The 103,467-nt window shown below is 40.8% G+C and overlaps 1 protein-coding gene across 12 annotated transcripts; it reads left to right on the plus strand.

Annotated features, from left to right (window-relative positions):
* The first annotated feature begins 9,183 nt into the window (after nt 1–9,183).
* PUM2 (pumilio RNA binding family member 2) lies at nt 9,184–79,135 on the plus strand. 12 transcript variants are annotated; one of them, XM_044445214.1, is made up of 21 exons: nt 9,184–9,382; nt 26,972–27,040; nt 31,411–31,516; nt 31,673–31,860; nt 32,765–32,937; nt 34,024–34,297; nt 34,755–34,848; nt 36,291–36,413; nt 39,040–39,182; nt 43,359–43,497; nt 48,888–49,031; nt 51,324–51,605; nt 54,395–54,631; nt 61,948–62,215; nt 62,893–63,022; nt 67,447–67,581; nt 67,795–67,932; nt 69,529–69,654; nt 70,302–70,423; nt 73,298–73,490; nt 76,330–79,135. In XM_044445214.1, exons 2-21 carry the CDS (start codon nt 26,990–26,992, stop codon nt 76,459–76,461), a joined length of 3,198 nt encoding a protein of 1,065 aa, XP_044301149.1. In that variant the 5' UTR covers nt 9,184–9,382; nt 26,972–26,989; the 3' UTR covers nt 76,462–79,135. The 12 variants fall into 12 exon arrangements, with proteins under 12 accessions (XP_044301149.1, XP_044301150.1, XP_044301140.1 ...); XM_044445215.1 differs by having other exon boundaries at nt 9,185–9,382; nt 34,027–34,297; XM_044445205.1 differs by having other exon boundaries at nt 9,227–9,382; nt 67,447–67,575.
* The last annotated feature ends 24,332 nt before the right edge of the window (nt 79,136–103,467 follow it).

Below are 103,467 nucleotides of genomic sequence, written 5' to 3' on the forward strand. Positions count from 1 at the left end.
GCAGATGCCTTTTATCTCAAAGATCCCAAGTTCAATCCTTGAAATTTCCAGTTAAAATAATCAGTTAAGAATGTAAGATGAGCCACGATGGATCAGATCAAAGGTCTGTCTGGTCCAGCATGCTGTTCTCGCAGTGGTCAACCAGATGCCCATAGAAAAGTCCACAAGCAGGAGATGTGCACAACAATACCTTCCTGCTCATGTTTCCAAGAAACTGTTGCACATAGACTGCTTCTGATAGTGAAGGCAGCACATAGCCATCAGGCAGGGATGCAAAGATCGGGCCAGAATCCTGCTCTTTCGCACTTGCTGAACTTCTTTCATTCAGTTGGCGAGGAAGCAATGATCAATTCAGCATACACTGCAAAATGCTAGTGCCTGCTTTGCTCAAAGTACGCAGGTCTTTGCTCAAAGTGTGCAATTCCTTGTGCAAGGTGTACAACGTACACAAAGCCCACAAGTCACATGTTCAGAAGCAGAACTCTTCTTGCACAAAGGATGTGTGGCCGCATATGCACAAGCCAGCTTCACGGACTCGCATGGACTTGCTTCCTGCCGGTCACCCATGCCGACCTAGGGCAGAGAGAAAGAGAGGCAGAGTCCAGGGAGACAAGCCAAGCACATATGACAGATTACCCTCTCCAGACCAGAAACCTCACATATTACTACTGCCAGGACTAGTAGCTACTGACAACCTCCACCAGTTGCTCTAATCCCTCTTTAAAGCCACTCAATTTAATGGCTATCACTACATCTTCCTTTTGTCTCTCCTGAACCTCCCGTTTCATTGGATGACCCAGATTCAAGCATCACAGCAGAGTGAGAAACACATCTCTACAGCATATATAATTCTATGCACGTTTATTATGTACCCTCTTACATGCACCTAATTATGCACCTTATCCAGTTCTACAACATTTTTATTGAGCTATGGTGACCAAAAGTGCATACAGTGTCCCAAAATGGTTTGCATAGAGGTATTATGACATTGACCGTTTTATTTTCAGTTTTTTCCTGTTGATCTCCAACACAGATTCAGTTTTTGTCAACACAGTTGCACACAGTTGACATTTTCATCAAGTTATCTGAGACTGAAGTTCCCCTTTCTGGTCAGCAACTACCCACTCAAACTTTGTCAGCACGTCCTGGGCACCTCATAGCACGTTTTATCGACTTAGGCTTGTATGTCAGCTGTGACACTACCTGGACAGAACTCGCTTTGAGGCAGCTATTCGTGCTCTGTTCACCTATGTTTGGATTATTGCAATGCAGTATATGTTGGGCTACCTTTGAAAATGGTCCAGAAGCAAAGCTGCTGGACTGCTAGCTGGGACAGGCTGGTGTGATCATGCTCCACCCATACATTGTCATCTCCATTGACTTCTAGTCTGCTTCCTGGTCCAATTCAAAGGGCTCTTTTTAACCTTCTGAACTCCAAAAGGCCTGCCTCTAGGTTACCTGAAACCTTGAACACCAAAGCCATCTTCTGAGATCCTTTCCAGATGTCCAGGCCACACGAGGTGATGCTACCCTGTCTGTGAAATGCCCCCCTCAGAGAGACTTGTAGGTGTAACCCTGACGACTAGGCAATATGCGTTACAAGTTCATTCAGATATTTTACTCTTTGTGGTTCTAATCGCATAAAGTTGTTCCAAGTAAAAAATTAGAAGGATCACATGGTCAGATATGTATTTTTCAGTAATCTATAAAACAAAAATAATTTGCAACAAGTACTAAACAGTAGTACAATTCCAATTTCATAAGCACCCAGGAGAGAGCACACTGGACACAAACAGAAAAGGTGTGTGAGGTCTTCACCAGAGCAACAAAGCAAGAAACCCCCACAAAGCATTTTTGGAGTCTTCAGGTCTTTTTCCACATAGATGCTGAAGAGGGAACCTCTTGCCAGCACTGCAGTATGGACCTGTAATCTGGAAAATTAGGATCAAGCCTCAGTCAATAAGCCCCAGGTCACAGGCCTTCTCCCTTCTGTGGTATCCCTCCTGCTGCTGGCCAGGCTGCCTGAGTATTTTGCCCATCCTGCAGATGAAATCACAGAAACAGCTTCATGTGGCCCCTATGCTATGGTGTTTTTGGTGCCTGGTGAAGACCTTCTTTTCTTCCAGATGTTTTAAGGTTTTTGTTGTTCTGTTAGATCATTGCTCTTCCCTTCCTTTCTTCATCCCCCCCCCCTTCCTTTCCTTCCTTTCTTCTTTACTGCTGGATTTACATTGGTTTTATGTAATGTATTGTTTTTACTTTTTGCTGCCAGCTTTATCTTGGTTTTATTGTCCGATCTTATTCATTGCTTTATTGTGGGTATTTTATGTTTAGAATGTATTGTATACCACCCAGAGAACTTGGGGTATTGGGTGGTTTAAAAGTGAAATAAATTAAATAAACAGCATAAATTAAACACAAATGAGATTTTTATGGGAAACCCCTTGGGGTGAGGACTTGTCATAACTATGCTATGTGAAGTACAGGTCTTAAGAAACTTCATGCATGGGATGGGATCATGGCCAGCATTGTATCTTTTGTGCTTTTTAACAAAGGCTTGCAAAAGCCACAGAAAGAGGGCAGCCTCCCTCCTAATTTTGCTAATTTTGGACATTTATATTGATGCTCATTGTAGAGATTCTGGTGCTGGATTATCCTGACTGATCTTTCTCGGAACTAATCACCTGTTGCCATCTACTGGCCATTAAACAGTCAAACAACACTGCTGTTTTCTTTTTTTATGTGAGAAAAGAGAAATCTGTGCCATACCTTATACACAAGCTGTGCTTGTGCTAAGATCCCTGCAGGACTAGCAGTTTAATGGGCACAGTGGTCAAAATAACATTGGAAACAACAAAAACAACAACATTGGAATAGTTGCTTAGTTAGCTTGATTTGCCGTGATTACAGAGCTATGACCATCTGAGGAATCTTTTCCATGAGGGGACAGGGGGAAAATTGCACAGCATTTTGTGGCTGTAGTTCGTGAGTACGGCACATATTGCTACAACACAACCTGTGCATTTTCCTTGTGTGTGCACTTCGATGCTCAGTGTCATATTCCATGACATTTAAAAATCTATACAACATAAGAGAAGATTGAGGTAACTGAACAGCAGTAATGCAGAATGGTCTTATATTCAAGAGGCATCAAAAACTCAAAAAAAAAAAAAAACTGGGAGTGAGGGATATTTAAAAAAAAAACCAAACACACATACTCCTGGACTCCTGTCTTTGATGCCACCTTTTGATGTTTGGTAGATACACAACTGCCCTATTTCAGCTACACCTAAACTAGATTTCTGACTTTTTAAAAGAAATAATACTGCATTTAATTCTTATCAAGGAAGAATTTGAATATCACTATGATTTTATTCATTGGCTAAAATCACTAAAAAAGAGGAGGAGGAGGCTGCTTTTGCTAAAAATACAAATTTAGCAGATGCCCATTTTTCCTCTTAGACTCTAAAAGGATGAGAGACTTGCCTTTAAAAAGAAAGACAGCTGGAAATCTAGAAATTAAGGCCCAGAGTCAACTGCCCTCTTCTTGAGGATTCCCATTTGTTTGTATATGTTTTTGTGTTTGTACATATATGTACATAAATACATGCAAACATAATCCTGCTTAAACATATATTTTCATGTTTTTATTGCACTCTTTCTGTAAGGTACATAGTGCAAATACACGAAGCTTCCCCATTTTGATCTTCAGAAGAACTCTGTGAAGTAGGTTTTCTTGAGCAAGAGCCACTAACTGGCTCAGAGTCTCCAAGTGAACTTTGCAGCTAACTGAGCAGGGATAACTCACCATTCTCTATATTCGTACTAACCTTTTCACTCTGAAAATGCATTCTATAGCTTTTCTACACAATGCTGTTAATCATTGTATGCACTTTCATTTTCACAGAGGAACTGACATCGCACCTCTGGACAAATGCCTTTTTCTTCCCTGTTTTTCCATTACATAGCCTCTAAGCGGCACTGTGCTTTGGCAGAATAGCACAAGAACAAAAGTAGGGAACTATGTTTTCTTTCACTTTCAGAAATAACACCCAATTTTCCCCTCTCTAAAAATTTCCCAGGAAGGTGCTCTTAAAAACAGACATGAAACTGAATTATCACAACATTATTTAAAGAAGTTATAAATAACTATGAATAAAGAATTGCAGGGACACAAAAATGCCTTGCATGGAAAAACATATAGTAACAGTGAGCACAGACAGCTGCTTCTGCTTTGCACATTCTTAGTTTGCCGTCTTGTGTTCCCCTGGCCCTTCTGGAACAGGGAAACAACAAGAGTACATGTGACTAAGTGGAATAAAGCTGTTGGGCGATAATGGTCACCACGCTGGCTGCTCTTCTGAAGTTTAATCAACAACAGCACATGCGGGAGGAGACCTGTGAAATGCTGACTCAACACTTCGCTGCCAGTGACAGAACATATGATGGTTAGATAACGGCAGAACTCTGCATTGTATCATGGCGGCTCCTGTTACATTTTAATGAGAAATCTATTAACCTCTAGAAAGTCAAAACTTTTGGCAAACCGGTTGAAGAAATGCTTTAAGGCAACTCACAGTGAAATAATAGAGCAACGAATGAGGCCTGAGGAGAGGTAGGTGAATCTGAGCCTGCTTCTTCCCAGGCCTCCTTGGTTCTGAAACCTTCTCAGAATGTAGGATGCAACTAGGATGATGGCGTTTAGTGACAGGAGAGTCTGTAGCCTTCATGAGGAAAAATGCATGACTGAACCATGACTGAACCGAGTCTGAACCATCATCCCCAAGACTTCTGCTTTAAACTGCTCTTGCATCTCAAATGGGTAACAAGAAACCTACTGGCCTTACCAGCATCATTGCTGGACCTGGAGAAGAGATAGAGTCATACCACTGACATGACAAAATGTATTCGCATTAATGAAAGCAAATGCAATGGAATGGCTCAAGAAGGCTGTTGCCACACTAAAGAAAAGCATGTGCCAAGCACCTGGAGACTTCAGGACCGAATATGCCATAATGGTGGTCCCAAAAGCCGCATTAGAAGAACATGAGAGTAGAGGAAAAAGTCATGATATACCAAGCAATGTGAAAGGCAGTTCCCTGCTCAGTGAAGTGATGCAAATCTATAGGAAGTCATCCAGGAATCTATCAGTAGAACAGATCCTGATCTATCTTCTGCCCAGTCCTGCTTTACAATATATAAGGCACAATCTTTTGAATGTTTAAACAGGAACAAATTCCTATAGCTCCCAGAATTCCCCAGCATTATAGATATTGTAGGACTTTTTCAGGGACTGCAGGTGGCTCAGTGGTTTAAACCGCTGTGCTGCTGGACTGGCAGATTGAAAGGTCACCAGTTCGAATCTACACAACGGGGTGAGTTCCCGTTGCTCTGTCCCAGCTCCTGCCAGCCCTGCAGTTCGAAGCATGCAAATGCAAGTTGATAAAAAGGTACCACTTCGGTGGGCAGGTAACAGCGCTCCGTGCACTTCAGTGTTTAGTCATGCCGGCCCCATGACCACGGAGACTGTCTGCGGACAAACGCTGGCTCCCTCGGCTAGGAAACGGAAATGAGCACCGCCCCCTAGAGTCAGGCATGACTGGACTTAATGTCAAGGGGAAACCTTTACCTTTACCTTTTAGGACTTTTTCTGTCTAAACATGCATAGGATAGCATCCTAACTGAAATAGAAATTGTTAAGCTGGGCCTTATTCAATGAACTAATTGTGAACTGGAAGATATGTTTGGGTGTCAAGATAAAATGAAACCTTATAGAGAGGCACATCACAAATATGAACTTACATCCATATAAAGAAAAGTTCTTCAAAGATACAAGAAACTAAGGAACCATAATATGAAGTCAAAATGAGACAACCTATCAGTGGTTCCAGATAGCAGCCTTGCTTTACTTGGTGAAGGAAGGGCAGCTGACTTGTCTTTAGACTGGAACAAAGAAGAACATCAAAGGTACCACAGAATGAAAGGGGAACTAGCTCTAGAAGATGTAAAATAAGAGGAAGTTTGCTCTTTCTGCAAATCCGCACTACTCCTTGAAGAACATTTCTGACATTAAACTAGGGCCACAGTTACCTATAGGCAGTGCACTATCCATCTGACAAAGAAACAGTTTTAATATTTGAGGGTTCTTTTTATGGGATTGGAGCAGTGTGAGGCCATTGGGTCTGGATGATGGAACAAAAAATCCAACACAGTTTGTATCACTTGCTAGCCACAGTAATTTGCAATTGGATCAGTATGGATTAGCTATCGGATTTGGACTACAACATTTTGTAAGTACCTGTATTGGCAGCAGCATACAGCCTGGACCAAACACAATCCCGCCCCCTATTTCATTAGTTAATGAAATTAAATCAGTGCCACAGATGGCATCAATGAGCTTAACTGTGACCTATATCACTCTCGCTGGAGCTGGAAACAGTGGTGTCCATGGCTTCTAGAAGGTGTGTGTGCTACAAATCCCCCATCACTACACCTTCTCTCAGCTACACCTACCTGGTCTAAGCTACTGCATCCACAGAAATTCCGTCAGCCATTATAGGTACATGGAGCCTCTGCATTCAGATGCAATGTACATCTGACTATCCATTGCTGATGAAAGGAGGCAGAACAATCTTGTCTACATGCCCTGTTTCTAAGTTTCCTGGAAGCATTTAACCAATGCTGAAAACATGTTGATTGTTGTTTTCTCCTTTGGATGGATATCTATCTATCGCCTGTTAGGTGTGGATTTCATAGGTCCAGATTTCACCTGTTTCCTGCCCACCAACTTCTTTGTTAGAATAACCCTGTGGATGATCAAGATATAATTCTATATCTTAAAATAAGTAATGTACAAGTCTTTTATCAACACATTCAAGAACTGTTCTAGCAATGCCGTCTTCAAGGGACAAAATCTATCAAAGCATAATAGGATGCTGTAGCAACATGCTTGGATACCAGCCCATTTCCCATGAATTATTTAAACTTGGCTAGCAAAACAAGCTTCCATAGCATATTATAAGCATTACTGGCAGCCTGTGTGTAACAAAATCCTTTCTTAATTTTTTCAGGTGCAGCTGCAATAGCTGATGGGAGTTACTTGGGAGTTAACCCCATCAAACTGAATGAATTTACTTTATGAGTAAATATGAAACATTGAGCTGTATCTACAAATATACAAAAAAGACAAACTTCACATGGATTGAAGAGGAAAATATTAGAGTTTAGGGTCTAAGTATTAAAACTTTTATGTAGATACACAGGAAACAAAAACCAAAGGAATGACAGAGAAGCTGGATAGATCTACCTGACTCTGCCTTTACTAAAGACACTGTTGAAGAGCTGTACACAATTTTCAGTTTATACTTGGGCACTATTTCAAATAAAGGTGTCAAAGGTTACCAAGTCCTTGTTCACATATGTAGATAGAAGTATCTGGTCCTGCATAATCTTGGAAGTTAAGCAGGGTCTGGCCTGGTCAAAATCTGGATGGGTGACTTGAATATCTGTCCAGAGAGTTTCAGTTATGGGTGGTAGAGAAATGTGATAAATAATAATAAGTCATGTGTATACACATGTACCTAGTGAATCTGGAAAAGCTAGGATCTTTTGCACAGCTGTGTGGTATACATTGTAGGCTCTATGCTGTACTTCAGCAAAAAAGTAGGAATTAATTGAAAAGTGATGGCAAATTGTTCACTAAGACTCATTGTTGTATAGTGGTTAGAGTGTTGGATTGAAACTTGGGAGATACAGGTTTTAGTCCCCACTCAGCCATGACGCTCACTGGGTCACATTGGGCCAGTTACTCATTCTTAGCCTGGGCTAGCTTATAGGGCTGTTGTAGCGATAAAATGGAGAAGCAAAAGAACTATATAAGTCACCTTGGGTTCCTTTCAGAAAAATGACAGGATATAAATAAATAAAATATAATTAACTCAAGAATGTGGCAGCCATACTTCATGGGCAGAGAGAGGAATATGATCATACTGCCCATAGGCACAAAGTAAAAATCAGGATCCTATGTCATGAAAGCAGCTTAAACGCACAGAGCACGTTTTCCTCCCTGGATGTGGTCATGGGCAAAGGGTGGGGCTTGTATAGACATAAGAACACATGGGCTATCAACGTAATCATGTGACAGTGAACCCCTGTTATGTAACAGGGACCCACTGGTTAGTGGTTATGTAACAAGGAACAATGGTGTATGTGTGAAGGCCCCTTCTGTGAACATTCAGCAAGTGCCTTTGTTTGTGTAGTTTGCTTGCACTGAATGGTTCATATTAGGGCTTCACCATGGTGAAATTTGTGTCTTCCATTCTGGAACGTTTCAATAGGATGCTGTACATCCTCCACTGAAGTCTAACCTGGAAACATCACAAACGTTTCTCTAAGCAGATTTCAGGTTCTGTGTTAAAAGAAAAGCACAATTTATTTACACTGCCAAGGTTAAATATTGCGGCTTGAGGTTTCTGACAGATCATTTGTGGCCAAATCCAAGATTCAGATTAGGCTGTGCGCAAAGGGAGAAGCTTCTGCTGGGGTCAAAGTGATATTAATAAAGATGCCAACCAGACCCTTTCCCTGGTCCTGCCACGTATTGCTTGCTCCTGGGATAGAAAGCACGATTAATCCAACATTTCGCAGTAAAAGGGGTCCTCCAGACTCAAATATGCTTTATTTCGAGTTTCCACACAAATTCCCAACGACTGAGCCCGCCTTCGCCCCTTACATAAGAGAACTCGGCCGACCGCAACCAAGAACCGGAAGTAGTCTACCCGGCGAACCATGAAGACACAAGCCTCTTTGGCTTATGGGTATCGGCTTTGTTGCGGAAGGTGTTTTTGTGTCTGTGTTTTGCCTCCCCCTCCCTTTTTTTTTTTCTGCTGCCTCTGCCCGTACGCACAGGAGAAGCTGGCGCTCGCGCCGCACGTCGGGGAGGGGAGGGAGTGCACGGGACGCACGCGTCCGCATACACACTGCTGTCAGGTCGACCGGCCTGCCCCTTTTCCCGATGGGTCGGCGGCGCGCATGCGTGGTAGTGGGCTGCCGCCGCCGTTGCTGCCGCCGCCGCCGCCACCACCGCCACCGCCGTTGTCGTCGTCGTGTATGTCCGTCCCTCTCTCTTTCTCTTTCTTTCGCCATGTTGTTGTGAGTCCTTCCTCACGGCGGCGGCGGTGGTGGTGGAAGAGAAAGAGGGGGAGGGGTGGAGGAGGAGGAGGAGGCGGAGGCGGTGGCAGGAAGGCGAGGGTGGCAGAGAGGGGACAGTTGGGTAATTACTGGCAAGCGTGTTCCAGGAGGAAGAGGAGGACGAGGAAGAGGAGCAGCAGCAGCTCCCCGCTTTCCGCGTCCGTTACAGGGAGCAGCGCCGCCAGCCCAGCCCGTGAGTATCACCCGCGCGGGGCGGGGGGGGGATGGACGGAGGGGCAGCGCGCGAGGGAGGAGCGAGGGGGTAATCCTCCCCCCCGCCCTCCCGCCTCCTCCCCCACCGCGTCTCCCCGTCCTCCCTTTCCCAGCTCCCCGCGTTCTATTGTTTCGTTCCCGGCAGGGCGAGCGGGCGAGCGCCGCGCAGCTGCTCCGGGCCTGGCGGGCGGCTGGGCGCACGTCCCCGCCTCCCCCCACCCTAGCCCTCCCTTTGTGTTGTAAAGAACTAGGCCTGTGCAGGACCAGGTTGCTGGAGGCAAGGAAGCCATACCCCCGCCCTCCGCAAAAAAAAACCAGAAAAAACGGGGCGGGGAGGGGGAGAGAAGAAAAGAGATCGTCGGTTGTGGGTGTGGTGGAAGGAGCCAACATGGTGCTTGTGGGAACGTTTGAACGGGTGGGTTTGGGCTGCTGCCGCTGCTGCTCTTTAAAAATGGTGATCCTTTCTTAGCTGCTGCCGCTGCTGCTTTGCTTTGCTTTGTTTTGTGTGCGAGGGATGCGCTCGTGTCGTCTTGCAAACCGCGGGGCGCTCTAAGGGTTTGACGGGGCGAATGTACTGGCGAAGGAAGATCAGGGGAGATAATTTTGGAAGTGGGTGGGGCGCGGTGTTGGGGAAGAAGAAGGGCGAAGGGGGCTGCTTAAGAGGAACGTTGCCTTCCTTGGGTAGGACGGTTAAATTCTTCTCCGTGCCCCTGCCCTTTCACACCGAGTGTTAGGGTGTGTGTGCCGAAAAGGGAGGGGTCCGTGTGGGTGTGTGCACCATTTATTAGAAGGGTGTCTTTGAAGGCCTTCTGTCTGGGAGTCGAACATGCGATTGGAGACTGGAAAGGTTTTCGGGGGTGCAGTGGATGGACTAGTGGACAGTTCTTTTCCTTTGTTGTTTTGATGGAGTCTTGCCAACAGGAGCTGGCCTAGTGCACTCAACCTATTTTGGCGAGTATTTGGGCCCAAAATGGCAGTAACCAACTTAAGAAGCTAGAGTGTTTTAGGGTAAGCTTCGGGATTGGGTGTTTGCAATAGAACATGTATTTTATTTGTCTCATGGGTAGGACACGTTTTAGTTTGTGTACTGGTAATTTGAGAAAGGCTACAGTAACAAAAGAGTGCACTGAAGGGAACTAACATTTAAAGAAGTGGAGACAAAACCTGGGAGAGTTGTTCTGTTACATTAAGGATGGTCTATGGGGCAGTGTGTAAAAAAAGATATAGACTCTTTCACTGTTTGTCTTAAAAGTTCCACTGGTATAATAATCCTAATTCCAAAGAGAGAGATTTTATAGTTCCTCCAAAACTTTGGAAGGTTTTGCACAACTCAGTGAATTGTGTTCATTAGAACATATTGGGAAGGCATTGCATGTGATGGAAACATCTAAGTTGGTTACTGTGTAGCTCCTCTGGTTTCATATTCATACTGTTTTTAAAACAATAGAAAACATTCTACTCTATTTAAGAGGAATTTGTGAACAGAACTTATTTTGGTGCTTGGGGAAGAAAATCTGTGGGAGGAGCAGCAAGGAGTGTAGTAAAGGCTGCAGGAAAGGTCAACAAACAGGAAGTAGTGTGGGGAACTGTAAAGAAGTTTAGTAATTGGAGTTATGGCACGGTGCTGAGTGGAACAGTGTTCACAATATGTTTTGACTCAAACGGGAAGAACGGGATGTTTAGGTAAAGTTATTTTAGGCATAGAAAATCATGTTGTGGGCAGACAGACATATGTTCCATTGTGCGGTAGAGGTTTAAAATCTTGTAAATTTGACAAATCATAAACACAGTGTCTTGCTGATGTAGGGAAATGTGTATGCATTTCTGTGAGAAACAAAAAGTTATGATTAATGTGACTGCATTTCCCCCTTTTAAAATTTAAGGAGATATCTATATATAGAAATATCTATATATCTATAGACACACACAATAAGATTGGTTGAGAGTACACTATTTGATTTTAATAATATGTTGGCTCTTTATAAGCAGTAAATGAATTTTAAAAACGTTTTCCATAACTGTTGAGGTATAGCATAGTTTTTTGTATATTTAAGTTGAATAAATTAGATGTTTCTGACAATTGAAAGCAATTATGAATGCCATATTGCTGAAACAAAAATTTAAAACTTTTTAAGTTTCTGTTATATGTCAGTAGTACAAAAATAATGAAAATATGGTTTGTCTGATTCTGTAAACAGATTCTGATTCTTTAAATCACTTCAGGAATGTTTTGTGATTCAGAAGTTTTATAAACTTAACCATAAGAATGCCCCTTCAGCTGAAGAAGTGCAAGCGTGCTCAAGTAAGGAAGCCCTCCCCTTCCTCCTGCAGCCTGCTGAAACCCCTGAAAAGCTCCTTCTGAGTCATAAGTGTAAGATTTCAGAAGGTGTTTCCAGCTGATGCCATGCACACAATCATCAGTCCACCATCATACACGATTCTGTATTTTGGGAGAAGCTTTTTGGTGCTAGATGGTAAATTCCCCTAGTACAAGCATCCTTATAATACAAGGCAGTGCACAACCATTTATTTTCTAGTCCACATTGACAGACTATTTTCAGGGTACATCCTATCACAAATCATGGTGGGGAGAGATAGATGCTACTGCTCTGGCAGTGCGGTAGTTGCCATATCCTCCTGTGTGTGCTTACCCCAAGGATTTAGCTACCCAATCAGTGCCTGTTTATCAAAGGCTGTTTGGGTCATAATGTCCCCATGATGTTCAAGACATGGGTGGAATCTGAACTCATCCCTATAGGGGTCATGGGCCAGGACCGCCTTCTTCCCTCACACTTACTGGTATTACAGTGCCCCCACTTGAACAACCGCTGTGGCACAGCCAGAGTGATGACCTGCTGATGCAAGTCTGCAGGAGTGAGTTGAATCCACTGTTTTTGATCACTACAAAAAGACGGCAAGGAAGGAGAGGCCACAGAGGACACCACCTGGAAAGGATACACAACCTTCAGGACTATGTTCCAAGACTTAGCTGAGGGAGGAGAAGAGTATCAAGGAGAAAGGGAGAGACAGGCAACAGGAGATGTTAGAAACTGACAGCAACAGCTTACATTCAGTGCATTGAGTTGAGAAGCAGCAGCAGATGAGGGTTTTGGCCCTAGAGGGAAAATGGGAAAGAATGTCCATTCCCACTTCTTACATGCTTGGCTATGCAGAGGTTAATGAGGGAGCTCATTGAACTCCAACCCATATTGCAAATACCAGAGGTTACTCTTATCCTTTGAGCATAGCAACAGAAAGGGAACAGACATGGGGCATTTATCTTCTCCTTGTTGCAGCCTCAAAATTCAATTATATATACTAGGACCACATAGGTTGTAAGAGGAGCCTGATGGAACTGTTTGTTCTTCAAATGCAAGTAAACCCTGTTCAATTCCAGAGTATGACTACACACACAAAAAAAAGTGGGGAGAACTCTCCCACAGCTGAACCAACCAGGGATTTTTTGCATTGCCCAGCAGCCTTTTTTGTCTCCGCATTGTCCCCATTCTCAAATGAGAGTGCCCCATGGTTGCAGCCTCTGGTACTGTGCCCTGAGCAGCCTGCCCTTTCACAATACAGGGAACTTGATGGGGGAAAGTAATGGATCATTCCACCCCCACCATTTCTATCCTGAAGCAAGCTTGATACCACATCACGCTAGAAGGAGGAAAAAGGATCTCCACCAATTCCTGTGGGGGAGAAAGTGGAGGGGTTGTTAATGTGCTATGATTGGGTGAAGTCACATATTCTGTACTCCATTATGCTGATGCGGTTTGTTTTGGGTGGCAGTTTTTTACCTGGCTGATAACTGGGCTTGAGTCATACTTGAAAAAGACTATTTTGTTTAGGTCTACCATTGACATTTAGGGTAATGTGAGTGAATTTTAACCCTTTATCCCTGCATTGAGAAATCTACTCAGGAGGTTATCCAGTCCTCCAGAGTAAATTGGGGTGTGTATCAGGATGGCATGGGAGGGCTTTTCCTACCAACTGGACCCATTTCGCTAGCAGACAACCCACTGGATTTCATCAAGAATGCTTAAACTGCTTAGACCTTTGATTTGATCATCAAGGTTAGAAACAATTAGTGGAATGCAAATGTAGAATTTAACCTAAAGTTATAAATTTTGCTTGAGTATCTGAGCATTTTATTAGTATAACATTCATACAGTAATATCAGGGCTGTGCATCTAACTAGGTGATTATGTTGGGAAACCTTTTTCAATAAGCTCCGATTTTACTTGGCTTAGAGAAATGCTAGGTAGGATTTGTTGTTAGGCAGACTATTGGTGGGGAGGCAGGATGAGTGAGAGTTTTTGAAGGACTTATTAAAGATGTAATCATAAATGAGAAAAATTGATTTCTTTTTTTTAAACTTTGTGGTGTACGAAAAGCTCTGATCTGAAACTGGATTGGAAATTTTTAAAAGGATTCATATAAAAAGTGGTAGGAAAGACAGATACCAGCACTAGACAAGCAGGTAGCCTTGAATTATAGGGTTTGTGCTAGGGAAGCTAAAGCTTGGAATGGGTTGAGGCTACTGAGGAATGCTAAGTGATTAAAAAAAATTATTCAGGTATGGTCAGTAGAAGAAGGAGGAAGTGGCAGGCCTGCTGTTCTGTGAAGATGATTAAATGTTAACAGGTGACAAAGAAACACACAACTCCTGTTTCACCTCTAAGTTCTCCCCCCAAAAAGTATGTATGCATCTTTACAAAAATGTGAATTCTAAGGTTCAGGATTAATAAGGAGTTAGTCAGCAAATACCTAAGGCTCTTAAATAAGTTAAATGCTGGATAGCCTGTTTCCTAGAGTATGAAAGAACTTGATGAGGTATTCTGAGAAACTGTGTATTACTTAGGAATTACGGAGAACAGGTGAGATATAACATGACTCTGGGTGGTCAGCTCAGTGACAGAGTACCTTCTTTCTATGCAAAGACCCAGATTCATACCCTGGCATCACAAGAAAGAGCTATTAAAAATCCTGTTTGAAATCAGGAGAGCCACTCTCAGTCAAGGTTGATAAGAGTGGGGTAGACATGATTATTTTGACTTAGTATAATGCTGTTTCCTGTGTTCTAAAACACTATCGGTGTTCAGAAAAGGGGGAAAGAAATACATTATTTGGAAAACCACAGACCAGTCAGTCTAGTTTAGTATCAGAAAAGACACTAGAACAGATGATAAATGGGTCAATTTGTAAGCATCTTGATAACAGTACTTATTAGGAGAAGCCAGCATATATTTGTCAAGAATACATTCTGCCAGACTAATCTTAACGTATCTTGTTTATCAGGTTTCTAGTTTAGTGAATTGTGGAAGTATTATGGAGGCAATTTATCTTGATTTCAGCAAAACATTAGACTCAATTCCTGATTATATTTTTGGTTTTTGTTAAAAAGGATAATAGCATGAGGGGGATTAAAAATGGTTGAAAAAGCATACTTGTATGTGAGGACAAAGGCAACAACTCATCAATGATTGTGATTTTGAAGCTGATAATCTGTTGCAGATCAGAACATTTTCCATAATTTACTGATGTGTGCAATTTTCCTAAACTGTAATACCTTACATTTGGTAAATACTACTAGAACACTGAAGAGAACATTCATTGCCATAGATGCTGACATCTGGCTTCATAATTTATTTATAATTCTTGTTTAAGGCACATAATATACTTTATTCATTCCCTCAGATGTATCAGTCCATGGGTGCTAGTTTCCTGACTTGACTATTTAATGGAAACCTCCATTATTTTGAAGGAAATCAGTCTGTGTATTAGTTAATGGGTGCATATAGCAGGGCTGCGGCACATTTTAATAATGCTAATACCTGGTATTTATACATAACACTTTTCTAGATCCTCAGTGTTCATGTTGTCACAACACTTACAATGGAGGGTTTTAGGTTGCCCAGGCATGTAAAATTTCTGGAAATGTTGAAGCTGTGGGGGAAGAGGGATTTTTTTCTTCACAGAGATCTTTGGGCTAAATAGAAAAAATAAGCAGTACTTCTTCTAACTATTTACACATCTGAAGTCATGCCCAGCACAATCCTATGCATGGTTAGACAGAAAAAAAGACAGTCTGGCTAGCTGGGGAATGCTGGGATTTATAAGACTTTTCTGTCTAAACATATGTAAGATTGCACCCTTTATTTCTTTTGAAAAACTTCTCCAAGCCGGTGTCCTCCAGATGTATCAGGGCTTATTAACTTTCAAGCAGCATAGCCAATGGTCAAGAATGCTGGGTGTTGTGCCATAAAACATCTGGAGAGTACTTAGTTGAGGAAGGGTACTTTAGAACATAGTTCATGTATAATTTGGTTTTCTCATGAAATTGTTAAAATGAAAAACTTTGAAAGCTAAACTGGGGGCAATATCCTATTCTGTTTCTGAACCTCCACTAGTTCTTTTTTTCCAGATGAACAAGTTGCTACCACAACAGAAACTAGCAGTTCGTGAAACGATGTAAATGAGCAAGAATGCTCATTTCCAAAATGGGACAGGTCTGCAGTGGGAACAGGTGTGCACATTCACACTTTTTGCAGTTTCAACTACCTGCAGTTCGTCATCTGTGGATTGTCACAGACTAGCAAATCAGATCACAGGGGGTGTTTGCTAGCAGTGTTAAGCTAGAATTCAGAGAATCCATGAATTAGTTCTTTTGCTGGTTCATGCAGTCACTTCATTCTTGTTGGGCTCTTTTGCCAGTGCAAATGGTTAAATAGCCAGGAATGTAAATCTTTTGTTGTTGTTGTTCAGAATAAGGGTTCTTCATTTGCTCTGCTTGCAAGTGAAACATTGTAAATCAAGAAGAAACCCTGATGTGTAAGGGGCACAAAATCCCAAAGCCCCTGGTAAACTTTACATTTCTGGTTAGTTTAGTTGCTCCTGCTGGTCGAAGGAAGCTATGTATACTTGTTAACAGTAAGCTAGTATTCTCCAGCATTGTCATTTACTGTTGCTTCCAAATATAGTCATGTTGTATAATGGTGAGCACTTGTGATAAATTGTCTTCTTTCAGTGCAAGAGTATATTTCTGTCCCTTAGAAATCTCTGCCCTTAATGCACTGTTTTGAGCATAAGCATTGCACCAAACCTCCAAAAAGTGATCAGTTGAAAATAACATCTTTAAAGCATTAATGTCATTAAAACAACGAAAAACTTTATCATTTGCTTTGACATGTATGCTAATTACAGGCCAATTTTATTTCACAATTTTACAAGGTGCTTTGAGATGAAAGTGGTATATAGGACACTGTGATACATAGTGCAGTTACATATAAAAATAAAACAAATAGGTGAAACTTTCTGGTATAGTGGACTCTGGTATCCTGGATATTGACAATGCAGTCTGATGGTACCAGTCTCATCAAGAGAACGATTACCGGCAATATAGAGTTCTGCATTTTTATCTGTAATCTGAAATCCAACTTTTTTAGTTTTACAGTATTGTATTCATAATTGCCTCCTTTTGGATACATATCTTAATGTGGTAAGTGAGGTTAAGAGTGTCAGAGATCAGAGAAGCCAAAAGTGATGCCACCGGGAGGCTAGACAGTGATACTCAAGGTCAGCAGTCTCCATCCTTTTTAGCACCAGGGACCAGTTTTGTGGAAGACAGTTTTGCACAAATGCATGGGATGATTCAAATGCATTACATTTATTGTGCACTTTATTTCTATTATCACTGCATTGTGATATATAATTAAATAATTGTACAACTCACCACCTCAGTTCCATCTCAGATTATCTGACATTAGATTTTCATTAGAAGCACGCAACCTAGGTCCCTCACATGCACAGTTTACAGTAGGGTTCGCGCTCTCATAGGAAAAACCAGAAAAAAATGGATAGGATCATCCTACCCCCTCACCTCAATTCGCTTGCTCTCATTGGCCTACGACTCAGTTGTTCCACCTTTTTTATTCGAGTGCCTGCCCTGTGCCTGAACCATAGTCTGCACATGCTATTGGATACTATTGTTTGGGGGGCAGCTTGCATCATTGTCTCACTGGAGAAACAAGGCATCTGTCAGAGGAGCTTTAGCCTGTTCGAAAGAGATTGGATTCAGTTGGTCAGAGCACTCTTGATGTCTCACACTTCCTTCTCTTGTACCTTGGTGCCATGGCAGCATGTGAGTGAGAGGAGGAAGGAAATTGTGGAGGTTACAACCACAGAAGAAGCTTTGCTCGCTCACCTGCCACTCACCTCCTGCTATGTGCCTTGGTTCCTAAGAGGCCATGGACTGGTACCAGTCTGCAGCCTGGAGGTTGGGGACCCCTCTCAAGGTAATTCTGGTTAGTACTGTGTGGAAGACGACAATAGCAAACCACTTCTGAATTTTCTTTGAAAACCCTATAATGGAACATTCCGAAGTGAAGCAAGAGATAGTGCCAGAAGATTATTGGAAATGCTGAAAGACAAATGGGAATATACTGTCTGACTAGGAGAAAATAGAAGGTGGAAACTATATACAGAAGAGCTGTGCATACGACATAAAAAGATGTCTGACTCCTTTGAAGGGGAATGCTGTGAGCAAGAACCTGCAATTTTAGAAATTGAAGTGAAAGCTGCTCTTAAAACCCTTGGAAGCAACGAAGCAGCTGCAGTAGATATGTTACCAATAGAACTACTCCATTGCAGGGACTGAATTGGTCTAAACCCTAACAAGACTATACTAACTAAAGGAAATAAAACTGCCCCACAGAATGGAAACCTTCAATTACATTTCAATCCCCAAGAGATGACTGGGGAAATGAGTCAAGTAACGATAGGAGAATTGCACTCATTTTCCAAGCTATTTTCAAGATGTCCCAACAAAGATTTTTACCCCTATATCAAGCAAGAAATATCTGATGTTCAAGCTCAATTTCAAGATGGAAGAAGCACTTGAGATTGCAAATATACATTGGCTAATAGAATGCACTGAAAAATTTCAGAAAATCAATCTATTTGTTACCAGCTACAGCAAAGGCTTTGACTGTATGGAACATGAGAAGCTATGGATGGTTCTGAGAGAAATAGGTGTGCTTCAGTGGGCAAGAAACTACTGTTAAGACAGAATATGGAGAAACACAATGGTTTCCTATAGGCAAAGGTATCAGATGGTTGTATTTTATCTGTATTAGTGAAAATTTGTTGAAGATACACCAATAATTTAAGATACGCTGTTGATCCCATATTACTGACAGAAAGCAGCAGTGAACTGAAGCAAGTCCTGATGAAAGTGAAAGAAGAAACTGCAAAAGCAGGACTACATGCAGGAAACTAAAATCACGAGTGCAAAAGAATGACAGAAGTTGGCTGTCAACTAGGAAGAAATGGAAATAGTGAAAGATTTTGCATACCTTGGTTCAGTCAAATGGAGATTGCACCTGAAAAAATTCAAAGTAGACCAAGACTTGGAAGGGCAGTAATGAATGATCTAGAAGAGATCATCCAGTGTAAGGATGTTTGTTTGTTTTTCAATTTATATCCTGCCTTTTTCTTACAAAGGGCTCAAGGCACTTTACATCTCCTCCATCTTACCCCCACAACAACAACCCTGTGAGGTAGGTTGGGCTGAGAGTCTGACTGGCCCAAAGTCACCTAGTTGGCTCCATGGCTGAGCAAGGACTAGAACCCAGATTGTCTGAGTCCCAGTCCCATGCTCTTAACCACTACACCATACTGGCTCTCGTTCTATGGAAGAGCAAAACCAACATTATCCTTACTACTGTATTCCAGATTTCTATGTATTGATGTGAAAGCTGAACAGTGAAGAAAATCAGTACATTTGAAACATTGTTCGGGAGGAGAGCTTTGCAAGTGCCGTGGACTAACAGAAAGGCAAATGGGTCCCAGATCAAATCAAGTCGACTTTCCCTGGAAGTAAAAATGATGCAACTGAAGCTGTTGTACTGTGAGCATATCACAAGAAGGGAAGACTCACTGGAGAAGACAATCATGCTAGGGAAAGGAAGACCAAATATGAGATTGATTGATTCCATTAAGGAAGACACAGCCTTGAGTTAACTAGAGCTGAGCAGGACTGTGAAGGACATGACATTTTGGAGTGCATTCATTCATAGAGTTGCCGTAAATCAGAGGTGGTATGATGCCACATAATAATTTCATAAAACTATGAAAAATATTCATAGGGTTCTTCTAGGTGACCTGATTAAAAGCTGTATGTCTGTTTTTAGTTGAAGAGTGGGATTTTGAATGTCAGATTATGCTGCATTTTGGATAAGTCTTGGAAACTAACCTAATTGTGGCAGTTAAATACGTTACATTTGTGCTCATTACATTTTGAAACCCTTGAAAAAAATAGATAAGCAGTATGTGGAAATGCTTTTGATCAACAATGCCCTTTCTTGCTGGTTGACCTGCAGGAAACAGACAGGTATTCAAAATTATTTGGAACCTTTTAGCCACCATGTAGTACTTGACAGATATGTGAGAAAGGTAATGTATGTTGATATATGAAGTGACGGTTCTATTGCCTTAACTGTGGATTTTGCTTAGTTATTTTGGGAATGAGATGAATATAAGTGAATCGTGCGTGGTAATCATTCCTATAGTTCTTTGAAGAGAAGTGTACATTATCTCTCTCCTAAGAAGAATGAGATGACATGAATCTGATACTTTATAGGAAGAGATTGTTCTTAAACTTGTGAAGGAATTTTCTAGCACTCTATTTTTGATTTATGTATACCAGAAGCTCTATATTAATAACAGTGGTAGCCACTCTTTGTTGAGTAGTCAAGGTGGATAAAATACCTTTTAAAATAAAGCAGAATTTATATTTGAAAATGATAAATTTCTCTCTCATTTAAAAATAGTATAGTAACAACTCAGTCATATCATAAAAATGCCAATCCTGCACTTGCAACACAATCTTCTGGCCTTCTGATGGACCTTAGGATTACCTGGAGTCCCAGCTCAGAGATCCTGAGATCTTGGAATTGGGACTCCAAAGGCCAAGTCTAAACCCTGCCCTCTGCAAGCCAAGCTATCTTCCCTGAGATAACCAATGGGAGAAAAGAGGATGTGCCAGAGAAGGGGAGGACTTGGGTGTACAAACTTATTCCAACTCCTTCCCTCCTCATACCTTTTACTTTATCTAGAAGGGTGAAAATGGCCATTTAGATAAACTTTGGGGTGCAAGGTTTGCTGTGGTGAAGATTGTGCCAGCTGTATCTTGTTGAGTGCATACAATGCACAGACCCCTCTGAGTTTGGAGGCTTATAGTTTTCAAGGGTGGGGGGCAGTAGGATGTTCCCTTAGTGTCTTACAAAACAAATTAATGGCACCGTCACACTTGACTATCTTGAATTACGAATCCCTTACCAATACAAACATTCACTTCTGGTTTTTATCTCATGGAAATGACTTTGTCCAGCATAACTACTGGTTCTTGCTTGAATAATCTAGTGTCTCAGCTTTTCTGAGTTAAATTACATGTGCCAAGGCCCAGGCTAAATAGGATTGCTGTTCTGTGTTTATCTCATGGTAATACGCCAAAAGGGGGAGGGGGGATTTCGTTAGGGCAGAAGACAATATAGAAGAGTGTATAATAATCATATGAAAATATAGAAGTAGATTTTTATAAATTAAATTGGTTTTTTGCTCATATTAAGTACATTTCTCTTGAATAACAACTATGTAAAAAATAAATAATCTGGATAGAAATATGTAAGCCATATCTCTAAACCAAAACAGTGCTTCTGTTAAGAGAAACTTTTCTATGGACATGAAGAACCAATCTAGTCAGTTCTCAAATATGAATATTTATACTCTGTCTACCAGATGGAAGCACTTCATTTTTACCTAGTGAAAGTAAAACTGTCCCATGACTATCAGACCTTTTTAAGTAAGTAATGGGCATTTCACTTTTGCCTACTACTTGATTTTTGGTCTCAAGAAAGATCCTATGTGGGAATATTTTTAAAGGGATTCCCTGCATGAATGAACAAGGGAAGCATGAAAAATATATACAGTTGGGCAAAACCTGCTTTTAGGATGAAGCAATGTAAATAATACAGTTTAGATATAAGTTAACATGGTTTAATGGTTACATTTGCACCATTGTTCAGGAAATACTCTGAAAAAGTTTCACTAGGAAGTTTTTTTTTTTTAATCGGTAATTTAAGTCAACATTTTTTCTTGCTGATTTAAATTGATAAACCCTTTGGGTTGATTTCATTTCAGTTCTTTATAAATGTCATGCATGGGATTTGTAATGAATTCTCTCTATGAAATATTTGTTTGTGTTGCTAGATTTTCCTCTTTTTCTCCAGTTTTGTCAAGGCTTGTTTGTTTGATCTATTGGGTAAACATATCCCTGGTCTTACAGTTTCCATTGGTCTTGACTACCTGGTTTTTGCCTGTTCTGAGCAAGAATTGAAAAATGTGAGTGAGTTCCAATCTTTTAGTGATTTGTAGGAAGGAATCTGTTCAGGAAGTTTGTGAAGAACCTCACTAGCACTGGATTGTATTACACAAGCTTTAAATAAGCTAAGTTACGCTATAGTAATCTACAAGGCAAACCTGTTTTTAAATATTAGGCTTAATTACATAATTCTGTTTCACCCTGTAAAACCTATGTCCTAACCTCTTAAACAAAAGTTTATTTTGGTGAATGAGAGGAATTTCTGTTATGAAAGCATGCTTTGCTAATTTAAAACATGCTTCTGTGGTGAACCTACATGCTTAAGAGATTATTGGTTTCAGCAAATCAGAACAACTCGTGTCATTAATTTCCATTGCCTTTGTGGTATTGTTGCTTTGCTCTGTGTGGGAGCAAACTGTGTAGAAATGGATTGCAATACTTGTTGTATAAGGTAGCAAGGCACTTGGAATTTAGATGGGACTTCAAAGCTTAGTACTTCGTCAGTTCTTTGGTACTGTGCTATTTTTATTGACTATTCTCTGCAAAAAATGGTGAAAACCAGTGCCTCCTGTGAGATGTGCACGAGTCAATTGCCAGTTTTACTGACTTCCAACAAAATAAGTACTCATCTCACATTTCATACATGAATGTGCCTTCTCTACTGCTTGGAGAAAATCTCTGTATAGGAGAAGAGGCCCTAAGATAGAGCAGTAAATTCTTTTTAAAAATTGGAAAAAATTGTAATAATACAAAATATCTTACAGGTACACGCTTGCAGACCAGTGAAAATAAAAAGTATGGAAAGATACTATCCTGGAATTTATTATTCCAAAATGTGATGAAAACACTCCCTTTCTCAATAAACATATTTTCAGATATTTGATTCTTTCTTGCCTTCATGTAACAAGTTAGTTTCATTGTAATAGCAGTATTCCTTATGCAGAAAACCAATCAAAATACGGGAAGGCAATACTCTTTTCCCAGTGTAGCACAATAGAAATCTTAGCTTTTATGTTAAAGCTAATAATCCCCGCTAAATTGGAGATTTCTTCATTTTATTGTTCATTGCTATCCCATATTTTAATCCTTCTGGTTTGGAGTCTAGTTTCTCAAGAGCATTTCTACAGGATCACCAAAATGGTTGTTAATAAATAACAAAAACAAGTTAAGTAAAAAAGTAAAAAGTAGTAAGTAGCAGTACAGAAGAACATAAACATGTTTAGCAAAGAAAATACATTTATTATATTTACATCTTCTGTTTTTTCCTGCAAGGAACCCAAGGCAGCTTACATAATCCACTTTCTCAGTTTTATCCTTGCAATAGTCTTCTGAGGTAGGTTAGGCTGAGAGTAAGCGACTGGCCTGAAGTCACCCAGTAACAGCAATCTAATTACTCTTGGCTGAAAGTACTCTGAAGAACAATTTGTTAACAACTTAAAATGGGTTCAGTGTCCTGTATAAGCTACCCTACAAAGGCAGTCAAAACACTAATCACCATTAGGGAAAATTCTCTGGCAATATTTAAACTCACATGGAGCAAGAATAGCTCAGTGAGTGGCAGTTTCATATGAGAAGAGATGATCCTCTAGCTATCCTACCCTAGACTGTTTAGGCCTAGCTACAGCATTGAGTTGATTGCAGGGGAAGAGTTCTCAGGCACAGAAGTGTTAACTTTTTTTCAGCAAGTAGTAGTTAGTTACTCATGACTTGTTGCATTCAAGAGGGTTCAGGGATTAAAATCTTCCCTCAGCTGCCTTTCTGGAGAGAATGTTTCTCAAGCTCTTTTTACAGTAGGTACTTAATATCTGGTGTAGCCTTGCCCAATCTGGTGTCCTCCAGATGTTTTGAATGACAGTGTCTTTCATCCTGACTGCTGGACAATGCTGCCTTAATTGGCCAAAGCATATGATGGGGCCCATATTGGAGAAGGATGTCCTGGAGAAAGAATCTAGTCATTGTTTCATACTCACTGACTGTTAGACTCCCGGCACTTGCACTCCTGTCTCTGATATTCCATAACCATTGCTACATCTATTGATTAAAACATAAAAGGAAGCCTGTTGGATCAAGGCAAAGATCCATCCAGTCGAACATTCTGTTTCCTATAGTGGCTAACCAGATGCCTCCAGAAAAAGCTCTCAAGCATGGCATGAAGGCTTTTCTTTGCTTTTCATCTGGAAACAGCTTCCACAGTGGTACAACCATTTGCAGCATTCCTTCACTGTTGACTGAGTATGTGACCATACAGATTTTAGAGTAGACTGAAGAAAGTATTTCATGATTAACTTTAGAGGTTGTTGTCACAAGTATGGTATAAGCTGCTAGCAGAACAGAGCTGCCAGGCTGCTGACAGGGACTGGCCATAACTCTCACATAATGCCGGTCCTCTATCAGCTCCACTGGCTCCCAGTTGAAGTCCGGGCCCAATTCAAGGTGCTGGTTTTAACCTATAAAGTCCTGAATGGCTTGGGACCAGGATACCTGAAGGAGCACCTCTTCCCTTACATACCCTCACGCCCCTTAAGATCTGCGAGAGAGGCTTTGCTCTGGGAGCCCTCTTTAAAAGAGATAAAAAGAACAACTACTGGAGCAGGACCTTTTCTGCAGTGGCACCCAGGTTATGGAATGTGCTCCCTGGAGAGGTGCGCCTGGCGCTGAGTCTATATTCTTTTCGGTGCCAGGTTAAAACCTTTTTATTTAATGGCTATTTTAAAAATCAATTTTATCATTAACAGTCACTTTTTTGTTTTTGTTTTGGTTTTTATATAATTTTACTGTTACTGTTTTATTGTTTTAATTCTATGTTGTAAGCCATCCCGAGATGCCGAGGCATGAGGGGATGGCATATAAAAGTTTTATATATATCTATATATATAGATATATATATATAGATATATATATATAGCTTAAAGGATATTAATCATGTCTATGAAGGATGGGTCTATCAGCACTTATGAGACATAGTGGCTAATCTCCATGTTCTTTTTCATCAGTTTTAATTTGCTCATAACAATCAAAATAAACTGTTCAACAGAGATTGTAGCATTATTTCCCAGCATTTCTTGAATTGCACATTCCAGTGCTTCCAATATATTTTAGCTCAGCCTCACCAGTTGCACATTTGATCCACTGATGAGAGTTCTGCAGTATGGAGAAAGTCAAAACAGTTTCCCATTCCGTACTCTATATGATTTGGGTCATAGACAATAAATTAATATTTGAATAATAATCTTTCAGGTTGAGAGCCAAAAATTACTTTTTATGTTACAGTGCTGTAGTAGATACAGCTACGTGGTTCAACTATAAAGTATATTATAAGGTATTTTTTCAGTTGTTAAAATGGGAAAATGCATTCATTGCCTTCCAAAGGAGCCTTTATGGTAAGGTTTCCTCGTCATCAAAATATTGCAAGGTTAAAATCATTACTTTACTGCTCAACCTGCCCCTGTTTAGTATATGCAGTTGCTTAGTGTAAATGAACTGCTGAAGGATCTGAGTAGTTCAAAAATGGTTCTGATGAAAGGAATACAGCTCCCTAAGAATCTGTGTGTATTGCCTGCTAATACTACCTATTGCATTATTATCCTTTGACTTCTTATTTGCAAGATCTGACTTTATGATCTCATCTCCTTCACCTTCAATTTGGTTATTCCTTCAACAAATACCTTCATACATTTCTTCATTTCTGCCAGCCTTTGCTAGTTCCTTCATCAGTGGAAGCAGATCACTTAGGGCTCGTGAGATCTATCCTTCAAGCAGCAATATGCCATAGAATCCAGTACCTCTTCTCTTTGTCAGTTAGTTGCTAAGCAAAAAATATCCACAGAAACTGTGGATTCTGTATGTCAGAGTTGAAGGTACTGCTCTGGAAAGGGGCAGTAGAATTCATGCTTCCTTGAGATTGGGTAGCCATTTTCTATGCTCATTATTTTATGGTTTTAAAGCAAGGAGGAAGTCTTTGCTTCAGTCTAGTACTCACATATTTGAACAAGGTCCTATGTTCCCGAAAGTCCATTAATCTATATATTGTGTAACCAAGTCTGTTTAAAGTTGCCTACAAGGTGGATAGTATTATAATTAGAATTAATACGTTTGTGTTTTAAGTGTTATGATATACACAATTGTTGGGCATTCAGCTTTTAGAATTTCTGTTTTCCAAATAATGAAAGATGGTGGATAACCAGCAAGTATGGCTGTGATGAATCATTCCTTAGAAATATTTTAATTATGTGGCAATTTTGTTTGAACAGTTGATTCAGTCTGTGGCTCAGACAGTTAAACTCAATAATTTGGTTTAGCCTTAACTTCCCTTGCTCTTTTGCTTTTAATTTTATATTAAAAATCTCAGGAGATTTATCTCCTCCTTTGTGCTGAGTGTGTTAATTTAGTTTTTCAAATACTTGAGCATGGATGCTCTTTAACATTTGACTATCACTAGTATAGTCAAGGGATTTAAAGTCTATTCTGAGGACCTGTATTTAGACTTAATAGGCAAGGCATGGCTGACCTGTGGGAGAGATGGTTGTGTTTGCAGATAGTAGATCCTGTACTACTAAATCACCTTTTCAGTATTTCTTCTTTTTATCAAGGCATTTTCTTTGAAATATATTTGTAGTATGATTACTGTACATTTTTCTTGCTTGACCTTGTAAGCTTTTCCTTCATTTCTTATATGCTCATAGTAGAAAGCATATCTTTATGCACAGGTAACATCAGTTGTATTTATGATACCGGTACTTACTTTTTAAGATTTTATGTTAGATAATAAGCAATATGTTTCTGCAGATATTTTTCAGACTGTTCGCTGAGTAAATAAGAGAACTAGCTGGTGCCTTTCAACTGGGAAACTTAATAAAATATAGGACATACTGTGTTAGTTATATAGTAAATTATGCAAACATTTAGTAAGTTCTAAAATATAGGGTTTTTTAGATTAATCTTTCAGTCTCCTGTACTTGAATGTGTCACCAGGAACTTCAGTCTAAAGGGGAGTTGCCCGAAATTGCTTTCATGTGTCATTCTTCTGTCTAACTTTGGAAACTGCAGGTGTGAGGACGGGAAGGGAAGTATTGGTTGTGTATGCTGCCTTAAATTTGTTCAGCCATTGCATTGATCTTGTTATATTTGTTGCATGTGTATTTCCTGTGAAATCATTGCAGTGTTCTAATTTTTATTTTGTCATTTTTGTAGGGTTGCTCTGTGGATGAAATGAATCATGAGTTTCAAGCTCTTGCACTAGAATCTCGGGGAATGGGAGAGGTAAATATTTATAGATGCAATTTTATACAGTTGACATTTGCTTAGAATTTGTAATCCCCAAATTGATAAACCAGCCTTAAAAGAAGAGCTGAACAGCCATCACACTCATTTAAAAATAATCACCTAAACTAAGAAATACAACCAGAATAAAAGGCCAGTCAGCCTATAGGGAATTAAAAAAACAGAACATGCAAACAGATAGCTAGTGAAATTGAACCAGAATTGGCACAGTGAGCTCCTATATGCCCTATGCCTGTCTGGAGATAACAGGTAGCATTTTGTGCTGGCCACACAGCACCACATTGAGTAATCTCTTTGAGAGCTCATTCTTAAAACAGTTTTAGGGTTGAATACTTTTGTTTTCATTAAAGATATAATTAGGCGTCTAAATGAGCTGCTCTGAGAGCCTCAGGCTATGTGGTGGCATGCAAATGTAATAAATAAATGTAGAGTCAGTGAGCCAATTTGCAGTAGCAGCAAAATTGATGGTTTGGTACCAGATTTCAATGGCAACTACTGTAGAGTGGTTAAAAGATTCGATTAAGCTTGTTCTCAAATAGCTTGTTGCTGAAAATCAGTGGCAAATGTTCAGGGGTTTTGCCACTGCCAGATTTAGTGGTGCAGCAGTGAGAATACAGCCATGAAATTACTTATTCCTGTTGTAATTAATTTATCGTCAAAAGATTTCTGTGTTGAATTTTATGTGAAACCAGATTTGCATAGTCTGGGCAGCATGATGTGCAAATATATTTTAAAGTTGGCTGTGTTGTTTGTTTGTTTGTTTATTTGAGTGATTGATTGATATGCCACCCAATTAGCCATAGGCTCTCTGAACAGGTTACATACAGTCAAGAATAAAATACATCAATACAATAAGACAATAATATTGATAAAATTAATAATTATAAAACAACAGGTAATAGTAAAACAAATTAAATATATAAATTAAATAATCAACAAATGTTAATAAACAGGGAGAATGTAAACAATAATTCAGTAAAACAGCATCATTAACAACCAAAATAAAATTACTATACATTTTTACAGTTAAAATGGTTGCAGCAGCAAATTTAAATACAAACCGTACAAATTACTCTAGAGAGTATGTGCGTAACAAAAAGGTCTTCAGGTGGCATCTGAAGGAGTATAGAGTTGGCACATGCCTGATCTCCTGCGTAATCAAATTCTACAACTGGGGTGCAATACAAGGGAATGCTCTCCTCTTTGCCAACCCACTCAAGGAAGGAATGTAGTGGAGGGCCTTGGATGTTAACCCTAAGAGATAGGAAGGGTATATATGGAGAGAGGTGCTCCCTCAGATAACTTGGCCCCGGCACATTCAGAGCCTTGTATGTAAGCACTTTATATTGGGCCCAGATGGCAACTAGCAGCCAATGTAGCCTGTATAGGACTGGTGTGAAGTGTTCACAAATCCTGGTCATAGTTAGCAGGCACGCTGCACAATTTTGAACAAGTTGCAATGTCTGGACCGTCTTCAAAGGCAGCCCCATGGTAAGCACATTGCAGCAGTCCATGTGGGAGGTTAGTAGCACATGGGTAGCCATGGCAAGGCTCCACTGATCCAAGTAGGGATGCCACTGATAAATCAGCCAAAGCTGCTAGACAGCACTCCTAGATATGAGTCACCTGAGCAACAAGTGACAACTCAGGATCCAGGAGCACTCCAAGGCTGCAAATCCTGTCCTTTAGCGCGGAGCGCAACCCCATCCCGGACAGGTTGAAAACTCAACAGTTGAACAGATGGACTCCTTACCAACAGCACCTCCAACTTATCTGGATGCACTTCAGCTTATTGGCATACATCCCTTCCATTAATAAGCTCAAACAGTGGTTTAGAGCAGTCACTGCCTCACCTGGATATAGTTAGTAAAGGGATATAGTTATGTGTCAGCCTGCATGATCTTCAGAGGCATAAGAGACTAAACTAGTTGCACCATAGATAGTGAGCAAAATGTGTTTGCCAGAAATTACATTGAATGTTGTTGATGACAATGAAGTTGCTGAAAACAGTAACATAATCACACTGTATGGTATGTTCCCATACCAAAGACCACCTACCAATACCATCTCCCATTGTATCTTCAGTGAATGGGGACTACAGAAATAACTTACAGAAGCTACAGTATAGTCATCCCAGGTATTACCAGCTTTATCAGTCTTGGCTCAGTTTCACAAGTTACGGAGAGAGTGAAAGCTCAAAAAGATTGACCAGACTGGGTTTCTTTCTGTTCACTTGTTGTACACTGCAACATGTCCATCTTGATAGGGATTATACCAAAGGGGATCTGTGAGGAGACCCTGGATGCTCAATACATCATATTTCCTTACCTTCCCCACACTACCTACAGTGATACTTGAACAAAAGAACAGGTCACCTAAATGCCATAGTACTTGTAAGGAATTACTTACTATTGTATGGCTTATTTCCACTTCTGCATTCATGGAAAACAAAAAATAATTTATGGCTTTTGTGAAATGCTTTCACCTAATTGGCAGTAGAAGGCATAATAGAGCAGGTCATTTCACCAATTTGTGGGATTAAGGATGGAAATTCCTGAATAGTTTTGGGCTATGAGGCAGTAGCTATAAATACTCCTCCTTGTAAGTAGGGTAAGAAGGAAAAAAGTCCATACTAAAAAATAGAAAATCAAATTTCTTCAAAACTGCATTTTATATATAACTTTTCTTTCATTGTAATGTTTCTCTTTCTTAGAGATCAAATACTTCTTACAGAGGACAGCATCTATTTCAGTGGGACATAAGTATCTTAACTGTAGCTGCAGCCAATCACTCCAAGTTACAAAATTTTAAAGTACTGAAATAGCTGACATATTTTCCTAGGTTTAGAACTGGTAACTTGGAAACCCTATCTAAGCTGCATGGGATGTGAAGCAAAACCCCATTTTTTCCTGGTTTTAGAAGTATATTTGTAAGGTACTGTATATTGAACACTTGTTTTTCAAAATCATCAATAGGAAGGTGAATTTTCATGTTTTGGGGTATGAGAAGGAGATCAACTCACCCTATTAATTTGAAGTCATAATTTGGAAAGAGATGCTAAACAAATCTCCATACATCGTAAATAAACTAAATCTATATCAAGTTGGATCCAGTTACTTTCTTGTGGCAGAACCTGACTTTCTGCCCTGTATTCTGTCCCCACCATTCCCTAGAGCCCCCTGAAAACGCTTCGTGTAAGGCTTGGGCGCTCTTGTGAGTGGAACAGGCTCTGATGCAGAGGGAAGAGGAAGATGGCAGAAAATCAGCTGGAGGGACTGTCTTCCCTTTACGTATATCCTGCAATCTTTCTCTTAGTCCCTCATATGACAGTCCACTAAGAAGGAGTTCTCCAACCCTTGAGGGAGCATTTTCGGGAGGGTCTGGAGGTTAGCAGGAAAGTCAGTTTCTATTCACCCACATGTTCAGATATTTGGATCCACCTGTAGATGTGAAAAGCAAATCACAAGAAACACGGCCATTATGTAAAATAACTTAAACAGTAAATACCACCCATCATAAACGTGCAGGTGAGATTAGAATCTGCAAACAACTGTATGACTGAATGGAAATGGATTATAAGAAGAAACTTTGGTTCATGGGACCAGTAAAATTTTGTACGATTTGCAGTTTGATACAAGTTACATTGATGTGCCCCTAAACTAGCGAGGAGCAGTCAGGTATAATGGCCATGAAGCATAAAACTAATTATGCTTCATGGCCATTCTGGTTCTGGTATTGCCTGTAAATACTTTGAATTGTTAGTTAGGGCGTTATAGTTCGTTTCAGTAAGGAGCTGATCAGTAATGTTACAGGCCTGCATATAGTTCGTTATACGTATTTAGACCTTTCAGATGTGCTTAAATTCATGTAACTGGACATAGGTGGTAATCAAACTCATACACTGTTCCAGCCTTTATGTACCAGCATGTTTGCTATCAACGTTAGGAATGCATCACTTAATGGAATGTCTCAATGAACTTAAATGTTCAGTTCACACTGTCACTATGGGTTAAACAAACCATGGTTTGTTTAAGCAGTAGCATATGAATGACTTGTGGGGAGGAGAAACAACTTTGAAAGAACACAGCAACAGCCCATGGAGTTTGGACAACATGACAAGTCATCCCCAGGCAGATGATTACACAGATAGCACTTTGAATGCACTATGACCTAAGCAAGGCATTGACTCACAGCTGTTGGTCACTGTTTGATTGCCAAGAACTATGTTAATGCTCAGTGGTAAGTTTAGTTAAAAGGAAGGCTTAGAGACAAGGGGAAACTGATTTATCCCTGTTATGCAAGGATAATTTGGGAATTAATCATTAAACTGGTATCTCCTTTCTAAACAGCTGCTACCTGCCAAAAAATTTTGGGAACCAGATGATCCAGCGAAGGATGGACAAAAAGGCATATTCCTTGGTGATGAATGGAGAGAAGCTGCCTGGGGAACACCTCGTAAGTGTTGTGTATTTTAAAAATGCATGATCTGAACTCAATTTGGAAATTAAATTAGTGGGGAAGGATGATACTATGTTTGGTGATCTGAAAATCTGCTACACTCTGTGCTGGTGTACATATATCTGGTTAATTTAATGTCTTTTTTTCAAACAGACCACTCTATGTCCCAGCCTATTATGGTTCAGAGAAAGCCTGGGCATATTTTTCATGGAAACAGTGAAGTAAATGCTGTCTTATCTCCTCGATCAGAGAGTGGTGGCCTTGGTGTGAGCATGGTAGAATATGTGTTAAGTTCTTCTCCAGCAGATAAATTGGACTCCCGATTTAGGAAAGGAGCTTTTGTAAGTAACTTGTTTATGTCAACAAAAGTGATGTAGACTATTTACTGCTATATTTTCTGTACAGAGACAAGAATAGTGTGCTTGTGTACACCTGCTATGCTATTTGTATGAATATTATTTTCTTCCAAATAATAGCTGTGAACCAAAGTATAACATGCAGGACTTCATTGTACTCATTGGAACTTTTTTAGAGGTTTCCTGCCCCTGGAGGTCAGTTCTCAAAACAGATTAAATATGTATGTTAAATGTATCTTCACTTCAACTGCAAAAAACTTTCACCCTCATTTTTAACCCTTAATTGAGGCCATGACATGAAGAACTATTTGATGAGGTTATTTAGATTAAGCTGAAGGTTAAATTCATGGGCTAGAAAATAATTAGAATAACATGATTTTTTTCCTTACAACTTCATATGATAAATAGAAGTTACTTTAGCTTTTTATGTTTTACAGTATATATTAGCCTAGAGTTATGTTAATAGGTTGAAAATGGTTCTGTCAGTGGGACTCCATTCACAGAAGGGAAAGAAGTTATTTTTGTTGATTTCTTCAAATCTACTCCAGAAAGTTGGAAGAAGACCTTTTAGAAGAGTATACGAGAAGGTGGCTTAGCAAGCTGCAGAGGGAAGGCGAAAATCAGCAAAAAAAAAAAAAAAGTTATTTTCTAGTTTGATAAGCAGCAGTGTCCATGGGCTCTCTCCCACAGTCAGAATGTATATATTTTTTCCTGTGAGCATTATTGAGTCACACCACTTTATCTGGGATGACCACATGTAGTCATCGTTTCATTTCATATGCTGAAAGCACAGGTGCATATATGACATGCAGGAAAGTGTAGAATTGGGATTCTTTATGATGCTGTTTTTGTGATGTTTGATTCAGAATCAAATGTTCTTTTTCCCCAGGGTACTAGAGAAGCTGAAACAGATGGACCTGAGAAAGGAGACCAGAAAGGCAAAGCTTCTCCATTTGAGGAGGACAAAAACAGAGATCTTAAACAAGGAGATGATGATGATGTTACTAAACTAAATGGCAGAGTTTTGCCAAATGGAATGGATGCTGATTGCAAAGATTTTATGTAAGCCTGAAGCCATTTGAAAGTGTATTTGTAAGAAATAAAACTGTTAGGGATTGGAATATCAAGTTTTTCATTTTAATAAAATTTGTACATTTTAATAATTTGTACTGTATTTTGTGTAATACTTAACATCTTAATATGTGCAGCATGTCATGAGACCAGTTCAGCTTTCGTTTATTTAAAGTATTAATCTGGTTTCTGTGAAACAAGTGTTGGCAACCTGGACAGCTTTAAATCAGGATTGGGAAACTATTTTCCATCAGGAATTTGGACAGCCTCCATCCCTATGAGTAGAAGGATGTCCCTGGCTGACTTGCTGAGACCCAGCTTCAAATTAACCTGCACAAATTAGAGGCTAAACAGATTAGCTAATTCCAACAGTATATTTGATAAAGTTATCTCATGCATTTTTATGGCAAGAGACCGATCTCTCTTCCAGATACACTTTCACATCCAACATCTCATCAAAAATCTGCACTTATTTTGTGTAACGTTATGGCTAAGTGTTACTTGAATTTTTGTTCCTTCATTACTAGTGTCAGGGTCAAAGACAAAAGATGTACAGTAGACACAGCTTGTTTGATCACAAAGATGTGATCATATCTGAAAGGTGAGCACAGCTGAAGCGTATCTATCAGTCAACAGTAAGTGAGAAATTTATAATTAGGGGTAAAGTTTCTTTCCATATTTTCTGTATCCACCTGTTGCACAGTCAGTTTTTCCATGAGGCCTTTTTGTTCATAAGCTTATTTAGTTTACATATAGTAACATGTGGAAACAGCACAATTTTGTGTATCCTTCCCCCCCCTAACAGTAGCAGGTCATCTAGGTCATCAGCCATGCTGTTCTTTTCCATCTTCTCATTTTTTCCAGTTTCCTTCATTTGCTGCTTAACAGTCTGTAACTCCTGGAGCCCACTGAGCATACTTGGTCCTCCTTAGCTGTTTTTGCATTCAACCATCTGAGTTGGCTGTTACATGGAATGATAGATAAATGTCACTTTCAAATTATTTGTTTAGTATATGCGATTCTCAAGTTCCGTTATTTAAACAGTTGTGCTTTATAGAAGCCCTGTTTTTCTTTAAGCAGTCGTACTCCTGGAAGTCGGCAAGCCTCCCCAACTGAAGTAACTGAGCGTCTCGGGCCTAACCCAAGCACCGCAGAAGGGCTGGCTTCCCTTCCTAATCCTGCAACCCATAAGCCACTGGTGGAAGAATTTTCAAACTCTGAATCTCAGAATCTGGATGCTATGGAACAAGTGGGTCTTGATTCTCTGCAATTTGATTATCCCGGAAATCAGGTACAAATGGACTCTTCTGGAGCTACTGTGGGACTCTTTGATTACAATTCACAGCAGCAGGTTAGTGTTTTCATACAGTCATGTTAAAAGTGGAATTACTACATGATGACAATTATGCCACTGCTAATGGTCGTTCCATAAAGTTCTGCACCCTTTGTCTTTACCTGTGTCCTGTAGTCATCATCCAGTTGATTTCCCCACACCAGTTCCTTATTACTGGCTGGATGGATAGCAAACTGTGTGATAGCCATAGGTCACTGGTACATTTTGCAGAAAACAAATGACAGTGTGCCTCATAGGGCCACCATTGGCAGCAGCCAAATGTTTATTATCATACGTAATTCTGCCCCAATGCTTCATATAAATGAATTCTACCTTGATTTTAAAATTCAGACATGACTATGTTGGACAGTCCTGCGACAAGAACTCCAAGAAGTAGTATTGGGCATAGTTCATTGTTTAAATTATAATGTGGGGTTTCTTGAAGATAGAGTATTAAATTGTCCATTCTTCTTAGCTTTTTCAGAGGACAAATCCTCTTACTGTCCAGCAGTTAACAGCAGCCCAACAACAACAGTATGCCCTGGCAGCAGCACAGCAACCACACATAGGTGAGACTTCTTTCAAAGTATGCCTCCCTCAGATGTCAAATAAAATACCTTTCAAAGTACATGTTAATAATAATCTTCTTAGTCTGGGCTGGATTAGGAAATTAACTAAAAAGGTGTGTACGTAAGTTGTTTCATAACTGTGCATATGGGTTTGAATAAATATATTTTTCATACGATGTCCATTACTGTGTTAAGTGGAAGGCCAGTTCGTGCGACAGAACTTTTGCTTCCCTATCCTCCCTCTTGAGAAAGTCAGTGAGACCTACCAAACATGATGAGTTGTGCATTCCAGTGGAAGGGAATAGCTTGAAATCAGGAGCCTTGTCCATTGAATTTTTTTTGGAGGTATTGGGTGCTGCAGGTAGGACAGGGGGAAGGTAGAAATCCATTGCATGAGCTGCCCTTTTCCGATGCAGTGTTGGCGATCACCTTTGCATTTTGATTGCCAAACAATGTAGGTACACGTACATAGTTTAAAACTGGAGTTTTGGGGCCTGTAGGCACATGTGACATTTTTAATTTGCTCAAACTAAACATCTAAACAATTTAGATATTTTTTTTTTCAGTCATGGGGGCACACTTAACACTTTTTTGAGGCTGCTGACCTCTATTTTTACTCCCTGAGCTTCCCATATTGGTTTCATCCGCTTCTTTTTGTTCCCTCCACTCTTTCCCATTCAGGCTTTCCTTCACTTACTGTTTCTCCTGCCTTATTCCCACCTCTGCTTCTTCTGCTTCTGTTACCTCCAGTCTTACCCCAGCTGTTGCTCTCTCACACACTCTACCATTGCGTCTTTCTCCTGCTGCAGTCACTTCAGCAGTGAGGAAGCAGAAAGTTGGTAGGCCTGCTGTCTTCTTTCTCCCTCACTGCTGACTGGTGAGAGGTAGAGAACAATGGTGTGAGAAGGAAAAAGCAAATTAGATGAGTGAGAGGTTACTTAGGGTCTAATGTGCCTACTTGGGGTCCTACCAACCACTAGATTGTCAAAGTCAGTTTTTTTTTTAATTGCTTACATCAATATGTTTTGAGCTCCTGAAATGCTTGTTTTAGTGTATTTAGAGATGTAATTCAGCGCTGACTGTTCACCAGTGAAATGGATTTCCCTTCCTTCCCCTGTGCATGTTCCAAATCTACTTGGCAGTGTTGAAACACCTTCTGAAGCAGATTTGGAACACATGGGGATGCAGGGTGAGGAGAGCAGTGGACAGTCCCCTGACTTCATCTTCAGTTTAAGATGTCAACAGAAACTATGAATATTTTTGGCGGTAGAACATGAACCTGGCAGTTAAATGATAGAAGTGGTGTGTACTGTGCTTTTCATATCTTCTGAAACCCCATCAAGCAGTGAATTTTCGGGGCTAATAAATCTACTGGTTGTATGATATAACAGTATACATGGTGTCTGTTTTTGGTGAAATTGAACTTTTTGTTACTGTAACAGGTGTATTTTCAGCAGGCTTGGCTCCAGCTGCTTTTGTGCCAAACCCTTACATTATCAGCGCTGCTCCACCAGGTGCTGACCCATACACAGCAGCAGGTTTAGCTGCAGCAGCTACATTAGCAGGTAAGACAGAACTGTTGCCCAGTTACGGCAATCTCTTCTTTTCTAGAAATGCTTAAGTTGGTGCTTTTCCATATACATTGTGTTGGACATAGGCAAATAAGACTTTACAAGAAAGTTGAGGTGTTCAAGTTTTAAGATAGCTGTTCCTTTTTTTTTTCTTTTTTTTTTTGAGTCTGAGAAATATGTGTCTTTTTCCATCTTAGCAATCTTTTTTCATTCTGCCTTGTTGCCAAGATTTCATATTGTGCACTATAGGAATACTGAGGCAAGATGTAGCACAGGCAGTAAGAAGCTGTAATGCAAAATCTGACCAAATAATATCAGTCAGAATTAGTGGAAAACCTATCAACATAGCCATCATTCAAGGCTATGCTCCAACAACAGATGCTGAAGCAGAAGAAGTGGAAAATTTTATACAGGTGTTCAAGAGGAAATTGATAACACACCAAAACAAGGCATGCTGCTAATCCTAGGTCCCTGGAATGCATAAGGTAGAAACAAAGCAGAATCAAATGCTGCAGGAAAATTTGGCTTAGGGGTAAAAAATGAAACCAAATGACTCATTTAATTTTGCAAAATCAACGATGTATTCATTGCAAAGACATACTTCAAGCAGACTGCTCAGATTATTGTATTACATGGACTTCACCAGATGACCTTTACAGAAATTAAATAGGTTGTATAATTAGAAGCAGAAGGTGGAGAAGCTGTATTCTGGCTGCCAGAGGAAGACCAAGGGCAGACTACGGTAGTGACCATCAGCTCTTACATTCAACAATCAGAATTAAGCTAAAAAAATCGCTAACAGAAAAATAGTGCCAAAATATAACTTAAGTAACATACCCAAAGAATTTAAAGTCCACACAAAGAACAGATTTGCAGTGCATTGTGAAAGTTTTCAAATGCCTCAGCTCAGTCATCAATTCAAAGGGAAATTCAAAGAAGAATGAAACTTGAAAGGCAGCAATGAAGGAACTAGAAAAAATAATCCAGTGTAAGGATGTTTACTGGAGACCAAGGTCAAGATCATCCAAATAATTATATTCCAATCACAGTCTGTGGGTGTGAAAGCTGGACAGTGAAGAAAGCTGACATGAAGAAAATTCATGCATTCAAAACATGGTGCTGGAGGAGAGCTTTGTGAATACCCTTGACAGACAGAAAGACAAATAAGTGGGTCCTAGATCAAATCAAGCTTTTCCTGGAAGCAAGAATGATGAAACTTGATGCTGTCATACTTCAGATACATGATGAGAAGGTCAGACTACCTGGAAAAGAAATCATGTTAGGGAAAGTCAAAGGCAGAAGACAAAAGGAAAGACCAGATATGAGGTGGATTAAATCCATAAAGGAAGGCGTGACCTCCAACTGGAAGACTGAACAGAACAATTACGGACAGAACATTGTGGAGGGCTTTCATTCATAGGGTCACCATAAGTTGGAAATGACTTGATGCATATAACAGTAACAACTATATGACTTCTGAGGAACTTATACAAGCAAAGATTTTGATGAAGAAAATAAGGCCTCCTTCAATTGGTGCAATGTCAAGTATTGCGTTTTCAAGCATCAGTTTACTTTTTTCCAAGAAATTTTCCTTATTTAGGCATTCAGCTAATTTCTGAGTCATCCCTTCACCCATCTTGAGACCAGAAAAAAAATGCAGGTTTAAATACATGCTTAAATGCAAAGGGAGTTCGCTGGTTAAGGACAGACATAGTATTCATCTTGTATGAGAAGTACATTACAAATTGCATGGGTGCCTTCTTGCTCGTGTTAATTTGCTTGATCTGTGTGGTGTAGAATGACTTTTTAAATGATGATTCCCACTATGTCCACAACCATAACCATCAGCATGCCAGTCATAGGGATGTTCCAAATTCCTTCCTCGAATGTTTGGCTTTCAGTTGTTCTAATTGTTCTTACATTTATTGTGTGCTGACAGTGGTGTTCAGTAGATCGCTATTTTTATAGCATTATCCCTGTGCCACTTGCAGTTCTGGCTTTTTTTTATACCTTCCATATGCTTCTGCTGGTGTGCCTTGACTGCATGAAAGGGGGAGAACTGGTGGGAATTGAAGATGTGTCATAGTGTGCATTCAAATGGCTATGTTGAAGATAGGAAAGTGTGCCTGCTTTTGATTTTGTGGGGAATCACTTTGTAAGTAAGGCTAATCACATTGTATAGGTGGTTGTTAAATGCTGTGCCTTTATATTAAATGATCCAAACTATTTCCAAGTCTGAGAAGAAATAACATTTCTGGAAAATAGCTACAGCTCACATAACATTTGTGTATCCTTTTTATCCTCCTTTTCAGTCTCTTTGTTTCTTACGGGACTTGATTACTTTCCAATAGGAAGGTAATTCTTTCACTAATTCTAATGTGGAAATACTTTAGAGGCAGAAAGAGGAAAATCTGTGTTTTGGATTCTGGATTGGGTATTTGGAGAATCATTCCACTGCAGGAGGGTATCAGTAGATAGGTCTTATCATATGTCTGGTTTATTTTTGCATTGTGTAATATTTTTAGAAGACTTTGCTTACTATTTATCAACTTATTATTACAAGTAATACTACTTATTACTACAGATCATATTTGTACATGACATATTGTTTGTTTGTTAGGGCCAACAGTGGTCCCTCCTCAGTATTATGGAGTTCCTTGGGGAGTGTATCCAGCCAACCTGTTTCAGCAGCAAGCAGCAGCTGCAGCAAACAACACAGCTAATCAGCAGGCTGCATCACAGGCACAACAAGGACAGCAGCAGGTAAACCAGCTATTTAGACACCTGAAGACTTTTTAAAAATAGTTGTCTGTTTGCACAGTTTGCCTTATAGCAGAGTGTACTGTTGTGGAAAAAGTAATAGAAGTAAAGTAAATAATAACACACAACTTGCTGGACAGTAGTTTGTATGCAGTTCATAAACTTTTAATTTTTCCAGCATATTTCATTTTCAGATCATCAGTTTTCAGTTCATCATCTCCCAGGGAAGGGGGCAGCTAGTTCGGGGAGAGCTCTGGTTCAAAAGAATCTGGCTTCTGAACTTTGAAGGCAGCCTCTATTTTTGAGCAGAAAGAGGACAGGCCCCTCCATTTGCCCTAGCATGGTTGCCTTCAGACATGCTTCAGCTGGGATGAATCCAGTATTGGTAATCTGCCTATGGAAAGGAAACCACTGGCAGAATTGGTGTCACCTCTTCAGTGCAGCCCTGTGTACCCTCTAGCGAATATCTGAGGGGGGTGCAGGGGATGCAATGGAGAAGAGAGCATGAAAAAGTTCCATTGTACAAGTAGACATCTGCTCACAAAATTTAAATGTTGGATTTAAGTCTGGTTGCAGGCCTCTTAGCAACCCCCCCCCCCAAAAAAAAGTACAAGATCATATAGAGGAAGGGAAGGAACTAAGCAGGTAGGATAGCTCTTACTTAAACTATCTTCCTGGTTAAACTTCCATACTGGTTCAGAAATGAAGGAGAATCCTATTGACTCATCATCACCACAGTCTTGCCTGTGTACAGTTGGCTATGGATTCATAAGCATGTCTCCCAGGACTGCTGAGCAATATTGCCACTTCCCTATGCAGTTACTGAGCAACAGATGGTAGATCTGTGACACAACCACCGTATTACCACCCAGCAAGGACCATAAAAGAGCCTGTAGCAACTTTCTAAACTGTGGCTTCCTGAGCAGTGCACATGGGATTATGAAACCACCATAATTCCAGGTAATGCCCACAAGGTATCCTGAGTTCATGTTTCCTTTGGGAGATTCCACTGCTCTTTATCCACTGCTCTTCATTACCTCTGAAGGAATAAAGAGGCCTTGCACTCCCTCACCTACCAACATAATATTTGAATGGGAAGAGCATCTACCTGGCCTATTGAGAGCCAGTTGTGTGGTGATTGGAGTATTGGATTAAGGACCTGGAGGAACTTGCTGGGTGAGTTTTGGCCCCTCACTCACTCTCAGCCTAACTCACCTCACAGGGTTATTGTTGTGAGGATAAATGGAAAGGAGGAGAAGTATATAAGCTGCCTCATTTTCTTGCAAAGGGGAAAAGGGTGGGATATAAATGCAGTGTAATAATAAATAATATTGTGCAGAAGATTAAGATGAACCTGGCCTACTGCCTTATCTGTTTAGCTACTTCTTCCCTTGTCCTGTTCACATAGGGAATGATAGTAATAATTGCAAACCAAGAGTATGGCCATTGCCAGAGGCAAGTGCTTTTCCCTTCCCCTCTCTTTCCCATGATGGAAGAGATGGTCTTAATAAATTGCGTATCTGCTCCCCGTTCAGCTTCCTCCTTTCTAGTCTGTCCACTGCACATCTGTCAGTTCCTGAGAGCACTTTCTGTTAGTCATTCACAGATGTACAGGATACTTTAAACATAAATATTATTTTTGAGGGGCTTATTATAACTTTATTCAAACCCATCGTGGTACCCCTGCAAAGGTCTTACTCTGAAAATTCTTTTTCTGGTAACACTTAATATTGTGCATCAACTATCTGAGTTTGAGGATTCCTGTTTATGAAAATGTATTTCTCACCAGAGTAAAAGTGATCTCCCTTGCTTCTCAGGTAAACATGGCCTTTGACAAGGCTCAAGCATTCACTCTACAATCCCATCCATAGTCCACTAGATCATGAAAGAGGGTGGTGTGAAGAGCTGTCATTTACCAACTCTATGGACAGTACATGTCTCTGTGTCTTTCTAGAGGGTTTCCGTAGCTTCACTGGTATTCTGGTCTAAGGAAGAATATGGAACTGATTTCTAGTTTAGAATCTAGCAGGTTGCTTGGGGCTATTGATCTCATAGTCCTCAAATCTCATGTTTTGAGAGTGGGATGATACCTCTTTGTACCATTTGTACTATTCTCTCTGCAGCTAGAACTGCTGCCTAACAGCTTCCTTCAGTGTTGAATCCAGTCTTTGAGGGAGGTCTGTTACTGCTGTCAGTTTTTGTTCTGTGCTGAATTGGGATAAGAAGTTTTGCAGCTTTTGTCATTGTAGAGTTTTTCAACTCTGCTTAATAGGGCTTTTTTGAATGCCAGCTGCAACCTTTCTGCATAGAAGATCAACAATTCACAGGAAAGTCAGAACTTCCCTTTTTACTTGCTGTTCATGCAGCTTTTATTTTAATCTTATTTGGTCTGATTTGTAAATGATTTTAGTGCAAAACTGCTGCATAAATCATTCACACTATACAACATGAGATGATGCAGTAAGCATTGTTAAGTACCAATTTCTGGGTTGTATAGAACTGGTAGCTTAGCACTTAACATGATGCAGGGGCATCTAGTTTTCACCAGTTCTTTCCCCTTCGTAATTTAGCCCTCTGCTTTATAATAGCAATTTATTGGGGCTTGCAGTGGGTGGGTGGATTGGCAGAAATCAGAAGTCCCAGTTTGCATAAGCAGAGGTGCTTTCTCTTAATGCAAAGCCACCACTGAATACACCCTTTAACTTTATTTAAGTTTGCTGAATGTGAATGAGGATAGTTATCCAACCCACCTCTCTCCCTCTCCCTTACACACACACACACACTGAAACAAAGTATCAAAAATGTATGGATCAGCATAATGTGATCTAGTAATAAAAGTCTGCTGCTTTTCAAATGAAATTGATTGATACATGTTAATATTTTATCAATGTTCTATTTCAGTTTCCTACACACTATTAGAAATGATGTGCTCCTTAGGCAAGGTGCAGATGTAACGTTCTTAGGCTCCTAATCATGGTTAGGATCTCTTCCCATCTGACTCCCCTTTTCAGAGTATATCCATGTAGTATTCTGTCTCTGTCATAATGGTAGTAATGGTTTGCTTAAACATACTTCTGAGTGATTTTACCATTTCTAGTTTAGCTAACGATGGTTAATGTTAATATGTGCATATGCACCATGGTTAGCTATGAAAAGATAAGAGAAGGCTGACTTTGCATGTTATGCAGTCACTTCATCAGATTTAGGAAATCAGGCTATGTCTCTGCCAGCCTTTAGAGCAGAATTTCATTAATGGCCCCTCTGTATTTAAAACTATTGCCTGTTGGATGCTACAGTAACATACCTTGCTAGTTGTTGAACCTCCATTATTTCATTCTTGAGGGAGCAAAATACAGCATTTTAAAAGATGTACATAAATTTATGAATGCAGATTGGCTAAAAGGGTCAGTGAAGGCATAGTACTTGCTCCCCTCTCCCATGGATCAGGAATGAGCAGTGCGGTCATATCACAGGCTTCTCACACAGCTCCCTTTCTTCATCCTTAGCTATGGCTCGTCATTGTATCTGCACTCCCATTAACCAAAACAGGGCCATGCCCAGAATGTGAAACTCTTGGTTGAAATCCTAGGTTAAGAACACACCCTGGCTTGTATTGACTATACATGACATGAACAAGACAGTAACAGTGAACCATGATTAAAGGTGGTGAGGAGAATTTGCATTACAGGAGGGGCACTGGGGAAGTGAGTGTCATTGCATAGACTGTGAACCATCTGTAAACATGGTTTAGGGCCAGCAAGCATCACATCTGCATTGGTCCAGGATTGTAAATATCTCACAAAGCTACATAGCCCCAGGTTTATGGCAAGTCTTAAAACATTAAGCGATAAAAGTTTAAAGGCTGAGAGTGAGTGTGAAGATGGATGTTGAAAACTATAATCTGCTTGCCACACTTATCTACTAAAATGTCTGGACTGCATTTTTTTCTATTTCTGCACTTCTGTTGAGTGGTTCTAGAAGTCCTTGAACATTGATTTTATGTTTCTTATGCCATGATTCCTTTGTCAAAGTAGTCTAAGCCTGCTACATTTGTCTTTGTTTAAGCATATTAAAAATACAACCCAACAGTACACAATAGATGCGCAGACATTTTTATTATATTGCCATTTTTTATACTTCACATTTTAAGCAAGTAGTGTCGCCATTGGTCTTTTGTAGGTTCTTCGTACTGGAGGAAGTCAGCGCCCTCTTACTCCCAATCAGGGTCAGCAAGGGCAGCAGGCAGAGTCACTTGCAGCAGCTGCGGCAGCAAATCCAGCTTTGGCTTTTGGTCAGGGTCTTGCCACAGGCATGCCAGGTATATAACGATGAGTTAAGGAAACAAAGAACAAGTTCAAGCTAAATATCCTAAAATCTGGTTGTGATCACAGTAGATTACCTACATAGCTATCATTTCTTTATAACTGTGGTGTTCAGCTTGGGTAAAACTTTGAAATGTGACTTTCATTAACCATATTTATGGCTGGCAGAATAAGGGCAGGAGAAATGTGTGCACAAGATGGAAAAGGTGGGAAAAAGTGTGTGGTGTTATAGCTTGCTCCCAGTCCTTTTAGTGCAGGGTGTTATGTCTGCACTGTCCCTAGGAGAATTCAACAGTTCAATACTAACTTTTAAAATGCGTCTTCCAAAGGATATAATGCCTTGTATCCTTAAAAAAAAAAAAAAATGGGCAGCATTGTAGTTGAACAATGGCACTTTTCCTCTTTCCTGCTATAGTTCCTTGCATCCTCCAACCATTCACTCCTGAGAATCAAGGGACTCTCTGCAATAGGAGTGGGGTGTGATGCACTGGGGGTAGGATCTGCCCCTAACTGGTGGGGGAGAGCCATAAATGTGAGATTATCCCCTTGCAAAACTGAAAATGCCTTCAGTTTGTACAATGAACAGTTTGAATCTGAGTCAGTATGTGTGTGTATGTGCACATGTCTATACCTTAAATGTAACACAGATTATTTGTGATACTATTTAACATACAGCCTAGTGCTTTGTGATTAATTTTTCAATGCTGATTCTGAAAAATTCTGGTATAATTGATCTTAAATCATTTGCATGTAGAACATGCATTTAGAAAAGCTCTGCCTTCCATTAATTGATAAACTAATTTGCGTCACATGCCTTTTACTGTTAGATTTTGCATTTACATGAATGGCACTCACTTTAAGGTTTGTACTGTTGTTTTCATAGTTGTATTTGTCTGTGTTTATGCAAATCACAAAGCTATAAGTGGCAGCTGAAAATGACTGATAGTAATCTAGCTTGGACATGATTACAGATAGTGTTGTTACTGCTTCAAGTAGCTTTTCTTCAGAACATTTCAGGTCCCCGATAAATGGGTTATCTGGCATGGTCCAAGGTAGAACTTATAACTTCATTTGTTAATGTAACATCAGTATGAGCTTAGTGCCATGCAAAATTTGCATGTTTTACTCATCTCAAATAAGTTGAGTGATCTTTTCCCTAGAGAGAGTAGAGGAAAAGTGGCTGTTGAAAGTAGGATTCTTGGTGCATCAAATTTAGACTTTAGCTCTGGCATTGGTTTTCTGGCAAGCACTTTGAACTAGAACCATTGCATAATAATTACATTACATTTCTATACCACCCATAGCAGAAGCTCTCTGGGTGGTTCACAACATTTAGGTCAGCCATCCAAATTTCAGCCATGCCTGAGCCTAGTTAGCTTCCAGGTCAAGATTAGGCACTTCTATCAATTTCTGGAGTTACTATTTGCACTGGAGTTTTTTCTTGACTCTATTCTAAATATTAAGTGAACACCTAAATGATATAAGCATCCTTTGATATTCAAAGGTGTGGTGTCTTTCAGAATTCATATCATTCTGTTTAGTCAAACTAGACAAATAGCAAGCCACATCTTTTATCATTGAAACATAGCCTCAGCCACACCAGAGTCTGTTTGACTTGGCACGTCTAACATGCAAAGGAAACAATCTGAAGTGCATGTGCACATAGGCATGCGTGCACGCACATGTATAGAACTAGGGAGGAGGCCCCACTGGATACAGGAGGACTTACTTCCAAGTAAGCGTGCATAGGATTGTACTGCTACAGCACAATTCCATACATGTTTATTTGGAAATAAGTCTCATAGTGCACAATGGCCTTCCTCCTCCAAATTATGTGTGTGTGTGTATAAGATTGCAGCCTTATTCGCACACCCTGTGTAACTAGGGAGGAGTACAGGTAGGTTGCTGTTTGATTTGTTTATATAGAAGCTCATTAATGCTATGTATAGAGGTTCATTATTCAAAGCTTGAATCATAACTTTGATTGTGGAAGAATACTTCTACCTCTACAGAAATGTTTTAAAGAGTTTAGAATTTGATAGAGTACAACATATTAAAAAGTGTTCCAACGAGAGACAGAGGACAGACTAAACAATTTTATTTTGTATTTTCTTTATGCAAGTGCAATGAAGACAAAGGTGCCAGAGGTTTTGTTCTTCTAATTGCAGTTCAATATTTTCGAAAGACAGATTGACTTGAGATTGGAAACAGCAGTGATGAACAATGACTTCAAAGAATTAATGGCATTGCTGACATACAGAGCCAAGACACTGGCAAAACGATGCCTTGTGGTTAAACTAATAACCTTGCTAGTACTGTTCAAGGGCTTTAGAGAGATCAGGGGTCTTAAAAGTGCTGTTGGCGGAAGCAAAAAGCAGTAAATTTACTGCTAACACTAAAGAAAAAGGCCATAGATTATATATCATTTTTGATTGCTTATGTTATATCTAACTCAGAATCCAAATGATAAGGTGAATGGAAATGAACAACTGACACACCGCATTATTAGTGAACTAGTACTTGCAGATGACACCAAATTGTTCAAGATAAATCCAAAAGTTAAACTGGAAAGGTTTTGTTTTGTTTTTGGAAGGGTAGGCTATAAATACCTTAAAATGGCATAGGAATAGCAATATTTTTTTCTATTTCCTGAGAAGAAAGGTATAGGATCCAGATCCTTTAGCTATTAGAGATAACAGGTCAAATTATGATTGATTTTAAAAGAGTTGGCCAGTTTTTATTGCCAGCTGGCTCATCACAGATTATTTAACTCAAGATGAGCCATAGTGCATGAAAGGTGTGTGTATCCAGCATTTTGAATAGGTGGTGCTTAATAAGGGGTTATGCCAGTTTGTACAAATCTGGCCATTGTGGGTTATTTAGGGTTAATCCCTTCTGTAAACCTACTACTAATCAAGTAATATAAATCAGCAAAGAAAATAATTAAGAGTTCTGGCTTTCTCTTGCACAAGCAGCAGACTGCCTGATTGCTTCTGTTTGGCTCTTCCCACCTGGGGTTATGATATGAGGAAGCCAAAACTTATAATTACATCTGAACAGGACTCTTGAGTTTGCCATTCAACTAACAAATCTGAGTTTGAAGCCAAGATCTAAAGTAGTTTCCAGTTCCAGGTTTGTTCCAATTCCTGGCACAAGCCAGGAATCTGGCTTGGACATGGCTCTAACACTTTTCTTCCTGGTAAGTTTTAGGTTAGTTATAGGTAATGAGAGGAGCCAAGTAGATAGATTTGGCAATGTGCAGAATAAGCCAAGATTCTCCAGAATTCTGGCTGATGTTTTATCCAAACAAAACCATTTGTTCAGAATTCCAGTTCAGGGACATACATAGTGTGTTAGGACCATCATCCTTGTACTAACAACAGCACATCCTGATGGTGACCATGTAAATTGCTATTTGCCTGTATAAGCCAGTACTTTGTATAGTGCAAGTTCATTTTTAAAGAGTTTGCATTATGTTACTTGTAACATTTATTCTCTAACAGCCTATTCTGCATTCTTTACAGAAGAGCAGTAAGCAGAGTGCAGTGAAAGCCTGACCATTTGCTAGCATGTGAAATGGTAGTGAAGGTAGTAGAACAGCACAGTTTAGTTTTGTGTGTGCATTTGTAATATGGAACTGTGTAATTCCCTTTCTAACAAGCCCTTTCATGTCCCTTTGAGTTTATATACTTGATTGATTTCAGGTATACAATTTACAGTACCCAAAAATACAGACATACTCTCCTGTCTCCTTGTTCTTCATCTTTACTTATATAAAGCTCATGGGCATGATTCACCACTTCTTTGCACACCTGTGTGGCAAAGGATAAAAACATGATACAGTTAAGCATTTTTTTCTCTGTCCTTGTCCCTTGGCTTGGGCACACATTGTGCCAAGCATACAGCAGTGCTTATAGATTGGGCTGGCTACTTCACCTGGATCAGGAGTTCTTTTCCAGCCCTTAGATCCCCCCCCCCTCCCCATGGGCTGTACTCCTGCAGCTGAAATTCTGCATAGCAGCAGCAAGTAGGAAGTTCAAAGGAGCCTTACTTGAAAACAAGCTAAAATCCGTTTTGGCAGTGGTTTCCTGTTGAATTTTGGTGGCAAGAACCTAAACGCTTACTGCCACCAAATTTTGGCATTGAGAGTATAGCAAGATAGATTCAAAGCCTCAGAGACTGCACACAGCTTGCAGAGTGCATCCACCCCGATTCATTTATCTCAAATACAGTATGGGGGATTTTTCATGGTAGAGATGTAATAACTCTACTTTCCCACTCAGTGCAGGAGTAGCCTGAGTTTTGGGGGTGGGGATGCTGGGTCCTCCTGTGCAATATGTATATAAATTTCTTGCTTAAATTAGCCCTGGATTACTTGGATAGTTTCAGTATTCATGGATGAAAAACAACCCTTACAAATGTAAGGTAACATAAAAGCTATTTTTCTAAAAAAAAATATTACGTAGGACTACATTTCCACTGCTGCAGCTTATTGAGAACAGCTTATGAAAAGAGAGAAGGAATTTGGTTCACTTTAAGTGTCTCAAACATTTGGGCCGGTTGAATAAACTTTAGGCTTTTAATTATTTGTAGATATTTAATATTAATAGATATTAAATATTTGGCTTTCAAATATAGCAGTAAATGAGATCTTGGGATAGTACTTTCCAAGTTCTGAAGGTCCACTGGCAGGATTCTAAACTTGAACCCATATTTCGGAAGCCAGTAAGGGTCTTAAGAATAAGACAAAGGAAATGCCAGTGCGTTTTTGAAAGCGTACTGTCACCTCTACTTTACACTTCTGCAAAGCAAAATAGACAGGGCCCTACATGTGGGTGACAAAAATTAAGCTTAATTAAGTTTAGGACTTCTAACAAAGGGGGGCATCTAAAACCAGGGACCATGAATGTCACCAGGTGGTCATGAATTAAACAAATTGCTGTTATAATTTGGCAATATCTGACCACCTGCACAAGTAGCCTCCTTTAAGGGCTTGTCATACAGCTTATTGGGTAACAATACTGTTGTAGTCTCCTTTGTCCTACCTAATGTTGCATAGTTCGCCTTGTTAAGAGGTCAGGGCAAGCTGCCAGGGGGAGCCTTGTACTGATTTGACTGATGAGTGAGCAAAATAGATGAATGCAAGAGGAAGGGACAGGTACAATCATTTGTTTGTTCACTTGGGGACAATTTCTTTTCAGTCCTAGGCAAGCAGGTGAGTGTATCAAAGTTTAGGCAAAAAACAGAACTAGAATTTTTACTTCTGGGAAGCAAATGGTAAAGCATTCAGGTTGTTCGATGTCTAAAAAATAGTGAGGTAGATGCAAAATTATTTATCGCAAAATAAAAGCATTTACTGGAGTGTGTGTGTTTTTGTATTGGTTAGGCTATCAAGTGCTAGCCCCCACAGCCTATTATGATCAGACAGGTGCCTTGGTGGTAGGTCCTGGAGCCAGAACTGGACTTGGAGCACCTGTCAGGTTGGTGGCTTCAGCACCTGTTCTCATCAGTTCTGCAGCTGCACAAGCAGGTAAGTAGATCTTCCATGCTGCTTTCTGAGTTTAGTGAAGAACACAGGTTCTAAAGCTATAGTTTGGAGATAGAGCATGCACATGGTTAAATCTCTGGCATCTCCAGGTGGGGCAGAAATAATCCATCCTGGTAAGACATCGCCAATCATTGCAGAGTTAATATGGAGCTAGGTACGATGGAAGATCTTACATTGTTTCTATCTGTGACAAGATTTATTTTTTTTCCGCTGGTTATCCATAAAAGTTGAATTACCATTTTCTGTATTGATGCAGAAGCTTCTTGCTTCTGATTCAGAAGTTCTGGGACATGGGGTTGTGCTTTTGAACCAACTACAGTTGGCAGTTACTTGGTAGCCTTTTCCACAACGGCAGCGTGCTGCAATCCTGGCAGTAATCTCCATGCATTGCCAGTTGTAAATACAGCCATCCTGGTGCACACAGGAATTTCACTGAATGATGGCATACCTAATGTGGGATGTGGTTGAATATCTAAATGGCATTTTGCTTAATTCTGGTATAAATGTGAGCATTGTCATGGGAGGAGACATGACTCGGTGCTTTGCATGTAGGAGGTCCCAGGCTTAGTCCCTGGTATCACCAGGTAGGGCTAGGAAAGTGTCTACCTGAAACCCAGTCAGTGCCAGTGCCAGTCAGTGTCAATAATACTGTGCCAGATTGGGGAGCGGTATGGCTTGGTATAAGCTTCCTATGCTCACATGCTTTGCGATCTTGAAGATAAGCTTATGTATAAGCATTAACAGAATAATAAGAAATTAACTAAGGTGACTAATGGTCAGTAATGGAAACTCACTAATGGTGTGTTTGACCATTCATTTTTATAAGCACTCAGTATATCTTGCATTCACTTTCCAAACCTTCGTGACAAACCAGAATAAAAAAAAATATTTCTGGCATAAGGTACATAGTGCCTTTAGTATTTAAGATACCGGAGCCTAGTATAGCTACACAGGAGATCTGTCTCAGGGAAGGGGGATGGTGCTACATTCTATTTCTCTGTTGGCTATTCCGAGCCAGGCTTCAATGGTTGGAATAATGGAACTCAAGTGCATATGAGAACAAGCACGTAATTATGATGGCACTTGAGATACCATTTCCCCTCTACTTTGAGCAGGTGAGTGGCTACCTTCCAGACCCCCATTTCACAGCTGGTACTGAAAGCGGGAAGCAGCAAGAGAGCCTGCACCCACTCGACATGTGTGCTCAACGATTTGCTGAAGGGCAGGACTTTTACTGTCTTGGTGGTAATACTCTGCAGAAACGGTACAAGTCCTGCTGCTTTTGTCTTCCAAAAAACCCAAAGTGTAACTGAGATTCTTTTCCTTGCACATTCTTTATGATTTGCAGAAAAGGTAGAGAGTAGCTTTTGAATGAGCCTGCAGGGCAGAATTCCTGTCCAAAGTGGGAAAGCCTGTTGGATTTGTGCAGCCCTAATCATTTTCAAAGCAATGTTGTCTTCTGGTGCTAACTGTAAAGATACCTTGAATATCGCCACTAAAATGTTTTCACTGACTAACATGAATTATATCAGGGTTAGGAAAGGTGGCATATTACAGGTGTTCTGGCTATTGACTACGCTGGCTGAGGCTTACAGCAGTTGTAGTCAAAATAACAGTGATCTTTTTTTTTTCTTGCATCTTTAATCTTGAATCCACATGGTGGGTTAATTTACCTGTAAGGGCTGTCATGTTGTGCCAAGAAACTGCAGGTACTATTTTTGTGTGGCACACATGGCTTGCTGTGGGTGGTTGTGTAGTGTAAACCTTGGTGACTGGGATTGTTTCCAGGTTAGACAGCTCAATAAAGAATTTGTCATAGTGATCAGATTCACATGATCAAAACAAGCCACTGCAGTTGAGCCTCCATGTCTTAATTTAATCGCTAGTGCAGTTCAGACGCTATTTTCCCAATTAACTGCCTGAACATGGCTTGTTGTGTCATCTGAACCTCGGCAGCATGCTTAGGTGAAGACCATTTTCAAATAACCCTCCGTGTAGTTGAAGCTTGCTTCCTCCTCATTCAAGCCATACTCCCATAGTTTGGATAACATGGCATGCCAAGCACAGTGTGTAATTAGGGAAATGACACTTCATGCACACTTGAACATTAAACAAGCCACTGTGACTAATTTACCATGGTAGTTTGTTGTGATCATGCATGTCAGCTCAGGGAAAGATTGCCTTTGTGGGAGAGATTAAGAATGGAAGCTTGTTTCTAAGGTTAAATCATTCTAATACACTATTGCTAATGATGGAAAACCCTGTGTCTTACAGCTGCAGCAGCTTCAGCTGGTGGAACAGCAAATAATCTCACAGGAGCCACAAATGGTCTTTTTCGACCCCTTGGTGCTCAGCCTCAGCAACAGCAACAGCAAACAAACAACAGTCTGCAATCTAATTCATTTTATGGCAACAGTAGTTTGACCAATAACTCCCAGAGCAGTTCACTTTTTTCACATGGTCCTGGCCAACCAGGAAACACATCTCTTGGCTTCGGAAGCAGCAGCTCCTTAGGAGCTGCTATTGGTTCTGCACTCGGTGGATTTGGCTCATCTGGTAAGTTTTGTTTATTTGTTCAGAATGAAAACATTAAAGAGGATGTATGAGTTACTATGACTTGAAAATAACCTAGGTGTTGAAAGCAGTTTGTCCTATAAGATCCGATGCCTAATGTGCTCGTGTTAGTAGCAAGTAGCTCTCTTTTGGAGGACAATTTTAAACAGCTTGTTTTTGTGATTTATTATTTCTACAGTCATTTACTGTAGAATTTAAAGTTGGTCCAGATTGAGAGATATTTGAACTATGTGCAAAAAAATGAGAGCACAAAATAAAAAAGTTACAGTAAAAGCAAAGATCAGTGAAACAGTGGCTTGAATGTATTCACCAGTCAGAAAATGATTGCCTGGAAAGAAAATGCTTTGACAACGCTTAAAGCAACATAATGTAGGTGCTTGATCTGAGTTGGAAGGGCATCTGTAGGGTGGAGCTGCCCTGTGTCTTTTAAATGAGACTAGGGTTGCTTTAGTGAACAACAAAGATCCCCTCTCCACCACTTTTAGCAGCATCAGTTATCAGGAGCTCTGTTACTGGCAGTGAGAAAGCAGTTTTCCTTTCTCAGTGTTACAAGTCCATTCTCAAGAACATCTGAATAGTGAGATGAGCATTCTTTTCCCTGCCACTAAGGTCATCCTATGGTGAGAGAAAGCAGAAACAAATATTCCATATTGTTCTGCAGACACTGTGTGCAGAGACAAAGGGGACCTTTTTTTACCAATGTCTCAGAATACAGCCTTTGGTCTTTCAAACATCTTGCAATATGTAGGCTTTATTTTATTATTTGAACTGATTCAGTTCAAACATGCTTAAACATTGTCATTTTCTTTTATTTTCATTGTGCAGTGATCTTTATTGCTTTTTTCACAATGTGATAACATGAGTGCATAAACACCATTCTAGAACTGGTAAACTACTTAGATTGTGGAAATGGCATATTATTGAAAAAAATGTTAATGTGTGGTGAGACACGTAGTTAGCTCTTTACACTGCAAAGGCGAAGGCATGAGTGAAGCACACACAATTCTGTGCACTTTACAAAAGAATAGAAGTGAGCTTGCACACCTTGACCTTGGAAAATGTCCCATGTGAAACAATTTTTTATATGCTTTAGGGAACCTAAGGGAACTCTTTGGACTGTTATAAGCAGCTTCCCCATTTTAACCTCCCTGGAGTCTTTATTTCAACTGGTAATTGTCCATTTAAAATGAGTAGACAGGTAGAGTGTACTGTAACAATGTACCTGATATGCAGTTTTTAAGATGTTTTCAACTAAAAGCTATGAATGGTAAAACTTAGAATTATGTTCCTGTCATTTTTGCAAAGGGAGAGAGTATCCTTAAAACACATTCTGAAGTATTTTCCCCTTTGGTAGTTTAGTATGAAAGTGATATGTCTATTTATATAACCAAATAAACACCTTTATTTGTAGTCTTGCAGTTTCTTGGGCATTATTTAATTGCAGCCCTACTTTGAGGTAGGTTAGGTTGAGAGAGTGACTTGTTCTGGGTCATGCAGTGAGCATGATAGGTGAGCTGGCATTTGAAACTGAGTTACCCTCATTTAAACCCATTTTTAAACTGCTTCACATACCTTAAGATAGCCAAATAGATGTGAGTGTGTGGCATTCTAGAAAATAGTTGGCTTAATTTCTTTAGATGCCACTGCACATTGTTTTTTGCAGTACAATAATTTGACTGGATGTGCTAAAAAATATTTGTTAGGTAAAAGGGAAATACGGTAAAAATGTAAAGACATCTCTAGTGGGTGAAAGGCTTTCCCAAATAAATGTGCTTATCTTGAGTTTTGCATGGCTGGTGGACTTCAGTCTGTTTCTATATCTACTTTTACAACAAACAGTACTTAATTTGGACATAGACTGTGTTGTTAAACAAAGGGGAAATTTGACTAATGTGACACATTTTGAAGTTCAGGATATATACTCCCATTTGTGAAATAGGGAGACAAAATCTTATTTTCAAAGGTACCTAAATAAACAGGTTATCTTATCATTTTGCAATTACATAATTTTTACAGTAAGTGATAGTTCATGATTTGGAAAATTACTGACATGAACTAATACTGGGGAATATACAAGGATGTCATCAAACTAGAATTAACTTTGTTCCTTGTTTAACTGTGTCTAGCCAGCCCTATAACTCTGTTTCTGCAGTCCACATCCTTTTAAGATCTGGCTTCATAATACTGTTGGACTTTTTCTTTTTCTTTTTTTAAATCCAAGAATATTCTGTGTGGTCAGTTTGTAAGATCTTGAGAAGTGCAGAACCTGGGGTAATTTTTAGTGTCAATTGTAGAGTGTAAGGGTAACATTAATTGCAATATTTAGGGTTTCTTATGCAGAACAAATCCTAACTCTTATTTAAGCTATCACTGGATATTTTTCCTCTCATAATTCAGCTGAATAAAGTGAGGGGAATTGTTTCCAAAATAGCATCCACTTAATATACAGCTTCATTGGTTCGTAATAAACAGTACAACATACCTGACTATTGGTCCCAAAGCCTGACTCCAAAGTATCAAAAACTATAAAATGTTACTAAGTCTTGAGTGCATCAAGACTTGGTGATTACTTTAAATTCTTCCTTATTTGAGGAATGCTTGTACTCATTTTGTGACTTATTAAATCGTGTGGTTATCACAGTAATTGTCTTCAGAATAATTTTATTGTTATAATTATTGTGATCACATCTGTTATTGCCCAGCTGTAGGTTGGGGCTAGGTTTTCTTTGGTTGACACTGTATGTAATAGGGTCTTTTTATTTCTTCTTCAGTTGGCAGTTCTGCAAGTAGTAGTGCCACAAGGAGAGAGTCTCTATCTACTAGTTCTGACTTGTACAAAAGATCTAGTAGCAGCCTAGCACCCATAGGGCAGCCATTTTACAATAGTCTGGGATTTTCCTCCTCTCCAAGCCCAATAGGCATGCCTCTGCAAAGCCAAACTCCAGGACATTCACTTACGCCACCGCCATCACTTTCATCACATGGATCCTCATCCAGTTTGCATTTAGGTAAAAAAAACAAAGCCCTTTTTTGTTTGTATATGTATGTGTGTATATGTATTTTTATATGTATATCAATATTTTATGTTGGGTTAAAGATGTCAATTTGCCTTTTAAGTAAAACATTGTTGTACAGTGGGAATAGTCCCAGTGTGTTGCTCAATGCAGTCAATCTTTAACTGATGTGGTCATTGAAAGTATTCAGCTATGGGAACAACAGGGTTTCTCATACCACCCAGCAGATTTGCCACACAAAAATTAAAGCCTAATATTTACTAAAACTAAGATTGGGTTGTTGTTGTTGTTGTGTTGTTGTTGTTTGACAGGCAAAGTTATATTTTTTCCCTGTATTTGTGTTAAACGTGTGTCTGCTTTTTATGGAGTCAGCTTTAGGCTAATGTTTGGTGCGTGGTAATGATACAAGTTTCACTTATTTAAAGAAAAGCAAAAGTTTGCAGTACTGAAAACTGCTTTCTGAAGCAACAGGTTAATGAATTCACATCAAGTCTTTTTAAGATCTCACCTTAAAAAATGGTGAAGGTAATAGCGGTAAATAGCTTTGATATTTAGTCTATAATGAATTATTTCCATTATATCTCCTTCCTTAGTAATATTTTAATATTTGAACCAGTGATAATGTATGCTGGCATTTGATTTTTTTTAAAAAAGTTATAACTATATAATTATATACTTTGGAGAGCATATTTTGCAACTTGTGAGTATATATTTCCCTTTTAATAATGCTGTGATTAGTGTAAGCCAGTTTTTGCCAACCTGGTGGCTGCAGATGTTTTAGACTACAACTTCCAGCATTCCCGTCAATTGTACATGCTGACTGGGGAGTCCAAACATGTGGACCACACCAAGTTGGCAAAGGTTGGCATATGTTGTGTCTAAATTAACATGGTATGCTTTACAGTAATGAACTGTACAGTCACTGAATTTTTTGCTAGGGAACAAAATATGAATGTGATCCAAAACTTGGCTACCAGAAATGTTTTAAAATATCACACAACTTGTAATACTTAAAATTCATTTGCTGCATTATGGCATGTTATTCAAGTAAATAAACTTAGCTGCTTTCCATTGACATGTAAAAATAGGCAGTTAGATATGATTTGCATGGTTGATCAAGCCATGTTCACCAGTGAGTCGCATGTGAGGGACTGTGTTGACTATTGACTACTTGGCAGTGTTAAGGAGGGATGGTTCTAGGTAAAGCTTTGCAAGATTCTTCCTAAGTAATTTGCAAATTATCCTTATTAAAAATGTCATCATCAAGTTCCTGGTCACAGTATTTAGCATGTATAATAAATGATTAGATTTTCTCCAAAAATCAAATTTGACAGATTTCATTACCTAAATTAGGTTTTTTCTGCAGTCACAATTCCCTAGCTAGAAAATGAAAATGCCATTTAATTTATTACCATAAAATTAATATGATATGGTATGATAGCTAACTGATGAAGCAAGACCTATCAAATGTGAAACAAGGTTTTGGAAGTTTTAGGAACTGTTTGGATGTTGTTGACTATGGAGGAAAGTCTGCCTCAAAAGAGTTTTTACTCGTTGTTTTGAGAAGAAAGTAGTGTCTGACCTGGTAAGCACATAATGCTAATCCATTGTTAACCTGTGGTTCATTGCCCCACCCAGGCTTTGTCTGGCAGATTAACACACAAACCATAGTTTGTTTTTTTTTTCTATCCCTAGAGTGTTTATTTTTTCCTCAGCTTCTCTTGTTCACCCCCTTTATCTCAAATGCCTTTTATAGTGCTGTAAGACCAGCATGTAGAGGGCTGGGGGGTTTTAAACACTCTAGCCTGCTTCCTCTATAGTGAAACAGAACAATTCATGAACAACCCATGATTCAGGGCTCACATGAAATTACAACCCATCATTTAAACAACCAGAGTTCATAACATAGCAGCATACCATGGCTTTTCCTTTGGGCTGTTTCTGATTAACAAACTTTGGTTTATTAGCAGAACTGCCTTTACAGAACTTAATCCAAAATTCAACAGCCCAAGGGTTAAATAAGCTATGGGTTAGCATTATATGTGTACCAGGTCTACAGTCTTGTTCACATGTAACAGCAACCCATCAATTAAAATCCCAGAGGTGGTTGTACACAAGCTTTTACTGCATAACCTGCAGTTGGCTTCTTGATTGGATCTGGAGCATGGCATCTAAACCCAGACTGATAAGGGAATGAACAATTCTAGTGATCAACTCATAGTATGCCACTAGGAAATTATTCCCCTATAATTAATGCCTGATCAGGCTGACTATACCCTGGGCTAAAAGATTTAAATACTGCACTACGATTATTCCAACTCTGCAACAAAAGAGAACTGTATAACCTGCATAAATTATATGCATTAAATATTTCTTATTTTGTATAGGTTGTGCTGCATGGCTTGCTCTGCTGAGTAGTTACTAAAGGGGCAGAAGATGTAGGCAAAGCATTGAAACTTTAACTTCTGCAAGCTCAGCTAGCAGCTCCTCTGGCTTCTTACAGTTCAGTATGCATTGATAAACTGGTTTTAAATTATGTCTTCACAGCCTTATGAGCTTAAACTTTAAAATTAAATTTTTACATGTCTAAAAGTGAGGGATGACTTAAGTTCAAATCTGTACCCAGTTCTGTTGCTTTTTGTTCTTGATTAGAATTACAGTTGATGCATGCAGTGAAGTGAACATGACCTTTCAGTAGAATTTAGTACAGAAGCCTGAATCCTGCACTTTTTAACAAGAGCTTTGTTTTTAACTGTGATATGTTATTTAAGATCATGGCCAGCTTTCAAGTGGTACTATTGTTTTCATACAATTAAAAATACCTTAATACTGTATCCCATTGAGAGACCACAATTTCCGAAGACCATTTCCTATGAATACCAAGATTTTTTTTTGAAGGATTGCATTGTATTTTTGACTAATGCCTATTAAAAACTTGTTCATGGAATAAATTGTAAAACAAAAGCATAGTAATACTTCAGATCAAAAAATGTTTCAAGGGAGTTAAAATGTAGTTAAGTGATCAGGTCAGTGTATTTATTTTTCAGTGCATAACTTTATAACTTTAAGTGATGGTTTGTGAAATGTATACATAGAAACAGAGCGAGTCAGAAGGGGTCTCCTGGGCCATCTAGTCTGACCCCTGCTCTGCTCACGACCCCCTAAATTCAGCAGCAGTTCTTTATTCCAAAAGAATGGTATAGGCTTAGTATGAAGATGAGCACATCCCATTTTGTTAGGTCTCTTTCCTACTTTGAATTGGGTCCAGGCTTCCTAGCCTCCTCAAGGGGTTACAGCCAGTGGGAGGTATAGGAAAGTCATTCTTGACAATTCCCCCTTCATTCCACAACCCCCTGAAGCACCTTTCCCACTGTTCTGGAGGGTCCCTAATCCTCTGGAACAGATTTATAGGGACTGCCAGGCAAGAGCCAAGATTAGCAGATCCTTTCCTGTTCTGCCAGCATCTGCTGCATCAGATTACTTTTATGAATGAAAGGAGCCCATGAAAGAAGTTTTGAATTAGCAAAAACTATGTTAAGTATTAAAGAATGTTAGCTGTTGCTGTTCTGTTTAAACCAGGTAAGATTTCAGTTTTTAATAGATTCTATATGGGGGCCATAATCTACTTAAACTTTTGCCACTTTGAAAACAAGTAAAAAGAAAGTACTCTGCTATTTGCCTTAAACTTCTTAGTGTTTTTCTTTTATCTTCTTCCTTACTTGAAAATTCAGAGACTTACATCATTGTTAGAATTCAGTTGACAGGGACTCAGAATACAAGTTTGTTTCCTCTTTGTTCATTGGTCCTTTCTCTATCCTAGTTCTGCATACTGTTCTTCACTATGTTTTTACTCACTCCCTGCTTCCTTGCCTTCTTGTCACTTCACACTGCTGCTCTCTCTGCTAGGGTGATGCCTGCCATTGCTCTGTCACTGTTTGCCCTTCCCATATTTGAATTAATGTAGCAGTCTCCCTTGCAGGATACAGATACAACTGTTTTACCCAGTTTAATTCTCATGGATATGGTGGTAAAAATATCAACTGATTCATGTCACATTTTATAAAACAACTGAGGCAGGATTTTCTGTAGAAGATGGAAATGATAGCAAGATTATGAATTAGTAATTATGAATAGTTGTCAATTAATAAAGAAAAAAATTGTTTCCAGGGACAATTTTCCAAATAAGATTAGTAAAATGTGTTGATATCCTGAAAGATCACATACTAAATGAGGATCTGATCACACATTTCCATTCAGTAACCTTGGTCACTCAGTAAATTAAGTAAAACCATAGTGAATATTATATCTACTTAGGTTCATGTACTTTTAAAAAAAATGTGTGCAAGATGATTCCTAATTTGTCTAATATGCCTTGATTGTGTGCGCTAATTATATCAAAGTTTATGGAAATAAAATTCTTATGAATATTGATTGCTGTTCAGGTTGAAAATATGGATTCTTATATGTAGGTCAATAATAAGGGCTTTACATTCCATACATTTGAATTACGGAAAATGGTAAATAAACCTTTACTCTTAATCATTAAGTAAACTTTGCTGCCACCTTGTGGCTTTCAAAATGATACTGCACTGAACCTCTTACCAATCAGTATTTGGTCTTCAGATAACCCTACTAATATCACTACAAAGGACATTTCCTCTGTACTGAGGTTCATCTCCCAAACAAGAATTAATTATTTTTATCCTTTTGCCTCTTCAGGGCAGAAGACATAGTCAAGATCTAATCTTAACATGCAAAGCTACTTCACTGTTCTGTCCCTTCCTTTTCTATGGATGTTAAAGCAAATGCAAACTTAATGTTTATTATTACTGTTATTTCACTATGTCACGTGTGCATATTTATCTGTCGCTGTCTTTAAAAACAGTATTTTATAGAATCCATCAAATTAATGGGTGTAGAGTTGGGTACATTGAATAGCATATACCTTGAAGCTCAGTTATGGGATCCAGAGAACCACGAGTCAGATTTTGCACATAAAATATGAGTTTCCATTATCTCCTTCCCACTACAGCCCTAGGGTCTTCCAGAGAACTGCTCCCAAGGGGTTGTGCAACCCTTTTCTGTTGCAGAACATGTGGCATGGTGGGGTGAGAATAGAAATTTGGGGTTAACCCTTTATGCAAGTAGGAAGTGCCTTCTTTCATGCAGTAGGTTCTCTGGAACAACAGGAAATAAGCCATGGAGGCTTATTCTCCTCCTTAGCATAGTTATCCTCAAGGGTATGGCTTATGTCATGGAGATCTAACTAGGGTAGCTTGTTGCCATGGGTAAAAAGCCCCCTGGAATCTTATAACAAACTATTAGGTTCTTAGTTGCTTGTTACCCATGTTTACACTAATCTTCCCAGCATGTGCAGTTAAAGGAAAGCAAGCCACTGTGGCTTATTTTTCCTTAGTCATCATGTGAACCTAACCCTGTCTTGAAATTGTAGCAGCAGGTTTAGATAACTAAACTTTGTGATGGCTTTTGGCTATAAGCAACACAGTTTTTATGTTTAAGTTTATGTATGAATCACTGTTCATCCCACTGGTTTTATTCCAATGTCCTAAGTTTGTTTTCAATTTGAAGAAAAAAGAGAATTTTTTTTAACAGAATATATTGCATAAAGCAATTATCATACATTTAGTTTATTCTGGATGAATTTCTCAAATGCTGGAGAGTATTAATGAGTTACCACAATAACCTAATCTAGGAAGTTTATAATCATTTGGTGTATTTTGGTTAGATCCAGATAAATGTGGGTGGGAATTCACTTCTCTGCTAGTCTCCACCAAGGGGAGAAGAACAAGAAGCACCTTTCAACTCAGCCTTCTTCTTAGAAATGTTTTAGTACCCTTTATAAATGATTAGCTCATCTAATATATGTTAGCTAGAATTGTATAGTTAATATGATTAATTAATTTACATTACTTTTCCCTGTGCAGAAACCTGTTCTTTTCATATTTTTATGAAAAGGTTGTATTTCTAATTTCTAGTAGATATGAGACTTTCCATACCTTTGCATCAATGCTTTCCATACTTCTCCCACACAGGGAGTTATAAAGTATCCTGACCTGTTACCTCATAGGCTGATTCCATGCTGGTAAAATCAGTAGATGTTTGCCAAAGACCTGGTTCACATGTAATGGTTAAACAATCCACAGTTCACTGTAGCTGCACTGGTGCTACTGCTCTGCTTTCCATATGCTTGTTGCTTCCACTTGACATCCAGCTTTATAAACGATCCTGGAACACCTTGTATAATCTCAGCACTTCAACAACCCAGTTGGGTTAAACCATAGTTTTATATCAACAAAGCATGGGTTAAAACTATGGGTAGCTTAACCCTAAAAAGCTGAGTGCCAGGTTCACATGTTATAGCAACTAAAGGATGGGGCATTCTGGAATTGGTTTGCAAAGTGGAAGCAGGTAAGTATGCAGGAGTCAGTTTACTCTTGCATGCTCTCAACTGAGTTGGTCACATGGATCAAGTCAGACTGTTCTTTGTAAGACTAGGTTAGATGCTTAAACCTTTTGCACTATTGGCATGTTTTGAAGGCTGGTTAAAGCACATGGTTGAAAACGTCTTGTCTGCAAACACTTCAGTGTTAATGGATTCCTCTAGTAATAGCTGGTTCAGTATAGGAGGTTGAAGCCTAAGGTTGGTCTAGAAAGGTATACAGAAGGGTGTCTACACAGGGATTTTGAATGAAGTGACTAAAAATTGGAACAAAAGGATTTGGCCTGAATATGGCCTAGAATATCCCTTAAAACCATAGGTTTCAGCATTTCAAGTTTTTGTAATTTTTTTCATGTGAATTGAATGATCGCAGACTAGAAGGCTGGGCTACTAAATTATTATGTTAATTCCTTAGAAAAGACATGGTCTAACTTTGGAAGAGTGTTTTCAGCCTGATACTCTGCCATTCTGTGAGAGAGTATGGAAAGTATATTTGTGTGTTTCCTGTAATTCTTATGGTTGACCTCAAACAAAAGCATAAATAAACACACATGCATATATAGTGCTCACTGTTAAAGTTTTCTTTTGTAGAAAAGGCACTGGTGTCTAGAAGCTAGTTGCAAGCTTCTTGTTTTTCTGTTGGAGTTGTCTTGGTTAGTTATATTGCTTCTTGGTCCTCAGTTAAAGAGGGAAAAAGTTTTTTTTGTTCCTTTCTGTCATAAACTATTAACTAGAATTTAACAAAAAAGGAAATGTAAAAGTCCTTCAGTATTCTAGACTTCCCTAGTTCTAGTGTACTTTAACTATAGAATATTTAAGACTTTTTACTAACAGAGCTGCTTCATTGTAGGAGGACTGACCAACGGTAGTGGTCGCTATATCTCTGCAGCACCTGGAGCAGAAGCAAAGTATCGCAGTGCAGCAAGTACTTCCAGTCTTTTTAGCTCCAGCAGCCAGCTGTTTCCTCCCTCACGTCTCCGTTATAATAAGTCTGACATTATGCCTTCTGGACGTAGTAGGTTGCTGGAGGATTTCAGAAACAATCGCTTTCCAAACCTTCAACTAAGAGACTTGGTTGGACACATAGTTGAGTTTTCACGTGATCAGCATGGCTCTAGGTAAACATTTGTAATAGTGCTGAATAGACAGATCTTTTACAATAACACGTGTTTCCTTTAATTGAATCTTTGAAAGAAACATATTGAATTGTCATTTTATTGCTTAACCTAGAAATTACTGAAGGATCCTTCTTAATGTGTCTCTTCAGACAACATTCCACACCCAGATTTTTCAGAGAGAGATTAGATATGGGCATTTAGCTTTCACATGCCCTCTTGTAAAGAAAGCTAATATGAGATGAACAGGCTTTGTCAGCAGTGAGCCACTTAGATCTGAAGTTAATAAGATGATGCTAGTGTAATTCTGATTAATATCGGAAATCTTAATTTACAATATGACTACACTAGGGCTATTACAAAGTATTGTGCATGTGTAATTATCTATTATCAGTATTGCTATAGTGTCTTTCAGAGCAGAATGCCCTCCAAGAGAAGTTCATATGTAAAATTAAATCATAATTTTACAATTAAAATTTGGGTAGTTTTGCATTACAAAACTAAAGCAGCAATCTAAAATGGTATCCAGTTTATGCCAACCAATCCAGTGTAGCTTGCAATTTATTGCTTAACTAAAATGTAATAAAAATCCTTTAGCTTTTATTTGAGTGGCTTGCTAAGATATTACAGTGCTTGGGATTGTTAATTTACAGTAGCATGTATGTTTCTGTTGCTTGCAGGTTTATACAGCAGAAACTAGAAAGAGCTACTCCAGCTGAGCGCCAAATGGTATTTAGTGAGATTCTGCAAGCAGCCTATCAGCTGATGACAGATGTGTTTGGAAACTATGTAATACAGAAGTTCTTTGAGGTGAGTCTGTAAAGTTCAGTATTAAAGTTTCAACCAACTGAATTTGTCCAAATAGAGGAAGATCTAGACTCACTTATTTCCTCCATATGTTTGTTACATTGAAGTTTGCAACATCTTTTTCTTTTCAATTTCTTACCAATTACAGTGATAAAAGTTGAATTTCACATAGTGGCAAGAGATAATTGATGACGTCTTACCTAAATTGTTGGAACAACATTTCTAATAAAGCATAACAGTTGCACTCTATTTGTGGTACGTTCCTGCCAAACTGCCAAACTGAGCTGTCCCTTGATTTCTGTGGTTGTTGAGCTCATGCCTAATTCTCTTCCATTAAAATCAATGGGGCTTAAATGTGCTCAACTTTGGGTGTTTTTTATTTTATACAGATCTGTTTCAAAGGCTTGGGGTGAGTAACAGTGCCAAGATCATTACATTATTTATGGGTTGTAGTTCAGTAGTACAGCACATGCTCTCATTCATAAGGTCTCAGGTTTGATCTTTTGCATCCCAGGATGGATTTGGGAAAGGCTCCTGCCTGAAACTCTAGAAAGCTGCTTTCAGTGAGAATAGACAGTATCAAGCTAAGCAGACCAGTGATCTGGCTTGATATAAAGCAGTTTCTTAGGTATCTAGGAAATTAAATGAAAACCTTCATGCAGTTTTAATTATTCCTTTTCATCATTTATCCATCAGAGCTTAATACACAAGGGGAAAAAATTTCTGAAAGTTAAAGTATTGGGTGTAAGCCACCCATCTGGAATTAATAAGGCACAATATATGGAAGTTATTCCGATTTCTGTAAACATAGTGTATTGACAGGGATCCACAGCACTGTTGATACTGATGTATTCCCTTCCAGATTAATTTCACTATATGGAGAATGCCCAGTATATGTAGAAATAACTTTTTTATTTTCCCAATATTTTAAGATTTGATTGTTTTAATGGGGGTTTTATTGCTGTTTGGAAATTTTATTAGGATGCTGTGTTTTCTTTTATATTGTCTTATTGTTAAACCGTCCCAAGATCATGGTAAGGGATGGTCTAGAAAAGTTTTAAACAAATAAATAAATATCTTTCCTGCATATAAAAATAAATATTCCTGCATGAAGATTATGTCATGGACACTGTAGAGCCTACCAGATGTGCATTTGTATTCATTCATCTATTTTATTATATTTCTGATGTAATAGAGTACACAGTACTGATATAAGACAGTATATAAACCAAAACATAATTTTAAGAACTTTTAACATTCGAAATTTTACACAGCTAAAAACAGTGACAGTGATATACCAGAACCTGATAACACAGCTGTTATTAAAGTCAATTAAATGCCTGGGAATGGTGGGCCCTTTTAACCTGGCGTTGAAAACTTGAGTATGTGGCTGACAGGTGGGCCTTGGTGGGGGAGAGCATTCCACATTTAGGGCTTTCCTCAGGATGACCCTTGCCTTGTTTAGAAAGCTTTCAGGAAGCACTCAGAGGAAGACCACAGAGTAGGAGTGTAGGTTAATACTGGGAGAGGTGTGCTATTAGGTATTGTGGTCCTAAGCCATGTACAAGGGGGTCAGAATTGAAGCTGTATGTCCACACCTTCTGGCCACGTCTCTCAATTTAGCAGATGTATTGCAGTGCTCTAACTTGGAGTTTATCAGAACATAGACTGAAGTCAAGTTGTCCCTGTCTTGACAAGAGTGTAGCTGGGTCACCAAGAGAAGGTGGTATTAAAAGGCCCTCTTTGCTCCTGAAGCCAGCATTGTACAGTTGCTTCGGTTGTTTGTCAAGCTGTTATGTGTACGTGACCTTTGTTAAACTGGCATAATAAAAGTTAAGTCAAAGTTAATATGCTCAAAATTAATTGGTAATTTTACATAAATGTATAAATATACATACATTATATTAATTCATATCAGGGAATCAGGACCAGTTTTAATACTTTAACAAATTGTCAGTGAACTTTAAAACAATAGTCAGCTGGTGGCTTCCTGTGACAAAATATCTATCAGTGAAATGGGGAGAGGATTCTGCCTCCCTCCACATAACCCCAAATCAGCTCTAGAGGGGTGGGGGATCCACAAAGTGCTGATTTAGGGTTGAGTAGTGAAGAGGAAGGGAAGGCAAAATTTCACTGAATTGTACAACACTAGATGTTGTCCTACTGATGATAATGATGAATCTGAGAGATCTCCTGTGTCATGAACCAAGTTCTTTAGGGGGTATGCCACCTTCTCTAGGACAAGTTGAACACTGCTGAACTGGACAGACAAACCATCTACAACAAATAGCTCCATCTTCCCTGGATTAGGTCTCAGTATATTGGCCCTCATCCAGTCAATTACTCTGCTCAAGCGCTGGTTCAGAATATTAAGTGCCTCATCTGTATTAGATAAAAAGGAGAGGTAGAGTTGGGTGACATCTGCATATTGGTGACACTTCAGCCCACATTGCCAGATAAACTCCCCCAGTAGTTTCATGTCAGATGTCAGATGCATGTTGGAGTCATATATAAATACGACTTTTATATTGTCTTGTTAAACTGACCCGAGACCACGGTAAGGTATGGTCTAGGAAAGTTAAATATATAATAAATATTACAAATAAATCAAATTTTGGAACATATGGGGCATAAAACAGGGTGTTGGACTGTTGTGAAGCAGCACAACAATCCCGTAGAAGCACCTTCAGGAATTGACCACCTAAATAAGGGTGGAGCCACTGTCATGCAGTGCCCTCATTTCCCAACTCAGGCAGCCTACACAGAAAGATGGCATGATTGATAGTATCAGTAGCCACTAAGAAGTCCCAGAGAACCAGTGGAATCATACACTCCTCATTCCCCTTCAGACAGGTTATTCCATAGAGATGACCAGAGCAATTTCCTTTCCCTTCTAAAACTGGATTGAAATGGGTCTAGCTTATCTCTTCTTCCAGGAAAGACGGGAGCAGCAAAGCAGAGCCGCGGGGGAGGTGGCCGAGATTCCGCCTGTCTTTCCTGCAGGAGCGCGCCTCTGATCACGCATGCCTTCCCTGCACGAACGGAACTGCGATCAAGGCCATCTCCCCACTCGGGGGTGGGGGGAGATTGCTGCAATCTTAGTCGCCACCCAAAGCGGTGTTTGTGACCCAAGTCAAAAATTTTCAGAAATTTTTGTTTGTGATCCGATTTGTTCGTGAAACAAGGCGTTCGTAGGCCGAGGTACCACTGTATTAGCAACTATGCACTGGAACCATGGACACTGTGTTGTCTGCAGGGATCTCAAGTGGCACTCACAAAAGCTCTGTATGTCTCTAAAAACCTGTTTTAAGTAAAACTTGGCAATATGTTACAGCAGTTTTTTCTCTCTCTCTCTCGCCTCTAACCTTGTTCACTCTCCCCATTCTTCTCCTTTGGCTTGCTGTTTCCCCCCTCCCTTCAGCCTCTTGTCTTGCTTTCTCCCTGTCTCTCTCTGTAGCTTCCCAGGTCTCCAAGAGTCATGGAATCAGAGTTGGAAGCAATTCTTGGGTTATTGGACTTGGAGTCTGTAAAAACATGCCAACTCCAACTCCTAATAAATTTAAATTGTAATATAAATAATATGTTAATTTCCTATTTCACAGATAATAATTTGATTAACCTGTTTTTTTCAGGTTATATTTTCAGGGTACATTTTAATTTCATATAATAGTGAAAGCAGTTCCCCATGAAAAAATTCACAGTGGCAAAAAATATCAAAGTTGACTTTTTTTTAACACTTTACAATAACCACGGATGGGAAATATTATTTGACTTGTGTCAATGTGTTATAGAAGATTATGATTGTGAAAAGGCGTGTGTTGCAAAAATTAGTTTTTGTGGTTCTAATAAATGTGCATCCACTAGAGCATCAAATTTAAAAAGATACTTGCAGCATTACATGTATATATGACTCTTTTAAATTGTATGTAAAAATGTCCGGTATCTTACTATGTTACAAAACTAATACAAGCTGAAAGAGAGTGATAACCTATACACTGTCGGTAATTGCCTGTGGAATCAGCTTTTATTCCTCTTGGGAGCGTTCCGATGGGACATTGGGAGAGCGCCTAGTCTGGGGAATGAGCATATCTGCCTCAATCTTCTACTTTGAGTAGAAGGAAGGGCTGATTTTCTAGGCTGCACTGTTTGGTGAGAGAATACCTTGTCTTGAAGCTTGAGGGCAATATAATTGAACAGGCAGTTGGGGAAAGAATAGTGTTTTTTCAGGCATAAAAACATCAAAACCAATTTTTCCTACATGAAAATCTGTATTTAGTATTCTTTTGTTGAAATATCCACTAAAATTATATGTTGAGGTTATGAAATGTAGTCATGGAAAAGAAGCCCTTTAATGTTCTTTAAAACATGGCTCTCATATCTTTCTTCAGAATAATATGTAGTGAACATTGCCTTCACTTTTCTTGTAGTTTGGAAGCATTGATCAGAAATTAGCCCTTGCCACCCGCATTCGTGGACATGTTCTCCCATTAGCTCTACAGATGTATGGTTGTCGTGTCATTCAAAAAGCGCTAGAGTCTATCTCACCTGACCAGCAGGTAATTGTAAGTTAGAACAATGTTTTTTGCATTCTATCTAAAACTTTACAACATTTTCTATTGTTTTGTTGTGAGACATGTTTTTAATAAAATATGCTAATTCTGTATAGGAAGCAGTATTAATAGTAAAGTAAATCATAATTCAGAAATGCACATTTGTGGCAAGAGCATAATTTAGGAACATAGGCAGTTTGGTAATCTCAAATTATTTCTTTGTAGAATGAAATGGTGAAGGAGCTGGATGGTCATGTCCTGAAGTGTGTGAAGGATCAAAATGGAAACCACGTGGTACAGAAGTGTATCGAATGTGTCCAGCCACAGTCACTCCAGTTTATTATTGATGCTTTCAAAGGACAGGTAATTAATTTTTCATTCTTTTTTTTACAGAATGTTTGTTGTTTTCTATAAGTGTACATATGTTTATATGTTACATTTTTTGGCAGACTTCCACAAATAAGACTTTGGTAGTACAGCTTTTTGTTTCCAGGAAAACTTACCTCATGCCTGTGTTGTGATCCTTCAGTGCCCTGTGAAAATCTTTGTATTATGATCAACTTTGTAGTTTTTTTGGGTTTTTTTGCTTTAAAACAAAAGTATTAGTGCTTCTTAGGTCTTTTGCTGCTGTTGTCTGCTGCTGCTGCTGTTTTATTTTACTATATTATGTGGCTGATTTAACTTGTTTTAGATTTGCATATGTTTGTGATATTTATATACTTCATGGTTTTAACTTATATTTTGTGAACCACCTAGAGAGGTTCAGCTGTTGGACTGTATATAAATGCAGTGTATTATACTGGACTTCATGGTTTAGCAATTTATTGCATGCATATGTTCGTGTGTGCGCATACAGTTATACATAGATATTTAGCCACAAAGTCTTCAGCAGTTGTATGAGACCCTAAGGATGACTCAGTGCCTGTGGTTTATGAGTAGGAGGCTCTTCCCTTCCTTGGAGGTTTTTCAGGTGGCAACACAGTTTTTATTACAACATGCACTCCTGAATTTCCCCAGAAGGAACAGTGTCTTGCTATGATTAAAGGAACAAAGCAGGTTGAGAGAAATAGAAAATGGAATGTGTAGGGAGCAGCTTTAATGTCCTGGGGGATTTTAAGTACACAAGGTCACCAGAAGCAGTTACGGTTGTCCCCAGTACTGCTTCGCAGGATTTTTGTTGTGATCATTCTTATTCACTGTAATATGATTTTTAGAAGCTACTTGGGGGTTGGGTTTTTAGAAAAGATAAATCATGAATGGGAAAAGATGGTTCAAAGGCTCAGTAATCACAGGCTGTCATGCATAGCCCTCTGCTCAGAGTGCATGGCCCATCTCAGCTGCCCTCCATTGGGTCCTATGTGGACTGTGTGATGCCAGCGGCACAGCTATGTCTAGTGATAGTGTGGCCGTGACCACTGGCATCATTGCCCCAGCCCTTTTGTGTTACATCCCTCCCTTCCATTACTAACCCCTTGCCACCTGTGGCTTCTTAACTCTGATCTCCACATTAATTGATGTGCCTTAGCAGACTGATGCTGAACTGAGGAGGCAAAGTCCCTTGTCTGTTATATATTGCCAATATTACCTTGCATCTGCTACTAGGGAGGTGGGAGGGCCTATCCACACCTCCTGGCATATAAATTGACACTTTTTTGCAATAGATGATCCATTCATCCCAATGTTTAGTTTATGTCTCTACTGCTCCTGAAACATGAGTTACAGGTAAATAACTTGATTTGGTGAAGAGCAGTTTTGTTATAAAATACATTCAAGAACAGAAAGCAAAAGTCACTCACTTTCCCCCACCCTGATATAATATGAAACCATCCCATAATTTGCTGCTAATAGGTTAAGATGAAAATTTTTCCTTTTGAAGACTTGGAGCATCAAGGAATTTTGTTCTGAGCACAACAGGTTTATTGAAGCATATATTAATAATTGTAACCCTGTTATTTCAAGGTGTTTGTGCTTTCCACTCATCCTTATGGGTGTAGAGTAATTCAGCGTATACTGGAACATTGCACTGCTGAACAGACTTTGCCCATCTTGGAAGAACTCCATCAACACACCGAACAGCTTGTGCAGGTTGGTGTGCACTGAAATAATGAGGAGAACAGAAACTAAAATAGCAAAATGATAGTTGTAATTATCAATAATTAACAAGGATTTATGTATTGGCGCATATTCTAAGGATCATGTCTACCTTTTCATTCATTAGATTTTGCTCTGTTCAGTGTTCATTTAGAAAGGTGTGTGACGATCATGAAAACATAGGGGGCTAGTCTTTTCTGCTTGATGCTGTCAATGTTCCCCCAGTTCTTCCAAGACAATGCACAATTGGTTTGATGTGAAGGAGACCTGCTTTGTCATGGTTAGCCTTTGAACACACAGATGGGAACCATGGTTCTCCCATCCCATGGACTGAAGACTATGCCCATCAAACCCTAACCCTCTTCGGGCTCAAGCTGATTGCACACTGGCTTGAGGAGTACTGCTGGCACACATGCATCAAGGGGACAGAGCTAGCTCCATTCATTCTGGTAGTTCCTAAAATGAATTCCTGAGGAGGGACTTCCTGACTATCATATTCCATCCTGGGCAATATCATTTTGGGCACGTAGCTTAAATGTGCGGATATGTAATAAATGTTTGTATCTTCAGCTTAAGAATTTGGGTATTTTCAAAAGTTATAAACAGTATGAATCTTGTTAAAACAAGCATATTCTTCTTAGGACCAGTATGGAAACTATGTTATCCAGCATGTGTTGGAACATGGCCGTCCTGAAGACAAGAGTAAAATTGTTACTGAAATCAGAGGAAAAGTTCTAACTCTAAGTCAGCATAAATTTGCAAGGTATAGTTAAGAACAATCTCTTAATTGCACTTACTTGTTTTCAGTGTTGGGGGTTGAATTTCTGTTGTTTGCTTTAAGTTTTCCAAGTCAAAATGGAGGTTACATCCAGAGTTGCACTCATGCAAATGAACCTGCTACCCTCTTTTTATTTGCATGTCCAGTGCTCCTGTGGGCTCTCAGACTTTCTGCAGTAGTTTAGGAGGGGTGGGATCAGGGGAAGAGGAAGTCACTTACTGAAGGTTCTCAGTGGCAATGGAACATGTGTTTCCAGGGAACAAGCTTTGGTGTTACAGTCAGAAATGGATTAACTCAAGAGACTTTATATGGCACCACAGATGCGTTTCTCTTTGACATAAATTAATTGTGATAAAATGTAAAAGTCATCCTGGTTTCTGGCACTACAGATCCCGGTAGTTTGGCTTCAAACTTTATTTCAAATAAATATTTCTATCAGGTGATCTACAATATGCTACCAAAATTTGGATAATATATGGCTCTTACTGTCAAAAGACCAACTTGACTGTCTTAGTACTTTACATTTACAAAATTAATCTGCAGATACCATGAGAATATCTACAGTTGAAAAGAAAACATGTATGTTAGGATTTTGAGGGAAATGCTGAGTCTGAAACTGCTGAGGTTCAGAAATTAGGCAGATACTGACAGCTGAAAAAACACACCACACTTCTAAGCAATGCTCTGATAAAGAGTCTGGATCTTTCTCAGTAAATTGAAGTTAAAATAAAACTAGACATGACTACTGCAAAAATAAAAGCCAAGGAAACAATTTTGAGAGTGCCCTCCTGTGTTTGTGTGTTTTGGTGGGATGCATGTGCTTCTATGTGCAATGTGCCAACATGTGCTCTCTCCGCCTCCCCCTCCTTCTCCTGTTCTTCTTTCCTCGCCATAGAAGTGAATGGAACAATGTTTCTGCTTATTTGAATGGATCAAGGGCCATGTTGAAAAATGGCTGGAGTGGAGAAGAAACGCTTTCCAACCAAGAACCTAGTTGCTCCAAGGGTTCTTGGAGAGGGAGGACTTTTTTCACTTTGGGTGCAGTGGAGCTTTCTTCTCTGCATTTAAAACAATGGAGGAATCACTCCATTTCACTTGAAAACAGAGAGGAGAAAGCCCTACCTGCGAGATCTTGGGCAGAGAGGGTAGAAGCTCAAGTCTCTGCAGGGCTCATTTGGATACTTGGTGTGTGCAGATGCAAGAATATCACTTGGGAAGTAATTCTCAGGGCCAGCTGCCCTAATTCTGTGCAAAAAAGAAAAGTATCTTAAGGAATCTGATAAATAATGTTGATTTTAAAAACCTGACTTACAATATTATATCCTACACAATTAGATAATAGCCATGGTTATGTGTAATACGACTGTTAGTTTCTTGGAGAAAAAAACAACCCTGCTTCAAGTTATTTTTTGTGATGTGGAACAGACTGCAACAAATTTTCTTTCCTAGTAACCAAGATGATACTGGGATGGTTTGGGTAAGAGATAGTGCATTCCAGTGTTTCTGATGTCAATTTTTTGATGCAAGAAGAATCCTGTTTCACACAGGGGGCAAATTTGGGAGTTTCAGGGTTAATATTTGCCCTGTCTGAAACCCTTGGGCCGCCAAGACCCTTGAGAAATTAAAAATAAATGTGAAAAACCAAAATTTTAAAAATGGTCACTAGTGTAGTAGCTACAGAGTACCAAAAGGGTAAAAGTTAGCTTGTGTGCTAGCTAATTTGACCCTTTTGATACTCTGTAGATGATCCCAACAGTCCTTTTCAATTCCAGTAGGTGTTTTAGACTTTGGGAAGTATCTTCCTGAATTTCAAGGGGTGGCTGAATGTGGCCACACTGAGTAAAAGGTCCTCACATGACCCATGGGCTATATATTGTACATTCATTACAATATCACATTGGTTTGCCTAGGGAGGCAGGGACAAGAATTGAGGCTACCATAATTGAGTCAGCTTACAGTAGCCTTAGAAATGTGAAGGCTTTGGGAGTGGGGCTGGAAGAATTTGGGAGAAAATGTTTTCATTCCCCTCAGGAACATTTCTGGGTTTTTTTTCCTTTAAAAAAAATAAAAAGCTACGAATTAGGACATCTTTTGTTTTAAAACTATGAATAAAATATTTAAGATCATGTGTTTATATGTTGTTACCCAACCTATAATAAGGACTTTATAGAAAGACTAAGAAGTGACATTTCTGGAAATTCAGTTATTTATTGCCTTGCTACCACAAACAGCAGTACTTATGAAGTAATGAAACCTTGGAGAATTTTTTAAATCCTTTTTTTAAATTATTTTAAGATATACTATAAGAGAGCCAGTGTTGCATATAGATTAGAGTGTTGGACTGGGACTCAGGAGCTCTGGGTTCTGTTACCTGTGCAACTCACTGGGTGACTTTGGACCAGTTATGCCTCTCAGACTTAGCGGCTTCATAGTGGGTGGTGTTTTAAAGATAAAATGGAGAAGAGGAGAACCTTCTAAACTGCTTTGGGTTTTTACAAGAAGGAAGAAAGGATGTAGATGCAATCTGATGACAATAATAATAGTTATTTCTTCAATTCCTTATTAAGTAGCCATGCTGTCACTTGGAGACACCAAGTTAGGAAAGATAACAAAGTGACTTGAAATCTGTAAAGAGGATTGGAAATACTATCTTTCATCCTTTCCCAAAATTTCAGTTCCCCTCCCCCCCCCCAAAAAAAAACCTGGAGAAAAAGGTTTTTTTCCATGGCTTCAAAATTTCCAGAAAGTTTACTTCTCTAGTTAATCATATAGTTTAAATTGTGCCTGTATATTGATTTCAGGTGTGTCAACTTAAAATAGAAAATTTTCTGAATTGATGAATTTAACGATCTTTTTCAGCAACGTGGTAGAAAAATGTGTAACTCATGCATCTCGTGCTGAAAGAGCATTGCTTATAGATGAGGTTTGTTGCCAGAATGATGGTCCTCATAGTGCCTTATACACCATGATGAAGGACCAGTATGCAAACTATGTTGTTCAGAAGATGATTGACATGGCGGAGCCTGCTCAGCGTAAGATTATAATGCATAAGGTAATTGTAGCCATCTGTTTCAGCATTAGAAAATCTTTTTCTTTAAATGAACACCTTTAATTTTCCATCTTTGACAACCCTTGACTGACTCTTGATGCTGGTCTCTAATACTCATTCCTCTCTATAACACTGTTTTGTCTTCTTAATTTCTGAGTATTTGTAAATAGTATACTGTAAGTAGCTTTAAAGTTAACAGTATTGTCATTACTTTACTATTACATTTATACTGCATCTGCAAGAAGTTTAAGGTGATATACATGCTTCTTTTTCTCCCCACTCATCTTATCTTAAACAACTCTGAGTTGTTTTAGGCTCATAGATAATGAGCATGTTTCATATTATGTTAATCCACGTTGGTAATAAATGCCATGATGGGATGCTTGTTGGGCAAACAATTTATGATGTTCCTATGTTTGCCATGGGTGGTTTACCTCCTCCTCAACCGTTTGGGCCTCCTGACTTGTCCCCACCACAGTCATGCCACTTTTTCACTCACTGGCTTTTTTGTTCCTTTACGTGGTGCAAAGTCCAATTTGACAGCCAGTTTTCACAGTCTCTGTTTGGACAGCCACTGATTCTTGCCAGGCAGCTTTGAACATGATTCCTGATGTCCATACTGGCATTTGTCACTCAGGTTTGGACAACAGGGCAACCCATCTTGGATATAACAAGCCACCCTGTGAAAATTGGTGCAGATTTGCACAATGAAACTCATTGTGGTAACAACCCATGGGGGTTATTTGTTTTGCAAGCTCTAGTCAGTTACTCACTGAGCTTGCATGGCTAAATGGAGATTCAATTTTAATCCAACCCATTTCTAATCGCTCTCTTAACTGCTGCTTGGGGGTGTCAGAGAAATTTCCATTGGATTCAAGATTTGTGTTTCCTCAGCAGACCAGCTTTCTGTAGTCACATGTACTTGTGGACCAGTTTTTCTACTTTCAAGAAAATGCAGATGCTTTAAGGGATTCATGATTTTTTCATTTTGGGGAGTTCTGTGCAAATCCGCATTAACAAATGAGCATTAGCGCACATGTGAATTCTCCAACAAAAAATCCAGTATCATCAGTGATTGGACAACAAAACAAAAAACGCCTGATAATCTGTGGCATGGAGATGGAATAGATTTAACTAAATACATGCACCCCTCCCATTACTCCACGCTGGTTCAGATTTGGTTTCAGCACAGTTTTTCAAAATTTATCTCTATACGCTTTTCTGCTTTTCATATTAATATGAATATAATTTATATAAATTTCAATACTTTACTTATTTTTGTATTTTTTTTAATTGCTATTGAAAACTGCCATTTCTAGTTGGGTGATAACAGAAATTGCATGCATGGGTAGTGGAGGAATGGATGGATGGAACAATATGTAATGTAAAGTCAGTGCGCACACTCACTTAGGAAGGAGCCATTATATAATTTGGATACTGCGGTTTTTTTCCAAAACTTGGAAATTGTACAACACTTCACATGGTACCCCCATAAAATACATGTTGACTTGGGTCTGTTGGTGCTGCTGTTAAATCAGAAGGCACTTATGCTTATGAAAGGAGAGGTCCCCCATTTTATCAATCCCCTTGACTTTTTGGAGTGCCTTGCCCCAGGTTCCCTGTCATGGAGACTGGGCAGCCTCCTGTGCTGCGAGGGTAGCTCTTCTGCACAGCAGCTGCAGTGGAGGGGCAGGTACTTTTGGAATTGTTCCTCTTAATACTAGATGTAGTCAAACTTTTTCAGTATTTGGCTGCAGAGAAGTACAATACTTTTAAAATGGTATCGCCTACATAATTCAATAATAATGCAAATGTTTGTATATATGACTTCTTAGCATATCCTCTCATAGCTTCAAAGCATTAACTGAAAATCTGCACAACACATCTACACCACAAGCGATAGAAATCCTCCTTACCAGAAATTGGGTGTGTGTTTACTCTTATTTATTTATTAGATTTATATCCCATTTTTTCTTATGAACTCAAAGCAGTTTACATCATTCTTCTCCTGCTGCTCTCAGTCTTAACCCTACGTCAGCCACCCTGTGACTGACCCAAAGTTACTCAGCTGGCTCCATGACCAAGTGGAAACCAGAACCCAAGTCACCTGAGTCCCAGTCCTGCACTCTTAACCACTACACCACAGTGGCTGTCAGTTAACTTTAACTATGGACAAATAGACTTGTCACTCTCATCTGACCTGGTAAATAGTAACCCACAAATAAAAAGTTCTCAAAAGGTCATTCATTCTCCGATGGCTTTCACGGTTATTCTGCTCCTTTATTAGTTGCACCTGAAATCGGAGTTCCTGACTACAGAACTAAGTCTTGTGCTCTCCCCCTATCATTGCTTCTATAGAATGCATATCATTTTAGTCCAAAGAGATGCTGTCCCTGTCCTCTTTCACTGCTTTGTATGCAGTAATGTGGCATTTTCTTTTTGGACTCTCCATATATACCAGAGAAGCTTGTTCTCTCATTGTCTTTGCACCCTGTGGAGGAAGGGGCTATATGAAACAGACGTGCCTTGACAGTAATTGAGATAATATCCTACCTATGGATAATGGGGAAATAGTTAAGTAGCCTTATTAACATTTTTGACTATCGAACAATGTCATTTTTTTTCTTGAACTTGGCCCTGAGTTTGCATCACCTTGCATCTTCCTTGTTCTTCAGAAGCTCAGGTTTCTGACATATTTGTCAGCACTGACAAATATTGAAGATAAAATAAGAAAAGATAAATATTCAGCAGAAGCCTTTCAGTTTGTTTCTTCCTATCCTGCCCAAAATTAGTCTGTTTTGATGATAGAAATGTCTTGACTTTCTGAATCTTCTTGTTGCAGATCCGGCCCCATATTACAACGCTGCGCAAATACACCTATGGCAAACATATCCTTGCCAAACTGGAAAAGTATTACCTGAAGAACAGTGCTGACCTGGGGCCAGTTGGAGGGCCACCGAACGGAATGCTTTAAAGACACACGCAAACATATAGCAGTCTCAAAGAGGAATTTTATTGTGAATTATCAAAACACATGACTTAACTAAAAATGTTGTGATTTTTTTAAAAAATATATTTATTGACCATCCATTTGTAAAAATTTTATTCATGTGTATATTTTGGGGGAATGAATTGCAACATATTGCCATTTCTTATCAGGGACCTATCAGATTGCAGGGCTCATAAAGCACAGAAAGCCTGTAAATGATGTAACTATCAGAATAGCTCTCACATTTTGTAAATTTTTATCTTGTAAAGTCACTGAATAAAATAGTTTTTAAAGGGAAAAAGTACAGTATTCTTTTAATATACTGGCTTACAATCTGGTAGGTCTGTTCATCACCATAGCACAACATGTTTATATAATTGTATATAGAATTAGTTTTCATTTTTCCCCTTTGTGCAGAACCTTTTTTATAACAGTTGAAAATAGAGCAATTACATAATTATTATTTAACATGTTACAGAAAGTTAAGTTCTGTATTTTGGTGGTTCACAATTTTTATAATCCAAATAGCAGTCTGGGCACTACAAATACTGGTCAAGGAATGATTAAATATGAACAATTAAGTAGTTTCAATCATTCACTTTGGAAACTTTTGAGTATAGTGCCCTTTTCTCCAACAGTGTATGAAAGCCATGTATATACTTAAATATTTAATTGGTGTGCAAGGTAGGAGAATAGAAAGGTGGTTCTTCAATCCAGCAATGTACTGTCTGGGAAAAGAGTAAACCTGCATTAAATAAATAGACAGACAGACAGCGTAAGATGTGCGTGTTTTGCTTTAAATATACAGTTGTAAGACAGGATTTGAAAATGTTGAGGAGATGCTTTGTGTTCTCACAGTAAATGAAACAGTAGGCAGGCACTGGAGGAGGACAGGGCCTACTTAAGCCTGATAGCTCAACATCTAAAGCATGATTAAATATTCAGATAGCATTTTGCTTCCTTATAAATATAAGCATTGTATAAGTATAGTTAATAGATGTAAGTTTACCATTTGTAAACAAATTTCTCGTTTTCAATGTTTTACAAGCCTTGCTAATTGAGTAGTGATGCTTATCTTGGTTGTACAGATGTACATTTGTAAACCTTCATGCTGTAAATGTAATTTGTTTTACCCCTTTTGGGATGAAAATTTGCATTTTAGTGTATATTCATATCCCTGCCCCTTTCGGCCCTGACATAGTGTTGTATAATGTAAATTTATTTCAACAAATCAAGACTGATTTTTTAAAAATTCTATCTTTATATGGTTTCAGAGATATGAACCAGCTTTCTTTTATCTATTATTATAAACTTTTTGTTTATAACATAGCTATTCTGTTAATATGGACATTTGAGAAACCTAATCAGTTTAAACATTAATGAGAATAAAGACAAATTAATGGACTAAATTACTGATCACATAAACCAGTGCTTCTTCCATCTTAAATGTGGCACGATTTGTTTTTGTACAGAAAAGTACTGTATTTTTGAACAGCTTATTTCATCCTAAAACAAATATGTATGATACTGTCAATTTTTCTCTGAATATGACACTGTAACAGTAAGATAAAGGTGTACATTTACAAGCGGCCTTATGTACATTTCCCAGTTTACTTTTTAAGGCAGAATTGTGACCATATGTGTATAATTAAAATCCTTTCTAATCCTTTGCCTATGAAAATATTTTGGAAAGAAGCTTACTTTGTATATTCGGTTTCTGAAAGATAAAGTGCTTTGTATTTTGTTCAAGTCAGTATTTTGTGTAAACACTTCTTCATTTTGATGGCATAACATAGCCGTTCTGTCTCAAACCCCTTGGCAGTCGTGAAACCTATAAATCACACGAAAGCTTTCTTGGGGGAAGTTTCAGGAGAAGGTAGGAGAGCAACTCATCTCATTTACACAGTACTGCTACTCTTCTTTTTATCAAAGCATACAGAAATTTGCTTGCAGAAGAAATTAGTATGTTACAACGTTGACCATTTAACAGAATAACAGACATATTTAAACTTTTAATTTAAATACCGATCTTAGCTGGAATTTGTAGTAGCTTCTTTTTCCTTTATGCATCTTTTGATATACCAAATTAATAACCATTCTTAAAGCACAGTTTTCATTAGAAATAGCAAACTTAAAATCTGCAGTGGGATTTTCTTCAGAACTCTGCCTTAACTTCTTGTCCAATAGATGTGGTTGTTTGCAAATCACAATTTAATTTGAAGGAGAGTAACAGCCATATATTTTCTGCATTATATCAATGGTACATGCTTCCACACTTAAAACATCTTTCAAACTGTAATTTCATATTCTTTGGTACATTGCAAGTCTACTTCATAACCTGTTGGCTGGACTGCATGGGATTGTTTTACTCTATGCATTCTTCTGTTAACTGACCAACATTTTTCACATTCAGTTTCATCAAATATACTTGAACAGTAGAGATGTAGAAACATTCTAGGTTTAGCTAAGTACCACTATCCTCCCCATCTCCTCCTGCACTGTTTTCTCTGTAGATTTGGTTATGGAACCTTTTGCCTAGTCTGTTTAAGTTTGTTCTGCCTCTAGGCCGCTCTTAGTTCATATTGAATAATGTAATGTTCACTTGTAATATGCTGTAAAGAAAACAACAAAATGAAAATGTGTGAATACCTTTATGGAATATGCTTGGTCTTATGTTTTGATTCCTGAGAAAAAAGCAGTGTTCCATTTGATTGCAGTGCTATTTCACATTCTTTGGCAACCTTAGCTACACCTTCCCAAATGCTTCATTGATAGCTTTCCATATTTTATTTTTTGTGTATTATCAGTTGAGCAACTTGTGATTGCTTCTAGAGTTTCCCAGTAATTTGAAGGATCAGTCCCAAGTATTTTGACCATTATGGTATTAAACTCAAATGACATAACTGAACTGAATGAACCTGTGTGGAACTTTTCAGTAAATTTTTCCCTCCATGTATTGCATAGGAGATTCTATTTGTCTAGGTTAAAACAGGTTAGGAAAAATAGAATACGATACCCTAACACTGGGTGGATGGGTACATGCACACTATCTGGTTGTTGAATAATTCACACTAGACAATTTGCTATGGTATCAAAAATTCAGAATGTTTTTACAAAGAATTATTAGCTACAGAATCATTTTGTGTATTCAGTCTAAGGGCAGAATCTAACATGGTGCTTATCTCTTTGTCAGTCTGCTTGCATCCTACAAATGGTGTCCCACCTATTCAGTTGTACAAGTGGATCCTGCCACTAATGCAGTGGATTGAGCACTTCCCTGAGAAAGCCATAAAACAAGGAGAAAAATTGGTTTCTCCACGGCAACAGAGCCCTGTTCCAAACAGAAGTGTTTTCACTTGTTTCCATTTCCCTGGAAACACTAAATTTTTGTTCTGTAAACAGTGGCCACTGATAAGAATCAGTAGGATGTAAGAATTGATGATGGCATAAGCACCCCATTAGATTCTGCCCTAAGTTCTAAATTTATAGCAAAACTTTTCTTACTGTTATTTACTCTGTCCTGCTTTCCATATGTCAAGAATTACTCCATCTAGGAGTACAAAAGCTCTTGTTTTTACTAGAGTTTAATGTATAAACAGCCATGCACCAACTCCAGCAACAGGCCAAAATTATTAGTGTTCAGGAAAGAAAACTTGCCATAGTGGACCTCTTACTTAATCTACTTTAGTGGCGTTCTTGTGGATCACAGCAGCTGTTTGAAAGAGGCATGAAATGAATTCTAAGAATTTTATTTATCACTTTGTACTAAATACGGCCTGGATCTAGAGGTTTCCTATATGTCTAGAAAAGGCAGCTTTGCTTGCACAAAATAGCCCTTTGGATTCTGCCGAATTCCCTGCCCCTCTCCATTCTGAATCCCCCAACACAGAGCATCCCATGACAGCAGAATGAAGCAGGTTGATGGGGAGATGCCAAGAAAGATCCACACTGCAAGCAGAATTCTATTGTCCACCTTTGAATTCAACCTTGTCTTCAACCATTATGGAGTCAGCTGTCTTGGTATGTTCCGTAATCACCCTTTTCAGTTTAACATGTGTGACTGGGGGTTCAATGGACCACTATTGAATGGGATAGTGGAGTTGAAAAACACATGAATTCTGGCCCATTCTATTGTTACCAACTTTTCCCCAACTTAAACTGACTCTTAATGAATGCCTTCCAAAATGTTTCCTGTTTGATAGCCTTGCTTAGGAAGCTTGTAAATGTGGCTTCCTTTATGGAATTAATCCACCTTATAATGCATCATCTTCTACCTTCAGGACCTGCTATTGTCTTCTCCAGTGCATCTTGCCTTCTAATAATGTACTTGAAGTACAACAGCTTCAGTTTTGTCATTTTTGCCTCCAGGGAAAATTATGTCTTGATTTGATCTACTATGGTAGGCATGCCATGAGTGGAGCCTGCTGGAGCCAGGGGTCAGGCTAGATGGCCCCAGAGACCCCTTCTGATTCAATATGTTTCTGTTTTATCTTTCTGTCAGTCCTGGATATTCGCAAAGCTCTTCTCTGGCACCATGTTTTGAATGCATTGATTTTCTTCCTGTCAGCTGTTTTCACTGTCCAGCTTTCTCACCCATACAATGATTGATTGATTGATTGATCTATATCCTGCCTTTTTCCTACAAAGGGCTCAAGGCAGCTTACATCTCCTCCTCCATCTCATCCCCACAACAACAACCCTGTGAGGTAGGCTGGGCTGAGAGTCTGTGACTGGCCCAAAGTCACCCAGTTGGCTCCATGGCTGAGCAGGGACTAGGACCCAGATCCTCTGAGTCCCAGTCCCAGGCTCTTAACCACTACACCACACTGGCTCTCTTGATTAGGAATACAATAGTGTGGATGATCCCATCCATGGACTCCTGTCATCCTTACACTTGATGATCTCTTCTAGTTCCTCCATTGCTGCACTTTCCAAATCTCTGATTTCTTGGCTACAGTTGGCTGATTGTACCAATGTTCACAAAATCTTTCACAATTTCAGTATCTTCAGTGGATACATTAAATTTCTTGAATTCTTCTGTAATGATTGTTGTTTTCTTAATGTTCAGCTGCAGTCCTGCTTTTGTACTTTGCTCTTGCAGTTTTATCAAGAGTCATTTCAATTCATTGCTGCTTTCTGCTAGTATTACTATTATCAGCCTATCTTACATTCTGCCTATTCTCACTCCTTGCTCCAGTCCTAATAAAGTTTTCTTTGCTGTGTTCTGAACAGATAGGGAAATAAAATGCACCCTCGTCTGACACCTTTGCCAGAGGAAACCATTATGTTTTTCCTTGTTCAGTCCTAACAATAAATTCACCACCATACAGTGCTAAGGCACACCCATTTCTTTCAGGACCATCCGTAGCTTCTGGTGATCCACCAAGTCTCTGTTGCGATTCATAAAGCAGACTGATCCTCTTCTGAAATGCTTTGATGCACTCCAGTAGCCAATGTATGCTTGCAAGATGATTTCAGATGTCTCTGCCTTTTCATATCTAGCTTGAACATGAGACATTTCTTTCTCCATGTAGGCTAAAATTATTTGTTGCAACAGCTTGAGCAATCACTTTACTTGCATGGAAAATCAGTGTAATGGTTCTGTAATTGTGGCACTCCTTAGCATCTGCTTTCTTAGTGACTGGAAAGCCTATTGAGCATTTCCAGTCACTGGGCCATTGTTTTGCTTTCCATGTTGGTTAGCATATTCTTATTAGGATTTGGAAGGATTCAGCCTCTGCATAAATGCCAGTTTAATGGCCATCAGCACTGTTGCTTCTAAAAGCATGCACAACTTCTCTCCAAATAGCTTCACATGATAAGCCTTATCTAGAAACAAGCAATTGTACACAGTTTTGAATTACAGCACCAAAAGTCTAAGTGGAATTTGGGACAACATTCTCTGAATTCAGGCCTGCATCTTTGTATGAAATGGTAAGGCTCTTCATAGCAAGGAGTTTTTCAAATTCATCCTTTTAAATGAAAGATCTGAAACCTTATCAGAGTTCAAGATGCAAGTTCTGATTTCCTATTGATTCAAGTTCAGTGTATTGAGTAATCAGAAGCCACCTGCGTACTTCCTTGTTACCATATACACCAACAAGATTTTCACTTGTAGTTTGCTTCCAGGCATTCTACCCTTTCTTCATCACTGACTCATAGATTTCACCTTTGGAACCACACCCACCTCGTTTTCTTTATTCTCTTTGCCTTGGGCATCTCTTCAAAGCTGTCTGGTTCCTTTGGGTTGTCATCAGCATGGTGGGGGTGGGGTTGGGAAACTTTGTTCTATTGAACAACTGGAAGTCAGAAATCCTTGTTAATGTACCATAAATCACTCAGAGATTTAACAGTAGATCCCAACCTGCCTTCTGCCCACTCCTGCTTTAAGAAAACCGGAAAAGCAATCCAGCATCAAAAAATGAGGTGGTTCATGATCTAACATCCAACTGCTTGTGCTTACAATAGACATTTTTCATAATTTATACCAGCTGCATGGTTTCTATCAGACCAGAAAAGGGAAGTTCCTTTTCTCTCCCTAAAGAGCTCTTCATCTCTATGTTTCATTTCTCAATCATTTAACCTAGATAGGGCAGCAGGGGAGTGGGGAGGGGACTGGCTGAAGAAAGCAGAGAGAATACTTTTGCTCCTTCCAGCCTAGTTAAAGGCCTCATACTAGCTTTTGAATTTCTTCTGATCACGCACAGCTGTCTTGCCTGAAACAGACTGCAACATGCAATCCTGATTGATTGAATTAACAAATTGCTTGATATGCAGCCAGGTGTTTCTGCCATAGAGCCATTTTTGTATCCACCTGTCTGGCTTTGTCATTCTCTTGTATTCAAGTATAACTCAAAAGATACTGGCTATGGATTGATGGGTGGTAGTCGTGCATTTTTTTTAAAAAGAACACAAAGTGTTCCTACAGGGCAGAAGTGAAAAATGTTTCATGCAGCCATTTTAGGGCAATTTCAGTCAACAGAGAAGGCGCTTAGTGACCAGCAGCAGATTGTCTGCCTGCTAGTCCTCACAGACTAAACACAGATCAGCAGGTAGGATCTGAAACACAACACTTTGAAATGAAGGTGATTGTCTTGCTTTCAACTGAAAAGAGGTTAAAAAGTGTGTAAACATGCTCTCACATGTAAATTGTCCCTCAGTCTCTCAGGAAATATTATCTGGAGAGACCTTTGAAATCTGTGAGCAGGAAGTCCTGGAGATGGATTCATGGGTTGCAGGAGCAAGTAGAATTGGTTGCAGGCAGAGGTTGCATTATCAATCAAGAAGAGAAGGTTGGCCCAGGAGGGCCATGCCCACAAATTTATATGGGGTTGCTGCACACTGTCAATTGCCCAGAGAGCTTTGATTATGGCACAGTAAAGAAGATAAGTAACAATACACTCCAAACTAGTACCGTGTGCTAAAAATTGGGGGGGGGGGGGGAAGAGTTAATCCCTAAATGGACCTCTAGGCCCTGTGAATTTGTTTAAAAAACAGCAAGCCAACCTGAAGCAAAGTTTCCAATTTCTTCAATCCAGGCATTTTAGGCTAGGCTAGGCTAGGCTAGGCTAGGCTAGGCTAGTCACAAAGTTGCTTCTGACCCATCACAACCCCATGGACAACATTCCTTCAGGCTCTCCTGTCCTCCACCATCCCTCAGAGTCCACCCAAGCTCACACCCACCTCCCCAGTGACCCCATCCAGCCACCTCAACCTCTGCCGTCCCCTTCTCCTTTTGTTGTCAATCGTTCCCAGTATCAGGGTCTTCTCCAGTAAGTTCTTCCTTCTCATTAGGTGGCCAAAGTATTTGAGATTCATCTTCAGTATCAAATACTAAAGAGCAGTCAGGGTTGATCTCTAAGACTGACTGGTTTGATCTCCTTGCAGTCCAAGGGACTCGCAGGAGTCTCTCCAGCACCACAATTCAAAGGCCTCAATTCGTCAGCACTCAGCCTTCCTTATGGTCCAGCTTTCACAGCCATACATTGCAATTGGGAAGACCATAGCCTTGTCTATACAAACTTTTGTTGGCAGGGTGATGTCTCTGCTTTTTAGTATGCTGTCTAGATTTGCCATAGCTTTCCTCCCAAGGAGAAAACATCTTTTAATTTCTTGGCTACAGTCACCATCTGCGGTGATCTTGGAACCCAGGAAAATAAAATCTGTCACTACCTCCATTTCTTCCCCATCTATTTGCCAGGAAGTGAGAGGACCGGATGCCATGATCTTAGTTTTCTTTATGTGGAGTTTCAAGCCAACTTTTGCGCTCTCCTCCTTCACCTGCATCAAGAGGCTCTTTAGTTCCTCTTCACTTTCTGCCATTAGTGTGGTATCATCTGCATATCTGAGGTGGTTGATATTTCTCCCAGCAATCTTAATTCCAACTGGTGATTCATCTAGCCCCGCCTTTCTCATGATGTGCTCTGCATATAAGTTAAATAGGCAAGGCGACAGTATACAGCCTTGCTGAACTCCTTTCTCAATTTTGAACCAATCAATAGTGCCATGTCCAGTTCTCACTGTTGCTTCTTGACCCACATGCAGGTTTCTCAAGAGACAAATAAGATGGTCTGGCACTCCTGTCTCTTTAAGAACTTGCCACAATTTGTTGCGATCCACACAATCAAAGGCTTTGGCATAGTCAATGAAGCAGAAGTAGATGTTTTTCTGGAACTCCCTAGCTTTCTCCATGATCCAGCGTATGTTGGCAATTTGATCTCTAGTTCCTCTGCCTCTTCTAAATCCTGCCTGTACTTCTGGTAGTTCTCGGTCCACATACTGCTGGAGCCTAGCTTGTAGGATTTTGAGCATCACTTTGCTAGCATGTGAAATGAGTGCAATGGTGCGGTAGTTTGAACATTCTTTGGCATTGGGCTTCTTTGGGATGGGAATGTAAACTGACTCTTTCCAATCCTGTGGCCACGGTTGAGTTTTTCAAATTTGCTGGCATATTGAGTGTAGCACCTTAACTGCATCGTGTTTTAGGATTTTGAATAGCTCAGCTGGTATACTGTCACCTCCACTAGCTTTGTTGTTGCTAAGACTTCCTAAGACCCTTTTGACTTCACATTCCAGGATGTCTGGCTTGAAGTCATTGACCACCCCATTGTGGTTATCAGGAACATTAAGGTCTTTCTTGTATAGTTCTGTGTAATCTTGCCACCTCTTCTTAATCTCCTCTGCCTCTGTTAGGTCCCAGCCATTTTGGTTCTTTATCATGCCCATCTTTACATGAAACGTTTCCTTCATACCTCCAATTTTCTTGAAGAGAACTCTAGTCTTTCCAATTCTATTGTTTTCTTCTATTTCTTTACACTGCTAATTTAAGAAAGCCTTCTTATCTCTTCTAGCTATTCTCTGGAATTCTGCATTCAGTTGGGTGTATCTTTCCCTTTCTCCCTTGCCTTTCACTTCCCTTCTTTCCTCAGCTATTCGTAAAGCTTCCTCAGACAGCCATTTTGCTTTCTTGCATTTCTTTTTCTTTGGGATGGTTTTAGTTGCTACCTCTTGTAGAATGTTGTGAAACTCCGTCCATAGTACTGGGATTCAATCTCCAAAATCACAGAATGATCTCAGTTCGAATCCAAGGCAAATCATTCAACATCACAAGTCCAAGCCCAACCACTGATGCTGAAAAGGCTGAAGTTGACTGGTTCTGTGAAGGCCTACAACACCTTCTAGAATTAACACCAAAAAATGATGTCCTTATCATCATGGGGGATTGGAATGCTAAAGTAGGAAGCCAAAAGACAACTGGAATAACAGGCAAGTTTGGCCTTGAAGTATAAAATGAAGCAGGGCACAGGCTGGTAGAATTTTGTCAAGAGAATATGATGGTCATTGCAAACACTCTTTTTCAACAACCCAAGAGACGACTCTACACATGGACATCACCAGATGGCCAACACAGAAATCAGCTTGACTATGTGCTCTGCAGCCAAAGATGGAGAAGCTCTATACAGTCAGTAAAAACAGGACCAGGGGCTGACTGTGGCTCAGATCATGAGCTTCTTGTTGCAAAATTTAGGCTTAAATTGAAGAAAGTAGGGAAAAGCATTAGGCCACTCAGATATGACCTAAATCATATTCCTGATGAATATACAGTAGAGGTGACAAATAGATTTAAGGAATTATATCTGATAGAGTGCCTGAAGAACAATGGACGAAGGCATTTGAAGCACTGACAAATCAGAAGGAGCAACTGCCATCCCTGACCAAAGCCTTCTTCCTTGCAGACCTTCTCCAACTTTCGTGTCTCAAAGGAAAGGGAGATCCCAGCATGGCAGGTTGAAAGGAACTGGAGTCCCTGACTGTTACAACCCATTCCAATCTCTCTGGGCAATAGGAAAAGCCAGCTCTTCCCTTATCTTTAACCAGGAAGCCTTCTAAATGGAAAATGCTTTCAAAAGAAAGAAATGTACTCATGCATCCTAACAAAGAAAGGACCATTCCCTGAAAAAGAGGACACAGGGTTACCCTAGCAGGTCAGAGGACGAAGGGCATTGTTGTTAATGATCTTTAGATTCTTCAGAGACAAGATAAGTGAAGGATGAGATCAAAACGTTCAGGAAGAGAAAAGTATTTGTGACTCTGCCTCAAGGAGACAAGTTCTTCCTGTTGGTTTGTTTGGGCAAGGGATATATCCTCTTGGATTCTTCAGACCAACACCAGTGATACCCTAGAAACTCAAAGCTTGCCTCATGTTGTAAATTCTGGACTTGAGCTTTATTTTGAAGAATCTGTTCAGACAGTGCAAAGTTTCCACTGACTTATAGCAGCTTAGGAGTGCAGTCTAACCGTAAGCATTTCTCTCTCTTGTCATTCTGGCTTTTCCTGTCCCAGCCCAGCATTATGGATTTATAGGGTTCTCCTCCTCCAAAATGGAACTTGGTTATCTGTGAATTCTGATAGCTGTATTCCAGATAGCTGTCCCAAGAGACTGGAACAGATGAACTGAATGGGCAGTGAAAACTGGGCCTGCTCTGTTAATCTTATGCCGTTTCCATTAGTGTATTCCCAGGAATAATGGGAAGCAGTTGTTCAAGCCACTCAGAAGTAAGCCTCTGCAAACACAAAACAATACAGTGAAAGGCAATGCTGTAATCAAACTGCAGCATTTTAAACCTGCTTCTGAAATCCAACAAATCCCTGGTGACATGGGAAAGGAGGTGACGATCTGCTGCAGAAGAAACAGAGCCTACATTATGCAGCATCTTGGAGACAAAGTGCATGAAATCTAATCTGACAAAATGAATTAGTGTCCCCAAAGCCCAAACATGCTTCCTGTTCTGTACCACCTGGTCCCTGGACGAACAGCTTATTTTAACAGCTGTAATATTCTGTAGTGTACAAGCTAAAATGGCATGTAAGCATATTTCCACTGTAATTTAGAAGAATGATTGGAAAATAGCCTCCGTCACACCCAGGAGACTCAATCAAAAGCTTAGCTTATGTCTGGAAGTTAAAGGGGGAAAAAAGCAATGTAGCCTTGGCCGTTCAAATTCCAGCAGAATAGCTGTGGTGTTTGTTGTTGTTGTTGTTGTTGTTTCATTTCTATACCACCCACAGCCGAAACTCTCTGGGCAGTTTAATTCTGAGGCAGCAAGATGATGAAGTAGAGTGTTCTGTTCTGTTGAAATCTGAAAGAAAGAGGTTTAAAAGGGGAACTCTGCATCCCAAGAACAAAACATTAACATGTCAGCTTCTGTATAGCCTGAAGTGCCTGATCTTAAGCCTTCTGGAGATGTCAGTGGTGGACGGGGCCAAAAAGTTTTAAATAAATAAACAAACAAATAGTAAATAAATAAATCCTGCCTAATCTTGGAAACTAAGCGTGAGCAGGCCTGGCTGAAATCTGGATGGGTGACTTAATTGTTGTGGACTGCCCAGAGAGATTCAACTTTGGGCAGTATAGAAATGTAGTGTAGTAATAATCTAGGAGCACATGAAGCAGCCTTTGATAGATCAGATCATCCATCAGGTACAATGGCTGTGCTTTTTATGAAAGGGTCTTTCCCAGACCTACCTGGAGATCCAGAGACTGAACCAGGGACCTTCCACCTGGAGCATGCATCCACATCTCCAGCAGACCTGACGATGTTTCTTGGCAGTCAAAGCAAAAGCTATAACACTCAACATGCAGAAACTGGGGCAGGGCGTGGGGAGTCGTAGGCATGGTGAAGGCAGGGGCCCAGCCAACATGTTTTCTCTTTCCTTGCCCCTCCTGCCCAATTTCCTTTAAGCAGCAGCTCCTCATGCCATATCCCCTGTGAAGTTCCCCTCCATTGCACAGATGACCCATGTAGCCTGGGAGGAGGCTGGGAAACACAAGACCAAAGTCTCTGGGGTGAACCAAACTGGTTGCACCATTGTCTGGATCTGGGCCATGACAGATGTTTTCCAGACAGATGTTTTGCCTCTCCAGGCAGAGGAACGCTGAGGACTGTATGATTGTGGAGGTGGGCGTAGAGCAGGGCTCTCAAATTCACGGCCCGCGGGCCCATTGCTGGGACAGGCGGGCACGGGGGAGGGGCCCTGCGGCCTTCAAAGCGCCGGCAGCACCCGGGCCGGACGTGGGATGAGCGGCCCACCACCACCACGGTGGTGGAATACTTGATGCGGCCCAGCCTCACCCAGACTCTACTTCCAGCGGCCCCCAGGGAAGTTCCGTTTGAGACCCCTGCGCTAGAGTGACTCTGGGAACGATGCTGAGCACAGGCCCTGTCAGGCCCTGCAAGCAGATAACTAAGATGAACTCATCTTAGCGAACACAAGCTGCAAAGTGTACTCAGAAGCCAATGGAAATCTATGGGACCCACTTCTGGATATATGTGAGTAGGAATGAGCCGTGCATTTACTGTAAAGGACTGCATCAAGTGTGAGCTGGGAGAAAGGGGGCTACAGATGCACACACCACCCCCCATACACGCACACTCCCCTCCCTGCCTGCCGAAATCTCAGATGTGTGTTTGTGAGTGTGTAAGAAAAAAGCTCTTCCATCACACAGCACCTGTCAATGAGCCTATTTCTCCACCACTGTTAGAAGCATGAAAACCCATTGAGAAGCCAGGAAACAGCATTTCTGCAGCCCAGCTGATCAGCTCTGGGAGAAATTGGGGAGGGACTTGTTGGCCTCAGCAATGGCATACACAGCGGACAAAGGCTGTATCCCCCACTCCCCTGCTTACCATTTCAGCTGCTAGCTGGTGATTCCTTCACTGATATTCCAGGATAATGGATGGGCGTTCTGTCAAGGACAAGAGATGGTCTCTGGCTTGGGATCCATGTGCAGAGTTGGAATATAGTGCCTATCAAAGCTCTGGAGAAGAGGAGATCCTTTCCAGCTGACATGAGGAGGCATAGAAGCAGCCATCGGAACTCAGTGGAGTAAGAGCAGAGGTTTTGGCCAGAAGCCTTCAATTAAGGATGCTCTCTGGGGTGAGATCCAATTTTGCACACACAGATGTCTGCTTGTGCAATGGAAATTTCCTCTCCATTCCACCTCTCCTACACGCCCCTCACTCTCTCACGCATGCACATGCACGCACACCCACACATGTGCCAGGGGTGTCCTTTCTGTTCAATTCAGCCTTTTGGTATCTATTCCACCTGCACCCGGGGATGCCGTTTTGCTATGTTTCTACACAATTTTTTCACCTAGAATCAGAAGCCTTATAAAGGACTTGCTTTCCGTTTGTGACTTATTTATTTATTAATTATTTAAAACTTTTCTATACCGTTCCATACTTAAAAGTCTCAGAACAACTTGTATTTTTGTAAATAAAGTGAAGAATATAAAAATACAGGCTGTCCCTGAGTTACAAACATCCCACTTATGAACAACCCATACTTACAATCACACTGCCATATGTGATCTATACGTGATGCAATTTAATACAAATTTGACTTAAAGACAAATTTCTATTTTCTCAGAAACAGAATTCATTCATAATCTGGAGACTGCCTGTATCCAATATTTGCCAATGCAAGTCTTAACGAATTCTGTCATACCACCCCTGGAACAACATCTGTCCATAACTAGGGGCTTTCAACAATATTTCCATAAAATGCAAAATGATACATTGCTTCGAAAAGCACATGCATTGTTTTCTTTCCTTTATATCTTTCCAGGATTCAGAACTGTCTCTTAAACATTTCTTTATTTTTAAAGTTACTTCCCTTGTATCTTCAGGAGACTCTGCATAATATCTGTGTGGTGGGGCCCTGAAGGTTACTGGGGATGCCTTTGGCCCACAGGAAGCTGGAGAGCCACTGCCCAAAGAGCTGTTGTCTGCAGTGCTGCTCAAGTCCATCTATGGCTACCTTTGTGGACTTGCGTTTTTGTGCCGATCCACGTTTTGCAAGCACATAGTTCACTATCTCATCATCCCTTGTTGACTCACGCTGGAATACCCGGACAGCCGGTCTTGAAATGTTGTGTTTGACACATCAGGTGACAGGGAAGCTCTGCCTGGGAGATCGGTCTCTGATGGACTGTTGCACATGCAAGTTTCTACTTGAAAAGGTAAGTCGCTGCCCTTCAGATATAGATATCCAAATTTCCAGCAGATGACTATTTTGGATTGCGCCTACACACACACACAGAGAGAGAGAGAGAGAGAGAGAGAAAATGAGAGAGGGATGGGATAGGGATGTAAGAAATGCTGTGAGTATGTATAGTAATAGCACGAGAAAGAGTGGAGGAGCAGAGGGGAGGAAATATCAAGGAGAAGTACAGAAAGTCCAAAGCTCCATCCCCAGCTAGGGCTGCCTGAAACCTTGGACAGAAGCTGTCAGCCAGTGTCCGCAATAGATGAACAAAGGGGCCGACCCCAGGAAGACTGCAGGCTACTTCCCGTGAGGAATGAGGATAAAAGGGGCAAGTACGGCTCAGGGAGTGTGCAGGTTTTTCTTTCAGAGTTTTGATTTTGGAGAGAAAAACAGCTACGAATGTTCTCATCCTAAACAGAACATCCCACTGATTATTTTACAAGAACCTCCAAGTAAGCATGATTAAAATAAGATTGCAGCTTTATTTTAATGTCCAGTTTATGATCCTTAATCATTTCCACATGAGTCAAAAATGGGACTGAGGTTAGAATACTTCTTTGGCCCCTCTCATCCCCCAGCACCACCTGAGCACTTTGGATATTCAAAACTTTGTACAGAGAGAGACAGAGAAAGTCCAATTCTTTCCATGTTTACTCAGAAAAGTCTCCATTGTATTCTAGGGGAAAATCTGGAGAGGGTTGTAACTTCTTGATTTAGAATGGGAACCCTTGCTTTACTTAGCCACACCTGATAAGAGCAATCAAAAGCCCATAACTGGTCAGTATCTCTTATTGCAGAACCAACCAATATAAGCTGCAATCCAGCGAAGTTGGAGCATTCCACATACATTGTCCCAGCAGTTGTTGAACAGCTGGTCAGTCCTCATCCCCCTATTGCAGGTGGGAAAAGGGCTTGTGGGATTTAAGAAAAGATCGGCTTGCCAAGTTCTGGGTAGTTAGTTTGTATGGGCTGGGAGAGAGACGAACTTCCTGGCTTCCACTCTTGATTGTTATTCAATCCCTGCTTCCCATCAGAGACATTAGCTGGGGGGCTGGGGGGCTTTTCCCTGCAGGATTCCAACTGTGAAGGATTGTCCTTTAAAAAAAGGAAAGGAGTTTAGCCTCACTTGCTTTCCTAGCAGCCCGGCTTTGAGTTGTGTTGTGTCGAGGAGGAGGCAGTAGAAGCGTCATTGGTCACTCACTTGGTGTAGTTCTAAAAAGTCACCATAAGCAAACTCAGTGTTACGAAAGAATAACAGCAAACTATGCACCATAAAAACGATCCCTTAAAACGTGCTTAATAAAATTATGCCCCAGGATACACAGCTGCATTTTCTCTCTCTTTCTCAGCCTATAATTAAAAACACCAAAATTACGAAAAGATTGGCCTTTTCATCAGGAAATTGGGTGAAGTGGTAAAGGGGAGGAGTATAATAGGTAGGCCACATTGCCATACACACGAGGTTCTGTGTACGCGGGATGAGAGAAGCTGCAGGAGCTGCGCTGGACGTGAGCACGGGCCTTCCGCTTCCCCATCGCAGCTCCGAGCACGCAGGCCTTCAGGTGCAGGAGGCGGAGTGGTTCCAGATGGACGGCTCTCAAAGGCACCACGCAGCTATTTCCTCATATGTCAGACGAAAGACAGCAGAAGACGGAAAACACAGGAGGTTCGCCCATGGAGGACTCTGACGTCTCTGCCTCTAATAAAATCCCATGAATGAGGCAAGGCAGTTGCCTGTGCAAGATTTCCATCACCAGTTGAGCAATAACCTTACCCAGCCAGCTGGCTTTTCCCATCCCTGCTTTTTTAACTGTTGCCAAGTCGGTGTGCTTTGGTTGCTTCCGTAGCCCTACTTTATGTCACTCTTTCTCTCTTGCCCATCTTCCTTTACTTATCTAATTAATGAAGTCAGTGGGTCCCAGCATTTGAATCCATCAGGAAGGCAGGGTCTTGGACAGGGACCCTCTAACGGTGCAGGAAAAGATCAAACAGGGCTGAAATGGCCCTACGCGCGCACACGCACACACAAAATCCAAACTAGATCTAAGTGGCTGGCCTGATGGCACTTCCCCTGGCCACCGGGGAATTTCTCAGATGAAAGATGGCAGCGCATGGGCAAGCCGCCTTGAGACTACGGTAGTGAGCAGCATATAAAGGACAGTATTAATAAATAACCCTGACCAGAGAAAAGGTGGGTTATTGTGTTTGCTGTAGGAACTGAGCCCAAGAAATTCCTCAGGGATGCTTGGCAAACTGATGCCTCCATTCACCTCCTGAGCACTCCCAAAGAAGGTGAAGAACAGAAATATGTTTTCTTTTATGGGTGCATAGTTATATATTATAGAACAATGATTAACCTTATCATTCCAGTAACGGACAAATGCATAGCATTTCTGTACTCCCCCCACATTTCCCCCCTCATCTTGATATCACTTATTAACTTTGTTGAAGTATTCTCTTTGGAATGCCACCCCATTTAAGGGGGCAGGAGTTGCATGGCGGGACAACCCCTGCTGGTAAATTGCCACGATGGCTTGCCCTGAAGGGCCAAGCAGCCACGATGAGCTCCACCGCTGACTGGCCCCTCACTGTTGCTCTCTGTCTCCGCGCCTCCCTCCCCCTCAGTCCTCCAGGCAGTATCCCAAGAGACCCAGCAGGGAGGAATGAGGCTCTGTCTTTGCTGGCCAGATTTGGCTCCCCACAGCGGCTGAGCCGATTCAGCGGTGCAAAGCGGGCTCTGGGCTGGGGCACCCAGCAAGCACCGGAGTGCCTTCCTCCCACGCAGCAGCAGGGACTGGGAGAGGGGAGAACTTCCCGTCCGACTCTCACACGCAAGTGGAGGGGCAAGCAGGATCTCTGAGGCATGCGGCAGAATGAGTTGGATGCCTCTGACATGAGTTGGGATGCCTCTTGTGCCCAACTGGGGCAGGTGACAACTGTGTTCTCTGGCCAGATGTTTCACCCAAGCATCTCTCTTGCTGCAGTGCTTCTACCACGATAGGCAGCAAAACAAGCCATTGTGGTAGGGAGAAACCCTAAAACAGACTTATCACAACTGTGATAGGTCACCATGGTTGCTCACTGTAACTGGAGTCACACAACATGACAAGTAGCCAGGTGTCTTTCTAAGGGCTGGTTGCTCATCACGTTTTCTGACCCTGGTCCTGAGACTGCTACCATTGGCACTGTGCTCTTTCTTACGTGATCATTCGTACACACTGGTCCTTCTCTGTTTCCCTGAGGACGGTAAGTGCGTCCAAATATTCCATCACCTTCTGTCTGGAAAACAAGCTCAGCTTTGACTTCAGACAAAAACAAAGGCAGTGGGCATAGAGTTTGTCGCCCTTTGCATTGATCCAAGTGTCCTTTCCTTTTTATGGCTGCCGTTTATGGACAGTGCAGGTGCCTGATGCTGAGGCACTTTGTGTTCTTTGCTCTTTCCCCCTTGCTTCGCCTTTTCTGACCCTGGCCTGGCAAAGGGCTGAGCGATGGAATCGTCTTTCCCGCAGTGCTACAGGCCACCCTCTGCCCTTTGGCCAGGAGTGGGGAGCCAGAGACCGTGATCCAAACATGCGTTTTCCCTGGTTCATTTCTTCCTGTTGAGGAAACTGTTGTCCCTTCCTCAACAGCTGCAAAGGGGAAAGCAGGGATTTCCTTCTTTTGCTGGTGACAGCAGAGGCTTTCTTTCGGAAAGGGCAGGGCATGGGGAAGAGGCAGGTCCAGACAGGCACCAGGCTGCAGCTCGGGTGAGCTCTCCTGCCGGGATCCTATTGCTGCAATCATCCGTACTTCTTTCGGAAGCGTGAGGCTGTTGCTCCTCCACTGGAAGCCCACCATGTGAGATTCCGCGACAAATAACTGCAGCAGACGCGGCCCTTAGGGCCTCAGGCCAAGCGTCCTACGGCTAGGGGGGGTATGGACTGAGACGTCAGGGAGGTGCCCGGGAGGACCTTGGAGGAAAAACATTGGAAAGAAGGCAGGAGAAGAACCGGTCACTGTAGCTTCTGGTGGGTTGTCAGAGATGCTCTGCCCAAAGGCCAACAATACCTAAATTCCCCTAAATTCTGGTTTTGCAATTTAAGCATTGGCTGGGGCAGCACCCATGATCCAGCTGGAGTTTACTTAGTAGATCGCCTCAGTCCCCTGCAATGGAAGTCCCAGCAGATGACTGAGAGACATCAGCTGCCAGGGACAGCAGTGCTGTTGGACACCAAGAACACTCAAGGCTCAGGCCCACAGTACAAAAGCCACAGCCCCCCCCCCCCCGCAAATGTGCATGTGCTTATATACATATGCAAATACACGTGCCTAATTATAAATAATGACTAAAATTCAAACTAAGCAGAAGGCAAGCTGGTTAACTTCTTGCTTGCTTTCAGGACAGGACAGCATGAGGTCCCGAACTCTCCTTGCTGAACGGTGCCCTGCCGTGTGTCCGCACGGTCCCTGGACCTCTCCAGCCCAAATCCACGTGGAGAGGATGGCGCAGAGCAAAGGGCGATGCGGCACCACAGCCACGAATCAATGACCTGCAACCAGAACAAGGCACGCTGGCAAGGGAGAGTGGGGGAATGTGTTGTGGACTCTCTTAACCTATGCTCAAATTTACACAGTTGCCAAGGAGGAAACCGCTTTACTTCTGATAAATCCTCCCTCGGTCTCCCTCAACACACGTCACCAACCAGCAGGACAGCAGCAGACAGAGGAACCACTGGAGAATGTTGTTTTGCCCTTCCTGCTCCTCAGACCATGTGAACAGGAAGAGAGGCCCTACCTTTTTTAGTCGTTTCTGGGGTTCTCCAACACTTCACAGGTTCTAATTTCTTGAAACCTTCGAATCTTTGCCAAAGGTTGCAATATTACATTCCTAGCAACTTCCTCATCATACAGCCCTTAAAGCAGCAAAACTGCTAAAATTCTTAGAAGACATATTGCAAAGTCATGGATTGCAGATTTTTATTTCTCATGGACCAACCAAGCTACCTTTGTTATGGTTGGTTGCTTTTTAATGACCAAGAATATCAATCCCCACATTTTCATTTCAGATACAGGAATTCACTTCAGCTCTGTGCATGTTTACTAAGGAATAAGACCGCAATCCTACAGACTGTTGTCTGGGAGTAAATCCCACTGACTGACTTCTGAAGCATGACCTCTCAAGAGACGTGTTTAAGATTTTACAGTAAGTTTTATATGATCATGAACATGCTTCCCCATCCACAGTTCTCTCCGTACCCCCAGTTGTTTGGGTCCTACGCTTAATCTCCTGTATCAATCGCTTCCCACTCCACAGGTCTGGACGGCCATGGCCAGGACTGCTCCCAAGACATGCTCCTGCCTAAAGGAGAGGAGCAAATTGGCGCCTTCCTCACTCCCTCACCCTTGCTCCAGTCCAGGCACACGGCAGTCCTCAAAGCCCATCGAGTTGTTCTGGCCCCTGAGGCAGAAAATCCTACAAGTACCTCTCCTCTTTCCTGGCAGTGAAAACACAACAATAATTAAGAGACTAAATAATGAATAATTTGCTGCTTTTTCATGGCATCCCAATTCAGCTGTCTGAGGCAGCTGCCTCAGGCTCAGTGTGTGCGTGGGGGTGTCTTTGAGGAAACCTGAGGAAACCTCAGTTTGTGAAAAGATTGATGGGGAGTGGGGAGCATTAGGCTTCAGAAGAAAATGTCAGGCAGGAAGGCAGGCAGTGAAGGGGATTCAGAGGCCCATGTGATTGTCCACACTCCCGTGTCTTGAATTCAGCAAGTGACAGTTACATGAAAAGCATCTTCTTTCAAAATAACCCTGTGTACTTCAGACTCCATCCATGGAAGCTCATTATGCCCAATACATTTGTGAGCCTTTAAAGTGCCACCAAGGGTTGGGACTTTTGAACACAAAAGAGCAAGAAACTTCTGTTCTTCTCCTACATCTATTCATCTTTCTGTAGCCTGGTACTAAACCCTGATGCCAAGGAGGAACACCCACTTGCCAAAAGAAGGTGCTCTCCAGAAGGATGGCTGCCGAGCCAGGGAGCTCCGCAGACACACGAGCAAGCTGACAAGTCAGCTTGTGTGACAGTCATACATTACTTTGTCCCAGATCCAGACATGGCTGCCTATTCAAACCTTGCCTGCCAGTAAGCCCGCTTTGGTTTCCCCGAGGTGAGTGGCGTGGGCCATCCTGGGAGAAGCGACCTCCGGCATTCCACTGGACGTGTGAGCGGCCGATGTCCCTGCCCATCCTCTGGCCAGGGCCCAAGACACAGACGTGGTTGCCCAGACGTACATTCTGGGAAAACTTGGCTGAAGCGGTGAGGCTGGAGAACTTTGGACTCTGAACTTAATGAAAATAATGGCCAATCTGCAGAAGGTAAGGTGGCCTTCTCCCTTCTGGTGTAAAAGTGTCAGGTGCCTTCACGTTTCTCCAAAGGTCTCCTAAGGAATGTCACTTGTCTGAGTTCAGGGGAAAAGCAGGCTTGTACCAAGGCGCAAGATGGCAATCGGCAGCTCTACATGTTCAGGGCCCAGTTCAGAGGATCCATGCCCAGGTGAGCATCCCTGAACACCACCCATGTCTGCCAGGAGTACAGCAGAGCCCCTGGAAGTCCGTGGAGGGACAGACATGCGTATTGGTATGTGTGAGTGCACATCCTTCTCACCAAGATGCCCATGGAATCCTAGAAAGAAAAGAGGAGTCTGGGGAAGAACAGAGATCTTGGTCTGAGCAAGGCGCAATGCAGCTTGATTAGGAGTGCAGGATACAGCCTTCTGCCGACTCAGCCCCTCGGTCCGGTTAACCCAGTGCTGTTGACACTGACTGGCAACAGTTCTCCAGGATTTCAAGCAGGAGCTTCTCCAGCCCTACCAGGGAATACTGGAACCAACGACCTTCTACAGGCAATTCTTGTGCTGTGTCGCTGAGCCACAGTCTCCCCACACGCTCCATGTGCCTCTAGCACAGCAATTCTCCAAGCTTTTGTTCAGAGATGGGGATAAAGGTCGTGGTAGGGAGACATCCCCAAACAAGCCAAGTGGTATGTCTTTTCTTGCATACTGCAAGCAGTACAGCTTTTGTGTTCCTCAGGCAGAAGCATTTCAGGGAGCTTCAGTGCTCAGAGATAGCATTCGTAGGGTTTGAAGCAGTCACTGTGGTGCTACAAGCTTCTAGAGGCAATTTGGCACAGGATCACTTGATAGTAACGCCCAACATTCCAGGGACGTCAAGGGTGGTTTGAAGATTACTCTTTCCCCAGCAGCCCTGTGTGCACCTTTACTCAGAAATCAGTCCCAATGAGTTCCATGGGGCTCACTGGAGAGTAAGCTGCACAGGACTGCACCTACGGCTATTGTGTACGTGAGGAAATGTGCCACGATCTTCAGCATAGCTAGGAGAAGTGATTTGTGTTCTATCAATGTGTATCCCAGTGTGTATCTTCAACCTACATGGATCTCAAGCAACTTACAATAAAAAGAGCAAAGATCAGCCTTCACCAACCTGAAGCCCTCCATGAATGGTGATTAAAAACAGCTGGAGGGCACCCAGTTAGGAAGGCTGCAGTACCTTATGTGAAGAGATGGCCATGATGGCAGCCTCCCCTCCCCGATCATCTGCTCACAGGGTTGGGTCTGATGGCTTCTGTAAGAAGCGAAGGGGAAGCAACACTAGGTGGGAAAGTCGGCAAGGGCAGTTTGTGATATGGGAATACCTCCATGTTGCCAGGGCCCAACTGGTTGCCAGAGGTCTCCCCTTTGCAATCAGTGAACTTTTGTACCTATCTCACAGGCTGACCTCATTGAGACAAAGGGAAGAAGAATTCCAGACACATAATCTAGAGCAACCACCTCCAGTCATGTGGACTGAAGCCCCCATCATCCACGATCATGTATCCAAAGGGTACCAGGTTGAGGGAGGCTGATCTAGAAATAAGAACATCAAGAAGAATTACACTTATATCCCACTTTTCTTCCAATGTGGAACTCAAGGTGGCTGAAAGTAGTTCCCAGGTAGTCTCCCAAGCACTGACAAGCCCCTGAGCTGCTTGTCTTCAGCAGGTGCCTTCAGACCATACCCTGAGAATCCAGATGGTTCTTTTCTGGAGCATCAAGCAGCAGGCCTCTTGCTCTTCCTAAGGTAGAAAAGAAGCACTAGTTGACACGTGAACAAACAGTACCTCTGAATAAGGTCCAGCTTCCAGCCTTCATTTTGCAGAAAGAAGTTAGTTTCTGTAGTACATCATATTCTAACTGCTGTGAACCTCAACCATACCCCTGGAATTCTGACACAGGACATACCAGGCAGCAGTTCCAGTGAAAAATCCAAGGTTGGACTAAAGCTTTGGATGTATTTAGGTCTTTTTCTAGAATCCTTGTCTTTGATCTCCTGCGAAGGTTAACTTCAGGAGTCATGGAGTACTTCCCTTGTGCTCCCAGTCAAGTTGTCTGGATCTCTGGCGTGATTTGTTACTCACTTTGGACTACTCTGGGATTACTCATAGAGCTGACAGAGAATTGTCACCAGTTCGGAAGACTGCAACCATTGTGCTTTCACTGTGGTATTTTCTGCAATCAGAGAGTCTTGAAGGGTCTGGCCTATGACAATGACAACAAAATATTGCTCTGGAAAGGGAATAAATCAATACTGGGAAAGCATTTCACCCAGTATTTCCAGATCACACGTGGGGTGGCTGTGGATGGAGGGGAGTCTGGGAAACAGCCCTTCACACAAAATGGCATGCAGATAATTTCCTCAGGCAATCATGCCAAGCTCCACTTCCTCTGTTAGTTCCCAAGCACGGAAGAGGTTTGGACAGGGAAACAGACACATGCCCTGAGGGAAGAGGCAAGGGGGATAAACAGGGGCATAAACTGCTTTGATAGAAAGGTCCTTCTATTAAAAATGGTCTTAATAAAAGCAAAAGGTTATATTAGAAAGTGTAATAAATAAGAAGCCACCTTCCACCAGCCAAACTATTTGTCCCCCAGCCAAGCTTTGTCTACTCTAGCTGGCCATGGTCTCAGTAGAGGTCATACTAGGATAACTTCATAAGAAGTTTTCAAAAAATAGTTATGTTGAATTATTCTAGCCCGATTTCCTCTTATATTTTCTATCACAAAGAACCAACAAATATTTACAGACAGGGTGGGGCCAGATAATATAATAAGCCACACTCAGGGGTTGTAAATGGCTTCAGTCTTTGAATCATGGGTTGTTGTCAAAATGTGGATTATCACGTTGTCTGTATCTGAGCCTAGCTCTGCTAACAAGCCATGGCTTGTTAACCATGATCAACCAACGGTTTGTTGTTCACTATGGGTTGTATTCTTGGCTGGGTTCAGTCGATTGAATACCACAGGTTTGGAGGTAGGTAGAAAGCCAATGAAGGGGACTAACAGGCAGTGGCAGTGACTGGGGCATATTCTGCCAAACTAGAGCTGATCGGAACGGATTCTTTGCTTCCTGGACAGGTTGTCAAATCCGTGTGTATAAAACCTAGAGTTTGAAAGCAAGTTGCCAGTACTTCTGACAGTGGAATGCCTTGATGTAACAAACTAGAGGCATCATTATCACACAATGTACGTGCTGGAACATGTAGCCCCTGCATGCGCATTTGGAGGCAGGCAGGTTGTTGAGCTCTGCCACAAAAGGCACAGTGGACACCAAAGGTAGGCATCTGCCAAGGGCCTTCAGCCCAGCAAGGCCACCAACAAGAGCCCCCCCGGCCCTCTTCCCCAGGGCAGCCCACTTGCTCGCATCCCTCTCACTTTGGCCCACGTTCGTGGCAAGAAGCCGGAACAGGAAATACCTGCCTGCTTCCCTCGCTCTGTGACTGTGAAGACTGGCAGGAATAGCAGTGAAGGGAAAGAGGACGAGGAGCAAGGCAACTGGTGATCATGGATGTGAGAAGGTAGAGTCACTGACAGAGGGGGAGCATCGAGGGTGCCTTCCAAGGCCCCCCAGGATCTGAAGCTGGCACTGTCAACAAGCCTACCTGTGCTTCTTGTGTAGCCCTTCTACCCTGCAAGACTTCATCAAGCCCAGGGTGGCAGGGCTGTAGCAACTCAGCAGAACCTGCCATCAGAGCTGCTTCTATACTGACATTGCTGTGTACCTTCTCTGCCACCATATTAGAACCCAAACATAATACGGATGGAGTCTGTTCACAGGCAGAAGTAGACAGTCCAACAGCCCCAAAGGGCTAGGAATCACTGCACACATTAGAGCAGGAAAAGCTCAAAGGAAGCAGTATGATGTTGGGTCAAACCATTGGTCCATCCAGGGGGGACTCTGTCCACTGCTTGGAAGGTTCCAGCATTTAAGGCTGGGATCTTCCCTTGCCCTTGATGGCGTGCAAAACATTTGCACACCATTCAGGGAGGACAATGGAGACTATACCACCCTGTTGCCACACCGAGGAACGCAAAGAAGATGCAATATGCGGTGTTGCCACTGGGTGGCACAGGGCGAGTCTCCAAGAGTGAAAAACGGGCAAATGGGACAGCACTGGTAGATCCGTGCACGCACCACAAAGGGAAGGACTTGCACACAAGCCAGAAACCACAGACCACAAACTCACAACTGTGCGACAGGATTCACATGCCCAGCTTCGTATTTTCCCTCCAAACCCACCACATGGATACTAAAGAAGCGCCAAGAGCTTCAGCTCAGAAGCTGCCAGAATCGGCACAGGAGCCAAACACGCCATATTGACACAAAGCACCATTGCAGGCAGTCCATGCGGCACAGTTCGTGACCGCTGCTCCCTGTTCAGCAGGTCATAGCATGCAACGAGCACCGCTCTGGAAAAATAGGGTTAGCGACCACAGCGCTTTGCACAGAACTGTGATCTCCATGTGAACGCCAGTGAGATCCGCTGGAATGACGCACCGTAGCTGCAATGGCATGGAGAAAGCAGGCTCGCTGAGGGAGGGGCTGCTCAGGGTGCCTTGCCCAGGGCTCCTCCCAAGCCTGCAGGGCCTTTGCCATCATCCTTCTTCCCTCCCTCTCCCTCTCCCTCTCCCACTCCTGACCTTACAGGAAGGAACTCATGTGTGTATTAGGCAGATGACTCATTAGGAGCAGGATGCTAGACAGACTCCCCAGTGATGATGGTGATTAAGCTACATTGTTTCAACGGAGATAAAATATATTCCTAGCCAGTACCAGATGGAGTCTGCTGCTGCACTAGGCAAACTGAAGGTGAAAAGGCTTAATGTGTTGTAACTGGATGAGCAAAGAAAGAAGGGAAATATTGTTTTGCAATGAGCTGTGGAAGTACTTTGGCACCTTGTGCAACGTCCTTTGAAGGAAGCCGAGCATGAACCCGTCCCCACAGCTGCCTCTGAATACCTGTTGCTGGGATGCAAGTGAAGGGAGAAGGCTGGTGCCTTCCATCCCTACCTGCAGAGCTCCCCAGAAGTGCCTGGCTGATCACTGGGAAGTCTGATGCTGGGCTGGGTGCCTTGTTGTTTAGATCCAGCAGGACCCGGATTATGTCTGCTGGGCCCGCAAAAGGGGTTCCTCAGCTGTTCTAGAGGCCACGTATGCATCAGCGAAAGGAAGGATAATGATGGGATAAAAGTTGCATGTGCCAACCGATATGCGCAGATGCAGATTTAGAGCCACTATAATCTGAATGCAAATAGTGGGCAAGTCTGTTCCCGGGTGACCTGTGTGCGTGCTCAGTTTGCTATCCAGCAAGTGCCAACTGTTGATGGGCAACTTCAGAGCCCTTTCAAACTAGACTTAGACTGGGCAGCCCTTCAAACAGGGGATTGTCTCTGTAAAACAGGGCATACGGCCACCCTGAAATGCTGGTCTATGCAGTTGTTTCTGTCTCCTCCTTCAGGAAGGGCTAGGAAAAAACTGTGCATGAAGTCCTAGACAGCCACTGCCAGTCGGTGTCAGCCAGTGTGGTGTAGTGGTTCAGAGCACAGGACTGGGACTCAGGCAAACGGGGCTCTAGTCCAGCTGCATGGATCCAACTAGGTGACCCTGGGCCAGTCACAGACTCTTCGCCCCACCTACCTCACAGGGTTGTTGTTGTGGGCATAAGACTGGGAGCAGCAGGAGGAGAATGATGTAAGCCATTTTGAATTCGTTGGAAAAAGCAGTATAGAAATCTAATGAATGAATGAACAATCGAGCAGTACTGGGCCAGTGGTCTGTCTGGGAATAAAGCAGCTTCCTGTGTTTTCATTTGCACTCACCCCAAGCCCAAAAGATATACCATACATCATTCCAATCTGAAGGACGCACGGGCTTGTTGTCCCAATACACATGAACAAGAAGCAATACATCTGTGTGCTTTTCAAAGGGAAGTGCATGCATGCATCTTTCAAAACCAGCCCATCCTCAGTGTCCCTTATACTCAGGGCTCGTTACCTTAAGTACCAAATGTAAGAAGTCAGCACTCATTGTATTAGTAATTCAGAACAGGAGCCTGAGATTTTA

Source organism: Varanus komodoensis, unplaced genomic scaffold (genome assembly GCF_004798865.1).
Source record: "Varanus komodoensis strain SLA01 unplaced genomic scaffold, ASM479886v1 scaffold47, whole genome shotgun sequence".
Taxonomy (NCBI): Eukaryota; Metazoa; Chordata; class Lepidosauria; order Squamata; family Varanidae; genus Varanus; species Varanus komodoensis.

Coding starts and splice junctions, on each gene's coding strand:
- PUM2 (XM_044445214.1), top strand. CDS start 26,990: ATGAATCATGAGTTTCAAGCTCTTGCACTAGAATCTCGGGGAATGGGA. Junction 27,041..31,410: donor AATCTCGGGGAATGGGAGAG/GTAAATATTTAT, acceptor CTTTCTAAACAG/CTGCTACCTGCCAAAAAATT. Junction 34,298..34,754: donor ATTACAATTCACAGCAGCAG/GTTAGTGTTTTC, acceptor CATTCTTCTTAG/CTTTTTCAGAGGACAAATCC.